General features: G+C 48.7%; 3 protein-coding genes and 1 pseudogene across 3 annotated transcripts; 2 read left to right on the forward strand and 2 right to left on the reverse strand.

Moving 5' to 3' along the window:
- Positions 1-10,890: 10,890 nt before the first annotated feature.
- On the forward strand, positions 10,891-66,601 carry Cpt1a (carnitine palmitoyltransferase 1A). The gene is made up of 19 exons (XM_051193506.1): positions 10,891-10,975; positions 31,233-31,386; positions 33,283-33,422; positions 37,705-37,876; positions 39,546-39,647; positions 42,684-42,821; positions 45,263-45,340; positions 46,331-46,438; positions 46,957-47,044; positions 49,702-49,897; positions 51,839-52,027; positions 52,770-52,875; positions 55,189-55,305; positions 57,994-58,158; positions 59,627-59,761; positions 60,728-60,880; positions 63,117-63,230; positions 63,425-63,517; positions 64,577-66,601. The coding sequence occupies exons 2-19, from the start codon at positions 31,246-31,248 to the stop codon at positions 64,661-64,663; spliced, it is 2,322 nt and encodes a 773-aa protein (XP_051049463.1). The 5' UTR covers positions 10,891-10,975; positions 31,233-31,245; the 3' UTR covers positions 64,664-66,601.
- On the reverse strand, positions 16,865-16,956 carry LOC127228961 (uncharacterized; annotated as a pseudogene).
- A 3,818-nt stretch (positions 66,602-70,419) lies between the features above and the next one.
- Positions 70,420-83,467, forward strand: Tesmin (testis expressed metallothionein like protein). Its single transcript, XM_051193508.1, has 9 exons — positions 70,420-70,901; positions 73,593-73,751; positions 74,867-74,987; positions 76,983-77,056; positions 78,061-78,152; positions 79,139-79,229; positions 80,689-80,826; positions 81,569-81,744; positions 83,211-83,467. The coding sequence occupies exons 1-9, from the start codon at positions 70,518-70,520 to the stop codon at positions 83,401-83,403; spliced, it is 1,428 nt and encodes a 475-aa protein (XP_051049465.1). The 5' UTR covers positions 70,420-70,517; the 3' UTR covers positions 83,404-83,467.
- Positions 83,468-85,932: 2,465 nt separating this feature from the next.
- On the reverse strand, positions 85,933-90,181 carry Gal (galanin and GMAP prepropeptide). Its single transcript, XM_051192090.1, has 5 exons — positions 90,101-90,181; positions 89,353-89,407; positions 87,948-88,037; positions 87,514-87,591; positions 85,933-86,177 (listed from the first exon to the last, which is right to left on the reverse strand). The coding sequence occupies exons 1-5, from the start codon at positions 90,179-90,181 to the stop codon at positions 86,107-86,109; spliced, it is 375 nt and encodes a 124-aa protein (XP_051048047.1). The 3' UTR covers positions 85,933-86,106.
- Between the last annotated feature and the right edge of the window lie 28,637 nt (positions 90,182-118,818).

Here is a 118,818-nt window from a genome sequence, read left to right on the forward strand (position 1 = left end):
GTCTTTTAAATTTATAAACAGACTAACAGCCTAAAAAGTGGAAAAACGGTGCAAAACCCTCAGCAATATTCATAATGGAAAAGAAAATGTGAAATAAGGACCTGGGTGTGGCTCAGAGTTAGGCCACTTGCTCAGCAAGCACAGTACTCTGGGTTCATCCCTGGCACTGTAAACAGATGAATGAATAACTAACTGAAATGCAAATTAAAACTACCCATAGAGTCTTCTCTGAGCGTGCCTATAGTTCCAGCACTTGGGAGGCTGAAATGGGAGGATAGTGAGTTTAATGCCAGCCTGGGCCATGAGCAGAACACAGTCTCAAAACAAAATGACCCCAAGGTCCATTACTCATTTCTCAGAGCCGGGAGAGCTCACATTTGGGGCACCTGCTATATTTTTCTTGGAATGCTGGGTACAGAACCAATTGCTTTGTTCATACTTCACCCACATTCCACCACAGAGCCACCCAGCCCCTTGGCACCCACCCTTGCTGAGACTGTGAAATGGCAGTCTCATATCTGGCTTCAGGGAGTCACAAAAGGGCCAGTCACCACAGGGAGTCAATGACTAACTTCCTGCATCCATCACAGGGTATGCACAAAGAGGGTCAAACACCACCTGTAAGGATACAACTAAGATTGATGCTCGAGTTAACAGAACATGTGGGCTGGGTAGTGCTCTCTCTCTCTCCTTCCCCACTTATGTGCATGTAGAGGCCAGAGGTCAACCTTAGGAGCCAGCCACCTTCTTTTTTTGAAGCCACGGGCTCAGCAATGAGGCTAGGTTGTCTGGCCAGAGAGCCAGTTATCGTCTGCCTTCTCACCGGTGCTGGAGTTATATGTGCACACCACTACATCTGGCTCTTTACCTTGGTGCTGGGTACAGCAAGTATACACTGGCACAGCATGTGCTTTACAGGTGGAGCCATTGCTCCAGCCTCTAAACAGCATTCACTAATAGACAGACCCCATTCAGTAAGTGCTCTTGCTGAACTGTCTTGCCCTTGAACTCATACTGCAACATCTCCCTGCCTGGATCTCAGGCCTGTTGGCCTTCAGAGGCAAATGCAGCACCTGCAGCTGCAGAAGGCAGCCTCAGTGAGTCACAGGCATGCACCCTGCACAGCCACTTGAACCCACACACATGCATATGTACCTTCACAAGCATGCACACATCAGCACACAGTGTGCCCACATCTCCTTTTGGGCCAGCCCCTTCAGACAGCCTAATAAGGAAGACAACTTGGTAAAGGACATAGACACATTGTTCTGCAGATGATCTTGACCCAGCAATCAGTTCTGAGAGTCCATGATACCCCCGGGCGTCAGGTGGAGCAGATGACCTTTGAACAGTTATTCGTGGCCACTGTATCTGTGACAGGAAAAGCTTGGAGAACAAGTTAATTGAGGTAAAATAAAGCTATAGGAGGGGACACTCTGGCAGCCAATAAATCAAGCTGAACAACAGGGAAGCTGTGTTTACTAAAGGGAAGTGGCTTCAAGATCCACAAGTAAATTCAAGACAAAAGTAGGAGCCAGCCACAGACAAAAAACAATTTTAAAATTCTATTATTTTGGCCAGGTATGATGGTGTTTGTACACCTTTAATCCTAGCACTCTGAGGGCAGAGGCAGGCTAATCTCTGTGAATTCAAGGTCAGCCTGGTCTACATGGAAAGTTGCAATACCCTGCCTCAAAAATAATTAATTAAAAATGTAAAGAAAATTAAATACAACCATTTATTTATTTGGGTTCTGTTTACAATTTTGAGGGTTTCTCTGAGTACTTATTTGTTTTATAATTTAATATTAGGATAAAGAAGCTTGGTGGTACATACCCATGATTCATGAACTCTGAGAGACAAGGCAGCTGAAGGCCAGCCTGGGCTACATAAAATAGAAAGACTTAGTTTCTAACAAACAGCATAACCCCGGGGAGGGATACTGGTGGTTAGTGCTGCCAATGCTGGGTGTAGACAGACCCAAAGCAGGAATCTGGCAGTGCTACCTTGCTAGAAGCTCAATGCAGGGGACCCACCACAGTCCCCAACCAACCCTCCCCACAATGACTAGTGGCACCTTCTGTCAGGTAAACACACAGGGGTCCCGTTCCTCCAGCTGACTTTGACCCTAGAGGAATCACCCATGGATGACCGACATCCCACCCACACAACCCAGCCCCACCCATTGTGCAAACCCCAGCTGCCTGGTCTGGCCATCTTTCCTCCCCCTCTCCCAGCACAGGCATAGGTTGTCTGGATCACTCTTACAGGTGTCTCTAACTAAACCTGGGTGGAGTGTGGTCTCTGCAGCTCCTGGCCACTCTCACCCCCACAGGCCACATGGGACAGTCACTCTGTCATTCCAGCTCTCTTCCATAGTGCTAGGGTTGGTTCCATCTCCAGGAGGAAACAATAGCTTATCTGGAGGCCAATTAGGGCCAGGCAGCTCCCTGTTCCATTGCACAAGTTCTGTAGGGTTGAAAGTGCCTGAGGCGTCAGTAAAGTTCCAGATACAGTGTGGAGCAGAGAGATGCTGCCAGTCCCCCAGAAGGCTGCTCAGAAGACAGAAAGGCAGGGATATCAGTCTAAGAGATGAAGCAGTTGACCTTAAGGTTGGACCTTGGAGTCTGTTTATTTCCCAGGTGGGAAAGACTACAGCAATCCACTCATAGTTCAAGGTCGTAGTGAGAGGGCCTCCCACAAAAATCAGGCATAGACTGATTAGGAGCCATGGTCATCCCTCGACTGATGAATTGAAAAACTAATGTGTTATGCCCATACAGATGAAATATTACTCAGCCATAAAAAGGAATTAAGGACATGTACCATAACACACCTAGGTGAGCCCTGAGAAGGCCATGCTCAGTCAAGAGGTCAGACACAAACGATCATGTTATAGGGTCCCACTTATATAAAATGTCTAGAAAAGTTAAATCCTTATTTTTTACTTTGACAAAAAACAGATTAGTGGCTGCCCATGACTGGGAGCTGGGGACTAGTGGCTGCCAAGAATTGGGAGTTGGGGGACTAATGACTTTTTGAATGCTGAAATAGAATGGTTTACAGAGGAGTTAATACCAAGCAGGGCAGTAAAGCTTAGTCTTGGAGAAAACTTTTTTTTTTTTTTTAAGATCTACTTATTTATTATGTATACAATGTTCTGCCTGCATCTATGCCTGCAGGCCAGAAGAGGGCACCAGATCTTATTACAGATGGTTGTGAGCCACTATGTGGTTGCTGGGAATTGAACTTGGGGCCTCTGGAAGAGCAGCCAGTGCTCTCAGCCGCTGAGCTATCTCTTCAGCCCGAAAGCTCTTCTTTGAGGCAAGGTGTAGTTATAAAGTTCAGGCTGGTTTGGAATCCATGACCTTCCAGCCTCAGCTTCCCAAGGGCTAAGATTACAAGCGCACCCAGCACTTGTAATATTGGTTTTCCTGCCCCTCGCTCTTCAGCCCACTAGAATCTTTATTCTTACCGTGTGGTAGTTTGAATGTAATTTCCCCATAAGCTCACAGGGAGTGGCACTGTTAGGAGATATGGCTTTGTTGGAGTAGGTGTGGCTTTGTTAGAGGAAGTATATTACTATGGGGGTGAGCTTTGAGGTCTCATATATGCTCAAGATACCATCCAGTCTCAGATTACTTCCTGTTACCTGTGGTCACAATGTAAGAACTCTCAGCTCCTCCCCCCAGCACTATGTCGGCTTGCATGCTGCCTTGCTTCCTACCATGGCAATAATGAACTAAACCTCTGAACTTTGGTAAGTAAGCCACTCCAATTAAATGTTTTCCTATAAGAGTTGCTGTGGTTATAGTGTCTCTTCAAAGCAATAGAAACCCTAACTAAGACATACTGTATCTTCATTCTTTTTTTTTCTTTTGAAAAATAATTATTGGCTGGGTGGTAGTGTAGCAAGCTTTCTTGTTGGACTATCTTTGGATCAGCAGCCCACAGATAATGACCTGGAGACTTATTATTAATTATGAAAGCTTGGCCTTGGCTTAGGCCTTTTTCCAACTAGCTCTTATAACTTAGTTAACCCATATTTTCTTAATCTACATTCTGCCACATGGCTTGATTACCTCTTCTTAGTATGGCACTTCTGACTTACCCTTAGTCAGCCCTAGATTCCTCTTCCCAGTCTCAGTTTCTTTCTCTCTCTCTCTCTTTCTCCCCCTCTCTCTCTCTCTCCCTCTCTCTCCCCAGAAGTCCCACCTATTCTCTCCTGCCCGGCTATTGGCCATTTAGCTCCTGGTCTACAGAGCCAGTCCTTGGACAGACAGGGCTACACAGAGAAACCCTGTCTCAAAAACCAAGAACATGGCCCACAGAATCAACTAAGCAGGGCTCATAAGTGCTCACAGAAAGACAAACACAGACAAGCTAGGTCCTCTGCATATACCTTATGGTTGTGTAACTTGGTGTTCTTGTGGGACTCCTAACAATGGGAGTGAGGGGATCTCTCTTGCCTTCAGTTGGGACCCTTTTCCTCCTCCTGGGTTGTCATGTCCATCCATGATATGAGGGTTTGTGCCCAGCCTTACTGGGAAGCAGAGGAGGAGTTGATCCGGGAGGAGACGGAAAAGTGAGGAAGGGACGGTGACAAGTGGAGGTGGGGGACACTGTAGTTGTATGTAATGTATGAGAGAAGAATGGAAGTTAAAAAATATTTATTTTTAAATTAAAATCTTTACGTCTAAAGATTCATTGATTTACTTTAAATATTTATTCCTTTATTTTTATTTAAGTTGCATGGCAGTGGATCTGTGCTTGGTCCCACCAACCCTGTGTCTAGGATCTCACAATGTAGGCTTGGTTGGCCTAGAACTCACAGAGAGTACATTGATTAAGGAAGTACTAAACCATACCCAACTCTTTTTTATTTTATTTATTTATTTATTTATTTATTTATTTATTTATTTTGAGACCTGGTTTCTCTATAGCTTTGGAGACTGTCCTGGAACTGGTTCTGTAGACCAGGCTGGACTCGAACTCACAAAGATCTGCCTCCCAAGTGCTGGGATTAAAGGCGTGTGCCACCAACGACCGATTTCCAACTCTTTTTAATTTTATTTTATTTATTAACTATTGCGAAGCTCCACCTAGCTCCTCCCCTCCCATTCCAGGCCCCACCCCTGAGAAAGTGTACCACCAGCAGCTTCTCCCCTGGAACTGCTCAAGAAGGCCTACAGGCTATTTAAGACCGGCCCATAGATCTGCCATATGAGCTCTGGTGCTCTCCTGTGTTCTCCTGGTCTCTCTCCTGCCTTCCTGAGAGTCACCGGGGAGTGCTCTACTTTGCTTTGCCCTGTTTTTTAAGTCTGGATTTATTAATTCAGTTTGATTTGGCTTTTTGCATCAGCAGCAGAGGAACCCAGTAACCAGGGATCCGATACTTAGCAAAAACAACAATAATTATTATTGTTTTTGTTTTGTTTTGTTTTTTTAAGAAAAGCCTCAGGGCCAGCAAGTTGCAAATCTCAGCAGAGGACCAGAGTATGTCTTCATGGGCAGCTTGCAACTACCTGTAACTCCAGCTCCAGGAAATCTAACACCCTCTTCTGACCTGAGGGCACTTACTCATATGTGGACACACAGAGATAAAAAGTTTTAAAATCTTTAAGAAAAAAGACATAGATATTTTAAACCAAACATTCTAAGGACAGAGCTTCCTGCCTGTCACCTGTTTCCTCTACCCCCACAGGCATCCTGACACAGAAGGCTCTATCACCTGCTTAGCTTGAGCTGTCAACTGGACACAGCCTAGACTTACCTGAGGGAGTTTCATTTGGGGGGTTGTCTCAATCAACTGGCTTGTGGCATGTCTGTGGTAGCTCAGTTGGTAGAGTACTGGCCTGCCATGCACGAAGTCCTGGCCTTTGTTTCCTGCACCTCACAAAACAGGCACTGGAAGATAGTGTCAGGAGGGTCAGGAGTTCAAGGTCAATTCTTGGCTACATATTGGCTACATACACTTGCGTTCTTGCAGAGGACCCAAGTTCAACTATTCCTAGCATCCACATGGTCATGCACAACCATATGTGTCCAGGGTATTTATTTTTGTGTATGTCCATGAGCGTGTGTGTAACAATTCTTTTTCTGTCTTGCCAGCTAGTTCCCAAGTAATGACAGAGAGATTTCTTATTAATGATGAAAGCTCAGCCTATAGCTTAGGCTTGTTTATAACTAGTTCTCATGACTTGAATTAACCCGTTTATATTAATCTACCTTCTACTACATGGCATTACCTCTCTTCCATCTTGTACATCTTTTTTCCTCTCCATGTCTCCTGTCATCTCTTCTTCCTTTCTCTTCCTGGAAATCCTGTCTAGCTTTTGACTGTTCTGCTTTTTATTACACCAAACACAGCCAATACATCACACAGTGTACAAATATCCCACACCAACTCTCCCTTTTGTCTAAACTTTAACACAGTAAAACTATATACAATAAGAACAATTATCAAGTAATTGTATCAATGTCCAATCTATTTGATTTGGCAAATTCAGAGAAACTGTTCTATTATCTATCCTATCTTGGTGAGTCTAAAACTTGGTACCTAATTCACTCTCTATCCTAACTTGTATTACCAACTCAAAACTATCTTTTTAGACCTCCAAAACATTTTCTTAGATAAACACTTTAAGCTTTTATGTCTCTCAAGCTTATATACCTCTTTTGTGAGTTTCTTTTTTGAATTTGATAACAAAGAAAACTGTAACTATGACTATGTCATCCTCAACTCCATCAGAGACCCGAGAAGGATATAATATTATCTGAGTAAACAGGAAGTGCAGAGCAAATGTCTTCCAAAACTGTAAAAGTGACAGAAACAGCTGGCTGCCTAGACATTCACCCAAGATTCTTCTGCAATGTTGGGGCATCCATCTTCAGCCTACAGACCTAGAATATCTGACAGACTTTTCTGTGAAGCAGGAAGTTTGAAGAACTGCCCTATCTGTCTTGGCAAAGTTCGGCAGTCACCATTTTTTGTGTCATGCTTGGTTCAGTTTGGACAGCATACTGTCAGCAGTCAAGGCAAGGGCAGTCTCTTGCCCAATAGGCTAGCTTTGGCACAGTAAAAGCTGGTTCAATACGGAGGTTCTTTGATGCCTATCATCCTTGTTTTAAAGTAAATTGGTGCTAGCAGGAACAGACTTGTCTCATTGTCATGAGAAGCCTTAGGTTATTAAAACATTTTCAATGTCATATTCTGTAGATCCCTGATGTGTTTGAAGACCACCTATCTAAAATATATCTCTGTTTAACCTTTAAAACACATCTAACATGACCACAAGTTTGATTATTATAGATGACTAGCTACTAATCTGTATTTCTTAATTACACATTACATTTTTAAATGAGTTGCATAGGTACAATATCTTAAATAGGAATAGAAACATATATACAATATAACAAAAATAACCTTAAATTTGTATCAATATACAAAAATATCTTAAACAGGAGTAGAAACATATATAGAGTACATTCGTGTGTGTGTGTGTGTGTGTGTGTGTGTGTGTGTCTGTATCTTTTCCCTCTGAGCCAACCATCTCACTGTCCCTATCCTTATTTCCTACCGTGATGAAACTGAGGCTGACAAGGGATAGGAGTGGCCCACACTGACACTCTTAATCTCTCCTCTTATGTCTGCACCTGTTTCTCTGGGACCACAAACAACACTGCCAACCTCCCCTTCACTGGGTGCTGGGGGTGGGGGAGAAACAGAGGAAAGCAGAGCAGAGTCATTAACCTGAAGGTGAGGGAAGGGAAGGGCACCTTCTTAGGACCTTTGCACTCTCTGGTGGGAGCACCAGGGAACAGGAAAAGCCTCTTGGAGTCTAAGTTCCTTTCCCCATACAGCCTTGGGTTTGTTATCTTTGTGACATCTCCACTGTCCTCATTGAACCTGGTGACGCTGGCTAAACAAATAGTACCTCCACTATTGACTCAAAATGTGTACAGGGGCTCAAAGTTCAAGTTCAGGGGGACTTGAAGCTTTGAGGAGAAGGGGAAATGACTGAGTTCTGGGATTACAACATTCTTTGTTATGGGGTAAAATTCCTTCAAAACTATGTCCCATAGCCAAGTTCCCAAAAATTTTACACACTTGGATGGAAAGCTGTTGGGTACTGCCAATGGGAAAGGAGGGTGGGAGATTGACTTTGGAGTGGCCATGCTCTAGGCAAGATAGTGGGGGCTTTGAGAATTCACTGTTGCCTATATTAAGTGGGATAATTAAGGTTTGGATGTGGCTTAGCCTTTTATGTGTAAGACCTTGTCTTTCAGCCCTAGTACTGCAAAATAAATAAATAAATAAATAACAAAATGAGAGAGCAGTGGTAGCACAGTGGTAGAACACCTGCTTAGCAGGTATCAATCAACTTAGCTTGTTCTTTTCATTGTCCTCAGACTTGACATGTGGCCAATGATGACCTTGAGTTTCATGCTGGGATCCTGCTTTATATGGTGCAGGAGATGGAACCCAAGATTCATCCATGCTAGACAAGCACTCTAACACGGAGCTACATTCCCCAGCCCTGGTTTGTTTCTTTAGATTGTATGTATGTATGTATGTATGTATGTATGTATGTGTGTGTGTGTGTGTGTGTAGGGTATGTATAAATGAATATGGGTGCCTGAGGAGACCAGAAGAGGGCCTCAGATCTCTAGGTGATTGTGACTCTGTGCATATTGGTGCTGGGAACCAAACTTTGGTCCTAGGGAAGAACTCATTCTTAGCTTATTCTGAGTCAGTTTCTCCAATCTTGGTTTTGGTTTTATTGATGCAGGCTCATGCTGTAGCCTAGGCTTGCCTCCAATTCATATGTGTACCTCCTGCCTTAGTCTCCTAAGTACTGGAACTATAGATGTATGCCACCACAGAGTACAAACGTCTATCGTGGACAGCTGACACCATCTATGTGATTAAAACTGAGAAAAATAAACAGAAGAGCTTGAGAAAAGTTATTCTAGCTTTGCAGCCAGTTCCCCGCTCAGGGGCGCGGGGTGGGGGTTGGGTTGGGGGTGGGGGTGTTCTTTATGCTCTTTATTAATAGCCACCTCGTGAGCTACAGTCCCTTGGAGCAGAGTCATAGTGGGGACAACGGAAGGAAAATGAAGTTCCCACAGCATAAAGCAGTTGCAGGCGGTTCTAACTCTAACCTCCCCAGGGCACAGGTACAGAAAGTATGAGGCACCCAGGCGCTCCCAGTGACGAAGTCCCCGCCGAGGCGGCGGGCAGGGAGGACTCATGGTCAAGGCCGCAGAGCCTCCCGGACAGACAAGGCACAGGGCCAATCCAGACGGACAGACGCAAAGCAGTACACCGAGAAGGGAGGAAGTGTCCTTGGGGAGGGGACCGTTTAGCGATGGGGTTCTAGGGAGAGGAGGAAGGGCATTTAAGGTGAGTGTGACAGTGCCTGCTGTTAAGGAGCCTTAAGTAGGGAGCCGCAGGAGGTGACGCTAGAGTCACCAGAGCAAATGCAACAGGTAGAAGTGCAGGGCCTAGACTCCCATCTTCAAAGGCTGAGAAAAGCAGCCTTCTCCAGGCAAGCCTCAACTACAATAATAATGGTAATAATGCCGATGAAAATAAGGCGAGGTTCTTCCTCTTCGCCACATTAGGCCTGGTAGACGGAAGAAAGTGTTTGCAGATAGCACCTCGGTAGGTGCCACTCACATGCCACATTTGTGGTCTGCTTCCACGCCCAGAAACAGGTGCTCAGAGAAGGGTGCTTAAGAAGACCCATGTCATGTGGGCGTGGATGTCCCTAAATGTCCTTTGGTGGCTGTTTTAGTCAAATCACAGCAGAACCGTGCAGCCAAGTGAAAGACCCCGGTTATCTCCCAGTCACTTCACATAAACTAAAAACCGTAAAGTTGCGCACAACAATCTCTGGGGCCTTTTAAAACAGTAGGGGGTGGGGGCGCGGTGAGACGCAGCAACGGTTAACCATAGTTGGGGGCGGGATCAAAGGGGAACTTTCATTTTCTCTTCTCAACCCTTCCGTGGTAACACAGAGAAAGATGGAGGCAAACAAGGCTCTTCCATGACCAGGCGCGCTTGACTTCAATCTTCTTTCTTCAGGTTGTTTATGGAGCAGTTGCTATATGCAGCCTGGGAAGGCGCCACACCTGGCGGATAGAGTGCCCTGCCAGGTCTGGTCAAGCTTCTTCGCACCCTATCCGCAGCGCATCCTGCAATCTTTGTCCCGAATGCTGCCAGGCAGTTCCTCTGCAGAGGTCACTCTGCAGTTCCAATCACTTGTCTCCCAACACCTATTAGTCCTAGGCGTCCAAAGAATAATTCTATTTGCTTTTTAGTGATGAAAATAAAGGACCTTACACAGGACAGGCATGCACCACACCCTAATTATCCCACAAATGAATTTTTCCCTTTTAAACCCAGATGATTTTATCCCAGGGAGCCTACCAGTGTGTTGGTCTCTGGAGTCAACCTACCCTAGGATAAACATCTGTCACTCAGGTTTGGGACTTGGGCTTCTTCACTCGGTGATGTTAGGCAAGCCATTCCATTCCTTTTTCCTCCACACTCCTGTTTTTGTTTGTTTGTTTGGTAGTTAAAAAAAAAGTCCAGAGCATGAACAGCAGGGGTGCAGAGAAGTTTATATGTCTGTGCGTATATATCGCGAGTGTAAGCCAGGCATGGTGCAAAGAACTTTTGTGGTTATGGCTCTACCTAATGAGTTAGCCCCTTTTGCAGAAGAAACAGACTTGCAAGGTGAGGAATGCTGTCCTAGGACTGCCTTTGGCAAGCTCCGGTGCTAGCCTCAGTTTCCTCACCGGACTCCTCCCCATAGCCCCGCCCCCGTACAAGCCCCGCCCCGTCCCGCCCGCGCCGCAGCAGGGCTATGTTCAGCCAATCACCCGCGGCGCGCGTCTGTACGCTTGGCCTCGCCCGCCCCGGCCGGGACTCCGCTCGCTCATTCCGCCGCCGGCGTCCGCAGACTCGGTAAGGCAGCGCTTGGGTAGCGCTGCGGCACCGCCCTGGGCCAAGCGCGCGGGTATCATCTATGGGGGCGCGGAGGGGGACACAGTCTGCACCGACGGGGTTCGCGGGAGCTGCGCGTTGGAGAAGCAGAGGGCACCCCCTCCCCCGCGCAATGACCAGTGTAGGGATCCCGGGGTGGGAAGAAGGATGCTTGGTCCCAGGACTGGGCATGATGCCTTCGCCAGGGACTCGTGGGGCCTCGGCTCCTGGTGTTCCCTCCCACGGTGGATTCTTTCTGTGCGTGGGTTTGGGGTCCTCAGTGCACTGTGACGGATGCTCAGGATTAAGCATGACTCCTTGATCCCTCCCTGTCCATTAGGGACGTCAACTCCCTTTCTCGCCCCATCCCACTTCTCACTCCGCAGGCGGGTGGTTTGGAGCCAGTGTGGACGCCGTGTCCTTTTCCAGCCCCATCCCACTCATCACTGTGCAGGTGGATTGGTCCCGGGGGTCTGCGAGGGTCTGGTGCGGCAGCAGGAAGGATGCTCAGCCTCGGGATTTGGCAGGTGGCCGGCGCCCCCTCCCCGAGCGGGTCCCGCAGTGCAGCCGTCGGGACACGCCCTTAGCGCAGAGACTCAAGAATTGAGCACCCCTCACCCTCTGTTTTGCGCGGGGTTCAAGGGCAGGTGGGTGCCCAGAGATTGCCCAAGGTCGCGCAGGGACCGGAGCCTGGGAGGGTGGGGTGTCACGTGACTCGGCCTGGGCGAACTTGGCCAGGGACATCCCGACGGCGAGGTCCGGGCAGTCCCGAGATCCGCTTGGCTGTCGGTTCTTTTCGTTTTTTCTTAATCTTCATATTGTGAAGCTGGGCTTGGCTTTCGGTTAATGCCACAGAAAACAGATAAATGCTTCATTTTGAAGGAGTTAAAAAGTTTCTAGTGTGAACCAGGCTAGACATTGATCAAACTCAGTACTCTCAACTCCTGGCCCACTCTCAGCTCCGTTCTGTTCCTTGCATTCAATAGTTGTTCAAGGACAGATTTTAGTTGGAAACTGCTAATTTTGGAAGTTCGTAAATAAAATGAAAGTGAGTTTAGAAGCCTTTCTGAACGCGTATTTAGTTACAGCATTTTCTTGCACAGGCGTCTGGTTTCTGGTCATTCCTGATATTCAAGCATGTTTATCTTCTGTCAAAACCACAAGCCAAATGAGTAAAATACAGCTTTGGTCTTTTATTTGTGCCAGCAAGCGTATATTCTCTTCCCCCACCTTTCTTGTCATTTGCTGGGAGGACTGTGGTGTGGGGGACAGTTCAGGGCAGTACGTAGGTTTGGGCACCATCTGCATTCATTCAGTGTCTCGCCGGACTGGCTTTGCCGCAGCACCAGGAGCTCTTCTGTCATGTAAATTACTATTATCTTAATTGTGACGCCTTGGTAAATTTAACCTTACACTCGAATTACTTTTTCTTCCCCCTTTTATTTGGAGATAGGGTCTCATGTAGCACAGGTTGGCCTCGAACCTCTCATCTTTTTCTTGCACGCCTCCCCACATGTTGTGATTTCAGGCGTGTACCACCACGTCCGGCTTCGCCCCAGTTTTGTATCAAAATTGGCCGAAGCGGCTTCTTGTACAAGACAAAACCTTTCGAGTTTGAGCTAGAGAGCCACCTGACTGCAGATGAGGGAGAGAAACGCCTCCCTCCCGCTGCCGACCCGGCAGGCCTGGTCTCCAGGGATTTGGGAGCGCGGGCTGGAGCTTACCTAACTCTGATTCCTCTTGCCCATTTTGCCCATTCATGAAAATGCTGTAATCTTTACTTTTTTTGGGGGGGCTTTGATTTCTCAGTAAAAAACCCTTTGAGGCACAGTGTCCGCAGCTGTTTTGTTACAAGCGACATCTGTCCTGGGACAAAGCGGGCCGATGGCTCCTGAGGTGGAGCTCTGGGATGGCAGCGGTCGCCGGCTAGCTCCGGAAGGCCTGCGTGGGCTCGGCTGGTGGAACAGGATCTGAGCGCCCCGGACGCGCCAGCACGGGGGCGGGGCTCCCGTAACCTTTCCCCTACTTTTCTCAGCCGCCACGTGACCCCGGCGCGGTGGGGGGAAGGGGCGGGGCGGGAAGCCGCGGTTGCTAGTGCCCTTCCCTTCCCCAGCGCCTTGGACTTGCAGTCTTGGTCTCCAGGCGCCTGGGGCTCTCCTGTACTTTGACCGATTGCAGGTTTTGTTTAGTCGGAAAATATGTCTAGTCACTCTGCATAGATATTTATGGGTAGGCCAGATTTCTGAGAATTAGGCTCGAATAAATGGTAGTCCAAGGTGAATCTTTGTAAAGTGTATTTAGCTGATGTCCAGTCCCAGAGGTGGGAGGATCGCTTGAATCCCGGAGTTCAGGGATGGCCTGGGAACACGCAAAGATCCTCAGCTCAGGAAAGAAAGTGGTGGTGGTGGGGGTGTTAAGCTGGAGGCGAGCCTGGCAGGCTGGAAAAGGATTACTGCACATTTGAATTAATGCCAATTTAAGCTTTCATTGCAAGAATTTTTGTTGTTAGGAAAATAAGCCTGCTGCCAAACTGATGACCTGAATGGGTCCGATCCCTCAACTCACAGGGTGAAAATTATCCCGACTTCCACACACGTGTATGGTGTGTGTATGTATATAAATAAATGATACGCATTTTTGTTTAAGTAAAAAGCATATTGTGCAGTTACAAAGTCGAAAATGAAAAAGCATATTGTGCAGTTACAAAGTCGAAAATGGGGATGCTTCCTACTGGGTAGCTGGAGCAGAGCAGTTTCTTGAGGACTGTGATGGTGTTTGCCTGTACACCATCTGGCACTGGAGAGGTGGACAGAGGAGAGCAGGGTTTAAGGCCAGCTACACTACCAGGATACACAAGAACCAAACATAGATTTGCAGTTTTTTTGGTTTTTGTTTTGTTTTGTTTTTAATTTCTTACCTAACACAAAGAGTAAGTTCCACTTGTTGATTTCAAATATTTGTTGCCTTTTGTACCCTTTACGTAGAGCCCCATGCAAATATTGAGGCGGACATTGGGTACTCACAGGCCCTGGGCTAAGGCCAGCTTTGCCCTGTTTAGGTAATGTGGCAGCCTGGTTCTGAGAAGTGCCCACCTTTGCCCTTTTTTTTGTGCGAGTTGTTCTGACCTTCAGGAATGTTTTTCTGAGTTAATAATAGGGCATGCTGCCGGTTGAGGGGCCGACACCTGGGTAACTAACTGACTGCCATTTGGGAGGTTGGGAAACACAGTAGCTGCTGGCACTCTGAGGAGTGTCAATCCATGTTGCACACAGACCCATTTAGATAAGATGAAAGTTTGGCATGGTTGAAAACACCTGTAATTCCAGTGTGCGGGTTTTTTTTGTTTTTGTCTTTTGTTTTTGTGTGGGGGTGCTGGGTAAGGAAGATTGCCATGGATTTTAGGGCTATATAGCAAGCACTCTCTCAAAAAAATAAAATTAAAACAAACAAACCCAAAACAGAAAAGCCAAGCATAGTTGTCCATGCCTATAATCCCAGTTCTTGGGAGGTGGAAACAGAAAATTAGGAGTTCAAGATCAGTCTCGGTGACATGCCCAGTTTGGAGCTAGCCTGGACTAAATAAGACCCTGTCACAAAAACAAGGGAATAAAAAATACTATGTTATACACTAGTGTTGGTGGCTTGTGGCACTTAGGAACACAAGAGCCATCTAGACTCTCTGTCCCCTTGTCCATGATGTGATCAGAGCTGAGTCTGTTACTTCAGTTTAAATCCCTCCAGAATTTGACTTCCTCACTGTCCTGTGCAGGCATGCAGGTACTTGCTGAAGGAAGGACAGAGTTTGGGGCACCCTTGCTTCACTGGACTGATCCAGTCCTTTGGGAGTTTCACTCCCAAAGTCGTACTCCTATAAGTTCATGCCTGGGAGGAAAGGGTTAGAGGAAGTGGTTGGACCTCTGCCTCAGTGTACCTTCCCCTGTGCTATTTAGTACCTATTGTCAGCATCCTGCCCTTCCCTGCCCCCCCCCCCCACATTCAGGCCACTGGCTGCAGTGACCTCACCCACTGCCACATGCACTGGCTTCCTTTAGGGTCCTTTGGCTTTGGGTAAAGCCACGAATAGAGAATTCAACAAGCCTTGTTAAGATGCCCTGAAGGGACGTTCATATGCTTACAAAGACAGGGACAGTCAGTGACTCCCTATACCTCTACCCTCCTTGAAACAGAGTCTCACTGTGTATTCCTGGCTAGCCGGAAACTCTCTATGTAGACCAGGCTGTCTGCTGACCTTCAACTTCTGATCCTCTTGCCTCCATCTCAGCCCTTTATGAAACCGATTGGTTTGTTAAAGCATCCACTCCTAGCTCCGCAGCAGGTGCACTGGATGTGCTCTGAGGAAGGTCTACCCCTGATTTGTTGAGCACAGCCCATTCGTTGTATCCTGTAGGTCAGTGAAGGTATTGTGAAAAGAAATGAACGAGCTGTCCATGTTAGTCAGAAGAGAGGCTGAATACCCCATGCTGACATTGAGGCATTGACATAGGAGGAAGAGCAAGGACCAACTGGAGGTGTTGTGCTAATAAACACAAGTGTACACGAGAGGGTGATGTTGTCAGTGAGAGACAGAGCTGCAAGTGAACCCATATCTGTGTTGTAGCCACTTTCTGAGCCAGGCCCAAGTCACCTGCCGTGACAGAGCAGGGCTGACTGAGACTGACAGTAACAGCTGAGTTAGACCCCAGTCTCAGCACTGTGGTAGCAGAGGCAGGCAGATCTCTAAGTTTGAGGATGGCCTTGTCTTCTGAGAGTGTGATCTATCATGGTCTTGGACTTCCTGGTGCTTGAAAAAAAGAGATTTATTCTATTTTGTTTTTGAGACAGGATCACATTTTTCAGTCCTCGCTGACCTGGAATGCTATGTAGGCCATGCTGGTCTTGAATTTACAGAGACCTACTGCCTCCCCACTGCCTCCCCAGTGGTGGGATTAAAGTGTGCCACCACATATGGTGGGTTCTTGTATTTTTTTTTTTTTTTTTTTACTTTTTAAATGCATGTGTATCTATCTGCATACATGCATGTAAGTGCAGGTGCTTCTGGGGACATCAGCTCCCCTGAGGCTGAAGATAGGTGGTTGTAAGCTGCCCGATGGTGGGACTGGAAGCTAAGCTCGCATCTTCTGAAGAACAGCGTGCACTCTGAGCCTCCTTCCAGCCTTGTCCCTTGATAAACAAAAACACTTTATATCCCATAGGAATTGAACTTAGAAGGTTAAATTTGGATCTTTTCCTGGGGCTGATGAAGTGAAATGCCATCTTCTCTGTGACCCTGGGTGATGACAGTGAGGAAGGCCACAAGCCCTTCACAGGATGTGTATTGCTAAGGTACAAGATTCAATAGATTGGATTGTCTCAACACATTTTATTTTTCCTTCCTTTTTTATTTTTATTTTTTTTTAGACTGGCTTCAGGGTTTATTGATGAACACCTTCTGTGGGTGTGGGATTCAGCACAGGGGAAGCCCTCAGGAGTGCAGGTCCAGAGGACCATAATTGAGGATACATTTGCACTCCAAGCCATCAGGGATGAGTCACGTCTCAGCTTCCATGTCTTCAAATCCATCTGCATTAAACTTGAAGCCCCACTTCTTTCAGATGTGGACCCTTTGGCAGCCAGAGAACTTGAAACTTGGCCCCCTGAAGGACCTCAGTCACACCTCTCTTACGCTGTAGCTTGATGAACTTGACTAGGACACACTGAACTAGTCAGTGTGAATCCTGGCCACTGCGCCCTGGGAACTTCTTGAAGGCTGAGGTTGGGAACAACTGGCATGAATATCCACCAAAAAAGAAAAAACAAAACAAAACAAAACAAAACAAAAAAACCCCCCCACAAAAAAAAAAAAAAAAAAAAACCTGTCTTAAGGGTCCCTTAGGGCAACAGATTCACAAGACAGGCTTCTTTAGCTACCAAGAGGGATACTGTTTGCAGCCATTGTGTGACAGCCCCTCCATTCTTAATAGAGTTGGAGTCAGTAAAGATATTTAAATATAGGCTTAAGCACAAATGAGGAGAGGCACTCAGGAGAAAGCGAGAAAAGACACCTCTAAGAGCATGGAGAGTTGCTGTGAGCCCTATTTTCATTTTACAGTATTTTTTTGAGACTTATTTTTCTGGGGGTGGTGACACATGCTATAATCCCAGGACTCTGTAGGCAAAGAAAAGCTGATCTCTGTGAGCTCAAAGCCAACTGGTATATACAGTTAGTTCCAGGCCAAACAGGGCTACACGGTGAGAACTTGTTTGTTTTCTTAAGATTTATTTTTAGTTATGTATTTGTGTGTGTATGGGAACCACTTGAGTGCAGTAACCTATGAGTCCAGGAGAGAAAGTTGAATACACTAGAGCTGGGGTTAGAGGTGTGTGAGCTACCCCACATGGGTGCTGGAAACTGAACTCGAGTCTTCTGCAAGCAGCACACATTCTTAACTCCTAAACCATGTCTCCAGTCCCATCTAAGAGCTTTTTTTTTTTTTTAACCTGGAGATGGTCTGTGGCATGTGACCCCTGCCCCTGCAAATTGGGACATTTGTAGGTAGATACCAAGATTGCAGCTAGACAGATTTTCTGGTTGTCGCTGTGTTCTGCATTGCTTGTATTGCAGATGTCAGGTTGCTGAGGTGATGGGCATGCACAGGATGTGCAGGGTAGCCCTAGAGGTTATGGACCATCTGTGGGAGCAATATCTTGGTTTGAGGAGAAGTTTGATCTCCTTGAGCTGAGATGTGTGTGCCCTTCCTGGTAGTCAGGGCCCAGGTTGTGTGTATGTGTGTGTGCATGTGTGTTCTGAGTGTGTACACTTTATGCCACCTGTGAGGAGGTCAGAGGACAATTTGTGGAAATTGGTTCTCTTCCTCTCCAGGGAATCTCTTGAGGACTGAACTCACATGTCTGGCTTGGTAGCAAGAGCCGTTTCCTGCTGAACCATCTCACTGGTCTCCTTTATTATTTTTATTACTGTTTTGTTTTGTGTTTTTTGAGACAGTCTTACATATACATGTATCCCTTAAACTCACAATGTAGCCGAGTTGATCTTGAACTTCTGGTCATGGTGCCCCTACCTCTTGAGTGCTGGGACCACAGGTGTGTGCCATCAAGCCTACGTTAGTGGAGATATGCAACCACCAGGACTTCCAGCGTGCTAGGCAAGCATTCTGTCAACTGAGCCGTATCCTCAGCCTTGGTTATTTTCTTTATAAAAAGGGTGTCTTTTGGTGGCTTTCCCCAAATCCAGTTTGCCAAAGTCACATTTCTCTGATTACCAATTCTTAATGACATGGTGCAGTATAAAGCCTAAATCTGAGTCTGCTTCACGTTTAAATTTTCTTTTTTTTGAGACAGGGTCTAACTATGTAGCTCTGTCTGGCCTGGAACTGGAGATGTAGACCAGGCTGGCCCCAAATGCACAGAGATCTTCCTGCTCTGCCTCCTGGGATTACAGGTGAGCACCACCACATTCAGCTTATATTTACTTACTTATTAAGACAGGGTCTCGTGTAGCCTAGGCTGACCTTGGCTACAGCCAAGGATGCATTGAATTTATGATTCTCTTGTCTTCACCTCACAAGTGCCGGGTTAGAAGTGTTCACCATTCTGTCGAGCTTGACTTTCTACAGTGTGTGATAAGCAGGAGTTCTGTTGTTTTTGAGAGATGTAGATTGAACAATGACTGTAAAATTACTTTTGACCATCCAAATACTAACCTGACCTGAACTGCTGTGTCTAGGCTATCAATGTGAGTGGCATACAGTGATGGTGTCTTACTGTGGAGAAGTCACCAGTGACCAGTTTATGTAATGCAGATAGGGAATGCTCAGCCATGAATTCAAGGTATAGTTTTTCACAGTGAAGGTTCCTTGCTGTGGTTAATCTCCAACTACATATGCCCCAAGTGAAAAAAGCTATTGAAATCTGGAAGCCGTAGTGACAGTTTCCCAGGTGGAGTCTTTGAAGGAGATGGGGTGGGGTGGGTGGGTAGTGTCTTGGTCTGGAGATCGAGTCAGTTCTCATAAGGTGCACAAGTCAGGGCCTTGGGTCCTGCCTTCTCCTCTCCCCATGCTCACTTCCACTCTTGTCCAGGCTTCCACCAGTCTGATGGTTTCTCCCATCAGAGGACATAGCATAAGGCCGTCACACCAGGAAGGAGTGACTCTGAACTCCCTAGTCTCTGGAACTATGAGGCATGTAAATCTCTATATAAATTACCCATCCTTGGCTATTCTGTTATAGCAACTGAAGTGTACCAAGACATTCCTTCACTTTCCTTGTTCCCCAAACCCACCGAAAGCACAAGGTACTCAAGTCCAGTGCTAAGTCACTTCCACTGGATAGATCAGCCATAGTGAGGTTTTAAAATCTCTCTCTCTCTCTCTCTCTTTTTTTTTTTTTTTTGATTGTGTGTGCATCATTTCACATGGGCATAAAGTCCAGAGGCCCACAGCCAGCGTTGTCTTCAATTATTCTCCAAATTTTTTGAGAAAAGAGTTTCTCTGTGTAGCTCTGGCTGTGTGGGAACTCCCTCTGTAGACCAGGCTGGCTTCAAACTCACAGAGATCTGCCTGCCTCTGCCTCCCAAGTGCTGGGATTAAAGGCATGATCCACTACCATGCCCAGCCTCCGGAGCTGAGCAGAGCAGAGCATTCCCTAGAGTTACCAATGGTAACCCACTGGCATCATCTCAGGGGTTTATCCATGGCCAGGGCCCAGGGCTCATCAGCCTGGTGCTGTCCCCGATGAGGGATGCCTGCCATGTTCCTAGATGCCCTGCTTGGAATCTTGTTAAGCTGCCTCTTGCTGTGTGTAACTCTTTTCTCTAAGGATTTCCAGCAGTTGTTTACTGCTGGGCAAGATAGACAGCTGGTGAGGGATTAGAGCTGGAGGCAGAGCTTGCTCTTGTACGCTGGTGAATTATACAATTCTGGTGGGTAGTTAGGCCATATTGATAGAGTTCGTCCTGGTCCGTTTGTAATAATTGAATTTTCCTGCTGGCTACCACCTATCATTTTGGTTACAGCAGTGATCTAAGCCAACATGTGTTGCAACTGCAGGAATCTTAAACTGGCCTTTGCTGTCACAGCCACCACTGCACCTTGGTAAGTGAGGACATGCCCATTGGATCTGGGCCTGAACTTGATTCCTGCCCTGCTGTTGGCTGGCTGTGACTTTAAGCAAGCTTCTGATGTCTAAGTCTTATTTTCTTCATTAGTGAATGGGGATAGTCGTGGGTTCATTTCTTAGAGTTGTAGTTAGAATTTGATGAGTGGATAGAGGTAAAACAAATTAATTAAAAAAAAAAAAAAAAAAAAAACTATGGCAGGGGTCCTGGTGTGATAGCCCATGCTTTTAATTCTTCTTGGTAGACAGATGAAAGTTGATCTTTGTGAGTTCCAGGCCTGGCAGGGCTGGCTACACAGAGCCTGTCAAAATAAAAGAAAAGGAAAAAAAAAAAAAAAAAAAAAAAAAAAGGCAGGGGCTGAGAAGATGGCTCAGTCAGTAAAGTGCTTGCTATTCAAGCATGAGGACCTGAGTATCCATATAAAAAGCCAGGAGAAGTGGTGTACATCTGTCATCCCAACACTGGGAGGGCAGAGACAGGGGCTCGCTGGCTAGCCAGCCTAGCCAAATTGGTGATCTCTGGGTTCAGTGAGGTACCCTGCCTCAAACAATAAGGTGGAGAGTGATAGACACCAATTGGGACACTTGCATTCACACACATGAACACACGCACAGAATAGGCCGTGTAATTAGGCGAATGGGTAACCCACATTTCCTTTGCCATGGAAAACATGGAAACGAGCCTGCCTGCCACCTATACTGGTGTACTTTGAGTCACAGTCCTGCCTGTTGTTCTTTCTACCTGTCTACCAACCTATCTGGCTCCCCGTCTGTGCACTGCAGGGCCATGTTGAAACACTCCCTGGAACACAGAACCTATTTGCATAATTCGGTTGCTCGGAAGCCTGTCATCCCGGGGCGAGTCTTACTGTTTGATTTATATGATAGACACAGTTTCCACACTGCAGTTTCTCTGGCATGTGCCAGTTTCTGGCGGTGTGCTGGGCCTCATCTGAACTTTCCCCTCCTTTCCTAGCTGGCTGCCTGCCTAAATGCTGCAGCTGCAGGGTACTACGGGGAGAACAGGGCTGCTAAGGGGGCCTGGTCTGGGAAGGGAAGTGGGTTTTTTTCTCAGGGGTGGCAGCTTGGTGGCATAGCCAGTGTTAGGGCTTACGGGCTGACAGCAGAGGTGAAATGCTTTTGATGTAGAAGGGTTGGCTGTGGAGAAAGAGAACCCAAAGGGCACATCCCGTCAATGAAACACAGAGCCGTCTATTTAGCCAAGGACTGGGGCTCGAAATCAAGCCACATTATTAAAATGAAGACAGTCTTACATCAGCAAGATGCCTCAGTGGTAAAGTGCTTGCTGTGCATGCCTGGTGACCTGAGATCAACTCCCAGATCCCGTGTCCATGTAGGAGTAGAGAAGTGACTCCAAAAGTTGTCCTGACCTCCACACGTGCTCAGTAGTGTGCTCGCGCGCGCGCGTGCGCGCGCGCGCACACACACACACACACACACTAATATATAAATCTTTAAAAATGAAGATAGTCTTGGCAGTGGCAAGTGAGATGTAGTCCGCAGGGTCCTGGGGGTTGATTAAGAGCATTAAGTAAGATTGGTGTCTTCGAAAAGCTTTCAGCTTATTGGGGGATGATTAACCACAGCTTGGAAGGGGAAGCTTTTTGCCAGAAAGTACAGGTGAGTGATGGTGTGTGTCTTGAGGCATCATTATGCTTTGGGAATGTGAACAATAGCTGGTCCAGCCCTGATGGAGGGGTGTATTTAGCTAAGTGTGATGAAAGGTGAGGACAGAAGTGACCCAAGAGGGGTTGAGATGGGTCAGTCAGTAAAGTGCTTGCCTTGCAAACATAGGATCCGAGAAAAGGTCAAGCATGGCAGTGCATGCTTGTAATCCCAGTTTTGGAGAGGTAGACACAGGAGCATCTCTGGGGCTTGCTGCCAGCCAGCCTAGCCTAATTACCAAACCCCAGGCCAGTGAGAGAACAATAGTGTACATGGCCCCCGAGGAACAACACCCAAGGTTGATTTCTGGCTTCCACGAGGTAGGCACTCACTCACGCACGCACGCATGCACGCACCATTGGATTTAGTGCAGGTGGAGGTTCAGGATTGCAAGCTTGGGAGCAGATACTCACCAGACCTGAGATATGAGATTGGTGCTTTTAATACAGGCATCATGTTCTGCATTTTGGTGTGCCAGGAGAGGATTACAGTAAGGGGCTTAGTGCTCTACCACAGTCCTCCTTGGAAGCAGTGGGACTGGTATATAAATAGTGTTGGGTCTGAGTGTGGGGGCACCTGCACATTTCCAGGCAGAGGTTGGCAGGTGGGATGTGCGAGTGGGCAGTCACCACCCCAACTCTGTGGCTCAGGGCAGGGGCAAGAACCCAGACTTCCACACTTCTCAGAAATACTTTTCTCTCTGACACCAGACACCACAACCCAAAGGATTCCCATCCCCCTTGGCATGGTGGATGAATTTCTGAACATCTTCCTGGCACCTGGGGGGGTTCTTGCTGCAGCAGCCACTTGCAGTTTTGCCCTGAGCCAGTTTGACGACACAGGGCAAGAAGCCACCTTGTTAGGAACAATCCCGCAGGGGCCTTTCCTTTGTACCTGGCCAGACCTGCTTCTGGGGTGGAACAGTCAGTGTGTTTACCTAGAGGGTGTGTCCTGTGTAAGTCTTCCCCTGCGGTTTAGAATTCTAGTCCAAAGGCTAACACTAGGTATGATGGTGTATATTATAATCCCAGTATGAGGATAGCCACAAGTTCAAGGCCAACCTGGTCTAGATATCAAGTTGTTCTTGCTGAAGAATTTGGGAGGAACCGTGAGTGGCAGAGGGGAGGGCCAAGCCCTCTTTCCTCCCATCTGTATAGTTTTCTCTTTTATGCTTTCCTTTCCAGTTTATGTTCTGTGGCCCTCTTTGAACTTGGGACACACAGGTGCATGCCCTGTAGTGCAGTTACTTTCCTGTGGGCCTGTGTGTAGACCCTGTGTCCAGAGAGACCCTCTCTCTCCACCCTGGGTTCTGATGGATCAGAGCAGTCCCATGTGGACCAGCAGGCTCCCCGGAAACATACAAAACAGAGCTTCGAAGGACACTTGGGACATCTCTGTGAGTGGCAGTAGACACTGGAGAATTGGGAGGGGCAATGAAGAGCTGGGTCTGTGCCCAGGCAAGGGAGGGTGTGGGTTGAGGAGGCATTGGTAGAATGAAGTGCCTCTTTCCTCTGTGGGTTCTCTTGCCTGGGTGAATGAAACACAGTTAAGATAGTGTGGTCTGTGCGTGCCCCAGTGAGGCAAGCCTAGTAGGAGAGAGGCAGACAGGGTGCAGTTGGAGACAAGTTTTGACCTTGAAGGTGGGTTTGTAACATCTGATCATGTGCACTGGTGTAGAGACCTGATTAGGAATGGAGGGCAGGCTGCCTCTCAAGGTTCAGAGAGCCAAAGAAGAACTTCCCATCAGCGCAGACAGAGGTCGGGCTGGAGACCACAGGAGATAGTGTGGTAGGCCAGGCTTCAGCTACTGGTGACCTGAGGCAGGAAGGAGGAGGAAATGGAAGTGTGGGCTATGACTGGGAAACCAGTGTTTTAGTGCACACTGTACGTAGACATGGACCATGGAAGCTTGCCACACACTCTTTGCAACAGCCTTTGAAGGAAGGAGGAGGCTGTCCAAAGGCAGTGGCCTGTGTCCAGGCACAGCTGGCCTGCCAGACAGAATGGCTGGGCCAGCTGGCCCTGAGGGCCATTCTTCTAATACGTCAGGGTTCCCAGCTGCACAGACACAAGGACACAGCCTTGGAGCCCAAGCTAGGCAGGGTGTGACGACCCGAAGTGCTCCTGGGAAGGGAGAGCTGAAATCAGGGCAGTTGGTGTCCTTAGTGTCCAGGCTAAGGTGCTTTGCAGTGAGCCACTAGGGGCAATAGATTGGCTTTTGATTGGCAGGGGACACCAAAGCTGAACACAGCTGGTGAAAGGAGATGAGGGGAGGGGCCTGTCCCTAAGCCTTGCCTCTGAGACAGGGACATATGTCTAGGGAAAGAAGAGGAAGGCTTCTGATTTGCAGAGAGCTTGAGCACACACTTCCTTATGAGGACAAGGTAAGGTGAACCAAATAGCCAAGCTTCTGGAAACTGAGGTTAGGACATAAGGATCAATATGGCAGTATTTGTGGAGCACTTGTACACAAATTCCTGCATCTACAAACACACACACACACACACACACACACACACACACACACACACACCCATATTAGGTACCCTGTGACTTTTCAGACCTGAATATGAAAGAGAAGCCTAGAGTTCCAGGGAAGATGTGTGACAGCTGTGTCCTATGCGTATGAATGTCTGCATGTACTTCATGTGCATGCCACACCCTTGGCACCTAGAAGACAGCAGATCCCCTGGAGCTGGAACCCACACAGTTTGGGTCTTCTGCAAGAACAGTATGCACCCTTAACAGCTGTGCCATTTCTCCATTCCTTTGGTGTTATATTTTTTCTTAATATTTTATCATTTAAAATTATTTGGCTATGTGCATGTGAGTGAAGGTGTCCCTCAGTTCAGAGGTGACCATTCTCCCTGGAGCCAGAGTTACAGACAGCTCTGAGCCACTTGATATGGGTGCTGGGAACAGAACTCTGGTCCTCTGCAAAAGCAGGGTGCATGTTCTTAGCCACAGAGCCACCTCTGGAGACCCTGATACTGTCTTAATTAAAAGGACCAGATAGCCATAGGTCTGTGTCACCAACCAGCCTGTTCATTGCAAGGGCAGTTACATAGACCCGTTCTGTACTGACCTGGATGTGTTGTTTCATGACTTTGAACATTTGAGGAAATGTTAGGATATGGTCAAGTTGGTGGAGGCTTTGGGGACTCTTCTAAGGTTCTTGGACTTATGAATGTTTTGCTTCCCTCCACGGGATTCCGTATACTCCCACCCCTTCTCCTCAAGCATCCAGCTGGTTTTTCATCCTCCCAGCTTGCCTGGTCACCTCTGTACAGCTGCTCTGAGCTGTTTGCATGTTAGATGTCTCTGCTAGGTGCATCCAGGACTCCCAGTCCCACAGAGAGGTCCCCTAGCAGCCACTGTTGAGAGTGGACTTGCTTTTGGTGTTTACAGAGAGCTATTCTCCCACAGTGGCTTCAAAAGGGAGGTGAGGAGGGACACAAGGGTGACCAGCCTACAGCCTGTGGGGCATATGTAGCAGAGGATATGAAAATAGCCTGACATAAATCATAAAATTATACTTGAGCCACATCACATGAGTAGAGGTCAGAGGACAGTTCCACCATGAAAATGCTGGGGATTGAACTTGAGCAGAAAGGCTTGGAAGCAAGCACCTTTGCCCATTTAGCAATCTTGTTGGTCCGGAAATTTTTTCTTTTTCTTTTGTAACTTGATTTTTGTAGATAGTATTGTCCTGTTGAAAGACAAAATGTGAGACACGCTGCCTATGGTTACTTCCCCCCTGAGGAGAAAGGCCCTGTTTCCAGGGGCACCAGGAATACTGGCTCAGTCAGGGATGAGGGAGGACCTTCCCCCACTGTGGCCTGGGGTCAGGTTGACTAAGCAGAGTCATGGTGACTGGGTTGGGATTCACTGTGACTACTGTTCTCCCAGAGACATCTGTGCCCACCTGAAAAGTAGGGAGCTGCAGATGGCACTCTACCAGGTGTGGGTGTGGTCTTTTGGGCAGGAAGAGGATAGCAGGACTATCGTGGAGCCCGTGAAGGGACTGGTGTCAGCTCAAGAACAAGTTCTCGGCACAAAGGGGATTTATTTGCTCCAGAGAGACAAAGGGACGGAAATAAGAGACAAGACAGGAGATAGAGGATGAAGAAGAAGGGGAAGGGAGGGCGAAGGAGATAGAGAGGAGATGGATGTGGCCCACAGGCAAATAGCAGCTCATAAAAGTAAAAGGGAAAGCCCGTGCTAATGAGGTGTTTAATTTTGATTTGATAGGTTAATTAGGGCAGCCACAAGGGGCCTTTTGATTGCTGGACTTCAATACTTTGATAGCTGGACCTTGGTAGTCAACCTCAGGAGGAGGAAGTGGCCAAATACGGGGATAGAAGTTGGTGGCTAGCTTTAGGAGTTACTCTAATGGGTTTTAGCAAGGCAGAGGGAATGGAGAGAAGGTCAAGGCCTGCCAGAGCCATGTTTGCCATTCTCCAGCTGACCGAAAGGTATAGTTCAGTCTTGTCAGATCTTAGAGAGTGGCATGTGTAACAAAACTTTCCCTGGAGAGACACAGCATACAGGTGTACATACTCCCCGATGAGGGTCCTACACAGACCACCAAAATCCAACTTGGTGGACCAACGGCTTTATTGGGGTTACTTAAGAAGCAGAATTGACTCAGTTACCCATTCTCACAAAGCTGGGATCCTGGAATACACTACTGCAGGCAGCTCAGTAGGTTGGAGAGTGTCCTTTCTAGGTTCCCTAGTTGGTCTAAACCTCTTCCAGTCAGCTTGGGTGGTTTCTGTGCCTTCCAGGCAGCTGGTCTGGTCTCAGGGTCTTCAGAGCTGCTCTGTTCTGCTAGTCTCTGGGGGACTGTTAGCTTTTATTGCTTACTCTGGTGGGAGGAGCTTAGTGCATCTGGTCAGTTTCGGGGACTTCCTGAAAGTATTTTGAGTTGTTTACCTTCCTGCATAAGGAGCTTTCCTACAGGATGGAATGTTTTGGAGGAAACCGTTAACACAAGTAGGCATGTGTGGAGCAGGGTCTTTGGTTACAGGGGCTGCCTTTCCATTCTCTCTGGCTGCCTGCTTGATCTTCCTGTCTCTACTTCATCTCCTGCAAAGTCTACTGTGTGGTATGCATGGATGGAGCAGATACTTCCCATCCCAGAAGGTAGGGGCACTCAGGACTTAGTACCCATGAGAGCTCTGGCACACTGAGAGGACCGCTGCATTAGATACATTAAGAGTTGCAGGGAGACCTCCGACTTGTACAGAAAGAGCCTAGCAGGAATGACCTGCGTGTGATCACTGGTCATTCCTACTTTCCCTGGCTCTCAAGGAACCTTTGCCCACCCCTCCCCATCCCAGTCCTAGGTGCCATGAAATTTCCAAGTGTGTGTGTGTGTGTATGTACGTATGTATGTATGTATGTGTGAATGTACATCATGTGAGTGCAATGCCCACAGAAACCAGAAAAGTGTATCAGATCTCCTGGAACCAGAGTTACAGGTGTATATGAGTGCTGGGACCTGAACTTGTATCTTCAGGAAAAGCAACAAACACTCTTGATCACTGAGCCATCTCTCCAGCCTCTAAGACAATATTTATAAATACCAGCCTCATTGAGGTGTGCCCTAGCTAGCTTTAAGTTAACTTGACATAGGCTAGAATCATTTGAAAGGAAAGAACCTCGATTGAGGAAATGCTTCCATAAAATCCATCTGTAAGGCATTTTCTCTTCCTTCCTTCCTTCCTTCCTTCCTTCCTTCCTTCCTTCCTTTCTTTCCCATTTTTGTTTTTCAAAACAGGGTTTCTCTGTGTAGCCTTGGCTGTCCTAGAGCTCACTCTGTAGATTAGTCCAGCCTTGAACTACCGGAGATCTGGTAAGACATTTTCTTAAATAATGGTTGCTAGGAAGAGCCCAGCCCTTGTGGGTGACATCCCTGGCTGGTGCCCATGGGTTCTGTAAGAAGATGGGCTGAGTAAGCCATGGGGAGCAAGCCAGTAAGCTGTATTTTTCCATGAAGCTCCTGCCTCTGGGATGCTACCCTGTTTGAATTCCTGTCTGAACTTTTTTTAATGATGTACTATGACATGCAAGTGTAAGCCAAATAAACCCTTTCCTTTCCAATTTGTTTGGTCATGGTGTTTCATCACAGCAATAGTAACCCTGACTAAGACAATGTATAATTCATATAAGCAATTCACCAATCTAAAGCCTGTATTTTGGAGAATTTTAATTTATTCACAACAATATGCTCCTATCTATTGTTTTACCCAGTTTGGGAACATTTTTATCACCCCCCCCCAACAAAGAAACACTCCTTAGCCTTCATTGCCTTTCCAAGCTTTCCCAGCCCCTGCCAGTTCCAGTCTTTCTGTTTCTATAGATTTTTCTGTTTGGGACATTTTGTGTAAATGGAGTGAGATGACATTTTGACTTCTTGGACTTTGTGTTACAATCTTGGCTTTTTTTTTTTTTTTTTTTTTTTTTTTTTTTTTGGAGACAGGATCTCATGTAGCTCAGGCAGACTTTCAACCCAAGGATGGTTTCAACATTTGATCCTCCTGCCTCCCCATCTCAAGTGCTAGGATGACAGGCGTGTATGCGAGGTGAACCCTCTGCCCACTGAACCACATCCTCAGACCCTGATGTCATGGTTTCATCCACATTAGTACCACTTTCCTTCTTAGGACTGAGCCATGTTCTGGTGTGTGCATATGTCACAGTTTACCTTCATACTGCCTCCTGTGCAGGCTGTCGCCTCCTCCCCTGCTGTGAAAAACCTGGCTGTTACTATCTGTCATCAACACGGCTGCTGTGAACACATCTGTATATGTTTTAGTGTGGACTTTTTGAGTTCTCTTGGAGAGGAGTTGCTGGGTTCCATGGCTTTTACATTTTTGCTTTGTTTTGTTGAGATACGGTCTTTCTGTGTAACCCAGGCTGGCCTTGAGCCCACTGCCTCGAAGGAGTTTTATACTTAACCTTTGTGGAAAGGTCAGGCTGTCTTCTGGAATGAACTAAGCCTGTCACGTTTCTACAAGACCAGTGGGTGATGCTCCTGACTTCTCAGTGTCCTCAACAGCACCTGTCACTCACAGTTTGCATTGCAACTGTTCCTGGGGATTCCAACTGTTCCTGAGGGTGGCATGTGCTGTGATTTCCTGGTGGCTTATGGGAGCAGTCTGAGAAGCCTGTGAAGCCAACATGGAGGCTGAGACTGACCCATTAGGTCTGGCACCAGCACCTGCTTAATGGTTTGAAACATCAAGGGTGCGTTTGTGAATTGCTTATGCAGGCCCACAAAGCAGTAGGTCTGTCTGCTACCTTGAACCTGTCAGAACAAACGAGGCAACCTTGAACTCCTGATCCTCTTGCCTCTACCTTCCTGGTACTGGGTTTATAGGTTTGGCCTGGCAGGTTCTGAACATTAATCTCAGGTCACAAGACAGGGACATTTCACTCTGGAAAGGACCCCCATGATTGTCCTGAGACTAGGTTTGATTTCTGGACAAACATGGGTTCATGACTTTGGACTGAATTGACTGCAACAGTACGTTTAATCTGCTTTTAACAACCCGATTGTGGGCTGAGGAGATGATTCATTGGGGAAAATGTTTGCTGAGCAAGCTTGAGTACCTGAGTTTGAGCCCCGACATTCATGTAAAATGCTGAGAAAAGCAGCTCTGGGCCAGTAATTCCAGCTCTGGGGTTGACAGTGGTGGAAACAGGAGAATACAAGGACTCAGGGATCACTCCCCTAGTCAATCAGCACTCGACAGACTCAGTGAGAGACACACCCACCCACCCACCTCCCCTTCAAACAGTAAAGTTGAAAGCAATAGAGGAAGGTAGCAGGTGTTGAACTCATGCCTTCATGCACATATAGGAACACATGGGAACACACACATACATACAATAGAAAAGTTTACATCAAAATAGTTACCTTGCGTTTTAAAAATTCATCAGTGTGTTTATTGAGTTTGAGTTTGGTCTGTCTGTAGCCCAGCCTGGAATTCACTGTTTAGCCCAGGCTGGCTTTGAACTTGAAACAATGTGCCTGATTCACCTTTGAGGTCATATAAACGATTGGCAGGGTGGCTAGTCACAGAATCCTGTTTGAGATTGATGCCTGTGGTGGGGGGTTTCCTGTCTGTACTACCAGCCCCATGATTTCTGCAGATATGGGAAGCTTAACCTGGCTGGGACTGGCTCTGTGGTCAGCTGGGTGCCTGCCTAGTACGCCCTGCCTTCATGTCTGGCAGTGGATAAAGCAAGTGCAGGGGCTCATATCTGTAATCCCATCACTTCAGAAGTAGATGGAGGAGGATCTGAAGTTGAAGGGAATTCCAGATCTGAGCCTCCTCACCCCAACCAGAGTTGTTTCCGTGCCTCACCCAGGCTGTGTGTGTCTGAGCAAGCAAGGGTTTGTAGTTTTGCTGCTTTCTCAGGTGGGGTCTGTGCCTTCAGCACAGCCAGACCTTGTCTCTGTCATCCTGCCTGCCAGGCAGGATGTAAATACACTGGGACTTTGCTCGGGCTCTAAGTTATCTTTAATACCAGGCTGTTTTGTCCCCCTCAACCTTTTGGAGGTAAGAGCAGAGTTCAAAGTCCAGTTTCCAGCTGTGTTGCCCACCAGCAGCATCCCTGGCTGCTCGACCTAGGTGTCCTCTGTGACACTGTGGCATTTCCAACGCAGCAAGTCCACAGGTGCATTATCAGCTGCCTGTTCCCTCCACCCCAGGAAGTGACTTTGCAGAGCACTCAGTTCAAGGCTGGAGGGCCCCTTTTATCAGCATGTCCAGCCCATGGGACTCTCTGGGCCAGGGCTCTCTGCCCTCCTTTCCAGGAGGGTGTGCTGAGCTTCAGGGTCTCTTGTCTGGCACTTTTCTCCTGCACCCTAACTGCCATACAGGCATTGCTTGCTCGTTGCCTCCTCTCTATGCCACAAGAGGGAAGAGGAACCATTTCTGCCAGGGTCTAGGTCCTCACTTCACTGATACCTGGGAGGAGGAAGCCAGCAAGTATTTGTTGAATGAACAAGTGATTGACACTTGACTGGGTTTCATTCTGCAACCAGGCCAGATGAGCGCATCAGATCTCTTGGAGCTAGAGTAACAGAATCTAGTGGGCTGCTTGACTTGGGTTCTGGGAATGGAACTCCAGTCTTCTGCAAGAGCCAAGAGCCATCTCTCCAACCCAGTATAGTTCTATGGGATGGGCAGAGTACATGGGATAGTGGTGACACAGGCCCACACCATCACCTCAGGACTGTATGGAGCTGGACAGGTGAGGAAGTGTGGAGTGAGAGACAGCACTGTATCTGTTGGAGACGCGTGTGAGTGCTAAGTCACAGGGTTGAATTCGGAGGGCCTCCTACTGGAGGCCTTTCCTTGGTTCCTACTGTGTCAGGTTTCCCTAAGCTCTCTCTATTCCTGTCAAGGCTCCTACTCAAGATGGCAGAGGCTCATCAAGCTGTGGCCTTCCAGTTCACTGTCACCCCTGATGGCATCGACCTCCGTCTGAGCCACGAAGCCCTCAAACAGATATGCTTATCAGGACTGCATTCCTGGAAGAAGAAGTTCATCCGATTCAAGGTTGGTTGGCTGGTCATCTCTGAAGAGCTTGCTGGGATGTCTAGTGTACCTCCTTAGGTCCCGCTGAGGAAGGGATGTATCTTAGGTGGGTCTCTAAGAGAGAGCAGTGGTCTCCATATGGATGAAGGCCTATGGGGTACACTTGTATAGAATGGGCTCATAGCTCCTTATTGTTGGGTTTTAGAGATTTCTTTTAGTTAGTTTTTTTTTTATTTATTTAATGTTCATTGATACATTGCTTGCCTGTACAAGGGTATCAGAATCCCTGGGACTGGAATTATAAACAGGTGTGAGCTCCCATGTGGGTGCTAGAAATTGAATCCAGGTTCTCTAGAAGAGCAGTCTGGGCTCTTAGCTACTGAGCCACCTCTCCAGCCCCTTGGTTTTTTTTTTTTGAGCCATGATCTCTTTGCCTGGTTGTCCCGGAACTTGCTGTGTAGATCAGGTTGGCTTCAAATTCACAGCGATCTACCTGCTTCTGCCTCCCAGGTGATGGTGATGGGATTAAAGGCATGCATCACCATTGCCCAGCCTTGTTGTCTTACACTGCAGCTTAGGCTGGCCTAGAACACAACTATAGACTTGGCTGGCCTTGAACTTTCAGCTGTCCAGCTGTCCTTCTGTATCTTGTTCTTTTTTTTTCTTTTTTAAAGAAAGTGTCTAATGTAGCTCAGGTTACCCTGGAATCCTCAGCCTTTCAAGTGCTGGGGTTGTGGGCATGAGCCACATACTCAGTTCAGGGAGTTTGTTTATCAATAGTTCACTAAAATTCTGAGGCACTAAAATCTATTTCCACATATTCCAGTACAGCCCATGCCATGGTTCTCATCCATGGCCACCTGCAGTAGTGGCCTCTGCTTTTGCTTTTTTAGATTTACTTATTTTTAGTTGTATCATTTTGGAATCTGCAGTTGCAGAAAGGCATTATTGGGGTGAGTAGATATCATGCAGCAGGCACATGGAGAAAAAGACCTCCTGCAAAACATTTTGGGAAGCTGAAAATGCAGTCTTTTTCTGAGGGTGGATTTTTAAGTCTCTAAAGGGTTTTCCTCTCCTAATTTAGGGTTGGTCAGTTTGAAGAAAGATAGGATGGTTGGCTGGCCACATAAAATGCTGTGTGTGTGTGTGTGTGTGTGTGTGTGTGTGTGTGTGTGTGTGTGTAGCATGTGTGTGTCTGGTACCCAAGGAGCTCAGAAGAGAATGTTGGATCCCTTGTAACTGGAGTTACAGATGGCTGGGAGCCATCAAGTAGGTGCTGGGAAATGAACTTGGGTCCTCTGTGTGCATTCAAGTGGAGGCCTGACCTTTACGTTGGATGTCTTCCTCTATAGTTCCTCATATATTCAGATAGTCTCATTGAACCTGAGCTCACTGATTCTGGCTGGTCTAGAGTCTGGCATGTACAGTAAATAAATGTAACAAAAATCTTTAATTTAAACTTTATTTTGCTGGGTTAGGGTTATTTTTACAGCATATCCCAGTGGTGTGAGGGCTCCTGTAAACACATCTTGACTTGGAGGGCAAGGGGAATTTGGGAGCTGGGGGTCCCTGAGTGCCAGTTAGTGACAGACTGGGGTGGGACCTCACGGTGCCCAGGCTGTTAGTCACCATATGGGGACATATATGTTAAGTCAGGCCTAGTGTTTTTGCTGACCCAGAGTCCCTCTTGGGGACTCTCCCAGAGTGCATTTGGACTCAGAAGTTGGGAAAGAAGAGACTGCAGGAAGGTGAGGCTCCAGGAAGAGTCTCAGCTACTGGACGTTGGTTCTTGGTGGCCTTCATGCCACACCTCCTCCCTACTGCCTGCTGTCCCAGTTCCCTGTTGCCACAGGGCTATTGTAGGGCAGTGATTGTGGCCTTGCAAGGATACTGCTTACAGCTGGTGTGTCTTTCCAGAATGGCATCATCACTGGTGTGTTCCCGGCAAGTCCCTCCAGCTGGCTTATCGTGGTGGTGGGTGTGATATCATCCATGCATGCTAAAGTGGACCCCTCCCTGGGCATGATCGCCAGGATCAATCAGACCCTGGACACCACGTGAGTGAACCCCCCCACCCAATCTTGGTAGAAGATGATAATACCTTATCGACTGTCCTTGCTTTAGACTCTCCATGGGCCATTACTGCCGTTCCACATGGGTCCTCTTCACTCACTTTCCTGACCTGGTATTCAAGTCCCTTGGAAATCCGTAGACATGGTCACTGTCCTCTGGAGAGTAGGCCAAGAATGGCAGAGGCCTGGGGTACCACCTTCCACAAGGTGTCTGTCTCCCTGAGGTCAAACTGTGGCAGTAGATGGAGCAGTGGTTAGTCAGAGAGCATCTGTGCCCCAGAAGATAGCTCCCAGTGTGGCTGTTCCTCTGGAGTTAGTTTATCCAGGGATACTTCAGCCCATAACCCCTTCAGAATGGCTTAGATCCCCCCATTGTACCTTGGCTTTGAGTTTTAGTTTATTCTGGGAACTTGAAAGTAGTTGTCATCCTGTTTAGAGACAAGGCCTGGCCAGCTTCTGACTTCTCCTACCTTTTTAAATTTTTGTTTAAAGACAGTGTCTCACAGTGTAGCTTCAGCTGACCTGACTATGTAGGCCAGGCTGGCTTCGAACTCACAGAGATACACCCGCCTTTGTTCCCCAAGTACTGGGATTAAAAGTGTGACACACCACACCCAATTTTTTTTTTTAGATTTATTAACTCATTTGTATGTATATGAGTGTGTTGCCTGCATATATGTATGTCCCATGTGTGCCTGGTGCCCTCTGAGGCCAGAGGAAGCTGTTGGATCCCCTGAAACTGGAGTGACAGGCAGTTGTGAGCTACCTCACACAGGTGCTGGGACCTGAGCTCAGGTCCTTTGCAAGAGCAACAAGTGATCTTAACCACTGAACCATCTCTCTAGTCCCATAGTACTTTTCTTTAAAAAGGGGTCCTTTGTACCTGGGGCCTCCTGCTGGATGCTGGACCTGCTCTAGAAGGTAACATGGAAGCATTCTATACACTTGTCTCCTTTTCTGGGATAGCATGAAGTCTTGGGCCTCATGCATGCTAGGTTAACTTATTGTTGAACCATGCCCTGGCCTCAAGCCACTTCTAGTGGCAGTTACTCCATGCAGCTTCTGACAAAGTCCCTGACAACCATCTAGGACAGAGGATGTTAGATCCCTTCAGTGCAGAGTGACTGGACACAGGACACCATGCCTCAGTTACCTTGTGCACTGTGACCCCTGCATTTGGACTATTTCTGAGACAGAGTCTCAAGTACCCAAGGCTGGTCTCAGCTGCTGTGTAGCGTAGGATAAACTTGAACTCTTGATGAATGTAACCCGTCTGCCTCTCCTGGGACTGCAGGCATGTTCTACCACACTGGGTTCGAACAAATTGTTTCAGAACGTCTCTAGTTGTCTTGTGCCCAGTGTCCTTCACAACATGTCCTTCAGTGGGTTTATAACCAAGGAGCAATAGTTACAAGGTCCTTGCCGTGCACTTGGCCTTGTTTTCTGGCCAGGAGTTGTGAAGAGTCAGTACAGTGTTGAAGGTTAGAGCTAAGCTCAGCTGGGAGTGTGAGTTCAGTGCCTTTGGAGGCTAGTTGAGGTTGTTGGGCCCCTTGGAGCTGAGGTTACACTCCACTACATATGCTGGGAACAAACCTTGAACTCAGGTCCTCTGGATGAGCAGCACTGACTACTGAGCCACATGTCCAGCCCAGCTCTGGGCCTTTCTGATCTTGCTTTCCTGGTTACTCAGGTGTAGAGACTGTACACTAGAAAGAGTTGCAAAAGCAAACTGATGAAACAGTGACCCCAGGGGATACACACAGCTGGAGGAGTTGATTTCTGCTGAATCAAAGAGATGCTCGGATTTGACCCAGCAGCATGGATGTGCTTAGGGCAGCTTGGGTAGGTGCTCTGAATCCTGGAAGTTGGTCTTTAATGGGCCTCCATGCCCTGCCCTCTGATTGAGACACCAAGGAGTTACAGAGAAGCCAGCCAACTCCTTAGCCTCCAGCCCTCCAGGCAGCATTGGTCATGCCTTTGTAAGCAACTGCAGGAGACCAGATAAAAATGCCTGTTCAGGCATCCTGCCAAGGGCCTTTTCTGCCCGGGGTCCTGGAACATCCAGCAGGGGCTAGGTTGTCAGCAGCAGGTGGTGGATCTGGTCACTGCAGACCAAACTCGTACTGTCCTCCTACAGGTCCTGAGCGGTGAGGGAAGCCATGCCAACAGCTTGCATGCTGCTCTGGCTGCCTGGTTGAAGGTAGCTGCAGAGCCAACAGTTTTGCTTTGCTCTTAACACAGGCTGTGCCTCAAAGCCGATTGCACATAGCCGTGCCAGCTACTAAAATCTTGTTTAATCTCAGTCTTTATAAGATTTGTTTCTTTGTCCCTTGGAATCTATTTTCGTAAACTGGGTCATCTCTGGCCCAAATTTAGAAAGGCCAAGTGAAGGGTCAGAGACCTGCAGCCTGAAGGGTTGTTCTGGAACCTTCTTCCAGTTGAGGATGGAGCTCCTGTGTCCCTAGCCTGCGGTTTTGTTTGATTAGATCTGAAAAGAAGATCAAAGAAGATAAAGACACAGCAGAATTTTGGCTTACTTCTTTATCTTATTATTTGTTTTTCTATTTTGGTTTTTAAGACAGGATCTCTCTATGTAACTCTGGATATTGTAAAACATGCTGGGTAGACCAGGCTAGCATTGTGAACTCAAAGAGATCTGCCTGCCTCTATATGAGACATCATGAATGACCACCTTGGATTGTTTCTTAAATTTTATTCTATGTGTAAGCATGTTTGGCCTACATGTGTATCTGTGTACCATAAGTGTACCTGGTTCCTTCAGAGGTCATAAGAGGGCATCAAATCCCCTGGAACTAAAGGGGTGAGCCTCTATGTCGGTGTTGGAAATTGAACCCAGGTCTTCTGGAAGAGCAGCCAATGCCCTTAATGGATGAACCATCTATCAAGTCCCTTGAATGCTGAGTTTGACCAACTGTGGGAAAATACAGTTCAGAGCATAAGTCTTTTACTTCAGAAGAAACGTGTCTCTGTCACTTACATGATGCTAATATTTTCCAAGATTAGAATTTTTATAGTTATATACGCTATTGTTTTGATCACTTGGGAACTCATTTTTTAAATAGAATATCTTTTATTCATTCCTTGACAATTTCAGACATGTCAACAGTGTATATTGATCATATCCATCCCAACTCTCCACACCCACGCTTTTATCTATTGAGTCTAAATAGTGCCTTGCTGGAGTGTCGACCCATCCAGCTGGCTTGGCCTTGGTGCACAGCCTTGGTGAGTTCTTGAATGTGTCATATGCAGGGAACAGTGTTTCTCAGCTCCTCCTCCCTGTCCTGTTGCTCTTGGATTCTTTCCACCGATTCTTCCTTGATGTCTCTTGAGCCTTGCAAAGGAGGGGGCTAGTTTTTAATTTTTGCCACTATTGTTCCATTTCTAAAACAACTAAACACCCCCCCCATAGCTGTCTTGGTTTTTGTTTCATAACCGGCAACTTTGTTTTTGTAAGTATTTAAAATCTATCTATCTATGTATGTATGTATGTATGTATGTATGTATGTATGTATGTTTTGATTTTGAGACAAGGTCTCACTGTATGTGTAGACCAGGCTGATCATGAACTCACAGAGATCCACCTGTCTCTGCCTCCAGGTGCTAGGACATTTGAGTTTCTTATGGATAAAATAATATCTAAATATATTTGAGGACTCAGGGTGTTGGTCAGGGTTTGAGCCCCTGCCTAGCATGCATGAAGCTCTGAGTTCAGTTGTGGGCACAGCAAAAACCAAGCAAACACAAACAAGGGATGTTTGAAAGGGTGGGGAAAAGCATTATAATCTGAAGAAGATGGGCCAGGTTGCCTGTGGGCAGTAGTTGACAGTCCCCACCCACTGGAAATGGTTGCCATTGTAAACAAGGCTCCTCCTACAGGGGACCTCGCCACTGTTCAGGATTTCTTGGGTCACTAGTGGTCTCTTGCTTCTTCCTTGGGGATGGAAGGCTTACTCTGGTGCTCAGGCTGGTCTCTGGCCTCTGTCTCCAGAGTTCCGGGACAAGAGGCCACACTGCTGCACCCAGCCAAGGCTGGCCCATTTTGAGAGGGATAGAGAATCAAACACCAGGAGAGTTGGTGGGTCACTCAGGCTTCCTTCTCTAATGAACCCAGCTCTGCTTTGGCGTGCTGCAGCCTACTCTCTCCTTTCCCTGGGAAGGCACTTGGTCCCAGTGCTTGGTGGCAGTCGCTGTGGCCACCTCCCCACAATGACACCTGAGCTACTTGTCTGGTCCACCCCTACAGTGGCCACATGTCAAGCCAGACGAAGAACATCGTGAGTGGCATCCTCTTCGGCACTGGGCTCTGGGTAGCAGTCATCATGACCATGCGCTACTCACTGAAGGTGCTGCTCTCCTACCATGGCTGGATGTTCGCAGAGCATGGCAAAATGAGCCGAAGCACCAGGATCTGGATGGTAACTACCTGTCCTGAGCTAGGGGACCTGCTGTGCTGACATCATTAGAGGAGGACCCTTGACTTGTTAGACTTCTTCTCCTTTGCCCCTTGGTGTGTGACCTGTCCCCAACCTCTGGCAATGGGAGAGCTGTGGCTCACCTTGACACTCACATGGAACCAAGGGCTGCTTGCTAATGGTTTCTGGGAATTCAGCCATCTCTCTGTTCATCTCTGTTCAGTGTGTAGCTCAGGCTGGATACCGAGCCTAAGTGCCACCCACCAGGTCTTGGTAGCCTTGGGGCCACTTTGCAGTCAGACACTTTTGCTGGCCAGATCCCATGGCTTATCCTGACCCTTCAGTGCTCTCCATTCACCCTGACCCTGAGGCCAAACACCCTCGTTTAAGGAAAAGGGCTTTGCCATATGCACAAGTGTTGTCAAGTCAACTAATTGTGGAGATTTTTTGTTTGTCTATTGTTTTTGGTTTTGAGAGGAGGTCATATGTCACCCTGGCTGGCCTTGAATTCACTATGTAGCCAAGGATGACCTTGGGTTTCTGGTTCTTCTGCCTCCAACTCAGGCATGCACCACCATGTCTGGTTTTTATGAGATGCAGGTGATCAAACCCGAGCTTCCATGCATAGCTTAGTTTGGTGAGTTGTCTGCCCACTGAGCTATATCCAAAGTCCCAGCCACTTGTTTTTATAAGCTCGGTTTTCTGGGGTGAGGGTGGAGGGTGACCATCCAAAGTGGAGATCTCTCCTGGGGCCTCCCTCCACTGTGTGGCTGTCACATGTGCCCCCCATAAGACATGTGTCATATGGTCACCACTCTCTGCTTCTGCTCTTGAGTTCTGTTTCTCATAAAGAAACTGATTTGCTGCTCCCAAGGTTTGTAAATGATTTCAATGAAGCTGGTCCTGGTGAAACTGTCTTTTGAATTGCTTCTCTCTAGGGATCCTTCTTGGTGCATGGGAGGAGTGGGCCAGCTTGTCCTTGCCCTACAGGCCAGCACACACCCACCATTCCCACTTGTGATCTTTTCCTTCAGGGTTCCCTTGCTACCCACCACACACCCTACTCTATCCCAAACCAGCTTCCCCCTTGTCTGTGAATATTTTAGTGTAGAGTAGCAGAACTTAAGACCTAGGTTTCCCACAGGCTTCACAGCCCTCATAGCTGATGTTGAGCTGGGTCCCAGCGCTCCTGTGTACTAAGAATCATTGCTACCCACACCTTGAACCCTTAGAGTTGCCCTGGATTCTGTCAGCTGCCTTCTATACCTGGCCTGCATCAGCCTTCCTAGAGGCTGTGGGAGGTGCTTCCCTGTTATTTGGCCTGATGGGCAGGGACACACTGCCACCCCTGGGGGTGGCTTGAGAGCTAGGCACCTCAGCTGACCTAACTCCCTATATCCAGAGTCTGCAGCAGCCTCAAACCAACAATCTTCCAGGAGGAGGCCATCAGCCCAACTGCAGAAGTTGTCGGCTCCAGGGTTCCTGGCCAGGGGGACAGTGAGCAGCCACAGCTGAACCTCCGTCAGCCTTGGTTTTTGTTCAGCCCAGTTTTTATCTGATGGTAGGGCAGGGAATGGCCCCACCATAAGCACTAAGCAGGTCATGTGTAGGTGAACCCCGGCTTTGGCTCTTTAACATGGCCTCATCTTTGAAATGTGACTTGTGTCTTCAGGCTATGGTCAAGGTCTTCTCAGGCCGAAAGCCCATGCTGTACAGTTTCCAGACATCTCTGCCGCGCCTGCCTGTCCCAGCCGTCAAAGACACTGTGAACAGGGTAGGTGTGACTCATCCTCGTGCTGAGATGCCTATGTCCTTTGGATCGATATGTCTAATTGTTACTGTAAATGACAGTTCCCTTCTCTTTATTAGTGCTCAGCAGCCTCTCCTGTAGGGTTTGTATAACAACGCCACCCCACCTCAGAGTTCTTGCACTGGGTGGGCGAGTACTCTGCCATTGTGCTACATCTGCAGCCCTTTGATATATATAGTTTGTACATACGAGATCTTGCTAGGTAACCCACACTGACCTTGAACTCTTAAATTTTCTTTTGATTTTTTTTTCTTTATGTGTATGAGTGTTTAACTTTGTGTAGATGTGTATGTACACTGTCTGTATGCAGTGCCCACCATATGCATGCAGTGCTTGAGGAGACCAAAAGAGGGGGTTGGATCCCCTGGAACTTGAGTTACAAACAGTTCTAAGCCACCAAGTGGGTGCTGGCAATAGAACCCAGGTCCTCTGCAAGTGCAGCCAGTGCTCCTAACTGCTGAGCCATCCCTCCAGCCCCATGACCTTGAGCTCTTGATGTTCTTGCCTTAGCTTCCTGGTGCTGGGATGATAAATATGTTTTATCATACATGGCTTAATGGTTTTCTCTAGTGCATTAACTGAATCTTCCGTGTTTAAAGGTGCCATATTCCACCTATTGGGGAATGTTTACTTTTTAATGGCTTTATTGAAATACAGTTTAGCACTGTATGATTCCCTCATTTAATGTACATGGCTCAGGAATTTGAGTGCATCCATTAGTTTAAACTGTGGCAAATACATATAAAACCCACATTTATTATTTTTTTAAGGCTGGGAGGGGGAGTGAGGAGATGGTTCGGTCAGTAAAATGCTTGCCTTGCAAGCACGAAGTCCTGAATTTGATTCATCAGAGCCCATATAAAAATACCAGCTTTGTGACACATATTTGTAATCCCCATATTGGGGAATAGAGACAGGAGGATCCCTGAGGCTCACTGCCCAGTGAGACGAGCCTGATTACTAAACTCTAGGCTGAAAGACCCACTTCCAAGGGGTGGATGGTGTTTGTAAGGATGGCACCTGAGGGCCTGTGTCTCCAAATGCCACCATACATGTATGTATCCATGCATATGCTTGCACATGTGCTCTTGTGTGTGCACACACACATGGGTGTAAGCATTTTAACTTGTTTTCAAGTGTAAGCTCATTAGCACTAATTATATCTAAGGCATTGTGCAATTGTGACCACCATGGATTGTCAGGCATTTTATGGCCTCAAGCAGAAGCCGTAGCCATTAGGCAATAACTCCCACACTCCCTGCTGCAGGTCTGCCAACCTCTGTTCCACTTTCTGTTCTAGCTGTGCCCAGTCAGGGAATATGACATGAATGGAGTTATGTAATATGTGACTCCTGTGGGTTTCCACACACACACTAGCATTTGTTTTTCTTTGAGGCAGCATCTTACTATAGTCCAGACTAGCTTCACAAAGCTGGATGATTTTAAGATTCATCCCTGTCCCAGCGTGGCTAGGCTTCTTCCCTTTTTTGTGGCTGATAACACTCATCGGGTGGGTAGAGACCATGTGGGCTGTGTTTTAATTATCGAATTTGGGAATGTGCATGCAAAGTGTTTTTATCTGGGTTCCTGTTGCTGCTTCTTGATGGCAGGTGTGTACAGGTGGGATTTCGTGGCTCTGTGCTGAGCCTGATCTGCTGTAAAATGGCCGCACTTTGGTGTGTTCCGGCCTGCAGTTCGGGAGGGCACCCACGCTTTCATGCCTTCTGCCCACTTTCCAGAACTGTAAATGGAAAACATCTTGACTTCAGGGGAATTCCAGCTTCCTGCCTGCTATGGTGCAATGCTCACCCCAGAGTGTACAGAGCCCTCCTTCCCCTTTTGAGACAGGATCTCACATTGCTCAGACTAGTCTTGAACTCCCTAGATTTCCCAACGCAGCTGAGGATGACCTTGAACGTCTGATTCTCTTGCCTCCACCACCTGAGTGCTAGGATTGCAGGCTAATCCTACTACTCTCAGTTTTATGTAGTGCTGGGGATCGAATCCAGGGCTTTTTGTGAGCTAGGCAAGTCATCTGCTAGCAGAGCGCCAGGAGAATGCAAGCTTTCTGTTTCATCAGTGAAGAAAGCCTCAGATAGTAGTGGCCAAGGAGTGACACTGCCCCTGTTTGTGCAAAGCAGTCCTAGAGAACACTGCTGTCCCGGGCTGGTGTTTGTTTATTTGTTTTTGTTTTGAGACAGGATCTCACTATGTAACCTTGATTAGTCCAGAATTTTCCATGTAGCCCAGGCTAGCCTCCTCTACCTCCTACGTGTTAGGATTACAGGTAGTGTTCATCACACCCAACTCCAGACCTGGTTTTGTTTCTGACAAATTAGATTTGACTGCAGCTCTGCTTCCTGGAACTCACTCAGATACAGGTGGGAGCTTAGTCAGGCATGGGCCACATGCCTGTCATCCTAGCACTTGGAAGATGGAGGGAGGCGAAGGATCAAGAGTTCAAGGCCAGCTTCAGCTGCACAGTGAGTTTGAGTCCAAATTAAGATATAACGTGAGACCCTGTCTTTAAAAAGATGTGACCCTGTCTTAAAAAAAGGAAAAAGTTTGTGTGTGAAATATCCCTGTGTTTTACTTCCAAACATGTTCAAGGTGTGCATCTGTCAGTCTGCCTGAACTGAGTATCTAAACCCTAGAACCATGGCCCTGTCCTGCTTTGCCTGGGCACCTGCCTGATGCTCACTAGGCTTTCTGGGATGTCACACCCATCTCAGGTCGCCATATCTCAGGTCATATTGAAATAACAGCCAAATAGTGGTTAAGAGATGTCTTGATACCTCCTCCATGAGGAAGCAGTGACCTTGATTAGCACTCATCTGCCACAGTGTTCAGCCCTGCAGGGGTTTTCTTGTCTTTAGAGAGGGCAGACCAACCTAGGGAAGCTTTCCCAACTTTCTCTACATGGTCTGACTTTTCTGAGCTGTGTGAAGTGGTCCATGGCTCAGGGGGGTGTTCTAACTCAGCCCACATTTCTCACTGCAGTACTTGGAATCTGTGAGGCCACTGATGAAGGAAGGAGACTTCCAACGCATGACAGCACTGGCCCAGGATTTTGCTGTCAATCTCGGACCCAGATTGCAGTGGTATTTGAAGCTGAAATCTTGGTGGGCCACAAATTATGTAAGTATTTCTGCACATGAATCTTTTCTCATAGCTCTTTTCACAATGAGATATTTTGGTGTGGTAGTTCCCATTTGGGCTCACAGAATTCTAACTGTAGCTGAGGGCAGCCAGACTCATCCCTGAGAACTGTGTGCAGAGCCTCTCCCTCATGCAGAGGGTCCTCGGTAGCTGTTGCACCCCACTCAGGACAGGGAGCTGCTGTGCACATGAGCCTGTAGTCCTCACCTGGCAGGTCACTAAATGCTGTTCCTCCTGTGGTGGCCCAGCCACCTCACCTCCCTCTCTGGTACCATTTGCATCCAAGAGTATCCCCTCTGAGTTCCTGGTCAGGGTTCAGATGATGCTGACAGGGGCTATCTGTGCTGGGAACAGCTAAGCTTCTGCCTGTGGTGTTGGGCAGGGCAAGAGGGCATGTTGGGGGTGTGAAACCAAGAGGGGGAGTCCAGATGTAAGGAATAACTTGCATGGAAGGTAAGGGATTGAAAATAGCCTATAGTGAGCCAGACACAGTGGTACATGCCTGTAACCCCAGCACTTAGAAGGCAGAGGCAGGAGGACTCAAGACTATTCAGGACCACATAGTGAGACCTTATCTCAGGAAAAGCTCTTACATTTAAAAAAGTGTTTACTTTTATTTATGTATATGTGCCTAGGTGAGCTTGTATGTATTACACACACGTAGGTGCTAATGGAAACTAGAGAGCACTGGATCCCCTGGAACTGGGGTTTTAGGTAGTTATGAACTGCCCAGCATGGATTCTGGGAGCCAAATGTGGGTCTTCTATAAGAGCAGAATGTACTGTTAACTACTGAGCCTTCTCTCTAGTCCCTCAAACAGAAAAAAAATTCTAAGGGCGGGGAAGGAGGCTCAGTTGGCAGAGTCCTTGCCTATTGTGTTCAATGCCCTGGGTTCAATCCCTGCACTGCGGCTGTGTTGGTGTCTCACACTTGTATTCCCAGGGCTTGGGAGATAGAGGCAGGGAGATCAAAGTTTAAGGTCATCTGAGGTTATATAGAGCTCAAGGTGATCCTGGAACACATGAGACCACTTCAAAAAAACAAAACAAGGGACTACAGAGATGGCTCAGCAGTTAAGAGCGCTTGTAATTCATGCAGAGGACCTGGCTGTAATTCCTAGCACACTGGTGGCTCACAATCATCTCTAACTCCAGTGCCAGGGGTTCCAATGTCCTCTCCTGACCTCAGTAAGTACCAGGCACACACATGGTGCACAGACACATATGCATGCAAAACACACATGAAAAATTGCCTGGGCCAGGCAGTGGTGGCGCATGTCTTTAATCCCAGCACTTGGGAGGCAGAGACAGGAGGATCTCTGAGTTGGAGGCCAGCCTGGTCTACAGAGCAAGTTTCAGAACAGTCAGAACTGTTTGTTATACAGAGAAACCCTGTCTCAAAACAACAACAACAAAATTGGCTGGACATGGTAGGTAGCACATGCCTTTAGCCTCAGCACTTGGGAGACAGGGACAGGTAGATTTCCAAGTTCAAGGCCAACCAGGATAACCAGGGATACACAGAGACACAGAGCTACAAGAGAAATCCTGTCTCAAAAAAAAAAAAAAAAAAAAAAAAAAAAAGAAAAGAAAAAAGAAAAAGAAAGTTAAAAGGATCAGACAGACTCAGCAGAGTCACAGTACCACACATAGGCACTGTGCCTGGGAGTCCACAAGACCTTCAGGCCATGAGGGACTGTCATGTTCTGGTTTTACTCACAGGCCAATTGGACCACTGTGCACCTAGACCCTTTCCCAGGTATGCCTCTCAACACAATGCTCAAACCAGCACAGGTGGTGAATGGGCAGCGTCTGAGTGGCTAGGGCAGCTTGCTGGTTAGCATCTCAAAGGTAACTCTGGAGAGTAAAGACAATACATGTAGCCTCTGGAGCACACAGGCATCAGGAAGAGGAAGAGATTTGGAGTCATCTGTGTTATTTTTTTCTGCAGTGCAGGGGATGGGACCCAAGGCCCAGCAAATATCAGGCAAGCACATGGCACTGTACCCACTCTCAGCCAGGGCACTTTGGCAGGTACTCTTTTTTGGAGACATGGTCTCATGTGGCTCCCAGGCTAGCCTCAAACTTGCTATAACCTGGAACTCCTGATGCCTCTGCCTGTGTGTGCACCACTGTACAGTTTTGTGCCCAGTTCTATGCAGTGCTAGAGATCAAACATCCTAGCAGCTTAACTACATCCCCAGCCCTGACTTTTTTTTAAGTGACTGTGAAATGATGATCTCCCTTTAAGATTAGTGTGTTTCTCAACTCCTTATGTCTATGTCTTGGAGCTTTGTCTTGGAGCCTGTCGTATGCTAGAATCTTCTAGAAAGTTTGTGCACCTCTGGAGCAGGCTGGTCCTGGGAAGGCAACTGCATGGCTGCTGCCCAGCACTCTATCTTGTTTGTGTTTGCATTGTAGGTGAGTGACTGGTGGGAGGAATATATCTACCTGCGGGGCCGAGGGCCGCTCATGGTCAACAGCAACTACTACGCCATGGTGAGTTGGTCTTCCATTACCACTGCAGGCAAGGTGCAGTCATCATGCTGGATAGCCCTGCTAGCTGCCTGGGAAAGCTTGGGGTGGGCTCCTTTCCCCTAGCTCTTGCTTCTGTTGTCCATGACTTCTGTTGCTATGAAGATCCCGCCTGGGGCCCATGTGTTAGATCCCCCTGTGTCTATGGGGTCCCTGCCCTCCACCCAACAGCACAAACACCTTTGTATTGCAAAGCACATTCATGGCAAACAGCAGTTGCTTAGTAAGCCCAGGCTGGTCTAGAACCCGTGGTAGAAAAGGTGTCTACCATCATGCCCAGAAAACTCCTGCTGTCATTTAATAGCCCAAGAACAGATGGAGGCTAGGGTTGTAATAGAGCAATGACAAATTTAGAGCCTGTTGTGGATCATGCCTGTCAGGCCAGCACTGGGGAATTGGATAGGGAGATCAGGAGTTCCAGGTCATCCTTGGCTACATGGGGAATTCAAGGCCCTCCTTGGGGCCAAAGAGATGGCAGTTTAAGAGCACTTGCTACTCTTCCAAAGGATGCAAGTTTGGTTCCCAGTATACATGTCAGGTGGTTCAGAACCATCTGTAACTCCAGTTGCAGGGGATCTGATGCTCCTCTTCTGGTCTCTAGGCACCTACACACACATGTACACAATCATACACACATAAGAAAAAGCAAGTCCAATCTTCCAGAAACCACAAATGGACCTAAAACAATAACAACTGTCCAAATGCAGGAAATCGGATATCAGTTTGTTCAGGTCTGAAGTCAGGCATAGTGATATATGCCTTTAATCCTAGCTCTCAGGAACCTGAGCGAATAACATAACCTGGTCCCAAAGAACCAGAACCTGAAACAAACAGAAAAAGCAGTTGTAACTGAGCAGAGCTGTAGGAACACCTTGGTGTCCTGGAGGGAGGGCCTCCACTCTGTGTACAAATCACCATGCCATCCCTGTGAGCACTGCTGTCACCCCGTCGCAGGAGATGCTGTACATCACTCCCACCCACATCCAGGCGGCAAGAGCCGGCAACACTATCCACGCCATGCTGCTGTATCGTCGCAAGTTGGACCGTGAGGAACTCAAACCCGTATGTAAACTTTCCTTTAAAACATTCTTTTGGGAGGCTAGAGAGATGGCTCAGGTGATAAGGCGCAGGAGGATCTAGCAGTGACACCCAGCCAGACACACTGCTGCACGGTTTGAATAATGGCACTGGGGACTAGAGACAGGCAAATGGCTGGGGCTCACTAACAGGCCTAATCAGTGAGCTCAGGTTCAGCGAGAGACTTTGTGAGGGCCAAGCACATGTTCTCATTTCCTGGGGGAAGAGAGAACCTTCTCCTGCATGTGTATGTGACATGCTGGCGAACTAAGAGCCATTTCTTTCATAACCTCGAGTGGCTTACGTGTTTATCTGGAAGGAACTTCAGTACCCTGCCTGGTACGGCTTAGCAAGTCCCTCAGGTGCTACCCCAGGGGACAAGTAGAGATGATGAAGTCAGACTGGGCAGCATGCACAGGAAATAGGCAGCATTTTAATCAGCTCCATTTCAAGTTTCCCTGTGGGATTTTTGCCTGCTGGTTTAAAACACATTTTTATTACAGATTCGTCTTCTGGGATCCACGATTCCTCTCTGCTCTGCCCAGTGGGAGCGACTCTTCAATACCTCCCGAATCCCTGGAGAGGAGACAGGTCAGTGGTGCTCACCAGGGCCTCCCCTGGGACCCAGCATTTGTCATTCTGCTGCTCAGAACCAGGAAACATTGGGGAACATTGTGGGCAGGATGATCTGCTTGGTCTCAGGCAGGATGGTCTCCAGGGTGTCAGGGGTAGGATGATCTGATCTGCAGGGTATCAGGGACAGGATGATCTTCAGGTTGTCAGGGGCAGGATGATCTTCAAGGTCTATCCTGAGAGCTGTTTATGAACATTCCTCATATTGGAATCTCTTTGTCTTTTGTTGTTGGTAATGGTTTAGTAACAGGAGCTCATGTGTTCCAGGATGGCCTAAAACAATACATAGTTGAGGATGACCCCAAGTTTCTGACCCTCTTGCCCCCCACTGGGATTACAAGCATGTGTCACCATGTCTGGGGTATATGGTGTAGGAATGGAATCCCAGGTAGACAAGGGCACTATCAATGGAACCCCAGCTTTGGCCTGGATTTCCTTTGTCTTTATTAAGTCTAGACAATAGGTCAGTCCTAGATTTTAATATTTCTACAGTCCAAAGTTTCTTTCATTGGGCATTTTCCCTAGGCCTGCTGGAATGTTCCCTTAGACATCTTATTCTGGCCCACATGTAGGATAAAATACCCACACCCGAGTCGCTGCTTACTGTCGGCCTCCTGGCCTGGACAGTGTGGTCATATAATCTGCCTTCTAACCTAAGCCATCCATGAAAAAAGAGGAGAATGGATACCAGCTGGTACCATGAAGACCTGCTGGGCTCACATGTACAATACAGGTCACTTTTTAACATTGTGATGAAATACCTGAGCACAGCCACTCATGGGAGGAAATATTTAGTCGGCCATTGTTTCTGGGCTCTGGAAGGGCAAAGCATCATGGGATGCAGAGGCGTGTGAGGGAGCAGAGCCCTTACCTTTTGTCAATCAGGATACAGAGTTCAAGAAGGGGACTAGATGGAGTCAAGGACACCCCTCAGGACTGGCAAATGGCTCAGCACATCAATGTTCCTGTCCCCAAGCTTGGTACTTGTGTTTGGTCCCAGGAACCCTTGTGGTAGAAGGAGAGAACCAACTCCCACAAGTTGCCCTCTGACCTCTATATGTGTACCATGGCATGCCTGTCCTTACATGTTTGAGCACCCACACACACAAGATAAGTGAATATATGTAAATTTTAAAAATTTGAAGGACCCTTCAAAGATGCATGCCACAGAGGACATCTTGAGGGAGCTGGTTCTTTTCTTCACCATATGGGGACAGGCTGGGCAGCAGATGCCCTTACCAGCTGAGCCATCTCACTGGCTCTATCATGTCTTTAATTGTAGTGATCATAAATATTAAAATCTGGGTAATGCTGGGTGTGATGGCACACGCCTTTAATCCCAGCACTCAGGAGGCTGAGGCAGATGCATCTCTGTGAGTTTGAAACCAGCATGGACTACAGATCGAGTTCTAGGCCAGCTAAAGCTACTTAGTGAACCCCTGTCTCAAAAACAAAATCAACAAATAAATAATTTATTAAAGGTAGTGTCCCTGGTGGGGGACATATAACCACATGCTGGCATTCAAGGACCTTGCTACTTAGTTGTTCAGTCTGTTTATTTTCTTCTTTTGAGACAGGGTCTCATGTTCTAGAACCCCCTATGTAGACCAAACTGACCTTGAACTCAGAGATCCACCTGCCTCTGCCGCCTCAGTGTTAGGGTTAAAGGTGTGTTCATTCTTCTTAAGCTTTGTCATTGTGTTTATTTGTGTGTATGATTGTGGGAGGGCACAGCCATACTGTAGCACTCATGTACAGCTCGGATGACAGGGCTCTGGGGCTGGCTCACTACTTTCGCCTTTACATGGATTCTGGGGATCAAACTCACAGTACCAGACTTGTGCAGCAAGCGATTTTACCCACAAATCATCTCCCTGCCCTTCCCCCCACTCTTGAGACAGGGTCTTTTGTAGCCCTGGCTAGCCTCTAACTTGATATGTAGCTGAGGCTGGCCTTAAAGTACTGGTCCTCCCAGTTCCTGCCTGGCTGAAACATTTCATTTTTTAGAGATTTATTTTTATGTATGTGTCTGTACCTCTTTAAATATATGTGTGCCAGAAGAGGGCCATCCCTCCAGCCCCTGAAACAGCTTTCATGATGGAGTTTTGCACTTTCTTCATCAGAACATTTTCCAGGGTTCCCTCTTGTATAACCATATAACCATATGGTCTGGATGCTTTGGATTCATGAGCTGTGTGGAAACTGGGTATTCACTTATAAGGAGAGTGCCCATCCCAAAGGACACTCCTACTTCTTCCCAAATTCCCACCAGTAGGGAACCAAATATTCAAATGCCTGTGACTTATGGGAGACATCTCAAACTACTTATGCCAACCCTGTTTCAAAGGCAAGGGAACTGAGGCTTTGGAGGGCTGGTTAAGCCAAAGAGAGTGACTCAGTTTGGAATCAAGGACCACATACCTGTAATCCTAACACACAGGAGGTAGAGGCTGGAGGACAGGAGTCCAAGGTCATCCTGAGCTGGTTAGATAGGGAGTTTGAGTCCAGCCTGGGCTACATGAGAGCCTCTCTCAAAAAGCCAAACACTCAGATCTGAGGCTCCCATCGAGGCCTTCTGACTTCCTGTCTCTCCTTTTGTGTCCTCTCCACCCCAGACACCATCCAACACATCAAAGACAGCCGGCACATTGTCGTGTACCACAGAGGCCGCTACTTCAAGGTCTGGCTCTACCATGATGGGAGGCTGCTGAGGCCCCGAGAGCTTGAACAGCAGATGCAGCAGATCCTGGATGACCCCTCAGAGCCACAGCCTGGGGAAGCCAAGCTGGCTGCCCTCACAGCTTCAGACAGGTGTGGAGCCCTGCAAGCCCTTCCTGGGTCTGGGCTTCATAGTATTCTGGGGAGCTCTTCCTCATGAGGCACAGACGCACTGATGCCAGCCAGAGCACCAGAGCAGCCAGAGCACCGTGTTGCTTTCATGGTGTCAAGTCTGGCTCCTGGATAGTGGGTCACAAGGGCAGCTGAATTCAGCACATGACAGCAGGTCTGTGTATGGGGTTAGGGAGGTAGGGAATGCCACACAAGGGAACATGGTAGAAGGGAAGGTGTAGTCTTTTTTATAGTCTTTTTTATAGGGCTATAGACATACTTATTAATGGCCTCCAACTTGCTGTGTGACTGAGGCTGGTCTGAGACTCGGGGTCCTCTTGCCTCCTTCTCCTACATGCTTAGATTAAAGTCCTGGACCACCACATCCAGCTAACTTCCTTTATTTCTTGATTTCTTTTTTTGGGGGTGGGGAGAGGAGGGTCGAGACAGGGTTTCTCTGTGTAACAGCCCTGGCTGTCCTGGCACTCCCTCTGTAGACCAGGCTGGCCTCAAACCCACAGAGATCCACCTGCCTCTCCCTCCTAAGTGCTGGGATTAAAGGTGTGAGCTGCCACCACCACCCAGCCTTGATTTCTTTTTCTGAGGCAAGTGCTCCACCACTGAGCTAGCCCCCAGCCAGGGAGACTTGCTCTGTGTGTGTGTGTGTGTGTGTGTGTGTGTGTGTGTGTGTCACATGTGAGTGTAGTGTAGTGTAGTGTAGTATGTGTGCATCTTTTTTCTTGCCCCTGAACTGGCTCTCCATCCCTTCCCCCTCAAGTGAGCTTGTCTTTAAGGGCAGTTCCAAGAGAGCAAAGGGGTCAGATTAGAGTCCCTGATTCACTGTGGGAAAGAGAACTGTCCTGCGCCCTGCTTTGAGCCCAATGAGGAGCAGGTGGAACAAGAAGTGGGGGAGGGATTTGGCTCTCCATCTTCCATAGAGCTGCTCTGAAGCTGCAGGAGCCAAGGCCAGGGCCAAGCTCTTTGATAAGCAGTTGCTCCAGGCACTCAGAAGAAACAGGGCTGTGTGTTGTTTGAGTTTGGGCCAGAGACTGAGAAGTTAAGCCAGTTTCATCTCCTGCCTTGAGGGCTGGGGACCTGTGGCATTTGTGGATATTGCCAGAGAATGGGGTGGAGTTGGGCAGTGGAAGAATCGCAGAGGGCCTGGAGGCTGAGTGAGGGACATGGGCCTCACACCAGTGTCACAGGATGATCATCTTGGGACTATCATGTGATCTGGGTTCAGGAGCTAGACGATTTCACTCGTTCCCTGCTCCAACGTAGTTGTGGTCTGTTCTCTGTGTCTTAGGTTTCTTCATGTGAAGACATCAGTGGACTCATGCCTGAGAGAGGCTCAGGGCATAGCTTGGCTCAAGGATAGGATACTTTGGCATTTGTTGTATCTTCTGCTGGGGGATGTCTGGGGCAGGGAATGGTGCCCCTCCTTGACAGCTGCACAACAGTCTGGACTGCATTCTGAGCATTTATTGTTAATTTAATCCAAATCCTATGCACAGTCAACTCTCTCTCTCTCTCTCTCTCTCTCTCTCTCTCTCTCTCTCTGTGTGTGTGTGTGTGTGTGTGTGTGTGTGCGCGCGCGCGCGCGTGTGTGCGCGTGTGTGTGTGTGCGCGCGCGCACGTGCAAGCATACTCAGGCATTAGCCATCCACATTGTTTTGGAGACATGGTCTCTCACCAGCCTGGAGCTTGCCAGTTTGGGTGGTCTGGCTGGCCAGTGAACCCCAGGGATCTTATCTTGGTCTCCTTAGGCCTGGGATTTCGAGCATGTACCACCACACCTGGCTCTTTTCCATGGGCTCTGGGAATGAAATTCAGGTTCTCATGCTGACAAGCAAGCACTATTGTCCACTGAGCCATCTACTCACCCCGGCAATAGTCTTTAGAGGCATTTACTTTTTGCTACAGAGTGCCTTGGGCAAAGTGTCGGCAGACCTATTTTGCACGAGGAAAAAATAAGCAGTCCCTGGATTCAGTGGAAAAGGCGGCATTCTTCGTGACGTTGGATGAATCGGAGCAGGGATACAGGAAGGAGGACCCGGAGGCATCCATAGACAGCTATGCCAAATCTCTGCTGCATGGAAGGTGTTATGACAGGTACCTCCTCCTTTTAATCTTCAAGGTTGATAGGGGGTTGTGGCAGATCTTCCTGGGTTTGCTGTGAAGTCTAACCCCACCCTGAGGGTTGTACTGTGTAGGGATGAGCACCAAAACAGAAGGCTCAGCCAGGTGGTGGCTCACACCTTTAATCCCAGCACTTGGGAGGCAGCCAGATCTATTCGAGTTCAAGACCAGCCTGGTCTACAGAGGTAGTTCCAGGACAGGCTCCAAAGCAATACAGAGAAATCTGTCTTGAAAACAAAATAAAAACCCCACAAGGCTCTGCTTGGTTACCTCCACCCAGACTCCCACACACAGCCCAGGCCAGACAGATTGGAGGTCCCTTCCGTTGCTCTCCCCACCACCTTTCTTAACTGTGGGTTACTGGGCTCCCACAGGAGCTGGCACACAGCAGAGTGGGGTCAGTCCCAGGAGTCAGGCCTGCGCTCCTACTCTCCTGGATCCCCCTTCCAGAGTTGTAAAGCGAGGAGGTGCCTCCCAGGTCTGTCTGGAGGGGCCATATGTTAGTCCGGTATTACAGTAGTCTGCACCATGATGGTCCTTGGAAACACATGTTGCATATGAATGTCCCTTTATTGTCACCTTCCTGGGTATAGAAACTTGGAAAACTGTCAGGGTGAGGAGAGGCCGTAGTCCATGCAGAAAGAAACATACATACAGCTTTTAGGTTTCAGTGTCAATATAACCCGGAAGTTCATGATCATGTTTTCTTCTGTAGGTGGTTTGACAAGTCCCTCACATTTGTTGTCTTCAAAAACAGCAAGATAGGCATGAATGCAGAGCATTCCTGGGCAGACGCACCCATCGTGGGCCACCTGTGGGAGGTAAGCCACACCCTTCTTGCCTGTTGTTGAATGTGGACCAGACCCACTTAAACTTGATTGCATTTGTCTAATCCTCTGTATCGGTTGTGTTTCTTGTCTGTGACCAAATACCTGTGACAAAAAGGGAGGAAAGATTTCTCAAAGCTAGGCTTTGAGAGGGCACAGCCCAGTGTGGCAGTGAAGTGTGGGAGCTGCTAGCTTGCTTCCCAATGCACCAGGAAGCAGGGTCCTGGCTATAGACCTCAAGGCCTGCTCCCAGTAACACACTCCCCCCAGAGTCCGTAACACCCAAAATAGTGCCAGGTATTAAAGCACATGAGCCTGTGGGGGCCTTCGTACGTAACAGTACAAAGTTCTTCACTGGCGGTGGTACTACACAGGAAGTGAAAGGCATTTGAGTCTTGGTTTCCTGCAACTTATGTTCCTTGAGTATAGGCATGTGGATATCTCTTGATACAGCTGAAGTCACACAGTGACTCTTAGCTCATATAGCTTGGTTCATTCTGAAATAATACATTATACATTTATGGCTAGACTTCCTAGTTTTCTCACTTAACCCTAGTTTGAGAGCAAACAGAAAGCAGCATATTAAAGTGTGTGTGTGTGTGTGTGTGTGTGTGAGACCATTTAACCCAGGCCAAATTCCAATGCATGGCAATCCTCCTGCCTCAGCCTACAGAGTGCTGCTGGGATTACACCTTGTGCTGCCATACCCAGCTATGACTTTGTGTCTTGGTTTCCTCTTACAGTGCTGTGCCTGCTATTTCTTTGCCTGTGGTGCAACATCAACTACAGAGTGCATGCTGTGCCTTCCTGCTCATGCACGAGCTCTGTTCTCTTTCTGGAGGGGACAGGTCTTCTTTAGGTCTAGCTGACCCTATCTCCCCCCAAAGCATACCCTCCAGAGAGGCTAGCAGCACCTGTCTCAGCTTCTGTCATCCCTCAGGTGTGCTGACCTTTGCTCGTTGTCTCGGCAAAGTCCCAGCTGCTGCTGCTAATTCAGCCTCGGAAGGTTTCCCACATGGAAAAGCCAGGAAAGGGAGAACCAGGCTCTTGGAGCACACTTCTAAGACACAGATTCCAAATGGCAATGTGCAAGGGCTTATGTCCCTGCCAGGCCCTGAGCCGATGCCAGTAGAAGTGTGGACTCTGTCAGCCCAGGTGTACAGATGCCTTGCCTTTATTACCCCCAGACACTGCAGCTCACACACATCCCAGGGAAGCTCTGCACAGCCCAACAGTATAGGCCTGTCAGAATATCCCAGGGACCTTTCAGATAACACATGCAGAGCTATTGTTGGGTAACGAAGGTCTCTAGGGCCCAGGCAGCTTGCAGCACACAGAGCATAGTTATCAAGGGCAGACCTAAGAGGACAAATGGTGGCACATGCCTCCAGTTCCAGCACTCAAGAGCCTGAGACAGGAGGATGACTGAAAACTTGAGGGCAATCGGGGCAACATAGTAAAATGGGCAAACAAAACCCAAAAGCATTAAAAAAGAGATAACGAAGAAAATCAATAAGATATCCACAGGGTCTGACTGACTTTAAGGTTTATTGCGCATATGTATGAACATATGAGTTCAGTACATGCAGCGACCAAAAGGGGGTGGCACATACCCCGAGCCAGAGTTACAGGTGTCTGTGATCTGCGACCCAAACCCCAAACTTCAGTCAGAACAGCAGGCACTCTTAGCTACTGAGTCATCTCCAGCCCCCAGGCTAATCCTTTAAAGCAAGTCTGATCAAGACGGGGTTAAGGAGGTAAAGCCTTAGGTCAGGGATACAAGTAGAATCAGGAGCTAGTTTTCTGTCCACCTGATGGAATGACAAGGGCTCTTGAGTGGAGCTCAGGTGCCTAGGAAAGAGCTGGGGACCTGGCTGTCATCCTAGAGGCACAGTGCCACATTGCCACGGGATGATTCTGAGATGTGAAGCCTGGTAAAGGCAGACACCGCTGAGGCAGCATCCTGGCAGATGTCTATGCTTCCCTGGTATTAAAAGGACACAGAAAGATGCAGAAGATGTGACAAACTGAGGTTTAGAGCCGCAGTTTTACCCTCTCAGGACCTGCCCTCTAGAAACCACACAGCAGCTGTCTGGGAGCTTCCAGGACTCTGCCCTTTTGGGTTTTTAAGCTTTATTTTGTGTGTGTTGAACTGAAATGAGCACCCACTACCCAGCTGGTGGACAATGGGGAAGGAGGGCACTGCCCTTGTACCCAAGACTGATCCCAGATGTGTTGTTCTGTGCTGAGCATGGAGGAGACTGTGCTTCCTCGTTTTCTCCACATTCTCTGCTTCTTTCTCCTCAGTATGTCATGGCCACTGATGTCTTCCAGCTGGGCTATGAAGAAGATGGGCATTGTAGAGGAGAAACCAACCCCAACATCCCCAAACCCACTAGGCTACAGTGGGATATCCCAGGAGAGGTAAGTCTGCTGATCCAGAGACCATTGTTCACTGAGGTGCTCCTGAAGCAGTCCTGAGCTCTGTGGACAGGCAAGCTGTCTTCCAAACAAAGAGAACGCCGTTGGCCCAGAGCTGGGGAAGAAGCCTGGGCTGCTGAGGGAAATGAGGCTTCAGTTTTCACTTTTCTGTTGAGATTTCAGCTGTGAAGTCGCTGAGCTTCTGTAAATTCCCTGCAAATAAGGCTGAAAACATAAATCATACCTTAGCGGTGATAGGGTTCATCTTTAATCCCAGCACTCAAGAGGCAGAGGCTGGCTGACCTCGTGAGTTTAAGACCAGCATGGTCTACAAAGCGAATTCCAGGACAGCCAGGTTTGGGAATGGCACCCAGGGCTTTGTGCAAGCCTGGCAAGCTCTCTACCTACTGAGCTGCATCCCCAGCTCCCAGGTTGGTGATTTATAAATTTTAAAACAGTGAGTACTAGCTCTCCAGGGATATTTCTGGACTGTGTGAAGGGGGCCTGCTTCTGCCATCTCAGTTCCTGTAACTGAGGCAGGAGAACCACTGTGTCCTTGTCTTAAAAAAAAAAATAAATAAAAAATAAAAACAACAACAGAAGATTCTGAAACAGTTTGCATATGTGAGATTTTAGAAGCATTAATAATACTATTTTTTAAAGGATAATAAAGGAATTTTTTTAATAGAGGTTCTGCGAAGAAGGGGTGTTAAGGTTGGAATATCCCAGCCTGTTGGAATTTCTGGGGCCTGAAAAGCACTTTTTCCTGTGTTTAAAGTTCTAGTCCTGATGCTCTGAGGTCCTAGGGCATTGTGGGGTCCATGGAGAAACATGGCCTCTACAGAGAGCCTGACCTTGGTGCTGGGGCTGACTAGGCCACATACCGCTCACTGGGTCTTTCAACACACCTTATGCTACAGCAGAACTGAGAGGCCGGTGCAATATTTCCTGCATATCACACAGATCCCCACCAGGGAAAATCACGAGATTCTTGTTTACACAGGGTCATCTGGGTGGCATAGGTTGTGTAGGTTTGGATAGTCATATAGTATCATGTCTCCTCTACTGTCACAGCATCAGACAGCAGTCACTGCTCTAAAGCACCTGTGGCCTCCACCTGCCACCCCTCTCCCCTGCAAACACCGATCTCTTTATTGTCCTTTACCAAAAAACAAACAAACAAACCAAAAAAAAAACAAAAAACAAAAAACTTTAATGCTGCTAGAATTTCACATGTGTAAACAATGTAATTTGATTATATCCGTTCCTCCCTCCCATTCCGCCTGGGTCCTCCCTGACACATCTCCCTCCCAACTTCATGACTGTTATGACAAAGAGCGAGGGAACCTTGGCGGATCCCATGGCAGGCAAGGGTGATCCAGGTGGGGAACAAACAGGCCAGGCAGACAGTGCTTAAGCAAGTAGTTTTATTAGAAAGGGAAGATGGTTGTGTGTCATGTGATATGGATGCTGGGAACTGAACTCGGGTCCTCTGCAAAAGCAGTACACTCTCTTTAATTGCTGAGCCACCTCTCTAGCTTCTCTATAAAAGAATAACAACAACAGTCCAATGGATCCAATGTGCTCACGAGTGCAGGGAACCTCCCATTGGCCTCACCCTACAGAAGAATGACACCTCCACCCCCAGCAGCCATGGCTGTCAATGAATCCTTGGCTTGGGGTGGGGCCTCGTGAGCCCTTTCCTGCACCATGGTAGAATGTTGCCTGGTTTGATCTTGTGCAGGCAGCCACAGATACTGTGAGTTCATGCAGTTCTGTCATGTACAGAAGACATGTTTTCATGTCCCCCTTTCCTATAATATCCTCCTCAAAATGAGCTTACTTTGTGTAAAAGACCCATAGTTGCTGAAGGTCCCTTGAGTCTCTAGGAAGTCTTTTCCCTGGGGAGACACAGTCTGCCCCTCAAAGACTCCAGTGACAAATCAATGTATGGTCCCACCATAGTCTGAGTTTATTGGGCTTGCTCATGGAGCCTGGGTGAGGGCCGGGGCGTGTGGCCCCAGGAGCAGCTGTGTCAGAAGGTCAGACTCAGCATGGATGATGGCTTCCCCATTACCCCATAGATGGAGTTCTACTTTATGGTACCTTTCCATCACCCATATAGTCTAGCATCTTCCAAGGTGACAAATCCACTTATGGTTGGGGCAGAATCCCATACAAATAACTACAAGAAATGTGAGGGCAATCTGGCTATGACATTTGTCACCCAAGTGATCTCCAGTGTTAATTCATCTGATCTGGTTGGCTAGGCAGGTGTCCCCTTCCTTCATTACTACTCCTCACTAATCCCTCCTAAAGCTGCCCACCTCTTGGAAGAAACCCTTCCCCATACAGAGCAGGGCCATCATCCTATCAAGGACCCTCTGAACAAGGACCTGGAAATGGGGGAGGGGCTGCCTTGGAAGTTTCTTACACATAATCCTAGCTTTGATGATGTTGCCTGTCGTGTTCAAAACACTGTTCTGTTGTACTCTACGACAGTCTCACGGGCAGCAGGAGCTGTGCTTCCTGACTTGGTTTCCCCATTGCTTCCAGCGTGATGGAGAGATGCTGTACTTTTCCCTCTCCAGGGCTTCCAGGTAGATTTTCTGGAAAGATGGCAGACCTGCTTCTGCCCTGCCCCGTTCTGTCATGCTTCCCCAGTGACTGGAGCCTGTTCTTTCCCTGCAGTGTCAGGAGGTTATAGAGACTTCCCTGAGTAGTGCCAATCTTTTGGCAAATGATGTGGACCTGCATTCCTTCCCATTTGACACCTTTGGCAAAGGGCTGATCAAGAAGTGCCGGACGAGCCCCGATGCCTTCATCCAGCTGGCACTCCAGCTGGCACATTACAAGGTAAGAGAGGATCTGGGCTCACCGTGAACACTTTGGGGTCCCCCCTCCCTCCCCACACATCTGGGCTGTTTCCCTAGTGGGAAAGAGCTCTGAAGTCTAGCATGGAGGGCAGCCAACACCAGACACCAGCCCTGCAGGCCTAGAATGTCACACTGCAGATCACCCTTGGTTTATAGTAGCAACCCTCTCAGGCAGTGGCTTCTATCATAGACAAGACAGTTTGAGACATATGCAAAGGAACATAGGGGCTGGAGAGATGGCTCAACCTTTGCAGAGGACCCCACACAGTTGCCAGCACCCCAGCATGGTGACTCACAACTGCCTGTAACTCCAGTTCCACGAGATCTGATGCCACTCTTCTGGCTTCTGTGAATTACATTCACATAGTCACATGTATGCATGGAGGCAAACACACACATAAAATTTTAAAATGTAAATATTACACACAACCCTATAATAAGCCCTGGATCCTACAGTGTGTGTGGTCAGAGAAAATACTTCATGTGGTCAGAGGACAAATTACTTAATATGTCTGACCTTTGACATCCCTTTCCATTAAAGTAGAAGCCATCAACTCCTCCATATTCTAGGCAGAGTCGGGATTATGTGACATTTCCATCTCCTTCCTCTGGACACTGGAAAGGGTGGCAGAAGCAGTCTATGCTTGAGGGAGGATGTGGAAGGGACTTTGGTTCTTGGGAGGGGACAGCCTACCCTAGACAGGGGCACTGAGTTGCAGGGGCTGCAGAAGTCATCGTGGCAGCAGGCCTAGATGTACTGCATGGTGGGAGGGTGGATATTTTCCTGTCGTGGCATCCCCAGGGACTCAGCCTGCTGTGTCACTCTTTCTTTCCAGTTGTCCACTACCCTTGACTCCCCAGGAGCTCTCCCCACCCCACCCACCCCACTCCATTATCCTCCAAAGTCCTCTGTGGTCACCCTAACCTTAGCTTCCTCTCTTCTCTCCCTAGCCACGCCCTCCTGGCCACTGCCCCTCCCCCCAGGCTTCAATAACTGTTGGTACTTCCCTCCCATTTTCCACAGGTGGCCCTTCTATTGCATCCTGAGAACAAGCTTCTGTCTGTATCTGCCAGCTCTCAGGGCTACTGTCCTGTCCATGGCCATGCTGGCTGAACTCCTCTTCATCCCCCGGTCCTGCCCTACTGCCCCATCCCTCCCCTGGGTCTCTCAGACCTTCTCATGGCCCTGACCCTGCTGTATGCCTTGTCCTTCCTACGTGTGTTCACAGGCATTCACATTAGGATCTAATGTCCTCTTCTAGCCTCTGGACACCAGGCTGCTCAGATGTACATGCCGGCAAAACACCCATACACGTTCAATTCAATTTTAAATAAAGAACAAGGGGCAGACCTCTCCTACCCCAGCCCCATTCCAGGCCACTTCTCCCTGTAGACTTAGATGGTCACTCCTGTCTGTCAGCTCTAAGCTGTGTTTCCTGCCTTCCTAGGACATGGGCAAGTTCTGCCTCACATATGAAGCCTCCATGACTCGGCTCTTCCGAGAGGGCAGGACAGAGACCGTACGCTCCTGCACTACAGAGTCCTGTGACTTTGTGATGGCCATGGTAGACCCCACGAAAACGGTAAGGTCATGGGGGCAGAACACCATGGTGCATGCTTTCCTGGAAGCACCTGTGTAGCCCTTCCATATCCCATCCTCCCCTCTCCTCCATCTACCCCTCCACTCACACCCTTGCTCCCCAGCACCTCATGCTTTCCCCTTAAAGGAACAGAAAGCATTCTCGAAGTTCATTAGTGACACACACAAAGACAGTGTTGTCCACTGAGCTTTGGGGAATGAGATTCTATGTACTGAGAACCTTCACATGAGAAGGGACATAGCGCAGGGACAGGGGCAGAAGGCCACCCATGACTGGTATCAGTGGACTTTAACCCGGGGATCTTCTGAGCCTGTTGCTCACTCTAACAGACAAAGTTGGGACTTCTGTGCTCTGCCTCTGAGGAGCCCTGTAGTAGATTTGTGGCAATGAAGAAGTAGACTCATGAATTCAGTCTGGTGCTGGCCCCAGCTAGCACATAGCCACATTCAGATCTGTGCCCAGGCGCCCAAGCCCCCGGGTGGCTGCTTACCACCAACAGATATTAGACTGCAAGAGAGCCCCGACTCCGGCTTTCTTTACTCTAGAGAAAATAGCATGTGGCTCCATCTGTCACTAGATCCTTCAGTATGCTCCTGGGAGGCCCCACCTTCCAAATTGAGGGTCAGTGACTCGAAGTACATGCTCGTAAAGAGCATGTGTTACTCAGATGACATTTTAATGTCCTGAAGAACCCAAAGTAACCTATATGTTTGTGGTATGTGGAGAGAGAGAGAGAGAGAGAGAGAGAGAGAGAGAGAGAGAGAGAGAGAGAGAGAGAGTCCTTTGAGGCAAGAATCTGGGAAGGGACAGTGGATTGGCAGGTTCTGTCAAGACATCTTGGTCCAGAACCAGGGCATATCCCACAGCCTTTTGCAGATCACTGAAGAGAAAGTGGCCCAGTGCACAAGGAAACCATGCAAAGCATGTCCTTGTCCTGTTGACCCTTAGGTGGAGCAGAGACTCAAGCTGTTCAAGATAGCTTGTGAGAAGCACCAACACCTGTACCGCCTCGCCATGACGGGTGCTGGCATCGATCGCCACCTCTTCTGCCTGTATGTGGTGTCCAAGTATCTCGCAGTTGACTCCCCTTTCCTGAAGGAGGTAAGTTTCCTGCCAAGGTTGTATGCTCAGCCTGCTCGTCCGGAACAGCTCTTAAAATTGCTCCAGCCTTGCACCTCAGTATGGGTGGAAAGGCAATAGGCATGTGGAGATACAAGCTGCAACTTCGGAACCAGGTTTCTTCAGCAGCTTAGAAAGGCTGGTGTGGGCCTTCTGACAGCAAAAGCAAGAGCTGAGTGCTAGTAAAATATGGCAAATAATTAGGAAGACATGAGCACTGAGTGTCTGTCAACTTTGTTCTCTGTGTATGCAAATCTGTGTGCACTTGTGTGAGCAAGTGTATGCACACATGTTGAAGCCAGAGGAAGACATCAGATATCTTCCATCATCAGCCCTCCACCTTATTATTCCCTTGAGAACTGAACCTCCAGGACCAGGGTCAGCTCACCATTTTTTTTTTTTTTTTTTCAAGACTGACAGCCAGTAATACCCTGCAGTACTGTTTCCACCAACACCCAGCACTGGGGTTGCTGGCATACATACTGCTCTGTTTTTTGTTGTTTTCGTTGTTTGTTTTCCCATAGATGCTAGGAATCCAACTTGGGTCTTCATGCTTACACAGAAAACACTCTTACCCACGGAGTCATTTCCCCAGCCCCTCATTTTTTTGTGTGTGTATGTATATGGCTGTTTTGCCCTCATGTATGTCTGTGTATGGAGCTTGGTGTTTATGGAGGGCATCTGGTCCCCTAGAACTGGAGTCACAGGTGGTTGTGAGCTGCCATGTAGGTGTTGAAAATTGAGGTCCTCTGGAAAAGCAGCCAGTGCTCTTAACCTCTGAGCCATCTTTCCAGCCATCTGTTTTTGGGTTGAGGCAGGGTCTCACTATGTTGCCCTGGCTATACTGGAACTCTATATATGGGCTAGGTTGCCCTTGAACTCACAGATATCCACCTGCCTCTTCCTCTTAAGTGCTGGAATTAAAGGTATATACTATCACACCTGGCTTCATCTTTCTTCTTAATATTTGTGAGTTTAATTTTTTTTAAAGTTTGAGACAGGTTCACCATATTGGTCAAGGTGTTCTTATATTCCTGTGTTCAAATGGTTCTACTGCCTCAAGATCCTAACATAGCCAGGACTAAAGTTATACACCACCATGCCCAAATTTCCAAAACTTGGTTTTTGTTGGGATTGTTGGTTTTTTGTTTTGAGACAAGGTCTCTATGGCCTCAAACACACCCTGTAGCTGGGATAGCTTTGAACTGCAGACCTGTTTGCCTCCACCTCCTATGTGCTAGGATTATTGGTGTTCAGCCTGGCTTTTCTGTTTTGTTGAGAGAGGATCTCACTTTGTAGGGTAGGCTAGCCTTCATTAGCAATCTTCTTGCCTTGACCTCCTAAATACTGGGATTGCAGGTAGGAGTCACCATACTGGCTTTTAACAGTGGCTGAATATAATAACCAGCTTGAAAAACCCTTGAAAATCTAGAGGTGGTCTCTTAGAGGTTGTCCTAGATCCCACTGACCTCCACCTCCTGAGAGAGAGATGGTTTGGTCAAGGGGAGGGGCTTCCTGCTCACACACTTTAATCTTTGTGCCGCCTTCAGGGTCTTTCCTTGTCTCCCTGTTAGGGGTCCTCAGGCAGAGCAGAGGAAGGGTGTTCTATACTGCTTTCTGCTGCTGCCATAAAACACTCCGACGACTTGCCACTTGGGGAGGGATGGGGATAAGGTTTACACTTCCAAGTCACAGGCCATCACTGCCATCACTGGGGGAAGTCAGAGCAGGACCTACACAGGAACGATGGAGGCGCTCTCCTTGCTGGCTTATGCACAGCTCACATCTACCTAACGTTCTTTAAAAATATTTTTTACATGTGTGAGTGTTTTGCCTGTGTGTATATGTGTATTGCCTCAAGTGTGTGCCGTACCCAGAGAGATGTCCCGGAGCTGGAGTTACAATTGTGAGCCACCATGTAGATGCTAGCAGTCAAACCTGGGTCCTCTTTGCCACTGCTCCATCTCTGCAGCCCTCACCACTACACTCCTCATACAGCTCAGGACACCCTGTAAGGGAACAGAACCACCTACAGTGAGCTGGACCTTCCTGCATCACTCAGTCTTCCGTAGACTGTGCCAAGCCAGCCTGACACATTTACTCAGGAATGTTTTATGCTCACCCCAGGTGGTTCTCAGCTGTGTCAGGATGACAGTCAATGCTCACTAGGAGAAGGCGGTGGAAAAGTGTCATTTGAACATTTTTTGCTTTGTCACAGGTTTTGTCTGAGCCATGGAGGTTATCCACAAGCCAGACTCCTCAGCAGCAGGTGGAACTGTTTGACTTTGAGAAGAACCCCGAGTATGTGTCCTGTGGAGGTGGCTTTGGGCCGGTAAGTGCAGCCAGGACCACCCACAAACTTCAAGCCCATCCCATTGTCCTCAGTCTGGCCTAGAACCCACTGCATCAGCCCCTTCAGGGCTGGGATTCCAGAGTGAGGCCCCTCCGCTGCCTGGTTTTCTATTGAGAACAGGAAGTCCATACACATCTCATTTCTTATGCAATGAAACTGACCTCTCTCTGCAGGTTGCTGATGATGGCTATGGTGTTTCCTACATTATTGTGGGAGAGAATTTCATCCACTTCCACATTTCTTCTAAGTTCTCCAGCCCTGAGACAGTGAGTATATGGGGGACTCCTTTTTCCTAGAAACATGGTATTCTTTTTGGAGGGATCATCTCTTTTTTTTTTTTTTTGTTTTTGTTTTTGTTTTTGTTTTTTGTGTTTTGTTTTTTGAAACAGGGTTTCTCTGTAGTTTTGAAGCCTGTCCTGGAACTCGCTCTGTAGATCAAAACTGGCCTCAAATCCACAGAGATCCACCTGTCTCTGCTTCCCAAGTGCTGGGATTAAAAGTGTGTGTCACCACCACCTGGCTAAGGGAGCACATTTTAACTAGAAACATTCAATTTATTAGCTTAGATATTTTCACATAGATGAATTTCACTCATTTGAAAGGCATGTTTGTTTACCTACCTTTGCTGGTAGCAGTAGTCTTAAGTCTTTGTGTATGTGAATGTATGTGTTTCTGACATTCTCTCTATTCTAAACAACTCTGTGAACAAGTTCTGGCATCACATGAACTTGGCGCTGCATGAGGGAGCCCCCACACCCACACCCAGGAAGCCCTTATGCTGCCAATGCTACAGAAGCTTCCAGACTGCCAACCCCTACCAACAGACCCAGAGTCCTTGAGACTGTGGTTCAAAAAGCCAGGTGTGACCTCTAATCTTAGCACTACTTAGGAAGCTGAGGCATGAGGGTTGAGAGTTCCTCAGTAGTGCAGAGAGCACTGAGTATCTATCCTTATCAGTCTCTTTATTCCCTGGAGATGGGGTCCCTCTCTCTCAACTTGGAGCTCAGTTTGGGCCTAGGCTGTTTGATCAGCAGGTTCTCAGAAATGCTGCCTCTGCCCCCATCCCCAGCTGGGTTACGGGTGGAGAAGGCCATGCTTGCCTTTTACATGGGTGCTGGGGATCCAAACTCAGGCCTCAGGTTTGCACAAGCATTTTGCCCACTGAGCCATCTCCCCAGCTCCTTTCATTTGCCTTTTGAAAATAGAGTCTTGCTATCAAGCCCAGGATGGACTTGAACTTGGTATAGTCCATGCTCCTGCCTCAGCCTCTCAGTTGCTGGGATTTACATGGCTGCTGATGTGGTGTTGTGCTCTGTCTCCTTTAGGACTCACACCGATTTGGAAAGCACTTGAAACAAGCCATGATAGACATTATCACCTTGTTTGGCCTCACCATCAATTCCAAAAAGTAATCCCCCATGCCACATGGAAGGAAAATGGACTCTTGTGATACAAACCAAACAAAGAATAGGTGTTGCTCCTGATTGTAGGACAGGCAGAAAATTGCTCTTATAAAACTCAGTTTTCCTTCCAGAAGGTTTACCATCTGTCTCCCTAGAACAACAGTAGGCTCCACTGTGTGAAGTGGGACCCTGCTACATCCAGAGATGCCCTGGCTCTGGGAATATTGGGCACATTTTCCTGAAGTCTTTTGAATCGGCTCCTACTGGATGAAGGGATTAAAATATTGGTGAATTCCTGGATTAGTGGGGTTGTAGCTTCACATCTTTTGGGAGGTGACAAGACTTCCTCAGGGATTGGAAGGTACCTGACTCCACCCAGGCAGTACAGACGTCACCTTGTAGAAAGAATCTTCAGAGCCAGCAGAGTTAACAAATGAAGCTAACACACATGTAATGCACTAATGGAATGCTTGGGTCTGGGGATTAAGGTTCTGCTGTGGGTGACAGCCATCATCCCTTTGGGAGTTACCTGATTCTCCACTTTCCCAAGAAGCAGAACACCACCTCTTTAATGTCACCATCCTCACACATCTTCAAAACCCAGTGCCTTAAAGACGGAATGCCCCTTGCTAAGTGGGGCATTAGAGAAGACTTATTTGTGAAGTCTTCGGGTGAATGTGTAAGGATGTTGCTTCCCCTCAGTGGTTTCCTACATAAGGAAGCCCCTAGGAAAGCACCTCCCCTACCCCCAGGAGACCAGGTCCCTGGTGAAGGCAGTGATGCTAGAGTCTCATGGCCTGCCAGTTCCATTAAGCAAAAAAAAAAAAAAAAAAGGTGTGTGTCAGCAGAGTGGGGTGAGGAGCTTGGTAGTTGAAGGCCCCAAAGGTGGAGATCAGCTGGAGAGTGTGGCTTGCTATATTTGGCAGCTGGTGGCAAAGGGAATAGGACCCTGGTCACTGAATGAGGAACAGAACTGACACAGGCAGCTAGGAGACACACACCTTAGACATCAACGGGGTTACCATCTAATCCCACCAGTCAGAGAGGAGACTTGCTCTCAGTTCCATAGAAGACTAGGTCAATTTGGTGACAGACTCAGGGGTCTCAAGTGATGGGTGCTTTGTACCCAAATGCCATCCCTCAATGGGAGTGCCTTTTTTGAAAGCGCCTGATGGACTGCAAGGCAATTCTGCACCAAGTCTGTTTAGTATTTGTAAAAATGAGCATAATGGACCCTCGTCCCCCATTGTCATCCTGTCCTGACAAGCTTAGCTATTGATATTTTAAATCATGTATTTATTTTTCTGACCACTTCCAGTGTGCCCTCTGGCCTTGCTCAATTCCTGCCCATGTGCTAGCAGCAGCACAGAAATGAGGGCGGGGTGGCCTGGAGTGCCAAGAGGTGCTGGCTGAACAGCTTATGCATGTCTTACGGATATACATGTATCACTTTTGTAATCTTAAAAAAAAAAAAATCACACCTACAAGGGCCAAAGATTTTTTTTCCTCTTAAAAGCAAGAAAACAAAAGGCAACATAAATACAAAAGCAGAAGCTAACAGTAAGTCAGAGCCACCTAAACCTCACTGTTGATGACCACTGACTAACCTGTGTTACCCGGAGGAGCCTTGCTAGTGCCCAAGCATCACATTCCTCTCTCAAGTTTCCAGTGTCCTTGCTGCTCCTGAGCAGTTACCAATGCAATTTCATACCCTTTACAAGGCAGAAGGGTGGGCTTTCTCTGTGTGCTTTAAAGGAGGAGGTAAAATTATTATGTATTTAATTTAATGTGGAACAAAACAGTCTTACAACAGCCAAGGTTTGACTTCGGTATCCTAATCTGTCCATTGCCTGTAAATACCATATGCTGTCTGGATATAAATCTTAGAAATGCATGTGTGAATGAATGTAGCTGATCAGTAATAAAACATTAATCCAGTCTACTACAGCATTTGCCCCTGTCTCCTTTGTCATACTATTCAGTGGGGGTCCTATGACAAGTACTGGTCTTAGAGTAGGGCAGTGTGGGGGAGCGGCATGCGCGGGAGCCTGCCTACTGCCACTTTCACTATCCACTCCTTTGAGTGTCTGGCATCATAGCAGGTGCTTAGGAAATGCATGTTAAACGAATGATGTTTCCTTTCCTCAAAACATGGGTAGTGTGTATACCTGTGTGGCATATGCACATGTGTGTACAGCTGTACAGGTACATGCAGAGGTCAGAGGAGTCCTCCACCACTCTCTGCCTCCTTCCTTCCTTTGACACAGGGAACCTGTGCTTGCTTTTTTTTTTTTTTTGGCTTAGCTGGCATCCAGCAAAGCCCCAGCAGTCCTGACTCTCTGCACCACCTCAATGATGGGGTTACAGGCATGTATGCAAGCACACCTGAACTCTGGTCTTTGTGTTGTCCGTGTTTTACATGCTGAGCATCTCTCCAGACCAACCCCGAAGTTTCTTCAGCAGGCTTTCCTGAATACCTGCTCTAGGTACAGAGAATGCAGGCCTGACTCCCCACCTCCTGTTCTGGGTGTCAGCTCCAGTTCCAAGACAGCCAACTCGAGTAAGGGCTGGATAGGATTCCATGGACCTTGAATCCCAGTACTAGGGAGATGAAGGTAGGAAGATCATGGATTTGAGGCCAATCTAGGCTACATAGTGAGTTCCAGACTAGCCTGATCTCATAAAATGAAACAACGTGGAGCTGGACGTGGATCAATAGTTAAGAACACTTGGCTGCTCTTGCAGGAGACCTGGGTCATTGCCCAGCACTCACATGGTATCTTAGCAACCACCATAACTCCAGTTCCAGGGGCTCTGATACCCTCTTCTGACCTCCACCAACACCAGACTTACATACAGGCAAAAGACTCATAAAAAATTAAATCTCAGAAAATTATTTAAAAAGTAAACAAGAGCCCCAAGAGGCAGATGTGGGGAGTGGAAGCTGGCACAAGGAAGTACCCAGCTTGGGGGTGGATTGGAGCTAAGAACAACAAGAATAACAAGATAGAACCAGCTTTGGCAACCCACTACAGACAGCATCAGGCACAGAATTACCAGGCTTGGGCTGAACAGCTTTGGTGACACCAGCGTCTGTGTGTATCTGGTAGGTAGGTGTCTAAGACTCCTTACCATGTCCTCCAGGTGGTTTTTGGCATAATGCAAGAGGATTCCCAGGCCTGCCCCTTAATGTGCTGTGATTTTTCCAGCTGTGGAACATGTGTACATAGACCCTAGGAGAGGGGAGGGTTGGCGATACAAAGCACCATGACAGGACAGTTGAGTTGAACGAGAGGATGTCAGCCTGGTCACCCATTTAAGCATTTAGTGGAAGGCTTTCGTGGTATGTAACTGGATGGGGGAAATCTCCTCATTTTAACTGGAAGAAGCTGCTAGAGCATTGTGTGAGACTCCTTCCCATTGATCTGGAAATGATGAGGTTGCAAAGAAATTCTTGGTGCTAAAGTGAGGATGTGGTTCAGTCTACAGAGTACTTGCCTAACATCCAAGAAGCCCTGGGTTCAATTCCCATAACAAATAAATTGGGCATAGTGGTACACCCCTATAATCCTAGCACTCAGTAGGTGGAGGCAAGAAATTGAGAAATTCAAGATCAACCTTGACTACATAGTAAGACCAGCCTGGGCTACATGAGACCTTACCTTTAAAAAAGAAACTAAGAAAAAGAATTTAGTTGAGGTTAGTAGTGTATAACTGTAATACCAGCACTCAGGAGGGCTGAGGCAGGAGGACTACTTCAAGTTGGAAATCAACCTGGACTAAATAGTGCCAGACCTACCAGAGCCACACAACAAGACCCTGTCTCAAAAAACCTAAAACAGCTGATGAGATAGCTCAGTGGGTAAAGGTGCTTCCTGCCAAGTCTGACGATCTGAGTTTGATCCCAGTCTTAGTTAGGGTTTCTATTGCTGTGACGAAACACCATGACCAAACAAGTTGTGGAGGAAAGGGACGAGAGGGTTTGGCTTACACTTAAGCATTGCTGTTCATCATTGAAGGAAGTCAGGACAGGAACCTCAAGCAGGGCAGGATCCCGGAGGCAGGATGCAGAGGCCCTGGAGGGGAGCTGTTTACTGGCTTGCTTCCCATGGCTTGCTCAACCCACCTTCTTAAAAAACCCAGGACCAACAGCCCAGGGATGGCACCATCCATCATGGGCTGGGCCCTCCCACATTGATCATTAAATGACAAAATGCCTTACAGCTAGATTTCATTTAGGCATATCCTCAGCTGAGTCTCCTTCCTCTGATGAGTCTGTCTAATAATATATGCCCAGAACCCATGCAGTAGAAGGAGAGAATTAATTCTCCACTCTGGGAAGTTTTCCTCTGCTGCAAATTCATGACATGGTATGTCTACATGTATAATGTACACATATACACAATAACTGTAAATAAACAAAAAATCTGAAAGCAAAGCCTGATGATGAAGCACTTTAATTCCAATTGCTGGGGATGCTGAGACAAGGCAACAAGTTCAAAAGTCTTCTAGCATACAAGAGTCCCTAAATTCAATCTCACTTTCCAGCATGCATATGGTGGCTTACAACTACCTGTAAATCCAGTTCCAGGAAATCAGGCACCCTTTTCTGGCCTTCTCAGGCACTACACTTACATGCATGCATGTATACACATGCACACGCACGCACACACACACAATTAAGCTAGGAAACCCATTTAGCACTGCTTCAAATTCCCTGGAATGTCAGTCATGCTTTTAACCTAAACTCTTGGAAGGCTGAGGCAGACAGATCTCTGAGTTCCAGGCCAGACTGGGCTACCTAGTGAGATTGTTGATATCCTAGCTTCTCCCTCGTCCTGGGCCCTGGGCAGCCTGGCCCTGCTCCCAACTGGCCCCAGTGGTTTCTCCTCAGCACCTGCCTGTCACTCTGAGCCAGTGAGTGAGTGATTGATTACCTGTCAAAGATGGATCCTGGGGGTGAGGGAGGTAACCTGGAGAAGAGTGATCCCAGGGTGGGGAGAGAGCCTGAGGATTAGAGAGGCCCCATGACCAGAAAAGATTCCCTAAGGAGAAGGCACAGGCCCAGCCAGGAGAGGACTGGCACCGAGTTTCAGGCGGGTACTGAGGAAAAACCACTGGGGCCAGTCGGGAGCAAGAACAGGGCCAGGTTGCCCAGGACCTGGGGAGAGGGAGAAGCCAGGAAGAATATCAATATCAAAGGTAGCTAGCTCCATGATTCCAGTTTCAATGGCCCCAGCTGCTGAGTCTCGTTCTAAGCCGCTCCCTTTCCCTTTATAAGCAAGTGCCCCCCGCCTGTTCTCTCTTTCCATTTCTGCTCCGGATCGGTAACACCTATCCTTACCTTCACTCCCTTACCCAATAAACTCCATGTGGGTTTGTTGAGTTTGGTGGTTCGTGTTTCATCACCTGAAACTGCAGCAAAGAACAGATACTTAAAAACAAAAAACAGTGGAAATGGTGTAAATACAGTATTCATGTATGAAATTTTCAAGAGTTTAAAAAACAAAACAAAAGAACCACTGGGGGCAGAAGTGGTTGATCCCTGGAGTGGGTCCCTCCAGCCTCCATCCAAGCACACAGACACAGAAAGGCTACACTACAGGCCCTGCCCACAGCCCAGGCCTCGCCCATCATGCCCAGGCCCCGCCCATCAGGTCCAGAGCCCAACCTCCACGGCAAGGCCCCGCCCACTACAGGCCCCACCTACCACAACCCAAGCTCCGGTCAGCTTGTCTGAGGCCCCACCCACCACAGCCCTGGCCCCGCCCCATCCCTAACGGTCAAACGGTTCACACAACCTCTCAGGATCGAGGCCGCCTGGACGGCCGCATCGTGTGGCTGTTCTCGGGTCCCCACGACCATGGAGGACGCGCTGCTCGGAGCCATGACGGGCCCCGAAGACGAGCTGGGCGCCGAGCTGTTCGGGCCTGAGCGCGGGTTCACGGACGGGCTGGCGCTGAGCCCCGCGACGGGTGCTGCCGAGCGGGATGAGCTTCCTGTGCTGGCCGACGCCTACCTGGGCGCCACCGAGCCCGGGGAACAGCTGCTGCGCGCGCTCAGCCCCTCGCCGGGCGCAGAGGTACCGGCCGCCCTGCTCGGCGACTTCCCGGGGCTGCCCGAGCTCCGCAACCCAGACGACGCCGCGCCGCCGCCCGCCTACAGCGTGCACGTGCTGTCGTCGTTACTTCCCGGTGCGCGCGGGCCCGCGCTGTTGCCGCTGAGCGCCGGAGTGCGCGTGATCCCAGTAAGCGCCAGCAGGGGGCGCTGTCGCGCTGTATCTACGCGTGCATACCCTGGGGGTCTTGTCCCAAGCTGCACGCTAACGGAGTAGGGCGTCCCCGGTGACACAAGCACCGCGAGGGTGCCTCCCGAGTACCTCTCAGTCTCCCTGCCCAGTCTTTTCCCCTGACTGTGCCCCACTAGCAGAATTTGTAACTTGCCATCACAATAGGTATTTGTATTGGACAACTGCTGAGCATCACATAGCCAGAAAAATCATTGACCTGTTGGACTTGTGTGTCCCCATCCCGCGCCCCCCACCCTAGCCTGGGCGGCGCTAGGGGATGAAACCCAAGGCCTTTTACGTACTCTGGCAGATTGTCTTCAGCCTAATCTTGTAGGTTTGGGTTTATACATCCTTGTTCACACCAAAGACTTTAATTTATTGAGGAGTTCATTAATTGATGATTTTTCCTCCCCTGTAAAATAAGGGACTGTTCTTCAGACCTATGCAATGGAGTCTGAATGAATTCAACTTCTCAGCTTCTATTCCTTGAAGGTGCTGTGTAGCTGAGAGTGACCTTGAGCCTCTCTGGTTGTCCTGTCTCCATCTCCTGAGTGCTGGGATCCCCAAGCCTGGTTTATGATCCCCAGCATTGCATTGTTCATGCTAGTCAAGCACTTCCCAACTGAGCCACATGCCCAGACATTCTTCTTTCTTGCCAAAATGAAGGAAGGAATCAGTGTTTTGGGTTTTTGTTTTGTTTAGTTTGTTTTTGTTTTTAGAGACAGGGCTTCTCTGTATTGCTTTGGAGCCAGTCCTGGAACTAGCTCTGTAGACCAGGCTGGTCTCGAACTCAGAGATCCACCTGCCTCTGCCTCCTGAGTCCTGGAACTAAAGGTGTGCGCCTGACAAGGAATCAGTTTTTTAAAGGAAGCCCAGCATACATGTTAACCCCCAAAGAACCCAGCTTGGGAAAGAAAGTGGGTTCCTCATTCAGTCAAACATGTCAGGTCTAGAGTAAGCTTTCATGAAATATTTTTTTTAAATCTCTGAGTTGACAGGAGTCTGGCTTCATACTGCCTAAGTCACAGCTGCTGGAGCTCAGGGTCCAAGAACTCTGTTCCCTGCTTACTTTACAGGGAAGGACTCTAGCCTTACCCCATAGGAGCTTTAGCCCAGCCTTATCGGGGTAGAGGCCTCTACCTGAGTGCTCAGTACTTTAAGATGCCAGCAGCTCCACTTAGCATGATCTGGAGCTCACCTGGCATCCTGTATCTGTTGGTCCTAAGCCCTGCTCCCTACCCTAAGAATGGAACAGGGAAGGGGATGAGCCAGTGTGAAGACAAGTTCTGTTTTAGCATAACCCAGGTTTAATAGATTATTGGAAGACAAAACAGACACTCTGGTTTTTGGAAAAATTTTAAGATCTTTAAAAAATATTTGTTTGTCTACATGTAGGCACACTGTGCCCATACAGTGGCCACGGAGGCCAGAAGATAGTGCCAGGTCCCCTGAAACTGGAGTTAGCCACAGTTATGAACCACCATGTGGGTGCTGAGAGCTGAACCCAGGTCCTCTACAACAGCACCATCTCTCAAGTCTGTCTCTGAACATCAGGAGACTGTTCCTACTTCATTATGAGATAGGACATAGGTATAATTATCCTTTAAACAAGTGAAATCGTTCTGTTTCTATTCTAGGAACTATTCAGAGTGAGTCACTAAAATCTTTTTTGTAGACCTTTTGTCTTGTTTGTGTTGGTTTGTTTGTTTGTTTTTGAGGCAGAGTTTCATGTAGCCCAGGCTGGTCCTGAGCTCTGTTCTTGCACATGACTTTAGACTCTAGAATCTGCTCCTCCATACCTCTAGCTCAAAGGGGCTAGGAGTGCAGGCTTAGGAAGCAACCCCTCTCTCTCTGGGAATCCCTCCAAATGTTCATGCATTTAGGTTCAGTCTGGAAAAGTGGAGTTCCACTGTGGAAGAAATAGTTCCAATGTCTGGTGCTGACGGAGAGGTCAGCAGTTGTGTGTTTGTGGGTCCAGGGAGTTATTTCAGTGAGACTCTAATGAACTACCCCTGGCAAGTTCCCAAGGCATCAAGCACAACAAAGTGTAAGTTTCCTGCATTTCCATAAAATTTGAAATGTCTGAGTAAAGTTGTCACTTAAAATCTAGCTGTACTTTCTTATCTTCTAAGGTTTGAACCACTCAAATCTGATGTAAATTTTGTAATCATTGGGACCTTTCAGCTTTTAAATCCCATTGCTTCTTAGCAAGTGTAATTTTGTCTCATTTATTCTATAATTAGGTTTAGTCATTCATGTGTGGCTGCATGTGCCACAGTACACACATAGAGGTCAGAGGACAACTTACGGGAACTGATTTTCTCTACCATGAGTTTGATCCTGGGATCAAACTTGGGTTGTCAGGTTTGGTGGCAAGCGCTCTTATCTACTGAGCCATCTTGCTGGCCCTATTTGTTTCTTTTGGATGCAAGCTCTCAGTATGTTCCTAACTCTAGTCCTCTCCACACCCTGGGGCTGATGGCTGTCCTCAGAGGCCTCTGTCCTGGGCTGCTCAGATGACTTATTCCGTTCCTTTCTCACAGGGGAAAGTGGTTCCAGCACGGAACCCAGCACTCTGACCTCAGTGTTTTGTGTGCTGCTACTACAGCCCATGTCCCTCGTCCTCTGACATGGCCACTGCTTTTCCAGGTTGAAATCAAGGAAGCAGGTGGCAGTATGCCGGGCAGCAGTCCTGAAGATGCTGCTTTCCAGGCCCCTCTGGCTCAGGAATCTTGCTGCAAGTTCCCATCATCCCAGGAGGCAGAAGAAGCTTCCAGCTGCCCTCGGAAGAAAGACTCTAGCCCCATGGTAACTATACAAGAAAAGAAAACAAACAAAAAAACCTTCAGAGCCTTCAGCCATTCCAGACAAGGCCTGCTCGAAGGCACAGACTCTACCCCAGAAATACTGGAAATAATGTCCTTGTGAAATCTGTCTTTGGGGTGCAAACACCAGTAGCCATCTGTGTCTAAGACTTGGTTAAAACCACAGGTTCTAATGGTAGAGCTTTCCCACGACCTGAGAGAAGCTATAAGACAAGGAACTCTTGAGTCCCGCTATACTGTAGGGTAACACCTATAATCTCTTCCTGGGGTATGGAGCCCAGGGTCAGGCATCACTGTGGGCCATTCACAGCTAAGTCCATGCCAGTACATGACTGCTTTGCCCTCTGAATACAGTTGTGCAGGGTGCTGCCCTCTCCCGGGTCAGGATGACATGAGCTTTTGCCCTGGAACCTGCTTTTCTTCTTTTCATGACCATTATTCAGATGACTTCGGTGCTTTGTGCCTAGTTAGTCCTCCTGCCCTGGTGTCCACACCACATGCCCTAGAGCAGTTGTACATGCAGGACACTATCCTCCAGTGCCTGGATTGGTGGCTCTGGCCTGGCTTGCTGAAGATTAGCCATTAGAACCCACCTGGGGCTCAGACAGTATTTGTCAGGCCCCATAAGTTCAACATGGGTTCTTAGGAGTTTCCAGTCACTGACTTTACCTTCCTTAACTGTTTTTATAGGAAATAAAATCAGTGGGCATTAAAAAACACCTGTTAGATAGTAGCCTGGCTCTGTGGCAGGAAAGAACACACAGCAAATTAAAGTTAATTCTACAGATGTCCTCAGCCCCCAAGTGTCTCAGAGGCACAAAATTGGGGTTCAGGATATAGCCCAATCCCTGTTCACAAGGCTGTGGATCAAAGGCCATCAGAAAGGAATCCCTGTCCACAGGTCCTTCTGCTAACTCCTTCAGAGGATGCAGCAGTAACCTGTGATCATGTGGAAACATCACAGGAGTACTTGGGGTGGGGACTAGGGACAGCAGTATAGAGGAAGACAAAGCCACTTAAACCCCAGGGGGGAAATCTCAGAATTCCTGTTCCTGCTCCAAAGTGGAGTTTCTTGCCCTTTTCACCATGTCATTTCAGGTGATCTGTCAGCTGAAAGGAGGTGCCCAGATGCTCTGCATAGACAACTGTGGTGCAAGGGAGCTCAAAGCACTCCATCTGCTTCCTCAGTATGAGGACCAGAGCAGTTTTCCACAGTCAGGTACCCCAGCACAAAAGCTGCCCTGGCTCGCACTGGAGGTGGTGAGGGATAGGGCAGTGATCGAGTCTGTTTGCTTGTATCTAAGAATGGGAAGAGGGGCTAGGAGGAGGCTGTCAGTAGCTGGCTGCCAGCCTAGGCTCCTCACCAAGAGTTCCACACCAGTGAGAGACCCTGACTCAAAGAAAGGAAAAACAGTGGGTGGCTACTGAAGAACAGCATCTGAGGTTGTTCTCTAGCCTCCAGTATGCAAGTGCACTCACAAGCACCATAGCCCAACACAGACGTGTGAGCGAGCACAAGTATGCACTCCCCCCCACACACAGTAAAATCGGCCATTAGTGTATTAAATGAGTGCTTGGACAACAGCAGTCAGAGAATGGAACAAAATTGACTGCCATAGCCTAATCTGTCCAGCTCACATCAAACGAACCTCGTTCTTGTCTGGCTTCCTCAACTGCCTTGTTTTTTGGTTTTTGTTTTTGTTTTTTTAAGCAAGTGTCAGCTCTCATCAGGATGGCTCTGCTTCCTTTCTCTAGTCAGGGCAGACGTGGCTCACCTGAAACTTTATTAGCCTACCTGATGACTTGAGGCAAGACTGCTCACATGGACTCTAAATTACTGGTGTTTACTGGAAGAGTTTGTGTGGTCAGTAAGGCTGATCCCTCTGCTTTCACCATCAGGAGATCCAGTGACCTACCAGATAGTCACCCACCCAGCTCCTCACACTGACACGATAATTAACAAATGACACCAAAGGGCCTGATCCACAGTTTAAAGCTGAAGAATGATTAAAGAAAGATGAAATGATGTGATCTTGGGCCTGTGTCTAACCAAGCTCTGCCTTGGCCTTGGCAGTGAGCATCTCTGGGTAAGCCTGAGCAGGGGCTCAGGCTGCTGTGAATGGAAGGTAACCTTCCAACAGTGGCAGGCCATGTCAAGTTCAACCTTTCCTTCCTTGATCTCCTTATCCAGGGGCCGGGCCTATCCTGCGGGTCCTCCACTGCTGATCACCCTGGGGTTCTCAGATCTATCTCTCACAAGTCAGAGCTACACCTGTGATGCTCAGTGGGCAGGGAGGCAGGTTTTCTCATGCCCAAATCCTGATCCTAGAGAATTACAAAAGGTCTTCCAGTTCAGTGTCCTCGTGGAGATGTTGCAGCCTTCCCTGCTTGTTGCTTCCTGCTATTTGTAGTACATCTGTGGCCTCAAGTGTCTCACTGAAAAGATACAGAGGCCCAGAAGCAGGAAATTGATGCAGGCTGGAGGGCTTCAGGGAGGAGGATAAGAGGTCTGTGAGGCTGTTCCCTGGTGGAGTCTTTGGACCAAAGTATAAGTGGTTTCATCTAGAAAACTTAGAAAACATTGATAACCCTAACAACTTAGGGCAATGCAAAAAAGGAGATGCACAGATTGAATGTCATGGGTCAAATCACTAGGCTTTCATTGAAAGTGTAAAATGCCTCAATGTCCCAGTGAACTTACTTGTCATGTAAGGCACCTTGGCTCATGGTTTTGGAAGCTGGATGCTAACATTTTTCCAGTAGAGTAGACCTTTGCAATGTTCAGGCCAAGCAGCTTTATGATAAAAAAAAAACCAGCAAAAATTATAAAAGTTTAAAAATTATAATGACCCAAAGGCTCTGTAGAAAAAAATCACAAAATCCAGGAGTAGTGAAGCATGTGTGTAACCCAGCACTGGGAGTTGGAGACAGCAGGAAGTGTTGAATCTGGGCTTTATGAGACCCTGTCTAAAAGCAGGGGGTAGAAGAGACAGTTTAGCAGTCAAGAGCAGCCTACAAACTTCCTGTAACCATGCACTCAGAGATCTGACACCTTCTTCTGGCCTCTGTGAGCATTTGCACACATGACATACACTCACACATACACTCAAATGCATAAATAAAAAGAAACAAAACAACCAAGACCAGCCTTGCCCATGGTAGATCCACACCTTTCAATGTTTGTTGTAAGTTCATGTCAGTTGTTTTACTACAGATCTCCCTAAGCCAATGACAACTTTAGTGGGAAGACTCATGCCAGTACCAGCAAAATTAAATCTCATCACACAGGTGAGTCATTTAGTACAAAACACACTTGATGTCATCTCTTGGCATTTTAGTTGCTACACTTATTTCTTCTCAGGTTAGACATTTTACAGTGAGAGCCAGTCCTCATGGCATATGCCTGTAATCTTAGCAGTTGGGAAGTGCAGATGGGAGGACCAGAAGTTCAAGGTCATCTTCATCTACATAGCAAGTTCAAGACAAGCCAGGGTTACATAGAATCTTGTCTTAAAAATCAGCATCAAAATCAATAGTGAAATAAGTTACTATGTATTTGTCCCTTCACATCTGTATCAGATCCTGAACAGAAGAGGAACAACAGGGACTTGAGGGTCTGGAGATGTGGAAAAGGGCAATAGTCACAGCATTAGTTAGGAGTCCCTTATGTCCCAATGGTTGGCCCTCTACCTGAACAAAATGCAGGATCAGAGAGATGTGCTAGCAATGGTGTGGGGAGAGGATAGAGGACACCCATCTGAGATTGATAGCCAGGGATATTTTTGGTCAAGTAGGTGAGATGTAGGTATAGGGATGAAATACAGCTGCTAAATCAAATCAAATCAATCAATCAAATCAATAAATAAGAGTGTTTGCCAATGAGACTTAAGATACCCAGATCTCTTTGTTATTCTGACAATCTGATACTTTGGGAATGCTTCTAGTCTGTGGACATTGGTAACTGTATTTTCAAATACTAGTTTGTGGATGCAAAGTGTTCCAATGACAGTGTCACCAGCCTCCAAGTGACAGCTGTCTGTACTGCTCCCTAGCTTGTCCTTGCTGGCCCTAGGCTCCACCCCACCCTGACTGTTCCTATCATTCCCATGGTGGGGCCTTGGGCCTAAGCCTGGAAATAGCTATAAGATGGTCTCAGCTTATGGGCTCAATGTCAATGGACTTGCTGTGGTTATGAGGACTGCCCATGGGATTGTGACATCCATCCATAGGGGCTGCTGCTGGCACTTCACATACACTCTGAAGAGACCTTTCTTGGTTTTGCTTCCATCCAGGTTGATAATGGAGCACTCCCACCAACTGTCAATGGAGCTGCTTTCCCTTCAGGACCTGCTATGCAAGGGCCACCCAAAATAGCTCTGGCTGGGTAAGGATTAAATTGGAAGCCATTGCCTTTGATGCAAGCACTGTTGCTTTCTTGAGTTTCTGTTCATCTATCTGGTCACCTCATGCTCTACGGCAGCTTTTCCCTGTGGGTTTTATCAGTGGCAGGTGGGGACTAGGTAAAGGGATTCTGTGTGGTTTGGCATGAATAAGCTTCCCCCAAAGTATGTCTTCATTTCTCCCTGGAGCTCTGGCTCCCAAATTGGACTCTCCAGCTCCAGGGTCTGCTGCTTATGGAGGGAACATGGAACAGGACATCCCAGCCATGTCCTTTAACACTGCTTTACCTCTCCACAAGCACCAGGGCAGGGTGACCCAAAAAGCACTGCCATCAGCCCCCCTGGAGCAATGTAGTTTTACAGGTGACTGCTGTCATGCACCAGAGGTGACAGGTGCTTCACCGACAAAGAGGGAACACCACATTCAAGTAGTGGCTGTCCATGAGGTTTCCTAGGCAACAATGGAAGTAGACTGATGGTGGATGATGCCAGTACTTTGTACAGAAACCCTAGATGACTGTGGTGTAGGAGCCTGAAACCAGGGAGAGTGCCATGGCCAGTTTCTCCCTGCTGCCACTGATGTTACCATCCCAACTTGGTTTGACAGGCCAGGGCTGTTGGCAGAGGAGAACACCGCTACCCAGAAAGAGAAGCCACACTCTGAGAAGAAGGGTGGCAGCTAGTTCCCTCACCATTGTGCTAGGGAGAGTGGAGGAGAGCAGAGGGCAAGGGAGTGAGATGACAGCATGTCTTCCAGAAAATAGTGCTGCTTTGCAAACTCCTGTGTTGTAACCAGTGGCTTCACTAGTTTGTCTCTCTTCTGTGTTAGTAAGATATTACACCTTCATCCAATTCTGATTTTCATGTGAAAAGTTCAAAGGAAACCCCTAAATGAAGTCACATGTCCTTGTATGCCTGTTCTATCTCAGGCTGCCTGTGCCTGAGGACTCAGTGAGCTTTTCCCTCACAGATACTGCGACTGCTTTGCCAGCGGGGACTTCTGCAACAGTTGCAGCTGCAACAACCTGCGCCATGAGCTCGAGCGCTTCAAAGCCATTAAGGTAATGCGCTTGACCGAGCTTTACCAGCGTTGTCAGTGAACTGTCTCCAGAGTCTGATTCAGGCAGGAGCATCGACAGATGCAATGACCCAGGCTATAGTGATACCCAGCAGCTGGGGTTGAGGGAATGCGCTTAAGGGCTGCAACAGAGTCTGGGAGGCTGATTCAAGAGCACAGAGTCTGTCTTGGCTCAGGGTTCATAACTCTGGGTAGCACGGTGCAAGGAGGTACACTGTATCACCTGTGGGTGGGAAGCACTTGGTTTGGGCTCATAGACTTTAAACTTTCATTCTGTTAGCTTCAGGTGCAAGGGGACCCAGGCTTTCTCAAGGAACAATAAAGCTGTGGGCTGACTGTAGGATCCAGCTGCATATATGCCTTTCTGCGGTGCAAGGACCAGGAAATGGGAGGGGATAGCTAGGCTGGGCCTGGCAACTTCTCCAGGGAGACATTTCCAGGGGCCTCAGGAGCCATCAGCTGAGGTTTGAGAGTATCCTGTTCAGTGGAACAAAACGACCCTGAGACTTGATCAGTCTGTCTGGTTTTGATTTTTCCCTGGAACAATTTAATTCCCTGTCTTGAGTTGCAGATATATCACCTAGAACTGTCTTAGAAATTCTGATATGGTCAGACCCAGAGGACAAAAGAAAATGGCCATGCCCTGAGCTTTATAGCAGTCAAATGTCACTTTTCCTTTAGCAGTGGGTGTAATCTGTTACTGTGAGATCAGGATTCTCATGTGCCAGGGACAGGAACATGGCTTGATAAGGCTTCTCTGAGAAAGGATTAGCAGGCACTCTTGACAGCTACACATTTGCCTAGATGTCACCCAACATACTCCTCCCTAACACCCTAACACATAGCTAAAGGAAATTAGAGGATATCCTCACAGAGACTAGCAGCTTCATTCATAATAGACAAAACCTGCCACAAGCCCCACAGTCCACAACTGCCAGCTGGGCGAGTACAGAATGCCACTCACCACAGGGAAAGACCAGTGGTTCCCTCCAGTGCAAGGAGTCATGTTGTCCTCACCCTTGTTCTGAGCCATGCACACACCATGTACCTGACACCTCTACAGTTTTAAGCTCCCAAGCTTGCCATCAGGATGAAATGAGAGACAACATGCAGCACAGAGAAAGGCATCTGTGTGTTGATGTGAGCTGTTTTATGCCATGGGTGTCTCAAGCAAAGTGTGAGGCATGCTTTGTATCCTTACCATGCACTATTCTCTACAGTACAAATGCCTGGCTATCAAACGCTGAGAAAGGGCTCAGTGCTTTTAGAGCCCAGTTGCATAACAATTCTGTGTGCGCCATAGCCACACAGAAGCCTCAAGGCCTCTGGTGTGTCCTGAGGCCCCAGCTACCTCAGTGGCTTCCCCTTTGTGGCCTTTCCTTGCATGGAGCCTTGCTTCTGGCTCTCACACATTTTCTGATGGTCCCCATGTTCTCTCTTAGGCATGTATTGATAGAAATCCTGAAGCTTTCCAACCAAAAATGGGGAAAGGCCGCCTGGGAGTTTCTAAGCTGCGACACAGCAAAGGATGCAACTGTAAGCGCTCAGGCTGCCTGAAGAACTACTGTGAGTGTTATGAGGCAAGTGGCAGCTTCCTGGAACAATTGGAGACATCCGAGTAGCATTGTGGTTAGAAGATGTTTCCAAAATGTAAAAAGAATCTCAATCCCTGTCCTTCCTTCCCAAGTGTAATAATGGTAGGTGCTGTCACCTTGACAGAATCTAGAGTCACCTGGGAAACAGGCCTTTGGGTATGCCTGTGGAGCAGGAGGAAGGGGGAAAATACCCACCTACTGTGGGTGGCACCATTCCCTGGCTGGGGTCCTGGACTGTGTAAGTGGAGAGAGCAGAGGCAGCAGCATTCATCACTCTCTGCTTCCTGATTAAGGATCCCATGTGACCAGCTGCTTCAAGCTCCTGTTGTCTTGACTCTCAGTGTTGGACTGTGTGCTTGATCTGTGTGCTGTAGTAAGCCCTTTCTCCTCTGAGTTGCTTTTGTTCAGGGTTTTGCTTTTTAAATCACAGCAACAGAAAACAAAACTAAGACATTATTCCGTTTTTATAGGCAAGTCTCCTGTAGTTCAGGCTTGCCTGGAACAGGATCTCTAGTCAAGAATGGTGACCTTGAATTTATGATCCTCCTGCCTCCACCTCTAGAGCACTTGGATTATGGCCATTCACTAATGCTGCCATGTCTGCTTCCCTCCCTGGTGAACAGCCTCTGGTATTAATCTGAACTAATCTGATCAAGCAGATGGGCAAAGGCTGGGTGGCTTTGGGGGTGGGAGACCCTGATTTCAACAAAGCATTTTCTGTTATCAGGCCAAAATCACGTGTTCTTCAGTTTGCAAGTGCATTGCTTGCAAAAACTATGAGGAAAGCCCAGAGCGAAAAATGCTGATGAACACACCCCACTATATGGAGGCTGGGGATTTTGAGGGCAATCACCATCTGTCCCCAGCCAAGTACTCAGGACCTCCCAAACTGAGAAAAAATAGGTAAGTGCTCTGAACAATTAGACTGGGGTGATTCTGAGGGAGGCTTAGAAACCATATCTTCATTAGCTGGATCGTGCAGGGGTACAAGGGACAGGAGGGACAGGAAATCACACACACACACACACACACACACAATCCATGCACACATACACTCACACATACATATGCACACACACAGAGAGACACACACACACCGTAAGCTTCTTAATTTAGCCTTTCTTTCCCTTTGCCCTGTCTGGGTATCCCTGTCTGTACTTACAGGCTGTGCCTGCACTGTTAGCAGGGCAGTAGTGTTCTGATGTCTCTGAATGAGGCCAGAGTCTTGCTTGTTCTGGCAAATGCTTGTCCTTCCATCTTTCCTTCCCTTTCCTTTTCCCTGTCCATTTTCCAGGCTATGGGTGGAACCCAGGGCCTCTCTCTTGCTAGACAAGCACTTTCCCACTGAGCTGTGCCCAGCCCACACCTGACCTTTCTTTACCATGGGCAGCAGGACAGATGTGTCTGGACATATGCTGAACTCTTAGCTGAAGGGACTGTGGTTGGATGTCTTCCTGTTGGGTAGTTTTGAAGCCACACTAATCTTAGCAGCTCCCAAAGGCTGAGATGTCATTTGATCACATATTGGGCTTGATTTGCCTATTTAAAAATATTCTTTCCAGGGGTTGGAAAAAGGTGGCTCTATAGATAAAGTGTCTACTACACAATCATGAGGACCTGAGTTCAAATCTTAGCTCCCATATAAAAAGTCAGGTTTGATGGCCTATGCTGGTAATCCCAGTATTGGGGGTGAAGACAGGGTCCCTGGGGCTCATTGGCAAGCCAATCAGTGAGCTCTAAATCAACCAATGAGAGACTCCATCCTTAAAAATAGAATGGACCTTTTGGGGAAACCACTCAGTGGCAAAGGCTTGCTGTGCAAGCTGAGAGTGAAGTCTGGGTGACTAAGGCAGGTGCCTGTAATCCCAATGCGTGGAGACAAAGACAAGGAATCCCCGACTCAATAATATATAAAGTAGAAGACTGATCAAGGAAGACAACTAGTGTCAACCTCTTGCCTCCACACATGCATGTAATTACACAAGTTTATATACATGACACCACACATGTGCATACATGCGCATATACCCCAAAACCTAATTAACCAAAGGAAGAACATTCCTTTAAGTGCTGTGCAGTTGGTCATCCTGGTGTCACAAATGAACTAACTTCATTCTGTAAAGCCAAACTCAGGCTTATTTGGTTAAAGATGTGAGACATGTTCTTACCAAGCCTAAGTCCCCCATGATGCTCTCCCAGTCTTGGGGTCATCCTCCTCTGAGGTTGTTTGAGGGTGACTGTGAGCCCCTGGACCTTGAAGGGGAGGTGATATAGGTGTCCCCTGTAGAGGTCTTTGATCCTTGCACTGGAATGATCAGGTGCTACCCTGCTGAATGGGGAAGGCACTGAGTTGCTGTGTCTCTCCTCAGGCAGACCTTTTCCTGTATCTCCTGGGAAGTCGTGGAGGCCACATGTGCCTGCCTGCTGGCCCAAGGCGAGGAGGCAGAGCAGGAGCGCTGCTCCCCAACCTTGGCTGAGCAGATGGTACTGGAGGAGTTTGGAAGGTGCCTATCACAGATTCTCCACATCGAGTTCAAGTCCAAGGGGCTGAAAATTGAATAGAGTGCAAGCTGGTAAAGGGTCATGCCTGTGGCAAGCCTCAGCTTTGGGGAGTCTGCATCTAGGAAGGCGGCACCAAGGAGGAGCAGGAGGCCGCTATAGCGTGGCCAGCCAGCCCTGAGGTCTGAGCCATCCTTCTGCATTGGACTGGCTAGCCTGCTCAAGGTACCCTGAAGTACAGGCAGGCAGAACTTCCCTGAGGGTGGGGGGGAGACAGTGGGCACTGGTCTCCCTGTCCCTGGGGAGGCCCTCTGAGGACCCCCTGCCCTGTGGTGGCTTTCTGCTTATTATTATATGTTTGCTTTTTCAAATTGCTTAATAGTTTCCCCATTCAAGTTGTTATGAGACAACTTCAAGTCTCCAGAGAGCAAGGCTGGGCAGGTGCCCCAGACACAGGTCAGGTGGCCAGCAGGGGTCTTCCAGGCCAGGCCTGTAACAGTAGGAGGGGTCAGGTTGGAGCTAGTTTCTTCTGAATTTTTGCTTGACTTGAGAAAAGCCTACTGTCCAACTCTCATTCCATAATTACTGTTACACTATGGCCTACCAACAGTCATAGTGACCAGCTTGCAGACACCAGCAGGTGAGATGGGTTATTGTGCCCATGCTTTGCATTCTGTTGTGAGAGGGAACCTTTCCAGATTCCCAGTTGGACCTAGGTTAGTAGCTGAAAATACATTTGTCTCAATAGCCACTCTGGACTCCACTGAGAACTTGTCTTTTCATGAGTCTGTGTTCTGATTGAGGGTGTGAGGAAACCTGGGCACAGGCAGGAGAGTGATGGGAGGCTGGCTGGAGGAAGCCAGGAGTTCACTGACAAGAAGGAAAGGACTGGAAAAGGCTCAGTCAGTAAATTGCTTGCTGCACAAGCATGAGGACCTGAGTTCAGTTCCCAGAAACCGTGCTAAAAAGAAACACTCCCCCACCCCACCCACCCCACTGCAGGAACATAAAAAACAGACAAAACCAGACACGGACTTGTAATCCCAGCACCAGGGAAGCAGAGACAAGAGGCTCTCCAGAGCTCACTGGTTAGCCAGCCTAGCCTAACTGGCAAATTCCAGCCAGAAGAGACCTTGGCTCAAAAGGCAGCTCCTGGATTAATGCCCATACACATGTGCCCTTCCTTGCACAGATGTACAGGCAAAAAAAAAAAAAAAAAAAAAAAAAAACACCATGAAGGAGAGATCCAGAGAAGCCAAAAGATGCTGTGTGTGCTGGGGAGAGAAGAGGCAGCTGTGTACTGCTGACTCAGACCCTGGCTGCCATGGGAATGGTTGCAGGAACACTCCTGGAGGCCTAGTACCAATGGACATGCCTGACCCTAGGTCTCAGGAGGCTCTGATGAGCTGGTCAGCTCCCCAGAAGTAGAGCATCAGCCTTTTATTAGGCTCCAACACCGGAGCCAGAAGAGAAGGAAGGCTGCTGCAGGACAGGGTAGCCCTGACAGACTCCTGGATCATGTGCCAGGTTTGCCAGGCATGAGGAGGGCATGTGGGAGGGCCGAGGTGAGGTAAGGCAGGCATAGCTGCAACTACTGGCCTAAAAATTGGGGGTGGGACACAGGAGGGAGTGAGGCTAAATGATGCTGGGGGTGCTGGCTGCAACAGCCCAGGTGTCATCCTTCTGGGGACTCTTCTGGAACACAATGTGGCCTGCAAAGCCCCGACTGGGCAGGGCCCGGTAGTCTGTCTTGTGTAAGTCTCCGGGTCCAGATGCCTGCTCAAGTCAGAGTAAGTGTGAAAGAGGAAGGGTGAGGGGAGCTGGGAAAATGTGCTCAGTGGTTAAGAACATTTGCTTCTCTTCCAGAGGACATGGTTCCTAACATCCTGTTGGAGCTCCTCCGGCCTGCATGGGCATCTGCACACACATGTACATGTTCCCCCCCACACACACACACACTTAGGACTTAAAAAGAGTGAGATTGGAGTCATCCTTGATGGGGAGCCTCTGTGGTCTCCTTTCATCTCCCCTGTTGTGTAGAGGACACACAACTACGTGAGACCAATGGTGGCAGCCTGCCCTGTAGCCAGGGGGGCACAGAAGGTAAGGCTCAGCTCAGGCTAGCATGTGGGGATCTGGCTGTCCTGTCACCTGTGTTCATCTCTGATCTTCTGGTATCATCTGCTTTCTGCTTAGAGCCAGCTCTCCTGTCTTCATAGCCACTGCCCCAGGGCAGGGCTGCACCCATTTGTGCCTTTGTTCACACCAGCAGCGTACTAGACTGCCACATCAGACTGAGCTGAGCATGGAGATAACTGTTCTAGGCACAGCAAAGGCTGACGTGTTCTTCAGTCCATGTGGAATTTGGGTTTAAGTCTCACAGAAAGCAAGGGTGGATACCTACCATTACCTTTTAAAACACACTGGTGGGGAGCCAAAAAGATGGCTGAGCAGGTAAAGGCACCTACTGCCAAGCCTGATGATCTGAGTTCAATACCCAAGGTACATGTGTGCATATACACAATATATAATAAATAAATAACCACACTGGAGGTGATGGGTTGCAGCATAGAAGAACTAAACAGTCCCAGATACTTGCTCGTCTTTATTGTGTCACACAATATAATTACTCCAATCAAAACATCTTAATTATAACAGCACAGCATCAAAGCAGAGAACAGAGGGTTTGTTTGAGGAGTTGGCAGAAGATTCTGCCTAGAGTGACTTTAAATTACAGCATAGGACACATGCTGGGTGGGTGTGGTCTCAGGACTGCTCTATATCTTCTGAGGAGGTGGCCAAAGGGAGGCCAGGCAGGCTGTCCAGGGCCCCAGCCTCTGAATAAGGAAGAGTTATCAGTCAGGTTAGCTTGAGAGAGAATCACATGGCAGTACCCATAGAGAGGGGCGGGCGAGGTCTCACTGTGGGGACCCTGAATTGGGGACAGCATCTGAGTGTCTAACCTCTGAAGGACTGAGGGTAGGGCGTTGTAGTCGTGAAGCGAGTGTCTAAGAATACTTCCCCTGCTACAAGATCAAAACCAAATGGAAACATAGATGCCCCTGGAAAAACCAAGGCACCCTCGGCAGCAGTAGTCACCCAGAGATCTGCAGAAAGCCCTAGAAGCACCCTAGAGGCCTGAGGACCTTGGGTTGGGGCTCTAATGCTATCAGCTGTTCCACACTCCCCCCTGCCTGGTTGGTTGGTTTTATTTTTTTAAATACTTTGTGTGTGTGTGTGTGTGTGTATATACCAGAAGAGAGTGTCAGATCTTCTGAGACTGGAGTTATGAATGGCTGTGAGCCACCTGACATAGGTACTTGGAACTGAACTGGGGTCCTTTGGAAGAACAGCAAATGCTCTCAAGTACTGGGTCATGTCTCCAGGTTGTTACCCATGTTGAGAAGTTCCACCCAGCCCCACTCCTCCCACTCCAGACCTCCCCCTCCAAGAAAGCCCACTGTGGGCAGCTCCTCCCCTGGAACATCTCAAAACCACCTACAGGCTATTTAAGATCCTACAGGCTACTTAAGATCTGCCCACAGATCTGCCATGTGATCCCCTCTCCTGCTTCCCTGAGAATCACCTGGGAGTGCTCTGCTTATTAAATCTGAATTTATTTGTTTTTATTTGGCTTATTACACTGGTGGAAGAACCCAATAACTGGAGATCCAATACTTATCAACCACCACCACCACCACCACCACCACCACCACCACCACCACCGCTTCCCTATAGGTTTTAATCTCGGGCCCTTCAGCTCCTCTTGGAAGAGCAGTGGCATGGCAGAAAACTGAGTGAGTTAATAGCTCCCAGAGTCAACCTGCCAGGCACTGTGTTAACAGAATATGGCTTTTCATAGCCTTGCAGAACCTGGCTTGAGGCATATCATGCCCTAAAAAAGCACTATGCCAAAACTAGGGTCCAGGAAAGTGACCTGTCCACAAAGCTCCACTCTCTTCTTAGTAGTGACGACAGCCTGTTGACACCATCAGCCCCAGCACAGGACATTTTGAGTGTGATGTGCCTCAGTCTTAACATAGGGCAGAGTAGGGTGATGGATGTTTGTTTCACTGTGGCATTCCATGAAACCCATTTTCACTCTTTTTCCTGCCAGTGCTGGGGATACCCTGCAGCCTATGATGCCATTTTAGATGGAAAATACACCCATACCTTTAAGGTGCAAGAAACTCAGAAACTCCATTATGGTACGCACAATGTTGCTCTCAGGTAGAGGCGCATCAACGCTTCCTAGACAATGGAAAAGAACACTGTTGTGGCCTGTTTCCTCACTACCCTCCTATTACCTATCAGAGGCCAGAGAGGCTGGCTGAGAACCTGGGAGCATCACAGGCCATCTAGTGTCCTCTAGAGAAGTAGAACCAGCTTTTCCAGAGGCCTCCATGGCCAGCTCCCTTGTTGTAGCTGCATGCCCCATGACATTGCTCCCCAGTCTTACCAGTTGAGAAGTGTAGGAGGCTGCAGGCGCCCAGGTCCTGCCTGGCCAGGACAACCTCAGGCTGTGACTGGAGGCAGGACAGTGGTAGGTGTTACCACCCGGGAGTCCCAGGAATGATGGGATGTACATTCAGGGACTGGGGCCTTACCTGGTCTCCCTTCTTCCACTTCCAGTTGTAGCTCCCGCTTGCCTGTGAGGCCATGCTTGTCGCTAAATGATCTGTGGTTGTCAATGGCATCTGTGTGCAGACCAGAGAGGGAGGACCTGCTGACACTGTGGCTTATCCCATTTCCACCCCCAGGGGAAGACCACACATAGCAGAACCACCAGCATGAAGCCAATGTGTGGACACCCCAGAAGAGGGAAGCAATGTCTCCAGGGTCCCTGGGTGAGGTGGTAATCACAGCGAACTGGAATCCAGTGGGAAGAGAGAGGCTATGGTAAGGAGGGGTAGGCACTGAAGCAGGCGTCTCCAACAGAAACTGGTTGACCCCAGAGACAGGAGCTGGCTTCTAGGAAATACCTCCCAGAAAGAACAGAACCTGGGTCTCTGCATCCCTGGAAACTAGGGACACTGGAGAAATAACAGATTGTTATTTTCAAGGACCACTCCCATATAGGAGAACTTCAGCCAGGGAAGGTAGGGTAGTGGAAATGGGGGTGCAGAGAGCTGTGACTGTGGCTGAGACAAAGAGATCCCTAAGGGACAAGATCAGAGTCAGGAAATAAATGACAGCTGACAAGTGTTGATGGCACACAGAGGCTGGAGGGGGCAACTTAGGAGACAAAATAGGTGACATGGATGAGGCTCAGTGCTTCTGGCCACTTAGCCCACACTGCCAAGCTACACAAAAAGGCCAGTGAATTCAACAGAGCCAGAGTTTAGGGCTAAGTTCGTGGAGTAGCTATGTTGTCTCATCTTGGAGCTCTTCCCTGAGGCATCCACATCCCAGCAGCTCTGGCCTTCAAAACCTGCCACACTTCAGTGGCATCGAAGGTACCTGACACCTGGCTGTTCCACAGTGCACCTCCTGACCCAGCTGGATGGCTGCGTGAACTTGGCAATGGGAACACGTTTTCTATTCTGGCTCAAAGTCTTTGTGATAACATTTTCAATATTCTAAATGTGCAGAGCACTAATGGGCAGTCCCTGGTTTGCTCAGGAGGTGTCAAGTGCTGGGCGGGGCAGTGAAGCTTTGAGAACTGGAAGAGAATCGAGATTCAGACCAGAGCAGGCTCAGAGGCAAGATAAAGTGAGGAGGCTAGGCACTGGGGTTGCCAGGGTGGTATCAGGAGACCAGGAACGAGCTCATCTGCTATGAGTAAGAGTGGAGGGGTAAGGCATCTCAGAGAGTGGGAGAGCACCCCAACACAGCAGGTGTTTTAAGTTTCAGTGGTTTGGCTAATGGAAACCCACAGCTCCCACAACCACATGGGAATGCCCCCTGCTTCTCATCTGAGAGTAAATTGGCTATGAGAGCAGTGCCTGGCTCCCATAGTCACATAGGACCCACAATGAAGCAGCCTCAGCCACCCAGCCCAACATCACTCACGTGGGCCCAGAAGGTAGCCAGCGCTGTTCAGGGTCCAGCCTCTCTTCTCCTTCACCTAAAATAGGATGACAAGGGTCAGACAGCCTAGGTCCCTGGGCTGAAGAGCAGAGTAGCCTGTGCCTGGCTCCTCAGCCCAGCACAGAGCAGAAGCCTAGACACCCAGGCTGCCCTGAATAACAGCATTTGACCTGAACACATCGATGTATGCACTAATTTTAGGTCCATTAATGTTCAAACCAGAGCAGGGCTCAGCTGGTAACTCCTAGTATTCTCTTCAGAGCCAGGTGACAGACTTACTCCTGAGCAGCCTCAGGGCTGAGGGCTGTGCTTCCAGCACCCGCAATCTAGTCTGTTTACCACAGGCTTCCACCAACAATTGGGAGCCTTTTCCTTGCTGTTTTGTTGAGACACCCTGTGTATAGCCTAGGCTGGCCAAAAATCTCTATGTAGGGGAGGCCCAGCCTTGAACTTTTGACCCTCCAGCCTCCACCTGCCTCCTGAGTACTGGGATTACAAGCCTGAGCCCCTACCTCTGAGTATGGAGGGAGCCATTTTGAGCCTGTCAGTGTCCGCCTGGTCCTCAGCCCTTCTCCTGGGACCCTCCCCACCCGCCAGCAGCTGCTGGGGGACATACCACCCCACCCCACCCCACCCTGCTGTGGGAAGAATGAACCATCCTTTGCTCCAGGATGATCCTCACGTCTGACCCCCTTAGTCCTCCTTAGTGGTCGTTGTTCTCAGCACTTACTGGTACCCCAAGTCCCAGAGTAGCTGACAGGGTCACAGCTAACAGGAGGCAGGCTAGCAGGAGGGTGCTGCCTCTGGCCATCTGGAAGGAGAAAAGTGCACGAGTTGACACCATTTGAGCCACCTTGCACACGCACATATCTGGGGGCCACTCGGACCTCAGACAGGAATGTCGTGGAAGTGGGAGAGGTGGGATGATGGAAACAGAGCTGTGAGAGGGGCAGGGGGCAGGGACTGGACGGCCAGCCTCCCGAGGACTCGGGCCTGGCGCACCTCAATGGGGCACAGGTACCTTGAGTAGCGGTGGGAACCGGGCGTGGCTGGTCGGTGCAGGTCGAGGATGTCTCGGTCTGGGCGTGGCGTGGCGGACAGGCGTGTCGCTCACCGCATGGCGCAGTGGCGCGGTGTGAGGAAGCGCGCGAGGATCCTTCGACGTGTCCACAGCAGGAGCAGCGCCGCCGCCGCTATTTATGCCCCAAGGGAGCTGCCGCGTCACCCGCTCAGCGCCGCCTCCCGCGAGTCCCAAGGGCTGCAGTGACCGGAACCCGCTCCTGGGAGCAGGAGAGGACCACCCCCAGTCCCAGACCGTCACCCGGGCCAGCCCTGCATCACAGAGCTCCTCCCACAATGTTCCACCCCGGTGCTCAACAAGAGTGACTCTGACACCCCCATCCCGAGGCCGGCGGGCGAGGAGTCTTACTCTCTTTCCCAGGGCTGGGGCTGGAAGGACCACCACCCCACAGCCCAAGCCAGGCCAGTCCGAAGCACCTCCTGAGAAACAAAGTTCCCAGGTCCTGCTCTCCATCTGCAGCTTCCCTACTCTGGGCCCAGTGCTCCCCACTGCTGTTTTGATGAACAGGGGGCAGCCAATCAGGGATGCGGGCAGAGTGGAGGGTGGCTGGCCACTGTGCACCCTCCCTCCCGCCCCCAGCAGGCTCCTTGGAGCCCCTATCCTGAGCTCCCTGAGTGGGCTCTGTTGTATCTGTGGTTGAGTCCTGTAGAGCCCAGAGTGGAGCCCCAGGCTAGATTTTTTTGCCAAGAGGGCTCGGTGTGTGTGTGGGAGGGGGGGTGGGCAGTCCTCACCCTTGGAGTTTAGCCGCCTATTCAGGGAAGCGCATAGGCGCATAGGCATGGCCACACACCCTGCAATCACACCTCAGGACAGACACGGGTAGCAACAACTCTGGACTCCCAAAATGTGAGAAATTTCAAGCAGGTGCAGCCCTGTGATGACTGGCACAGCCCTTGAGGTCACCTAGCTCAGAAGTGGACCCCTCTCTCTGGCTTTGCCAGCCAGGTCCCCTTGTAACCTGGGTGTGAAGTCTCAATCCTGGCTAGCAGGGCCTGACCCTGTGCAGAAGAGCTCCTCTCTCCCAAAAAACCCACCTGGGACCCTGGGCTGAGCAGAATATGGGCAAATGGTGTTTGTCAATTCTACGTTCCACAAGTCTCCACACTAAGGAAGCTGTGCATACCCGGGCCACCCCTGGAGGGATCCACTGACCCACATGGACAGGAAGGCCATAGAGTGCTGGAACACTCTGGATCAGCACACCTGATGGCTCTGTAAAGCTAGTTCCCTCTCATATTTACGTGGGTCTGGAATTCCATGCTTGCTCTGAGTGCCTTTGCCCACTAAGCCCCCTTGCCAGCTCACAGTTTAACAAAATGATACTTTGTCTTAAACCACCCCTTGTTTTGCTACTGTTCAAAACCAATATGTGGACAATACCCCCTCTGCCCACATCTCCCAAGGACTCCAGGGAAATCCAACCTAAGGCAGGCTAGGGTCTGAACATTGAGCCATCAGGCCCTGGAAGAGGCTCTGCCAAGGGAGAGGGAAGTGCGTCTCACATTGGCCACTGACTGAGATCTCTGCCAGCTGACCAGAAGGCAGAGCCCTGTGTCCCCCTGATCAGGAGCAGCCAGGATAAAGGGGAAACAGACCAAGGGAATGTTTGGCCCATAACCAATGAGACACAGTGGCAACAGCCTGCTGCTCAGCTATCTCAGCTAAGACAGGATGTTGCCTTGAGCCTAAAAAGATCAAGGCCAGCTTGAGTAATGTGATCAGATCCCATCTCAAAAAGTTAAAAACAAAACAAAAACTAACAGGAGCCAAGATTACCCACTGGCCATTTCTCCTACACGTCTCACAGGGAAACGAGACGTGGCCCTAAGCAAATACTTGAATGTTAGGTTACAGTAAGCTGGGTGCGGTGGTATGCACCTGTAACTCAGCATTGGGAAGGCTGAGAGAGAGCCCGGAGTTTTAAGGTCCATGATACAGTGAGCTCAAGGCCAGCTTAGAATAAGTGAGATACTGTCTTTAAAAAAAAAATGGAGGAAAGGAAGAGAGGAAGCTATATGGAAGAATGGAAGACTAGGGCCAGACTCAAAGCTCACCCTTCAACGTCACGCCCCTCCAGGGTGTTTCCACCACTTGGGGCGGCCCCTGCCATCACTGCTCCCCATTTCAGGTGGGTGATGGGGTTTCTTCCCAACTTTTGGAGGGCCTAGCACCTACTGGGAAAACACTGGAAGGTGGGAACAGGACAGGGCTGTGACTTGTCACATCACTCACAAACTCGCTCCGACAAATGAGGACAGGGTACAGGATAACAACACCCTGATTCCTGGTACATGCTGTGCTGGAACCCAAGGCCCTATTCTAATGGGCTCTTCACTCAGCAGTGACCCAATGGAGTCACTGTCAACTTATCATCTTCAAGGCGGCCCAGCATGTAGCTAGCAAAATGGGTTACCATTAGGGTAATGGACATGAAACACAAAGCATCATTTTCCCACCTGTAAGTCCAGACTTTCTCAGAAGCTCTGCTTGCCGCTGCCACCAAGAAAAACCACCCAAACCTGAACACCAAAGATCTGGGGGCTCAAGAACAGCGTCCCACATGGCAATGTGTCAACAGTGCCCTGGCACTGCAGCTGTAACCCCGAAACAGAGAGGCCTGCCCCCAGGGGCATATACAACCATTCTCCAAATAACCACTCGATTATGGTGAGAAGACTTGAATCCAGGCCTAAAAGGCAGGCAGGTCTGTCTGTATGAAGAGCCAGGGCCCCTGAACATTCCCAGTGGAGGACAGCATGTGGGTATGCCTCTTCCAGTCTTCCTTTTCTTCCTTCTCCTGCCTGGAGGGAAGCAACCATTTTGGAGTGGATGACAAACAGACTGAAGGAGTTGACATTGTGACTACCTAAAACCGGGTCCTCTGCTGCCTGCCTCTAGGCTTCTTTCAGAATGAAGTCCATGTTTAATTCCAGCCCTTGTCATTTGGGGTTTTACAGAGGATGCATTTGGAGCTACTGTCAACATTTCCCACAAACATTCACCATCTGATGGGTAAATGAGCACATACAAACAATTGGAAGAGCAAGTCATCAACATTTCTGGCCATGCTGGGAAGATGGACTCATGGAAGGAGAGGCTGGGAAGAGCCTAAAGGGGCCCTGCACCCCACTGTGATCTCATTATGACTGGAGAAGCAACCAAGAGAATGGGGGATGATCTGAAACTGACCGACCTTCACCCTGAACATGTGCTTGAGTCTCTCTTCTTCTGCTGGTTTCTACTGGCCAGGTTCCTTCTAACCTGACCTAGTAACCCAGTGGCCACTGTGGGGAAAAAATCTTCAAACAATTCTCTGGGGGAAAAACAGAAGCTGGGGCTAGCGTTGTGCTTCAGGAGTAGGCCACGAGCTTAGAATCTCCCAGTGAGGGGCTGGGAGTGTGGTTCTGTGGTAGAGTTCCTATCAGGCATGCACAAGCCACATAAATAAAACACTAAAACGAAACAAAACAAAATACCACTTTGGGAAAGATTTAACTAAAACAACATGTCAACAGACAGCCGTGTGTCAGCCTGTGACCAAGTCCCTGTATTCAGTTGTTATAGTTTCAAAATGCAGGTAAACATTTGCTAACACCCTTAATATAAATAGCCGGCACTTTCCTCGGAGTTATGTAGAAGGGCTTGAGATCCAGCCTGCAAGGAAAGCTTGGGGAACATTTGAGGATATTCAGTTAGAGTTCTGTGTCTTCTAAAATTTTTACATTTTATTTATATTTTTTTGTGTATAGGGTTTTTGCCCGAGTGTATGTGTGCCAAATGCATGTAGTACCTACAGAGGCCAGAAGTTGGATCCCCTGGAAGGGGAGTTGTAGGTGGTTGTGAGCAGCCACAGGGGTGCTGGGACTCAAACCTGGGTCCTCTGGAAGAGCAGCCTGTGCTCTTAGCTGCTGAGCATCTCTCCATCTCCATGTTGTTTTTCTATCTTAATTCTGGAGTTTTCATTCAATTTATTATATTAATGGTGTGTGTGTGTGTGTACAGGTGTGTACAGGTGTGTGTGTAGGTGTGTACAGGTGAACATGTGTGTGGAGTCTCGTGGTGCTCCACGGGAGCTATCTAGCTTTGCTTTATTTTGTTTTCTTTTGAGACTTGGTCTCTAATGGGATCTGGAGCTTGCAAATTAGCCCCAAGGTTTACCTGGCTGCTTCCCCAGCAATGGGATTACAAGTGTAAGTCATTTGTGCCCTGGGTTTTTACATAGCTGTTGGGGATGGAATGCAGGTCACATGGCAGTCATTTTACTGACTGACTATATCTTCTCCCCAGCCCTTATTAGCAAACATTAACTATGCACAATAATGGGTTTTCATTATGACATGTTCATACATGCATATAGTGTATATTGGTTGTATTTGCCTCCCATTAGAGAATTCTATCCTTAAGCTTCTGGAAGATGGCTTGCCCACTTTTAAATTTTAAAGGCCTGGGTGCCCCCAGCCATGACAGGGGGAAGTGGTGATGTCTTTTGTGTGGCCTGTGAGATGCTGGCTAGGCACCATGGCTCTGAGGTTTAAAGGAGAGGAACATGGGACATGGAAGGACCTGGTGAGCACTGTGGTCTACTTCAGGTGGGACTTCAAGGTATTTTTCCTGGGCCAGGCAATGCCACTTTCTTGTGAAATCGTGCCCAGCAGTGTTGCCTCACATAGCAACTCTGCCCACTAGCCTTGCTGCCTGGAGGGAGCAGAGGGTTGAGCTGCCCTCCTTGGGAACAGTCGAGATGGTCAGACACACGCCCCCTCTTGGCAATCCCGGATTCCACCTGCACCCGAGGTGACTCACCAGCTCAGCCTGGAGGAAAGAGCTGGTGATGACCAGGCCACTGCCCACGGTGGGGGCTGAGGGAGAGGATGACTCAGCACCAGCCCTGGCCAGCTGCACCTGTTTCCTGGCCCTGAGTCAGACAGACCCCTGGCATCGTCCAGACCAGACGGGGCCCATCTGGCTTTTGGGAGGTGACGTCTCTGAAGGGCCAATAGGCTGTGGGGACATTCTACCTCTGCTGGAGCGGCACAGCAGAGTCATCCACAGTGTTGCTTCTGTCTCCTTCTAAGGGACCCAGCACACTTCAAAGAACTTCAAAAACCTGTGTCACCCGCCCTCATTCAGAGTGTGACATCCACACCCGTAAGCACTTTAAGGGCCGCTTCCAAAGCCTGCAGTGGCTGCTTTTCTTCTTGGCACCTACTTCCTTCTCTCCCAACAGTTTCTGGGGTTTCCACCTTGTCTCTTTGTGTCCCTGCATGTCCCAGAACCTCAAGGGCTGAGTACTGCTTCCTATGGGGACAACAGCGTCTGCCAACCTCCTCCCAGCTGGGCTTTGTGAACAGACATTCCCACTAGAGTCACAGGAGCCTTGCAGGTTTGTGTGACTGGGATAAGAGAGATGCTGAGGTCCCCATGCTCATCTACCCAGTCCTCCTGGGGACCCCTATCTGCTCACACTATCTCCAGGCAGCAGTCACACCCTCACAGCTCCCGCTCTTGCCCTGTCCCCTGTTCCATATGTAGCCATGCCAGTTTCCTAGGGTGGAGGGAGTTATGGGACATGGAGTTTCCAGTGTCAAATCCAAGGCAATCTGGGACGCTAGTGGGTGCCCGTCTCCCTTCATGGCTGTTCCAGGTACTCCTCCCCTCAGCTTGGGAAATCTGCCTTGTCAAAGTCTCTCCCACAGGGTGCTCCTATGTCTTCCCCCTCCCACCCCCACTAATCCCATCCTGAGCACCCAAGTCCCCCTTTCTATGAGCCTTTCCTCACCCCCACTGTTCCCTGAATGGCCCAGGCATGGTCAGGCACATACAAATAGAAAATGTATAGCTAAACTGGAAATTCAGATAGACAATTTTAATTGTTTCTCATATTTTTAAAGATGTGTTCATTTTTATTTTCTTTTTATGTGCAAGGCTTTCTGCTTGAGAGTATGTATGTCCACCACATGTTGGCAGTGTCCATAGAGGCTGGAGAAGAGCACAGGGTTCCCTGGAACTGGGGTCATAAACAGTTGTGAGCCACCACGTGGGTAATGGGAATTGAACCCAGAAGAGCAGCCATCTCTTCAGCCCCTGAAAATCTCCTTACACTTACTTAAGTTCACAAAATACCCTGTGAAGGTCAGAGGACAGTTTTTAAGAGTTGGTCCTCTCCTTTATCCAGGAACTGGAGTTACAGGAGTTATATGGGAGCTGTCATGTGGGTCCTGGGGATCAAACATGGGTCCTCTGCAAGAACAGCCAGTGCTCTTAACCCCTGAGCCATCTCTCCAGCCTCCGGGTTTAGTTTTGGGGCTCCCACATTTCACTTGCTCTGGCACCTGGGGACAGGCAGAAATGTGGGGCATTTAGACATCAGACCATCAGAACAAACGCTTTCTGGTTGTATGTCCTGAATAGTGCATGGAACATATGCTCAAAGACACTCAATTGTTGAACTGGGGAGATGGTTCAGCAGGTAAAGGCACTTGCTGCCAAACAAGTTCAGCTTCTGGGTGGAAGGAGAGAACCAACTCTTAAAAATTGTCCTCTGACCTTCACAGGGTATTTTGTGAACAGTCTGATTTACATGGCAAGTTTGAAGCCAGTCAAGGTTGCTTAATAAAACCCCAAGAAAAACCAAACCAAGCAACTGATGAACATAACCAAGTAAACCAAGAGAGTGGGCTAGTAGGGACCACAAAAAATGATGCATCTTGGTTTTTTTTTTTTTTTGTTTGTTTGTTTTGTTTTGTTTTGTTTTTTAACATAGATATGGTAGAAGAAAAATGTACATGGACATTAATTAAGAGGAAATCCAGTTGATGGGCCCTTGATGCATAGGGACATCTCCTGTGTGATGTACAAACAACAGCATGCATTGTGACCTGGGTGGGGGGAATTAAATTCCCAAACCCTGATAATCTATTTGAAGAGTCCGGCTGTATTCAACAAGGAAAGGACATGGCCAATTACTGTCTCCAGGGGCAGCTTTTTCCGGGGAGAGCAGCTGTCCTGCAAGCTGCCCAGATGGCAGCCCCTGCCTGACAGCTGGCCTTGGCCCACGCCATTGCCAGGGAAATTCACTCTGTTGGATGTGGCATTAGAGTGCGGAGGAGGTGGCAGGCATTTTTCTTAGGAAATGACACTCAGGAACAGCTGTCAAACCTGTCCAGATACTCTGGGCCACTGTTCTGGTCCCCTGCTCAGTACCACGAATGAACCAGGCAAAGTTCTGCTTTCCATAGTCTCACTGTTTTGTGTGGCAGATTGTCCCCCAGCTGTGTGGCAAGTGCTAGGAATCTGTGCCTGCCACCCAAAGCAGCACCATTGGGGTCCTTTAGCTTTAGACTCAAATAGTTGGCGTGATTTGGTGCTGGCTGGCGGCACGGAGCACCACAGGGGACAGTTGTTGCATATTCGGGGCCATCTTTTTTTATTTTCCTCTTTGCGGTTGCTTGGGCTTCCTCACAGTATGGCAGCTAAGTGCCAAGGAGGAGGCAAAGGACAGCTCTCCATGGGCCAGGCCTCGTTACCACACCACTTCTGTTGTACTGGGCAAAGCATGGCTCAGCCTGGGTGTAGGGGTCTGTGTGGTGAGGACTAGTCCCTTTTCACAGCAACACTTCAGGTCCCCTTTAAGCCCCGGAAACACATCTGGCCCCACCTTTATTTTCCTTCAGGAGTTGTCACCCACACTGACCAAGTTCAAACATTTCCCCAGCATTCAAGGCTCTCCAGGTCTGACTTGAACCCATCCTCCTACCCCACTGGGTGTTTTGACCTTCTCAACCTTTGGTCTGTTCCCCTGAGGTGCCAATAGTATGTTTGCTATTATTCTAGAAACATCTTTCTTGAATTGGAAATGGAATTAATGGCATCACGTTGACTTGAATCTCTTTTCTTTAACCCAGTCACATGACCAAGAGAATGGTAGATTATGACCATCTAGGCCCCGCACTGGAATCAGTCCTGGATCAGTCTGGCACCATGATGGGATGCTTCCAGGAGGAAGCTGCTTTCCCAGCCTACAGGTGTCTAGGAAGGAAATGGAGAAGAGTGGAGAGATGGGCCGGGGGACCGGAGACTGTCTCCGTGGCTGTGGTGGGCAGGCCTGGGTTCCCAGTGGCCTTCAGAGAAAGGCTGGCACAAGGGACAAAGTCCAGCATCACCAGTGCCCACAGGGTACACGGATGCAAGCAGCATGTAGTCTGGCTCCAAAAACCGGGGTGTATGTGTCAGGGCCTGACAGCCAAAGCAAGGCAGGGGCCTCGGTGCTGTTCCAAGCCCTAATGAGGTGTTTCTACAAAGATGAAAGGCCAGCCTGGGCTGTCCAGCCTGCCAGACTCCAGGAGAGTGGCTTTCATGTCATGTCCTCTTTAATCTGGGGAGTTGCTCACAATGGGCCTAAGTGGCTGGCCAGTTCCAGCTACATAGGCTTAGCCCACATACCCCTAGCAGGCTCTACCTGTCCTGAATGGCTTCTGTCCCTTCTGAGCTCCTTCCCAGGGGGGGTTGCAGATGTTTCTTACTCACCCTTGGGTGACTCCAATACCTTTTCTCATCACTTGCTCCCTGGCTCTTTGGAACTGTCAAGATGAGGCAACTGCCCTTAACTGGCCTTTATCATTCATGGGGCCTCAGGAGGAAAGATCGTGCACCAGCCCGGACACTCCTAGGGGCCTTCACGCCCTTGTAACACACTGTTGGGGCCACCCAACCTGCCTTTCTCCTCACACTGGTTTCAGACAAGAAACTGGGGTCCAGGAAGGAACCAGCCATCTGAAAGCCACACCTTGGACAGGAACAAGGCTTGGCACCTCTAGGGAAAGGTTAACTTGAGACCTAAGGGCAGGAAGAAGGCCTGTGCTGGGCTGAGGTCCCTCCCTGACCCACCTCACCCTCACAGTCTGGATCAAAGGGAAACTGCATGGGGCAGAGAGGAACATGGGTTTAATTGGCATTTTCAGAAGGGACAGTGAGTTTCTTGGGTTTCTGTACAGGTGACCACTTGAGCTCAGATGGGAACCAGACTTGGGAGAGTTTAGCTGCGTGAATACAGACAGTTGAGGTATGGGTATATGTGAAGTCTTGGGAAGACGGCCTCCTAGCCTACCTACTGCTTTTCCATGGGAGAGAGCAGTCTGTGGGCTGAAGCCCTCAACACACACAAACCCCAGGGTGAGGATGTTATAGGTTGAATCTGGAATGTCTTCACAGGCTCATATACTGGGACTTGTTCCTCAGCTGCTAGTACTACTTTGGAAGGTTCTAGAAACTCTGAGAGGTAGGTCCCAGTTGTGAGGAACTAGGCCGGCAGAGGCAGGCTTTTAGGGGAATACCTGGCTCTGTTCTGGCTTTGATTTCTGCTCCATGGTTCACTGGGCTGTGAACAATCCACGCACACCTGGCTGCCTCCCCCACTGCAATGGACTAAACCCTTTGGAGCCCTGAGCCAAATGAGCCCTTCTTCCCTTAAGATGTTTCTGCCAGGCATTTTGTCACAGTCTCACTGCAGTGATGAATATTCTAAGACAGAGTCCATCCCCTCATCGCCTTCAGAAGTGTATACATCATCCCTGCACAGCCCCAGGTGTGGGGACCACCATCATCCATGCCTACAGGGAAACTGGCTCTAAGGCAGGTCCTCAAAGTCACAGATCCAAGTCCACCCTGAATGAAGTCCCCTGAGACAGGGACAGTAAGAACATCTCTCATGCCTGTGTGCCTGGTGCGCGCAGAGGTTAGAAGAGGGTATCACATCTCCTGAAGTGGAGTTACAGGTGGTCGGGAGCCACAGTCAGCGCAGGGACTCCTCTGTGCTCTTAAACACGGAACCATCTCTCCAGCCCCCCAAAACATCATCGTTTGTTCCTGTGGACCCATTGTCTTCCAAATGGGGGAGCTTGATGTCCCCTGGAGCCTGGAAACTTTCTGTCAATTGATGAGTGGCCCCACCCCATCTTAGCCCATCATGAGAGACAACCTGCAGATAGCAGACCTGCATTTAAATTCTTAACTGTGACAAGGGAGAGAATTAAAAAGCATTTAGCACCCCTCTAAGAGCTCAGCAGTGAAGACAGCTGCTGGTGTTTTTGTTCTATTAACCAAGAAGAGATTTTGAATTATCTTCAGAAATTCCCTTTTCCCAAGACATGGTGTTCTTTAAAACTAGAGTGGGTTGTCTTGGTGAAGCACCAGGAAGAGTCAGGTACCAGCTGAGGAGACCTGCGTGCTGTGGGAACCCTGGAGCTTCAGTCCATCAGGTTATGAGGTCCCATAGGCTGGGCTGGCTGAAGTAGAGAAGCCCCGAAGGCCACTAGTGTAGAGCAGGCTGTCAAAGTGCCCACCCACTCGCTGTAGGTGCCCAAGAAGAGCACAGGAGGTCACGTTCATGGAGCTCCAGGGCAGGTGGGCTCTGCCTGCACAGGGACAGGCAGCAGATGCTCACAGACAGATCGGTAACTGGGTCAGCAGGACCTGGTGGGCAGTGCTGTCCCCAAGGCCCATGGTCTGTTAACAGGCACAGTGGCAGAAGCCTATCTCTGGGAAAGACTGAGTTGTCTAAGGAAGTATATTTACAAAGCTTCCAGAACAGAAGAGATGGCACAATGGATAAAGGTGCCTGGAACCAAGTCTGACGACCCAAGTTCAATCCCCCAGAACCACAGGGTGGAAGCAGAGAATCAGCTCTGACTTCCACACATGTTCCATGGCATGTGTACACACACAGTACACACATGCCTACCCATGCCACTGCTCTCTCACACATGTGTTATGTGCCTATGCACACTCAATACCAACAGACACACACCTGCATATGTATCCTGCTCTTATCTTACACACATCACAATCACATGCACTTGGTCATTGGACCAGTAACATGAGGGTTGCCAGATAGGAAACTGCAGCCCCATAGGGATGTGCTGTGCCGTGCTACATGTCCCCCCTCACCCGAACTCCTCCCAGCTGGCAGGGGTCAGCCTCCTGGGAAACCACTCTGATGCCGATGTGTGACAGGGCCTGCCTCTCACTCTGCCCACCCTCCTGGGCCCAGCTGCTCAGGTGAGCTCTATCCTAACTGGACTCTGATGAGAGGCAGCAGAGCCATGTGGAGCTCCAGCCTGGAGAGTGCTGTAGGTCTGGGGACTGAGTGTCAAGGGGGACCTTGTACAGAGGGAGAGGTTCATTTTTTTCTGGTCTCTGGTTCTGCTGTTGGAAATGGGGGTAAGAATTAGGGAAGCTGCAGCTGTGTGAGTGGCCAGCTCAATCACAGCTCACTCCAGGCTAAATGCCTGCCGTAGTTGGAGGTGGCTGGGGAACTGATTTATGCAATGACTCTGGTAGGTAAGCTGGGCTTCTCTGTCTCCATTTTCTTTTGATTATTTTTAATTTTTAAAATTACATTTATTTACTTATTTTAAAGATTTTTTTTTTGCCAAGCAGTGGTGGTGCACACCTTTAACCATAGCACTCTGAAGACAGAGGCAGGTAGATCTCTGTGAGTTCAAAGTCAGCCTGGTCTACAGTTTGAGTTCCAGGACAGCCAGGGCTACACAGATAAACCCTGTCTCAGAAAAAAAAATTTAATTTGTTTTTTATTTATTTAATTTTATGTGAACAGATGTTCTGCCTGCATGTTTGTGTATCTACGTACTATGTGCAGTACCAGAAGGTGTTAGCTCTCCTGGAACTGGAGTTACAGATGGTTGTAAGCTGCCATGTGGGTGCTGGGAATTGAACCCAGGTTCTTTGGAAGAGCAGCCAGTGCTCTTAACCACTCAGCCACCTCCCTAGACATTTATTTATTTATTTATTTATTTATTTGTGCATGAATGTGCACATGTTGAGGTCAAGCCACGACTTGGAGTCAGTTCTGCTTACAACATGTGGTCCTGGAGATCACAGGCTCTCACATTTGGTGCAAATGTTCTCACCGACTGAGGAGGATCTTAGGATGTACCCCACCACAAAGAAACAGAAAATGACCCCACACCTGGGCTCTGTGAGCACCCAGGACAGCCCATAGCTCTGTGGATGACCAGGCAGCCTGTCCCGTTGCTGACAAGAGTTGACATCTGAGCCACAGCATCATCTAAATACCCGGCCATCATAGTGACCTAGAAATAGATGTGACTCTGAGGAGCTGGAGAACACCATCAGAGGGTTGCAGTGTCCTTCCTCGTCTCCTGACAGCCACGAGCTTATGTAACATCAAGGCCCATTTTCAGTATTACATGACACAGCTGCCCTCACTGGCCACTGTGACTGCCTGGCGTTCTCACAGACTCACCAAGCTTCACCAGCCTCACCAGCCCCATCAGCATCATAAAGATTTTGGAAACTGAGGTTTGAAATTTGTAAAAAAGATTTTTTTTTAGAATCAAACTGCTTTGAGGGGGGATTTGTAAAGAATATTTTGAGGATGACTATCCCCCACTAACCTCTTGTCAGAGTTTCCTATATCTCAGGCTGGCTTCCAACTTGCTCTGAAGCTAAAGATGACCCTCAAGCCCAGGGACTTGAGAAATACTTAAGTTTCTAAGCACAGGTCATTTGTTTTTCTAAGAACAAGTTTGGTTCTTCCAATAAAGCAAGCCTTTCTTCTTTCCTTCTCATCCCCCTCCCCCATGGTGTTTCCTTTAAAACGAAAATAAACAGTGGTCCCTCAAGACACCATCAACCACCAAGCCTGGCGACCTCAGTTCAATCCCCGTAACCCTCATGGTGGAAGGAGAGAACCACTTCCCACACATGTACCATGACATGTGCTTGCTTTCCCTCCAAATAGATAAATTGAAAGGAAAGAAAGGTGTTAACTCTAAGAATCACAAGGAGAAAACACCAAATCCACCATTGTCCAACTAAAAGCAAGCTGATTTTGGGGTGCATCCAGGACAGCCCAGCCTACTGCCTCGCCCTAAGTCAAGATTTGAGAGAGCAGGCCCTGATGGCCTCTTGAAGTGCTTTTTATAGGAGAGGGAAGGTGTTCACAGAGGAGAGAGAGTTACACACAGAGAAGGATACAAGAAAGGGATGGAACAAGGATAAGAGCACACAAGTTTAATGTAGGTTGAGGAACATGTTTTGAAGTTTACATAGGATCTAAGAAACAGCAATGTATTCTTAATTACAAATAGAAACCTTAACTTGCAAGGACTTCACACAGGACAAACAGGAACTTATTCTTTAACTGCAAACAGAAATTTTAACCTGTTTTGGTTTCACAAAAGGAAGACAATAGCAATAGGCAATGGCAGCAGCTCCGTAGGTGTGAATTGACCTGAGTTCCTCTTGCAGAATACTGTAGTTCAGTCCCAGGATATCCAACACCCTCCTCTGGCCACCGAGGACACCCAAACACACATGCAAGAACATACACATTCACACACCAAACACACACAAGTGTATATAAATCAAAATAAAATAAATCTAAAAACCAAGAGTATGACAGACCCCAGGTGATGGTGACAAAATTGAGGAAATTGAGACAGGGGCCTAGACAAGGGTAGAAGCGAGGTGCTCAGCCTCATAGCAGGACCAGAGCTGAGGACAGGAGTCCTCACCTACTGATGGTTCTGGAAAGCGAATTTGCTTTAATAAGGAAGCATGTTTGATTCTGTGGTGTTTACAGTTTACCAAGCCTCAGGAAATTTTAAATAAATATCATTTCCTGCCCAGCAATGAGTTAGGACTCAGGCTTCAACCAGATCTCTCTCAGCATTCTCTCTAAAACAGTGTAAAACAGCCTGGGGTACCACTGCAGGCCTCTCTACCCAGCACTTGGGAAGGGGAGGCAAGAGAATTGGGAGTTCAAAGCCACTCTAGGCTATACAGTGAGACACTGTCTCAAACTTTTTACTTTTTCAAATTTTATTTTATTTTATGTGTACTGGCTTTTTGCCTGCGTGCATGCATGTGCGCCATGTGTATAGCTGGTGCCCTTGGAAGTCAGAAGGGGAATGGATCCCCTTAGGACTGGAGTTACAGGTGTTTGTGAGCTGCTATGTGGGTGCTAAGAATTGAACCTGCTTCTCAGGAAGAGCAGCCAGTGTTCTTAGCCACTGAGCCATCATTCCAGTCCCTCCCCACCTGAAACAATTAAGCAAAATAAAAATATGATTTAGGTGTGCTAGTGCATCCCTGTAACCCCAATATTCAAGACACTTGCCAGTTCAAGGCCAGCCTAAACTACACATGGGGACCTTGAGTCAAGAAAGGAGGTTGGAAAGATGACTTAGTGAGTAAGAGGGTTTGTTGTGCCATCACGAGGACCTAAGTTCAAATCCTCAGCAGTCACAGAAAAAGCTGGGCATGGGAGCTGAAGAGATGGCTCAGTGGGTAAGAACACTGGTTCTTGCAGAGGACCTGGGTTCAATCCCAGTACCCATGTGGTTGGCTCACAGTCATTCCTAGCTCCAATCCAAGGGATCTGCCCTCTTCTGACCTCCAGGGGCACCAGGCATGCATGTATGTGCACATATATACATGCAGATGAAACATCCATGCACATTAAAAATAAAAAAGCCAGACATGGTTGTGTATAGCCTTTAACCCAGTGGCATGGGGACTGGAGACAGGAGGATTGCTGGGACTTGCTGGCTGCCAGCCACATTCAGTGAGAGACCTTGACTCAAAGGAACAGGTGGAGAGTGATGGGGCAGGACACACACACACACACACACACACACATACACACACACATACACACACACATACACACACACACATACACACACACACATACACACACACACACACATACACACACACATACACACACACATACACACACACACATACACACACATACACACACATACACACACATACACACACACATACACACACACACATACACACACATACACACACATACACACACATACACACACATACACACACACACATACACACACACATACACACACACACACATACACACACATACACACACATACACACACATACACACACACATACACACACACACATACACACACACATACACACACACATACACACACATACACACACATACACACACACATACACACACATACACACACACATACACACACACATACACACACATACACACACATACACACACATACACACACACATACACACACATACACACACACATACACACACACACATACACACACATACACACACATACACACACACATACACACACACACATACACACACATACACACACATACACACACACATACACACACACACACACACACACACGTGTGCTGGTTCACTCTGGTGATCTGAACAGTGAGGAAGCAGAGGCAGAAGGATCAGGAGTTTAAAGCCAGCATCAGCTATATAGTGTTTTCCCAGCCTTGGTTCCATGAGACCATGTCTCAAAATACAAAATTTAAATCAAAGGGAAATAAGGCAAAATTGGCTCAGAGGGTGAAAACTGTACAACTCAACAGGAGGTCACTTGTGGCATCACAGACTGGCTGCGGGGCAGCAGTGGCCTTTGGATGTTTGGTCTTGGCTGGTGTGTGTGTCCCTGAGTGAGCAGCTCTGTGTGTACGGTGGTGGGCTGTGGGAGCTCCTAGAACATCAGCGTGTACAGTGTGGGTGTGGGCTGTGGAAGAGTAGCTGTCCTCTCTGTTTCTCCTGGGTGGTGGCACTCTGCGCGCTGTCCCAGCTATGGCCTGGGCCTGGGGCACTTGTTGCCATGCTCAGTGTCTTGGCCCTTGACTCAGACTCCATCCATGCCCTGTCCTTCTCTCCTGTCTCAGCCACGCTGGCAGCTGGGTGACCCCAGCCACTGTACAGACGCTGCCTGCAAATCGGATTTGATTTATTAGGTTATTTTTGCCCTTTACAGAGCACGTCACTGTGCCTGGCAGCCTTCTTGATTGAATGACCTACCAGAAATGAACTTTACTTAAAGTAAAAGTCCTACAGCCCCCAGGGAGGTGACAGTGTGGGTCCAGAGTCTGTACCCTGCTTCTGCTCAACAGAGAGAGAATACTGCTCTGCCCACAGTCACACAGCTTCCCTTGGTGCAGGCTGATCACTTGGTCATGTATGGGGGGGGTCAAGGTAGGTCCTTTGGACTCAGGACACAACACAGAAGAACCAAGGCCTCCATGAGAGTGGCCCCATGTCCCTGGCTCCTCTGGGCAGTTCCCACTTGCCCTGTCAGACAGCTGGGTCACTGGGGAGCTGAGCCCTGAGAAGCTGAGCCTGCTAGTTCTCACCATCAATTGCTGGGCATTGTTCTATAGGGTGGGGACACAGAGCAGCCTGCAGGGATCTAGTGGTACTGAGAGGAGAGCCACTCACGCGTTTGTGGAGGCCTCTAGGCTCTGAGATGGCCCTAGTTATGACTTGCAGAGCCTCACCCTATCAACCCAGCACAGGAAAGGGGTTGTGGTGGTTTGAATGAGAAGGGCCTCTGTCTTAGTCACTGTTCTACTATGGCCATAGCAACTCTTACTTTAAAGAAAAGTATTTAAATGGGGGCTTGTTTACAGTTTTAAAAGGTTAGTCTGTTATCATCACGGCAGGGGGCATGGGGGCAAGGAGGCAGGTATGATGCTGGAGAAGTAGCTGAGAGCTACATCATGATCTGGGGGGGGAGAGAGAGACAGAGACAGAGAGAGACAGACAGAGAGACAGACAGAGAGAGACAGAGGTAGAGAGAGAGTGACACAGAGAGACACAGAGACAGACAGACACACAGAGAGAGACAGAGAGAGGTAGAGAGAGAGTGACACAGAGAGAGACAGACAGACAAAGAGACAGAGATAGATAGAGACAGAGAGAGAGGCAGAGAGAGACAGAGAGACAGATAGAGAGCCTGGGCCTCACATGAGCTTTTGAAACCTCAATCACACCCTCAGTGACACACATCCTCCAACAAGGCCACGCCTCCTAACCCTTCTAATCCTTTCAAACAGTTCTGCTCCCTGGTAACCAAGCATTCAAGTCTATGAGTCTATGAGGCCATTTTTATTCAAACCACCACCTTCAAACAGCCCCGTAGGCTCATATGCTTGAATACTGAGTCCCCAGTGGATGTAACTTTTGAGAAAAGATTAGGCAGTGTAGCCTTATTGGAGTAGGTGTGTCACTGGGAGCTGACTTTGGGGTTTCAAAAGACTTGTGCAGGATCGGGTACACCTTCTGTTTCCTGCTGTAGATCCAGATGTGAGCGCTTAGCTGTTCCTGTACCATGCCTTTGCTGGACTGTAAGCCCAGTTAAGTACTGTCTTGCTTTGTCACCGCATTAGGAAAGGAACTAGGACAAAAGTTGGTATGGGGAGTGGGCCATTGCTGTGACAGGCCTGACCAGAACGTTGTCTGGAGGAATGTAGAGAAATGTAGGATTAGGGAAGTGATTGGATGCCATACATGGGCTGTCCTAGTGGGAACTTGGAAGACATGGTGCTGAGAGCCATTGGACTATGGAGGCTCAGCTAAAATGGTGTCAGAGGGGAAGAAAGAGCATTAGCAACTGGGCTAGAGCCCATATTCATGATATTTTGGCAAAGAATGGGTCTAGCTTTGCCCTTGTCCTAAGAATCTGCCTGAGACTAAATTGAAAAGAAATTGGACTAATTTCCTTGTCAGAGGAGAATTCAAGACAGCCTGATAGTGACACTGTTAGCGATCACTCCTCTGCCGGTCTACAGTGAAAAAACCCAGTGGAGCAGAAAGAAATACAGACTGTCCATCCCGAGACAGAAGGAGCACTGGGAAAAGTGACGACGGAGCCAAGGCTCTTCTGAGACCACAGGCCTAAGGAGAGGCCTGGTCTGCACTGGGATGTAGGAGTGGGGCTCAGTGCAAGACCCCCCCCCCCTCCAGCTAATCTTGCTACTTTGTGAAGAAAAAAATCCAAGGAATTTTCTGCTTGAGAAAAGCAAAAGCATCAGGGTGCCTCATGCCTTTAATCCCCCCACTCAGGAGGCAGAGGCAGAGGCAGGTAGATCTCTGTGAGTTCAAGGCCAGCCTGGTCTACAGAGCATGTTCCAGGCCAGCCAAGGCTACACAGAGAAACCCTGTCTTGAGAAATGGGGGTGGGGGTGGGGGATGGGAGGGGGAAATCAACAGTAACAGAAGCTGATGCAAATGTGACTTGAGGGGCCATCCCCAGCCCAGGATGCCCCAACCCCCACCCCAAGTTTCACACTGCTATCTACTTGGTTCTTCAAGTTTCACTGTCAAACTGGGGTGGACCCTGGCAACCTTGAGAAAAAACACAACAGATCTCAGAATACCATCAGCAGGCTTGTTCCTCACCCTACAGGTCCTGCAGCCATGCTAGAAACCCATTGGTTGTCACAGCTGGTAACAAGCATTACTAGAGGAGGATAGACCATTAGTGTGTAGATCACTACCCTCTCCTCCCTTGACCAAAACTCAGCTGCACATGTCAATAATGCAGCCCCTGAGAGCCTGCTGTAGGAGGGGCCTCAGGGCACTCGAGCTCTAGAAGAGTGATGGCAGACAGGCCTCACTGCCAAGTCTCTAATGCTTGCAGCTCATGTCTGTATTTTTTTTTTTTTCCTAAAAGTAGACTCCACACAGCCAAAGGGTGAAAGGCAGCCAGAGCTCTCTGTCCCAGCCTGCAGGGCTGTCAGATCCCACGAGGCTGCCCTTCTGACCCTACTCTAGGCCTCTGAGGGTACTGTTTCCTCTCTGCACACTCACTGACCTGGCCTCTTTGTGGGAGTTGAGGAGCAGGAAGACAGACAAACCGAGAGAGGTGGCAGGGAGACAGATTTGGTGGCACCTCTCAGAAGGGCACTCATCCCACCAAACCAAGGCCCACCCTCATGGCCTCGTCTAGCCCCAGGCCTCACTTGTAAACCCATAAGCATGAAGCTCAAGGCAATGCACTCTGTACTCGCCCCTGCTCTGGTCCCCAGCTCCCAGCCTGAGCTCAGTGACTCTTAGGTGATCCCCACTGGGCTCAGTGCAGGGTGTCAGTGTCCTGAAATCATTCTGGGGCCTGCTGGAGGGCAGGTCAGAGCTCACAGCCCCATCGGGAGTGGGGTGGACTCATTGGCAACCCCAGATCTTCCAGGAAAGGGGATGAAGAGACAAGCCAGGGATGTGCCTACGCCACGACTCTTCTGTCTGTAGAGAACAGACTCACCTCTCACTCTTCAACAAAGGACAGACACGTCCTCGCTGCTGCTAGTAATGGTCTGATTTGTGCTGAAATTATCAGTAATTTGGGCCATTAGGCTGAGTGGTGACTAACTGAACACTGAAGACCACGATGTGCCAGGCACTGTGGCTGCTGTCACATTTGGGATTTTGCTTTTGTTTCTTCCTATATAGCATCTCTGAGGCATGATCCTCTTCCTCTGCCATAGCCCAGGCTCTTCTTTCTGACTGGGAATTATAGGGCAGGACATGTAGTCCCAGGAAAGGCGAGACCCTGGCAGAGGCCAGGCCAGGGCCCCAATGCCTAGGGAAAGGCTTGCTGGTTTCATTTGCATTTTTATGTCTTTATTCACCCTCCGTGGATAATTTTAATAACTGAAAGTGTTCCAGGCAACTGGAGATTTATATTTAAATTTGCATTGGCGTCACCTAACAAGATTTGAGCCTCACTTGAAACTATTAAAAACACATTTCAGGACCATTTTCCAGAATTATGAACTTGAACTGAGAAAATTCCAGAGAATCTGCCCTCCTGAGAGACAGCCAGACAGCCATGGAAAGTGGCACAGCCCCTGCTCTGTTTCATACACACAAAGGGCTCAGGATGTGGTGGTGCCTCTCAGGTCATGGGGTCAGCCCACACACGAGCCCTGTGTAGCCACTTCCTGACCTGGTTCTAGATTCTCCTGTCTGCCTGTGGGCCAACTGGGAAGCAACCATTGGATACCTCTAACTCCAAGGCCAGCAAATGTTTTCTGCCAAGGATAACAGTGTATTGCAGGCCATGTACGCACTATCACAACTTCTCAGTCTCCCACTAAAGTGCACACAGCCACAGGCAGCACAGGCCTGAACAAAGGCTGTGTGCCAATAAAACTTTATTGATGAAAGGCATCCTGTGAGCCTAAGTGGTTCACAACTGTGTTCCTGTCCCCTGAGAGTCTCCCCTGCTAGAAAGGATTGCCTCAGCTTTCTCCCAACTCCCCTTGGGTCCTACCTTGGTTTTTCCTTATGCTATATTCACTGCCTTGCCTTCCCTGCTTAAGTGGGTCCCTTCTCTCTATTCCTGTCTCCACAACTCCTCCTGACCTCATCCTCACTCACCTACATGTTCACACCTTCTTACTGTGTCCAAATTTTATATAAAGACCATGTGATTCCCCTGGTCTGACCATAGCATGTTCCAAGTGCCTCCTGGGTGGAGGTGAGACCACATAAGGGGTTTTGGGTCGCCTTTACATGACAGCCAGTGGGAGCCACTAATACTCTTGGAGGTGGGGTGAGGTCTGGCTGTGAGAGCCCATTGCATATCTGGACCTGAATGCCCTCCGATATTAATGTCCCACCCGCACACAGCAGCCTGTTCAGGTCCAGCACCTGTTGCTGATAGGGTGCCCACCCTTAATTCTAAAGACAAATATTCCGTTCCCTGGCCCACTCCTGGGATCCAGCCTTTCTCTGGGGAGGATTTCCTTGGCAACACTTACTGTTTCTGGCATAGTGGGGTTGGGGGGCGAGTCTTCTGATGGGCCCTGTGAGGAATTCAAATGTCCAGTCTGTTAGGACAGCTTTTCAGGGTTGTAAGTGGCCAGCTTTGGCTGCCTCCCTGCAGCCTAACCCAATCCTGTAGCTTGGTGCTAGGCCAATATGAAGCCTGTGGAAGAGAACAAGGGACCCAGGTGGGGAGGGGGGAGACCCCCAAGCTGAGCCCACAAATTGGGCAGTCTAAGAAGGACCTGGAGGTGTGGTCACACCGTGTGTGTGTTCACACCATGTGTGAACAGAGCAGAGTTTAGCTGCTTTCAGTGTAGTCAGGTGCAGATATCAGCTCACAGCACTTTAGCAATTCCATCCCCACTGGCCATTCTGGGGACTGCAGCCTTTTGTTGGGTCTGGCTAGGGAGAGGGGAGGTCTGGGTTTGTAGGTTCATCTCCTGCAGCTGCTATAAGACAGCAGAAACTTAACTCTTTCAGAAGTCCCAAATGTTCGGGTGTCAGGTGTGGCCTCCCCTGGGATGGGGGGGGGGTTGTCCTGCCTCTCCCAGCCTTTCTGGGGTTGCCTGGTCTGGCCTGGAACTTTGTACACCAGACCTGCCTTGAACTAAGAGTTCTGCCTGCCTCTCCTCCTGAGTGCTGGGATTAAAGGCTTGTGCCACCACTGCCTGGCTGCTTACGGTTGCTTTCTCATCCCTGCCTAACCTTCCTGTGACTGTCCCTGTGTCCTCACAAAGGGACTTCCTTCCAGAGAAGAATACCAGCCGTTAGGACAGCCTAACCACTCCAACCAAGGTTATCTTGACTAACCACCTCCACAATGACCCATTTTCATATGGGCTCTGAGATAGTGAAATCTGATTTTCAATTTAATTTGATTTAGAGTCACTTAGGAGACACCCCTCTGTGCATGTCTGAGAGTGCATTTCTAAGGAGGGGAGACCCATCTTGGATGTCACACAGACTGGGATACCAGACTGGATAAGAAGCAGAAAGCAAGCTGAGCCCCAGCATGCATCTCTGATTCTCACTGTGACTGAGATAAGACCAGCTGCCTCGAGCTCCCCCAACGGTGCCCTTCCACAACAGACTGTGTCCTCAAACGATGAGCCAAATAAATCTCTCCCTCCGTAGCTTGCTTCTTGTCAAGAGAAAAGCCGTGAATATCATCCTGGTTTAGGATTTGAATGGCAGATCCATCTCACCCACTCCCCTGCTGCATCAGTATGTCAGCGCTGTGGGTGCAGAAGTTCTCTGTGGATGCTCAGCTCAGAGACTGCTGAACTGGGGTGCGAGCAGCTGTGCTCCTCTGGGAGGCCAGGGACAAATTGTCTCTAAGTGTGTCCGGATTCATCTCTGCTGAATTCAGTTTCACAGTATGAGAGTACTTGAACCTGTCTTCAGGAGGGCTGCCATTGAGCTCCCTCCACACCATGGGTTTTGGCATAAAGTTTAAGGTCACTTCTGGGTATGGTTTCCAGCTGGCTGTCCCCGAGTAGAAAGAACCCTGACCAGGACGTCACACTAATGCCCTGGCTTGCCACAGGATTTAAGCTGCGTGTGATGTGACTACCTATAGCACCCATCAGAAATGGAGTGAGATACGGAGCTGGGGCTGTCTCCCAAGATCAGCTAGTGAGGGATTCTGTGTGCCTCGGTACAAAATCATAATCCCACCCCTCCTTTTCCTTTTTTTTTTTTTTTTTTTTTTTTTTTTTGGTGGTGGTGCTGTGTGTGTGTGTTGTACCTGTTTGTGTGCGTGTGCACAGATGTTCATGTATGTGTTGATGTGCCTGAGGTTGACATTGGATGTTGGAGGTCTTTCCTTAACAGAGCTCCATCTTTATTTTTTTCAGACAGGGCTTCTCACTGGACCTGAATGTGCCTGAAGTTTAGAGTTCCCTAGGATGTCAGCCAATGAACTCCAGGGATCCTCTTGCCTCTCCACCCTGCCCGATTGAGATTACATTCCCAGTGTTTTTGCACAGGTTCTGGGGATCCAAACCGAGCTCTTTGTGCTTGTGCCATAGGCTTCTTACCAACCAAACCATCTGCTAGCCCCTCCCCTTTGTCCGTCCGTCTAGGGGTTGAATGTGGGGTTTCACACCAGCTAGGTAAATACTTTCCTACTGAGCTATGGTACCAGCCCCTCCAAAGCAGAACTTCTTTCTTTCCAGGCACCTGCTCACCAACATGGTACCCACTCTGCCAAACCCACCACTCCTTTTTTCTAGTGGGGACCGAATGAGATGCAACACTGTGCAGGTCCAGCCTCACAGTTGCTGCAACCTTCAGTGGCCGCTCAAGGGAGGAAAACAGGGCAGTTTTAGAGCATCACCTGCCCTGGGAGTCTGGGCCACCGGCTTTGTAAGTCATGTGGGAGGGAGGCTGTGGTGCCCTTCTGTTCTGTCTGAAGAATGAGAGTCATGTGCTGGCTGCCACAGGAGAGGTGAACAGGTGCACGTTGTGGAACACAGAGGGAAGGTTTGTGCCAGTTGGGTGGCCACTGCCTTGGGACGGGACGGAAGGCACTTCGGACACATTGTCTCTAGCCCCCATTCTTATTCCTTGTGGCATCCTTCCTCTGGAAGCTGACTTCTGGGCTGACATTTGGGACTGGTTTTCCTCAGACTATAGTACTCCCCTAGCCTCCATGGTCCTTACCTGTGGCATGCATGCCCTGTCCCCAACACAAAGCACCCAAAAATGTCACCAGGTAAATTGCTACATGCCCCCAGGTACAGACTCTAACTCTAGACCAAGTAATGAGGACTTAGTTGTGGATGGGTGACCTGGAGCTAAGGGTGTCTCCCACAGTTCTGCCTCAATATCTATGTCACCTAAGGCTGGGATGTCTCTGAGGGTATAGGTGGCTCTCCTTCCTGTCCATCACGCATAACACCTCAGAGCCTGGGGACTGTCCCCCTGGAGAAGTCAGCTGCCCTGCCCTGATTTGGGGAACATGCATCTTGGGTCAGGTCAGAGGGCACAGCAGAGAGGGGACCTGGACTCCTGCGAGTGTCCTTGGCTGTTCTAGCAGAGCATCCCCTCATCTGGGCACAGCATAGTCGCTGGCACCAGACAGCCCCTCCCCTGAATTTGGAACAGACTGTTTTTGTTTTGTTTTGTTTTTTATTTTTAACAGCTTCCCTGGGACCCATCTACTAGATAAGAATACTGCAAGAACAAAGCAAGTTGTTTGGGGACTCTTTGTCCCCAGGAAGAATGATGACAGGGGACTATAAGACACTAGTCTGATTAAATGTGTCTGGATCTGAATGCTACTGCAAGGTAACTTCAGTAAAGAGCCCATCTGTCCCTGGAACCTGCTTTTCTCCTTCCTAGCAGTCCAGTCAGGTCCTGAAGCGACTTTTTACCTTGGCCTGGCAGGGAGGGGACCCAGCCTGGCAGAGGTGGGATACAGCTGGTACAGGATGGGCGCGGGGTCCTCAAGATGCAAGATTTTTTTGTCACCTCTGTTCCCAGTTCTCCAAAGTAACATCAAATTGCCCTTTTGCTCCTGTGAGTCCTGGAACTGGCTTCAGCAGCCATGGCTCTTCAGAATTTCTTGGAGCAGAATTTGGCCAGACCAAGGCTCCAGATTGTGTACCTCACGTGACAGAAGGAGCTGAGGTCCCCACCACCAGATGAGGCTCCAGGCACTCCTGAATGTTCTCCCTCAATAACAGGAGTGGCCACAGGAGTGGTCATGACATATGTGGATGATTCGGCCCCCATGCCCTCTGCGGCCCTGGGTTCTGGGAAGCCCTGGGCCAGGAGGGAGCAGGAGACGATGGCTGGGTGAAGGCGTGAGTCCCCAGCCCCTAGCATTAGGCTATTGTGCTTAGAAGTTACTTGAGAGTCCATTTGATGAAAATACGTTTTTCATCTCAGTTTAAACATCCATCTCCACCGCATTGGTGAGGTAAGCTGTGGTTGACTATGGAATGGGAGGGACACAGAGCAATGCTGCCACCTGTAACCCAGGGCATCTCCCAAACTCCTATGTGGCCAGGGATTACTCATTCTCCTGCCTCGCCTAGGTTTACAGCTCACATCACCACACCTGGTTCCTAAGGAGCTGAGGGCCGAACCCAGCCAGGGCTTTGCACGTGTGAGGCGGGTTCTCTATCACTGAGCTACGTCTCCGGTTTGTCTGCTTATTTTTGACAGGGGTTCTGCAGTACACTGGTCTTGAACTTACTGTGTAGCAGGGGCTGGCCTTGTACATCCAGTCCCTTGCTTCCGCCTCCCAAGTGCTGGTTTGCAGGTGTTTGCAGCCATGTTCCAGTGGCCACTGCCTTTGAGTTCTATCCCAGCACATCTGAACCCTGCTTCAGGACGGAAGACAGAGAACATCACACTCTTCCTTTTTCCCCTTGTGTGTTGAGAGCGTTACCTCCATCCACCAAGCATCCACTTTTGTGGCATAGTCGTGAGGTGGTCACATGCAGAGAGAGGAGCCAATAGCAGTTTGAATAGATATGGGTTTAAGGTGCACCCACCAGGCCTGTCCTGGTGTGTGGGGAGAGGTCACCCCCAAGAGGAAAGTTGCCTGAAAAAAAAAAAAAAGAATCTATATGACAAGGTCCGGGTCTTATAGAACCGAGACTATGGTCTATGGTCTATGGTGGATTGGAGGTGTAAGGTGCCATTGATTACCCAGAGATCACTGGACTGAACTGAGTGTTCAGAGGTGTGGAACTTTGTGACAAGAGCCAGGATGTCCCAGGAGGGCCCAGAGTAAGGCATGCAGCTGTCCCATAGGGTCCTTGGGCTAAACATGGTTGGCAGGGGGCTCAGGAGGGACCCTTGGTTGGAGAGGGCTGTCACTCCAGGCTGGGCTGTCACCCCCTCCTTCCCTGGAGAAAAGTGCAGCTGGCATCTGTGAGGTTCTCTTAATGGGCTTAATGTTGTGGAGCTCTGAGGCTAGTCATTTTGCTTCCCACACACAGCGCTGAGAAGAAAAAAAAAAAAAAAAGGGTGAACAATGGCTCTCATCCTCTTCAGCAGAGGAAATAAAATAGTAGAAAAATAACAGAAATTATTGTGCAACTTTGCTCACCTTTAATTTTTATCCGCCTGCTTTCATGAGTCCCGACAATGTGCCAGGGTCCTGATTAATTTCCGGATAGCGGAACCTTTCTGTGCCCCGCTCTAACAAGCTGCATAGTAATTAGCGTAATGCCATCCCCTGCTCAAATTGCCCTGCTAATGAGGCTGACTGACAAAGCTGCATTAGCGGTTAGTCACAGCCCCCCCCCCAGAGGCCCCCAGGATCCTTTGGTTTTCTGGGGGAGGGGTGTCACATTGTTTTCAGCTGTGTTTACTGACCCCCAGGACAGGGACCCCTGAGCTCTGCTCTGAGGCTTAGCAGCAGTCAGGGTCTCTCTGCAGAGTGGCAGTGGAGACCATGCCCTGCTGTGCCCTACTTTGCTTTCTGCAGCTGTGATAAAACTCCAAGCGACTTGGGGAGGAAAGGGTTTATTTGGCTTACAGGTTGGAGTCCTCATCCTCATCCAGGATCCAGGGAAGCCACAAGAGGGACCAGAAGGCAAGAATGGAAGCAGACACAATGGAGAAATGCTGCCGACCGGCACCTAGGTTCACTTCGGTTACATTTTATTTTGAGATAGGGGCCTCACTGTGTACCTCTGGCTTAGAACTCACAGAGATCCATCTACCTCTGCCTCCTCTCCTCTAGTGTATTAGAGGTTTGTGCTAGCATGCCCTGCTTAGCAGCCTTTCTTCTAAGTCCAGGGCCCACCTACCTAGGGATGGTACTGCTCACAGAGGGCTGAACCCTTCTACATCACTTAGCAGTCAAATAGCCTCACAGACATGTTCATACAGTAAAATAGCCAGTACACGGCGGGATGTGTACCCATACAATAAAACCAGTACATTGTGGGACATGGATATTGGCTCCAGTGCCATTAGCTCAAGTCAGGACTTACCTCTCAATCCAGCCCTCACCCTACTAGAGGAAAGATTCACCCAGGAAACATCACCCTGGAGAAAGTGGGTCAAATCCCCAGTTCACCAGCATGCTTTACCCTGATTCTAGGGGTGGAACCTAGGGGCCTTGGGCATGGTGGGCAAATGTCCTATCCCTTTGTCAAGGAAGGTCTCTCTATGTATCTCAGATCCTTTGTGAAAACAGGAAGCTGTGGCTGTGGGCCAGTGTGTAGAGTGCCTGCCCAGCATGAAAGAGGCCTGACTTCCATCCCCAGTTTTGCATAAACTGGATGTGGTGCTCACTGGAGATGGAGACAGGAAAACCAGGAATTCATGACCATGCACACTACATGGTAACTTTGCCTGGGCTACATGAATTCTATCTCAAGAACAATAGAGCAAATCTTTGAAAATACACTGGTGAACCTTTTCTTAGAGGAGGGGCTTTCTCTACAATCCCCTCATCTGAGAGCAGAGGGCCCTGGGGACAGCAGCAGATTCTGGGTGGACCATGTGAAGTCCTTGTTTTGGGTTTTGGAGACAGGGTTTCACTGTGTAGCCTTGGTTGTCCCAGAACTCACTCTGTAGATCAGGCTGGCCTTGAACTCAGAGATCTGTCTGCCTCTGCCTCCTGAGTGCTGGGATTAAAGGCATGTGCCACCACCCCTCCCCACTGATCTCTGTCCTATTCAATTGCAAAAGCTCCTTAGGAGGGAGGTCAGGTCCTGACAGTGTCCCAAGGTGGTCCTCTGAATGCTGAGAATCAAACCCAGAGCTTTGTGTGTACTCTGTCAGCATTCTGCAAGCTGAGCTACAACCCAGCCAGCCTGAAGGCACGGCTGGGCTGACCTCAGAATTGTGTTTCCTTCATCTCTGCTCCTCAGCATTTGTTTGCCAGCTTGTGCCTCCACAACTGGCTTGTTTTGTATTTTGAGACAAGATCTAGATATGCATCCGACTGGCCTGGAATTCTGGATCCTTCTGCCTCTGTCTACCAAGTGCTGGGACTTCAGGTGTATGTCATCATACCAAGCAAGTGGGGGAGGGTCATGTCACCCTTGAATCTATGACATTATTTATCTTCCATATTGACACTTTGTGTCTGCCCTGAGGAGTCTGAGAATGTTCAAGATGTAATCAGCAAGCTTGGGACATAATGGTCCGGGTTAGGGCCTGGTCTCCACTGCTCTGAGAGGTGCAGAGGTCAGTGTCTCTTTTGGGGATCATTTCTCCATCTAGCAACACCCCCCCATCCCAGATCCCACCATCCTCTCTCATGCATCTGTTAAGGGAGGACACTGTGCAGCACCAAGCACCCCGTTGTTTGCTGCCCTTGCCTCTATTTAGACCCCACCCCTCCTGCTGTCTCTCAGAAGGTTCTGGTTGTTCCAGATGTCCTTCCCCTTGTCTGTCCTCCAGCTTTCCAGACAGTGTCTAATGGACTGAGTTTATCTTGTCTGTTAAGGTTGTGGCCACGTGTGACTATCCCATAAGGCAGACACTCAAATTATTCTCTTTAAAAGCTGCATAAAACTCTCTGGCATCCAGTACTCCCTCAATGACGATGTTTTATTTCATGCTTGGTTCTGTAAGAAGCCAAGCTGCCTTGTAATCAGCTCTGAAGTCCCAGGCCTTTGGAGCTTGGGTACTTTTAAAGTCAGTATGTCACCAAAGAACACAGGGTTGCCTTTGAGAGTCCCTGGTCCCATAGATAAAAATGTAAAACAGACATAAAGGGGAACTTGGGATCCTTTCAGGAGCATTTG

This window comes from Phodopus roborovskii, unplaced genomic scaffold (assembly GCF_943737965.1).
Source record: "Phodopus roborovskii unplaced genomic scaffold, PHOROB, whole genome shotgun sequence".
In the NCBI taxonomy this organism is placed as follows: domain Eukaryota; kingdom Metazoa; phylum Chordata; class Mammalia; order Rodentia; family Cricetidae; genus Phodopus; species Phodopus roborovskii.

Coding starts and splice junctions, on each gene's coding strand:
- Gal (XM_051192090.1), bottom strand. CDS start 90,181: ATGGCCAGAGGCAGCACCCTCCTGCTAGCCTGCCTCCTGTTAGCTGTG. Junction 88,038..89,352: donor TGGCTACCTTCTGGGCCCAC/GTGAGTGATGTT, acceptor GTCTGCACACAG/ATGCCATTGACAACCACAGA. Junction 87,592..87,947: donor AGTGGAAGAAGGGAGACCAG/GTAAGGCCCCAG, acceptor TCCATTGTCTAG/GAAGCGTTGATGCGCCTCTA.
- Tesmin (XM_051193508.1), top strand. CDS start 70,518: ATGGAGGACGCGCTGCTCGGAGCCATGACGGGCCCCGAAGACGAGCTG. Junction 74,988..76,982: donor GAGCAGTTTTCCACAGTCAG/GTACCCCAGCAC, acceptor GTTTTACTACAG/ATCTCCCTAAGCCAATGACA. Junction 77,057..78,060: donor AATTAAATCTCATCACACAG/GTGAGTCATTTA, acceptor GCTTCCATCCAG/GTTGATAATGGAGCACTCCC.
- Cpt1a (XM_051193506.1), top strand. CDS start 31,246: ATGGCAGAGGCTCATCAAGCTGTGGCCTTCCAGTTCACTGTCACCCCT. Junction 31,387..33,282: donor AGAAGTTCATCCGATTCAAG/GTTGGTTGGCTG, acceptor GTGTCTTTCCAG/AATGGCATCATCACTGGTGT. Junction 49,898..51,838: donor GCCCTCACAGCTTCAGACAG/GTGTGGAGCCCT, acceptor TTTTTGCTACAG/AGTGCCTTGGGCAAAGTGTC.